The sequence below is a fragment of the Coregonus clupeaformis genome, chromosome 10 (assembly GCF_020615455.1).
Source record: "Coregonus clupeaformis isolate EN_2021a chromosome 10, ASM2061545v1, whole genome shotgun sequence".
Taxonomy (NCBI): domain Eukaryota; kingdom Metazoa; phylum Chordata; class Actinopteri; order Salmoniformes; family Salmonidae; genus Coregonus; species Coregonus clupeaformis.
The window spans coordinates 61,880,260-62,024,438 of record NC_059201.1 but is presented as its reverse complement, the minus strand read 5'-3'; the positions used below and the strand labels follow the sequence as shown (position 1 = coordinate 62,024,438).

General features: G+C 44.1%; 1 pseudogene; it reads left to right on the top strand.

The window, feature by feature from the left end:
- Window positions 1-68,672: 68,672 nt before the first annotated feature.
- LOC121532513 lies at window positions 68,673-130,666 on the top strand (annotated as a pseudogene).
- Window positions 130,667-144,179: the final 13,513 nt, after the last annotated feature.

The window sequence follows — 144,179 nt, the reverse complement described above, 5'->3', positions numbered from 1 at the left end:
TCATGATCATTGCAACTCCACGAGGTGAAATCTTGCATGGAGCCCCAGGCCGAGGGAGATTGACAGTTATTTTGTGTTTCTTCCATTTGCGAATAATCGCACCAACTGTTGTCACCTTCTCACCAAGCTGCTTGGCGATGGTCTTGTAGCCCATTCTAGCTTTGTGTAGGTCTACAATCTTGTCCCTGACATCCTTGGAGAGCTCTTTGGTCTTGGCCATGGTGGAGAATTTGGAATCTGATTGATTGATTTCTTCTGTGGACAGGTGTCTTTTATACAGGTAACAAACTGAGATTAGGAGCACTCCCTTTAAGAGTGTGCTCCTAATCTCAGCTCGTTACCTGTATAAAAGACACCTGGGAGCCAGAAATCTTTCTGATTGAGAGGGGGTCAAATACTTATTTCCCTCATTAAAATACAAATCAATTCATAACATTTTTGACATGCGTTTTTCTGGATTTTTTTGTTGTTATTCTGTCTCTCACTGTTCAAATAAACCTACCATTAAAATTATAGACTGATCATTTCTTTGTCAGTGGGCAAACGTACAAAATCAGCAGGGGATCAAATACTTTTTTCGCTCACTGTATGAATCAAGAGTTTGTTTATGGCCCCTCATTCATTATGGCATGGCAAGATTCCGTACAATCACGGAAAAGGTACAAACCATTTATTTCCCTCACTTACTCTGAGTAACTCTATTTTTTTGTGATTTCTGAAATGTTTTGAAAGAGTGGCAGTCTTTAGAGAGGCGTAGAGATACTTCAGCAGCATCCAACTAAAGGGAGGTGGATTATTGACTTACCCAAAATGCCAAGGGGCAGGTTAGAACAGATGATGTGTGAAGTCACACACCTTTTTCAAATCACCCCCCAAGGCTTATAGTGAAGAGAAATGGGGCCATGAACTCTTCCATCCACAAACGAAAAGCAGCAGGATTGGGGGCAGTAGAGATATCCTGTAAATGATCACAAAACAGTCTAAAACAGACTGATGTTTAAATAAAGCTTGATGAAAAAATGAATTTAAAGAAGAAGTACAGGTAATTGTCAAAATAAAGGAAACACTAGCATAAAGTGTCTTAGTAGGCCATTTGGACACCACAGGCCTCTAGAACATCTTCAATGCGCCTGGCATAGATTCTACAAGTGTCTGGAACTCTATTGGAGTGATGCGACACCATTGTTCCACGAGACGTTGTTGATGATGGTGGGGAACACTGTCTCAGGCGCCACTCCAGAATCTCCCATAAGTGTTCAATTGAGTTGAGATCTGGTGACTGAGACACACACGCGCATACATTTACATTTAAGTCATTTAGCATACGTTTGTTTTACTATCCTTGTGGGGACCAAACAATTGATTCCTATTCAAAATCCTATTTTCCCTAACCCCTAACCCTAACCCTAACCCTTAACCTAAAACTAACCTTAACCCTAACCCTAACCCTAACCCTAACCTTAGCCCCAAACCCCTCACCTTGAACCTAAACCTAACTCCTAAACCTAATTCTAACCCTAACCCTAATTCTAACCCTAACCTAAACCTAATCCCTAAGGCTAAAATAGCCCTTTTCCTTGTGGGGAATGGCGAAATGCCCCCATTTGTCCAAATGTTCCTTATTTTACTATCATTGTCTTCACAAGGATAGTAAAACCAAACACACACACACACACACACACACACACACACATACACTCTTTAAACCCCATATGCTCCTTTGAGACCCGTCTTTCACAGTCACTGAGATCTCTTCTTCTAGCCATGGTAGTCAAAATAATGGGAAACTGGGCATTTTTGCATGACTGTGTGGAAGCACCTGCTTTCAATAGACTTTGTATCCCTCATTTACTCAAGTGTTTCCATTATTTTGGCAGTTACCTGTACATTACATAAGAAAATGAAAAACGGAATTTAATCTACTGTATCTTCCATTGTTTTACCTCTGCAACTAATTATTCTATTGAACGCTTTAATATACTGTCTACACCCCCAGGCCCAGACACTTTATGGTCAGGATCCTTCCTCACTAGAGAGCTCACCTACCTCCTCACGTCTGCTTAAAGTCCATTCCTCTGACTCTGAGGTTTCACTTATCATCAGTAACAACACTCCTGAGCATGGCCTGTACCAGTTCACATTCATACCTTTCGTCCTGAATGCCATGCAGCCGGCAAATGCAATATCCTTAGCTACAGTATGTCATAGTCCAGCATCAGCCCCCCCAGTGCCTCGGCCTCAGCTTCCCCTAGCCTGCTGCTGTGCACTGACCCAAGCGTAACTCCACCAGTTCACACACGACAACCACGATCCATTTTGAGGAAAGGGTAGAATGAGTGTTAGGGTGTTGTCAGGTCAGAAGAGGTTCTGAGGTGACCACATGATGAGTCAACACAGTTGCATTTCAGGACAGTGCTGATGCTAGCCAATGAGCGGAAAAAAGGCAGATGTTGCTGACTCGCTAGTGGATTAGTCTCGCTGTGACCTAAAAAGCTCTCTTCGCCCTCATGCAAAAAATAATCACTCCTGGTAGGGGAAACGCCAACTTTTATATGTTTATTTAAAGATTTATTCTGGAAAAGAGCTTTCTGGAATGTAGAGAACAGGGGAGAACATGAGGTCAAACTAAGACGCTTGAAGATGCACAATCAGGAGTGAAAGAGGAGCATTGAACGTGACAGAGATATCCACGAGACAGTATGTGAGGTCACTTAAAAACATCCTCCAAATGTCAGCGTTTTTTTCCGCTATAGTTCTTCAAAGCACTTCAAGAGTGCATTTGTGAATGAAAGCAGTGCCATGCCATGCTTAAAATGCCATGAAAGAATGACTTAGGTCCATAGTGAGATTTAAACTTTCATGTCTCGTAGTTGTTTTCGCCCATGTGTTCAGTAACTTGTCACAAATACCTTTTCTGGTGTTCACTCTTGGTTGTGAATGGAAGCATGTATTGATGTCATGAAGGCCTAAAGTGCCATGGAAGTATGAGTTGTTAAATTTTAACTTTCCTGTCTCATAGTTTTTCCCTGTCCAGTAACTTGCATAAAGTGTCATAAAAGTCTGATTTGTGAAATGTAAACTTTCATGTCTCTTAGTTTTTCCCCTGCGTCCAGTAACTTATGACAAATGCTGTATCTTGGGCTCACTCTTGGTTGTTATATGCATACAGTTCCATGAAAGTTCGGGTTAGGTAAATTGGGAGATTGAAACTTTCCTGTCTCATAGGTTTTCTCCTCAACACTGTGCTCAGTAACACGTGACAAATAATAATAATACATTTAGGAGGTGCTTATATTTGTCCTGTTACAAATGTGTAATGGAAATGTGTTATTTACATATCCCAACTCCCCCTGAGACACCCGTAGGGAGTGGGGTTACAGCCAGGGTCACTATTGCCCAGCGCCCCTGGAGCAATTCGGGTTAAGTGTCTTGCTCAAGGGCACAGCGACAGATTTTTCACCTTGTCGGCTCCAGGATTCAAACCAGCGACCTTGCCCAAAGCTCTAAACCTTGAGGATACCTGCAGTAGCTATACAGGACCTACAGTGCTTACTCTTGGTTCTTATCTAATATCTTAATTTCACACAGTGGAAATACTCATTGACTTCCTAGTTTATTATCAAAAAGCCAGAGAGCCTAGGTGGTGTAGTGAATCTGTTTGTGCATCAGACACATTTCCCTGTTCCTGCTGTTGTTGTTTTGTTTCAGGCGTGGACTGTTTCCTATTTCTTCTTGCTGTCTTTGTTGCCTGTTTCTCATTTTTCAAGGTCACTCCAAGTGTCGAGATAAAGAAGAAAAAATACGTCTCCTCTCACCGATTGGACCCAGTCTGTAAATGTTAATGTTTTTCCCTCCATTATTCATTCACGCTTAAGTTTCCACCATCCTACATGTCTCTCACCAACGATCCACTGTGCTCTTCCGGCAAACACCTGCAAATATCTTTCCTTACCCTTAATGTGATATTCTCCAAAAGTCATTTTCAATAAGGCTTCAATGGATTCTGTTATTTGAGGAGAGATTCTGCTGCAGCTAATGTGCCTTAGGGGTGAGAAGTGTGTGTTTGTGTGTGTTTGTGTGTGTGTGTGTGTGTGTGTGTGTCTGAATGCCTCTGCATTGTGTATATGTTCCAACAGATAAACACTCTGACAGCTTGTCCAATGCTGGTCGCCTTCCTGAGATAAGTTATGCTGATGACAGCAGAGATTATTAAAAGCTGTATTTGCTGCCTTTTCTCTCGACACCATCCTCTACTGAAGCATTCTCTTCATTCTTTTTCCCCCTTAATTTTTTCTCCTCCCTTTCTTTCTCTCTCTCTCTCTCTCTCTCTCTCTCTCTCTCTCTCTCTCTCTCTCTCTCTCTCTCTCTCTCTCTCTCTCTCTCTCTCTCTCTCTCTCTCTCTCTCTCTCTCTCTCTCTCTCTCTCTGTTTCTCTTTGGCATGCAAGCGCTTTGCTGATGGGAGGCTCTTGTGATTTATCCCGAAGATGTGATTGTTAATGGTGTATATTAAGGGTTTAGATTAGCCTGAGACAATGTGCTATCACAGTCCCTTTTATTATGGGCCTTATTATCGGTTTACTGTTTCTTTATGGGCCCCCGACTCTGCAGAACATTTTCTACCGCATTCTCTGTGTTGACAGCACTTCTCTAAGTTGTTTTTCAAGAGGGTAGAGATGGTTTTCTTCTTGTTGAATTAAAAACAATTTTTATCCCAGCATCTAGCAATGGGATCTGCTATGAGGAAGGATAATGAAGAGTTAGAGCAGTTTTGGTTTTGAACAGTTCCAATCAGCTTTTCCCCCTCAATTATTCACTTTTTGCCCTTTTAGTGGGTTATTGCATGACCTTTTAACATTACATCTCTTCATATGTCTCTTATTAAGATCTATGGCCCCACAGTCTCTCTGCTTTCCAGCACTGTCTATCAGAGCAATGAATGGTAGGGCATTGCCCAATTCATGCCCATTGCTGCTTGCTTCTGCCAACCAAATCTCAGTCGCTAAGTTCTCATCTCTCATTTTCCTGTGTCGTTCAGAAGTCTCAGCATCCATTCAGACAGGCGATTCATCGGGTCTAGGATCTGGTGTTTGGAACCATTTTGCATCTGTCATTCCCCTGCGGTCTGGCTAGGAACAAAAATGACTAAATGTTTCACAGCGGTTTCAGACGTTGTGTTCAGACCCCTTTAAGACTGGATTCCTGGGCTTTGTCTAAGTTCAGAACAATGTTTAAGCATATCAATCAGAAGAAAGATCATTTTTAGAGCCTGAAGGCTTGATCTTGCCTCTGGGTTTTCAGCTAAGAACCTTTCTGTTTTCTCTCATCTCTCCCTCACAGTTGCAATGTCAGGTAAAGTTGTTCCTTTATGTTAATCCCACTTCTGACACCAACAACCCAACGATGTCTAATTTTTGGGCCCCGGTGGAATTCTATGAAAGGGTTTTTCCATTCTCCCTGACTAGTCTGTTTGCTGTTTTTGTTATTTAATCACGCAGTTACTATCTCTTTGGTTTGGTCAGCAGCCAGCCAAGTCAGCTGCAAGAGACCAAGAGAGACCTCAGTCTGTGAGCAAGACAGATCAACAACCTTTTGTTTCGCTGCTGGAACAATACAGGAATAGGACTTTCTTTTGTTTTGTGTGACACGACAGACTGATGTGATTTGGTTTGGGAGTTTGATCCCCCTCTCGATTTTGAAGCACTGGGCTTTTTCCTCTCTCCCCAGAGCCTCGTCTCCACACAGTGCCTCTGTACACCAACCACTTAATTGTTCTGCTTTACAAGCAGCCATCTGGCAAAGCCTCACAACAATGTGATTTCTGGTCACTGATTTTTTTTTTACTGTTCATTTGATGTTCATGGAGGAACATGCACATTGTTTCCCCCTCTCTCTCGCACCTCTCTGAAATTGATTTAGTTATGAAAAAGCTCCCCACTTTATGTCAGTGCAGATGGAACCTGGTCAAAATGCTGGGGGGTTTGAATCAGGGATTCTGTTATTTCCCAGGATTGTTACACATACATGTTACATATTCGGCAAACTGCAGTATGACGTACATGGTTTTAGTGTTGATGAAACATCTCTAGATGAATCTTGAAAGAAGATTTTGCCTCACTCTGTCTTTCCTTTTTACTGTATATTACCCCTCAGTGTATATACTATAACACAACAATATTACTTAGTACTTAGATACTTATCTCTTTCACTGTAGGTGTATTGTATTCTGTAGCAACTGCCTTGCATTGCTTGGAAAATAAAGTTCCTGGAGTGAAGCTACTAGTAAATGAGAGTTTAACTCTAGGATATTAGAGAGGTTTTCTCTCGCCTCAAACTGTGTACAATTGAAATGGTTGATTAAACCCTTTCAAGCACTCTTATTTACCTTCAAGAACTAACTTCTTTACTTTGATGAAGCGTTTCATCACTAATATCCACACTTCCTCAGGGTTTCTTCCTCAATGCAGGTAGACACAACAACAGCAGACAGTGCAACTACTGCAGTACCTAATCCCCTCTCTGATAGTCAAGTAATATTTCAGACTGCTGCTATCTTCCATCAACAAGCCAAAACCCCATTCGTTTCAGATGCCTGGGAAGCATTGTGATATTTAATAAACAGCTACTCCAACAAAAAGGTGGCGTATTACCTGTATTCTTAGCTGCTGAAGTTACTTTAGCTACGTTTTTCTCAGAATTGAAATTGTCAAGGAAAATTACATTTTTCCTTTTTTCTCAGAATCTCTATTCACTCGCAACAGTGCCTCTGGCTCTATCTGTGTCACTCTGCCTCAAAACATTTTCTCCAGACCCAGACATAAACACATAAACACATAAACACCATATAAACAACCGTCTCGTTGGACAGGGGCTTATGAGGATGAAATTACTGAATAAAAAATGAGGAAGGAAGAGAAGGCCTATTGTATGGCGGTGTAGCCAGGTTTAAACACTGCAATTGCATGCTAATTATGAGTACAGCTTCCTTCCCCACAGAGACTCATGAATATGTAGGTTTCGGAATAACAAAAAAGGTGCCTCGGAAATCAGACTGTAGGAGGCATATGTGTTATGGTTTGGAGGTTTGATTGAATGCATTGCTGTCTGATTGTACAGTTGTCTGTGACACTCTCAAACCAGAGCCTTAGTACTTGAGGATAGAACTAAGTGGTAAACAGTAAAATGGATGCATAGCCTACATACAATACCACACAGCAGCTAGCTATCGCTTTAATTTATACTTGACAAGCCACTCAGGTAGGCAGGCAGCATTCTGTGTCTGGGCTGTAATGTCCCTGCCTGCGGCAGACATGAGAAGACTCAAACAATAGAACGCTGCCCTTGGCAGCTCCTTAGTTCTCGAAGGTTCGTTCCACATAATATTTCTCTCTCCAATCAGTCATCGCCCCGTTCAATTCTCCAACTCTCTTTTAATATCCTGTAGAAGCTGTCAGCACACCCTCATGCAGTGTCTGTCTCTCTCGTTATTCTACATTGTAATCATCGTGACTGTCTCTCCCCGGCAATCAGGAATGAACTGGAATGAAAAAAGATCTTATTGTAATTTCACCGGAAACTCTATTACAGGTGGAGCTGCACTACTCTCTGCCGACTACGCCATCAGGAGAAAAAAACTGAAGAGCTATAAAATAATAATCTGTTCCCATTCTTCTTTGCTCAGTCATACTGTAAATTGCAGCGCACATCCGAAGGGGGTTTCTGCTGAGTGGGTGTGGACTTTTGTCAGTCTTCAGCCACAAATAATTAGGTAATCACGGGCACATGGTAGCTATTCTTAGGCTCACGCGAACTTGCACACACAATCGCAAATATAGCCTGTCAATAAAGCCATAAACAGTGATGCATTTTCAAAACACATGATAGGCTACAGAAATAAACTATTTTTTACACCTGTATTTTGAGCTGAAAGTCATTCATGTTAGCAGCCAATATCAACTAGGGATACAGTGGGGGAAAAAAGAATTTAGTCAGCCACCAATTGTGCAAGTTCTCCCACTTAAAAAGATGAGAGAGGCCTGTAATTTTCATCATAGGTACACGTCAACTATGACAGACAAATTGAGAAAAAAAATCCAGAAAATCACATTGTAGGATTTTTTATGAATTTATTTACAAATTATGGTGGAAAATAAGTATTTGGTCACCTACAAACAAGCAAGATTTCTGGCTCTCACAGACCTGTAACTTCGTCTTTAAGAGGCTCCTCTGTCCTCCACTCGAGTTACCTGTATTAATGGCACCTGTTTGAACTTGTTATCAGTATAAAAGACACCTGTCCACAACCTCAAACAGTCACACTCCAAACTCCACTATGGCCAAGACCAAAGAGCTGTCCAAAGGACACAGAAACAAAATTGTAGACCTGCTCCAGGCTGGGAAGACTGAATCTGCAATAGGTAAGCAGCTTGGTTTGAAGAAATCAACTGTGGGAGCAATTATTAGGAAATGGAAGACATACAAGACCACTGATAATCTCCCTCGATCTGGGGCTCCATGAAGATCTCACCCCGTGGGGTCAAAATGATCACAAGAACAGTGAGCAAAAATCCCAGAACGACACAGGGGACCTAGTGAATGACCTGCAGAGAGCTGGGACCAAAGTAACAAAGCCTACCATCAGTAACACACTACGCCACCAGGGACTCAAATCCTGCAGTGCAAGACGTGTCCCCCCTGCTTAAGCCAGTACATGTCCAGGCCCGTCTGAAGTTTGCTAGAGTGCATTTGGATGATCCAGAAGAGGATTGGGAGAATGTCATATGGTCAGATGAAACCAAATTAGAACTTTTTGGTAAAAAACTCAACTTGTCGTGTTTGGAGGACAAAGAATGCTGAGTTGCATCCAAAGAACACCATACCTACTGTGAAGCATGGGGGTGGAAACATCATGCTTTGGGGTTGTTTTTCTGCAAAGGGACAAGGACGACTGATCCGTGTAAAGGAAGAATGAATGGGGCCATGTATCGTGAGATTTTGAGTGAAAACCTCCTTCCATCAGCAAGGGCATTGAAGATGAAACGTGGCTGGGTCTTTCAGCATGACAATGATCCCAAACACACCGCCGGGCAATGAAGGAGTGGCTTCAGAAGAAGCATTTCAAAGGTCCTCGAGTGGCCTAGCCAGATCTCCAGATCTCAACCCATAGAAAATCTTTGGAGGGAGTTGAAAGTCTGTGTTGCCCAGCGACAGCCCCAAAACATCACTGCTCTAGAGAGATCTGCATGGAGGAATGGGCCAAAATACCAGCAACAGTGTGTGAAAACCTTGTGAAGACTTACAGATAACGTTTGACCTGTGTCGTTGCCAACAAAGGGTATATAACAAAGTATTGAGAAACTTTTGTTATTGACCAAATACTTATTTTCCTCCATAATTTGCAAATAAATTCATTAACAATCCTACAATGTGATTTTCTGGAATTCTTTTTCTCATTTTGTCTGTCATAGTTGACTTGTACCTATGATGAAAATTACAGGCCTCTCTCATCTTTTTAAGTGGGAGAACTTGCACAATTGGTGGCTGACTAAATACTTTTCATCATGTCACTTCTCTGGAGTCCAGATCATACGGCTTATTTTTAGCGAAGGTTGCAGGATCGGATGGAAAGCATGTTCTGTCTGCACCGTGCCATCACGTTGAAGGACAGCATGCTTGCAGAGTGCTCGTTGCCAGCCATTTAGCCCTGTTCTTCTTCACTAATATCATAATAAATTTGCCAGAATATGTTAAATCTTCATTCCATAATATTGAAAGCAGTGCGATGTTACAGCTGTTTATCTTTAGACATACACTGAGTATACAAAACATTAGGAACACAAGATTTTTCCATGATCCCTTATTGATGTCACTTGTTAAATCCACTTCAATCAGTGTACATGAAAGGGAGAGACATTTTTAAAGAAGGATTGTTAAGCCTTGATACAATTGAGACATGTGTATGTGTGTCATTCAGAGGGTGAATGGGCAAGACAAAAAAATATAAGTGCCTTTGAACAGGGTATGGTACAGTAGTAGCAGCCAGATGCACCGGTTTGTGTCAAGAACTGTGTCACGGAATCAGCCGAGGCTACGCCTCCTCCCTGCTCGGGCAGGCTTCGGCGTTCGTCGTCCCCGGAGTACTAGCTGCCACGATCTATGTTTCGGTGTTTGACTTGTTGTGTCCTGATTGTGCACCTGTTCCCCCATGATGTTGTATTGTATTCCCTACTTCAACCCTCTGTCGATTGCATTGTAGTGTTTGTGTGTTATTGTTTGGCGTCATCGGCAGTGTGCGTGGTTGTTTGTTTTTCTCCGATGTCGGAGACAGTTTCTTTTCACTGGCTACTTTCATTAAAGTATTTCGGTTTCCAGAAGCTCTGTGTCCTGCGTGTGACTTCGCCTACCGCGAGATTTCACTCGTCGCCGTTCTGACAGAATAACACACCACCTGGAGTCAGCAGGATCGGTTGTACCTAGATCACTGAGAGGGGCAGCATCCTCCAGAGACAGGATCATCACTTCCACCAGCAAGGCGATGGACACTTTGAGGCGATGGGAGAGGGGAGGTTTTCCCACACCTCCTCCTACGATGCCACCACCATCAGCCATACCCATCGATCCATCTCCGGAGTCCAGTGGGATTCGGCTCTCGCTCCCCGAGGGCTTATAATGACACCGCGGCCGGGTGTCAGGGTTTCCTACCAAGGTTGAACTCTACCTAGCACCATTCACTCGCGCCCTGGGATCACGAGCGTGTCCGCCCTCATCTCCTGTCTGTCCGGCAAGCGCTGGAGTGGGCCAACGCCCGAATGGGGGTGGGATAGGCACATTACTACGGTCAACTATGCGGAGTTCCTCCGCACTTCCTTGCAGTCTCGATCATCCTCCAGAGGGTAAAGTGGCGGGTGGCGTCTATTCCACCTTAGACAGGGAGGAGGAGCGCGCAGGAGTTCGCACCTGGACTTCCGGGCCTAGCCCCAACATGGATGGAATGAGGGCCCTCATTGACCACTACAGATGCAGCCTGAGGGAGGACGTCAGTCGGGGAATTAGCCTGCAGGGACACCAACCCCACTCAGCTTTGACCAACTGGTGGACATGTCGATTAGCCTGGATACCCTGTTGGCTACCCGAGGCGTCCAGATCGGGGCCGATCCATTCATCCCCAGCACTTCGAGCCGACCCCAATGGAGCTTCGGGGTGCTGGTGCTAGAGAGAACCAGAAGGGAGAGACCAGAGGAGGCCATCCCCCTGACCACCTGTGGCCGCAGAGGAGACACACTGCTGGTCGGTGCTGGGAGGTCTCCCTAGGAATCGAGGCAGTGGGCGACGCACTGATGAGTCATTCCCGGTGAGTGGGCACCCAACTCACCCAACTCACCCAGAGCTCTCTGCTGATCATATGTGTATTAAAGTGGTGTTTCCTGGGTTTTCTCCTCACTCCAGCATAAGCGCTAGTAGATTCAGGCGCAGCTGGGAATTTCTTTGATCGGCCAGTTCACCTTCTATAAGTTAGGGATTCCTATCGTGCCTGTTGATGTGCCCTTCCCCATGCATGCCTTGATAACGCCCGTTGGGGTCTGGGTTGATTAGGGAGGTCACGCGCCTCCGGATGAAAACACAGGAGGGTCGGGAGATAATACGGTTGTATTTGGATTGATTCTCCTCGTTTCCCGTGGTGTTGGGGCTTCCCTGGTTCAACAGCTCATGACCCCAACATTTCAGCGCAGAGAGCTCTCCAGGGATGGTCTGATCAGTGTACTGGGCGGTGTTTAGCGTTTCCGTAGGAACCGTGACGGTGGAAAGCCCAACCAAGTTCCCACCTTGCATATTCCACCTGAGTATGGCTCTCGCCTTCAGTAAGAGGGAAGGCCTCAATTTCCATCTCATCGTCGGATTGTGCGAGCAGACCTCAGGTGATGCTGCGCTTCACGTAGTCACGTGTATCCTCTATCTCAGGAGGAGCAGCCGCTATGGAACCTACGTACACCGAATCTTTTTGAGACAGGGTTACATACGCGTCTACTTCCTCCTTCCTCGGTTTCTTTTGTGAAGAAGAAGGATGGGGGTTTCACGCCTGTATTGATTACTGTGGTCTAAATCAGATCAATCAAATACAACTATCCTCTCCCTCTGATTGCTAGTATGACGGAGTCATTACAACGGGCGCGATTCTTCACAAATTTTATCTCAGGAGCGCGTACAACCTGGTGCGATTAGGGAGGGAGATGAGTGGAAGACAGCATTCAGTACCACCTGGTCACTTTGAATACCTCGTCATGCCATACTGGGTTGATGAATGCTCCTTCAGTCTTCCAATCATTTGTGGACGAGATTTTTCGGGACTTGCATGGACAGGGTGTTGTGGTATATATTGATGACATCCTAATATATTCCTGGCTACACGAGCCAAGGCATGTGTCCCTGGTGCGTCGAGTGCTTGGTAGACTGTTGGAGCATACCTGTATGCAGGCGGAGAAATGTCTGTTCTTCCAGAGTCCATCTCCTTCCTGGGATATCGGTTGTCCGCGTCAGGGTAGAGATGGAGATTGACCCGGCGTTTCTGCCGTGCGTAATGGCAGACTCCGACCACGTAAAGGAGGTGCAGCGCTTCTTGGGTTTGCCAATTACTACCGGAGAGTTTATCCCGAGGCTTTGGACAGGTAGCAGCTCCATTACCTCTCTGCTAAAGGGGGTCCGGTGCGCCTGCAGTGGTCAAGGCTGAGGCTGACATGGCATTTAAACGCTTGAAGGACCTGTTTACCTCGGCTCCGGTGCTGGGCCATCCGGATCCCTCTTTTGGCATTTCAGGTATAGGTGGACCTTCGAGGCTGGGATCGGCGCTGTGCTGTCTCAGCGCCGGGTACGCCACCTCAAACTCCGCCTCTAAGAAGCTCAGTCCGGCGGAGGCGCACCAGTGACGCGCGTGGGGATAGAGAGCTGCTGGTGGTGGTTCAAGCCCTGAAGGTGTGGAGACATTGGCTTGAGGGGGCTAAACACCCTTTTCTCATTCTGACTGACCATGGTCAACCTGGAGTAAATCTGGGCAGCGAGAGGTTGAATCCTCGCCAGGCAAGGTGGTCAATGTTTCTTTCCCCGCTTTGTTATTTAAGCTCACATATATACCAGGGTCCCAGAACGTTAAGGCCAGACGCCTGTCCCGACTATATGACACAGAGGAGAGGTCCATTGGGCCACTCCCATACTCCGGAGTCTTGTTTAGTGGCACCGGTGGTGTGGGGAGGTGGATGCGAAATCGAGGCGATGCGTTCGACCCTACTCCTCCACAGTGTCCAGAGGGTCGGAGGTACGTGCCGGCTCGAGGTTCGCGACCGGTTGATATACTGGGCTCACCGTCACCCTCCTCTGGTCATCCAGGTATTGGTCGGACATGCACTGCCTTAGTGAGAAGTACTGGTGGCCAACCTTAGCCAAGGCGTGAGTGTTTATGTTTCCTCCTGCCCGTGTGCCTAGTGCAAGGCACCTAGACACCTGCCCAGGGGAAGTTACAACCCCCTACCCGTTCACAACGGCCGTTGTTTTCACCTATCGGTGGATTTTGTTCATGGGACCTTCCCCCTCCCCAGGGAACACCACGATATTGGTCGTTGTAGATCGGTTTCTAAAGCCTGCCCGTCTCATTCCCCCTGCCAGGTCTCCCTACTGCCCTACAAACTGCTGAGGCCCCCTGTTTACACACGTCTTCCGGACACTATAGGGTTGCCTGAGGATATAGTGTCTGATCGGGTCCCCAGTTCACCTCTAGGGTCTGGAGGGCATTTATGGAACGCTCTGGGGGTCTCGATTAGCCTTACCTCAGGTTTCACCCCGAAAAGTAATGGGCGGGTGGAGAGAGTTAACCAGGATGTGGGTAGGTTTCTGAGGTCATATTTCCAGGACCAGCAGGGGGAGTGGTGGAATATATTCCTGGGCAGAGATAGCCCAAAAACTCCCTCCGCCATTCGTCTACTAACCTGACGCCTTTCCAGTGTGTGTTTAGGTTTCCAGCCGGTTCTAGACCTTGGCATCAGAGCCAAATGTCCGGAAGCACCTGCGGTCGGACGAGTGGTTTCGGCGCCTGAGAGAAACTTTGAATGCTGCGATGTCCATCTCAGCGTGCCATCAGGCGGCAAAGGTGAGCGCGATCGCCACCGCAGTGAGGCTCCGGTGTATGCACCAGGAGATCGGGTCTGGCTCTCGACCCAAAACCTGCCCCTTCGCCTGCACTGCCGGAAGCTGGGTTGGCGGTTTGTGGGGCTCTTTGAGTCCTGGAGGAGATTGACCGAGGTATGTTACAGGTTACAACTGCCCAGGTATTGTCGCATTAACCCTCGTTCCAATGTTCTCTCCTCAGGCCGGTGGTGCTGGTCCACTCCAGGAGAATGAGGTGGCAAGAGGGCTGCTCCGCCCCGTTGGACATCGAGGGGCTCGCGTACTCAGTCCGGTCCATCTTGGATTCGAGGCGTCGGACGGGGGCCTGCAGTGTCTCGGTGGAGTGGGAGGTGCGGTCCGAGGAACGGTGCTGGGTTCCCAGGAGGGAGCATTCTAGATCCCCTCCATGTTGAGGGACTTCCACCGGAGTCATCCGACTCGCCCTGTCGTCCTCCTGGGCGTCCCGCCGAGGTCGGCCGCAAGCCGCTGGAGCCGCGCGGGCCAAGGGGGTACTGTCAGGAATCAGCCGAGGCTCGCGCTCCTCCCCTGCTCGGGCAGGCTTCAGCGTTCGTCGTCCCGAGTACTAGCTGCCACCCGATCTATGTTTCGGTGTTTGACTTGTTGTGTCCTGATTGTGTAAGCACCTGTTCCCATGATGTTGTATTGTATTCCCTATTTAACCCTCTGTATATGTGCATTGTGTGTTGTGGTTATTGTTTGCGTCATCGGCAGTGTCGCGGGTTGTTTGTTTTCTCCCGATGTCAGAGACAGTTTATTTTCACTGGCTACTTTCATTGAAAGTACGGTTTCCGTAGCTCAGTGTCCTGCATGTGACTTCGCCTACCGCGATTTCACTGTTGCCGTTCTGACAAACTGCAACACTTTCCCAAGGGGTATCAAGAATGGTCAGTAGGCACCCAAAGTAGGCATATCTGAAATATATAAATGATCAAATCAAATCGCCAGGTAGCCTGTTGTGGCAAAGATTAATCAGTAGTAGATCGCTAAACTGTATTTTATATGGATGATAAACATCTACTACTATGATTAAACATGATAATCTATCTACGATGAAAGTTATTTCTGGTTACTAATCTGAATATCAAGCGCGCCCACCTTTGTGCGCCAATGCTGATGACTGGTCATTGGTCAACAATCACAACCTTTTTGGTTCTGAAGCATAGATGGGAATTTAAAGATGACTGCAGGCAGTGGGTACAGAACATCAGTAGACAAAAATGTATTTAAAAGAAACACTGGGGGGGAATTATACCACCGAAAAGGGCACTTTGAGACTGGAAGAGCAAATGGGCAGGTCTTCTGCACAGGTAGAGAGCCCTGTATTTGTGCCAATGCTGAGTTGTCTTGGCTGTGTGTTTAGGGTTTCGTTGTCCTGTTGGAAGGTGAACTCGCCCTAGTCTGAGGTTCTGAGCGCTCTGGAGCAGGTTTTTCATCAAAGGATCTCTCATTCATCTTTCCCTCATTCCTGACTAGTCTCCCAGTCCCTGCCACTGAAAAACATCCCCACAGCATGATGCTGCAACCACCAAGCTTCACTGTAGGAATGGTGCAATGTTTCCCTCCAGATGTGACGCATTGGCATTCAGGCAAAAGAGTTCCATCTTGATTCCATCAGACCAGAGAATCTTTGTTTCTCATGGTCTGAGAGTCCTTTAGGGTGCATTTTGGCAAACTCAAGCAGGCTGTCATGTGCCTTTTACTGAGGAGTGGCTTCGTCTGGCCCACTCTACCATAAAGGCCTGATTGGTGGAGTGGTGCAGAGATGGTTGTATTTCTGGAAGGTTTCATCTCCAGAGAGGAACTCTGGATTCTCTGTCAGAGTGATCCATCGGGTTCTTGGTCAATGACTCAATGGCCTTCCCTCCCCTGATTGCTCAGTTAGGCTGGGCGGTTCCAAACTTTCTTCCATTTAAGAATGATGGAGGCCACTGTGGTCTTGAGGACCTTCAATGCTGTAGAAATGTTTTGGTACCCCTTCCGCAGATATGTGCCTCGACATTCAATCCTGTCTCTGAGCTCCTACGGACAATTCCTTCGACCTCATGGCTTGGTTTTTGCTCTGACATGCACTGTCAACTTCTGTCAGACCTTATATGAACAGGTGTGTGCCTTTCCAAATCATGTCCAATCAATTACATTTACCTACAGGTGGACTCCAATCAAGTTGTAAGAAACATCTCAAGGACGATCAATTGAAACAGGATGCACCTGAGCTCAATTTCTGAGTCTCATATAGAGGGTCTGAATACTTATGTAAATAAGGGTATTTCTGTTTTATTATATTTTATAAATTTGCTAACATTTCCTAAAACCTGTTTTTGCTTTGTCATTATGGGGTATTGTGTGGGAGATTTATGAGGATATATATTTCAAATCAATTTTACAATAAGGCTGAAACATAAAGAAAATGTGGAAAAAGGGGAAGTCTGAATACTTTCTAAATGCATTGGTTATATGCCACACCCTCAAGCCTTATTGATGAATTATAACACAGGTGGCTTCTGAACTTTTTGATGGGTCGCCTTTAAGGTCCCTCACTAACAAAACCTTCCGTGATGCACTTTTCGTGTCGGTAACATTGAGGAAAAGTCCCAGCAGCCCCAGGCCTAATCCCACGAAGAAGTCAAATCAGTCTTAAATCCCTAGCGCCCCGAGCCTGAAAATCCTTCCATGGAAAGAGAGAGGTTTGTGGGATACTGAACTGACAAGTGACTTAATACCTCAGTCTGACCCTGTGACTATTTTCCCTGATTGGCTAGACTTAGCAGAAAGACCCCTATAGTCTGGTTGAAGGTGAGTATCCAGCACATTTTTCCCAGGTACAGGGATAACTAAGTCAAAGACACAGGACAGACAACAGATCTGCTGCAAGGGCTTATCGTTTCCCTATCATGGTGATAGACTGAAGAGTGATTGCAGGTTTGGTTCCACCCTGAAGTTAGGGAATTATGTTGTAGTAAAAGGGCTAGACACGAGATCCTAGGTTGTCCAGACTGCCCTCGTTAGAGTCCACGCTTGTACACAAACCGCCATTCACCCTCTGGCTTCCCCACCGACCCACAATCCTCCTAACCTTATCTCACTCATTATGGATTAGTCAACTCTCTGTGGATAAGCTGGACTTGTTTTGTCCTCAGCTGCATTCGAGTGGGCTAAGCTTAGCATCTGTGTGTCTAGCATGGGAAAAACAGGAAGACAGTTATCTCTATCTCTGTTGAGATGAGGCAGTAATGTCCTTAAATCATTGTGACAATATGTTTATGTATTTAATGCAAAAATTATGTTTTTTTCTCCTACACAAAAAATAAATAGCTAGAATGACAATCGATTGTTTTCCACACAGCAAGATTCTGTTAACATCACCGACTATATTCTCACATGTTGTCTAAAGGAAAAAAGCCAGAGGCTTGACCTTTCTAAGAGCAGATAATAGATTTGAATGAAGGTGCTGACATTTATCGTCAAGCTTTTAAAGAAGACACCATCATGAATTGCCCTTATGCATGTTCAGCCTTATTCCTAGGTCTTTGTACGGTTTGACTCACAACCACTGCTTATGATGAAGAGTCTAGCTTTCAGACATGTAAATAGAATTAAATCATAGACATAGAATGAATAGACATTCTATTTCTATGGTTGTAGCACAGATTGATATCCCAATTCACCGGAAATGAGCTTCATTTATACCTTCCCTATTGCTCACTCACAGATAGACCGCAATTGATCTGTGTTTATCATGATTACCGGTAATCTGCTCTGAGGCATCCTCTCCTCCTCTCCTCCCTTTGTTTGTGGTCATCAGATGGCTCGGAGCACCGTCCAACAGCATGCTGCAGCCCCTCAGACAATATGGCAATGACTATCGCACTCATCCTGTGATGACGAGCTCGTCGCCTGACTCCCAGCGACTAGCTGAACATCAGCAGATAACATGCAGAGGTTATCCTTCCAACCTGTATTGATATAAGCTTTGTTACCCACCTGACACTTCTTTTGGTTCTTGAGATGATTGGTGATCAATTGCCAAGTGGATGTGGAGCAAATCTTAATTACCTGGCAAATGGTATGTTTGGTGATGTGGAAAGTTATTGACAATGATGTGGGCTGTTAAGTAAGCTCCCCTCGTGGGAACTTAGTGCCTGTTAAAACTGATTCAGGAACAGATGGACAATCCCTCAGAAAGGGAAATGAATTCAATCTACTGAGGGATGGGTTATGAGAAGGCTTTTAGTCCAGTTATGCTATATTTGCCAGACATTTCCTACCATTTTGTAAGATAAATAATGTGTGAACAGGGATTATTCTTGAATATTTCACATGGCAAATAATATTTACAGTGCAAGAAATTAAATCAGGTTGGTTAAAGATGAATGATCTTTGCCAATTAATACATTTCCAGACTTCTCCATTCCTTTTATTCTCAACATATACAGTGTATATTATGCCGTCCAATAAAAGCAACGGTGATATAGTGGATATACAGAGTACAGCTATACCCACAGCTACACAACAAGCCCTCAATAGAGATATATATGTCTTAATATGAAGTGTATTAGAGTAAATATAAAGCAAGCCTGGTTGAAAAGGCATCTGCGTAATTATTATTAGAGCTGAGAAATGTGCACTGTCTCCCTGTTCAGTAGTGAAGAAACACCGATCCACCCAGACCCTTCAAGGACGTCTAGCATTTGTACTTTCCTCTCAAATGGTGAGACAGAGAGAAAGGGCCTGACAGAAGAATCAAAAATGCAAGGTGAAATGCAATTTCCACTATAATAAACGCTGTCGCTTCATACAATATTATGGAAAATGATTAGACCTGACCTTAGAAACTATAAATTACATGTGACAAGGCCCCTAAGACACTGGGAGAAATAGAGGGGGCCCTCGCTGTCCCTCATACCTCAGTGAGGGTAATGAATGGCACAATTAGAAGGTCTAGGCCAACAACAAAAAATAGAAGGAAAAATAAAAGATAGAAAAACTGGGCACAGAATCCACAGTCTGTATTGGCTCTTAATGAAAAACAATTGATCTAAATCACCACCAGGAAGATTCCTAGTTAAAGCTGGGGTAAGAGGGGTGGGGAGATTCCTAGTTAAAGCTGGGGAAAGAGGGTATTATTTTTGTCAGTGACAAATGCACTGCTGTTTTTTTCCAATTCAAATCTGTTGGGGAAAGAATTCAAGTCACGCTTTTTCTGTCTGGTTTTAGCGTTTATTATCATTAAAGCCAGGTGTCAGGTTAATGTTGTATTGCATTAAATCACAAAGAGAAAGCACATTTGAGCTAAGCATGTCTTATTAATCCAGATATATATGGATTACTTTGAGAAAAAAGGCCTGGTTCTATATAGTGGAAATGCTTTTAGGGATATGTCTGTGTTTTGAGAGTAATGAACTGTAATGAAAATGTCTGCTTTACTTCCCTCATATTGTACCAATATATAGATAGTACACCAATAAGGTCAGATTTTGTTACAATGTAGTATTTCATATTATATATTATACTTGCCTTCCAAACAAAGGGCTTTATCTTAATTAAGTTGTATCAACATTGTGTACTTTCACAGTATCTTTGGTATTATAAACTGGGTGGTTCGAGCTCTGAATGCTGATTGTGCGACATCTCCGGTGGTATACAGACCGTTTTACCACGGGTATGACAAAACATGTCTTGCTACTGCTCTAATTACGTTGGTAACCAGTTCATAATAGTAATAAGGCACCTCGGGGGTTTGTGGTATATGGGGCGTTCGTTGTGCCTAAGAACAGCCTTAGCCGTGGTAGTATTGCGCATAACCACACACCCTTGTGCCTTAATGCTTAATTATAGTATGAACATGTACTCTAATTTACATAATTGTAATAATATGTACATTACTGTTCCTATTATGATTTTAGTTTGACAGATATTGCTCTGTTATTGCTTTCTTGAGAGGCTCATTTCTAACAAATGTGCAGCAATACATTTACATTTTCATTGAATTCATGACGAAATGAAAGTAGAAACTGTTTTAGTCCTAGTATGGAATTAGGATTCCTCCCACTGTGGTATGATAGAGCATTCCACAAAGGAATGATTCTTAATTCCACAAATATTTGTTATTTCTTGTCACAGATTTAGATATAGCAACCAAAAAAAAGCATTGTCTAGACATGTAGTCACATGGTAAATGCAAAGTTATGGAGTTCCTCTTGCTCACACAGCTGTATTATAGAATACCATAGCAAGGCTATTGATCTACAGTATATTCTAAAAAATGTATTCTTTAATTATCCTATTCTTTAACATAGCAACTTTGGTTGTAGATGTGTTTGTGCCCTCACAGTTGACTTGTAGATCCACAGGGGCATTCCTGAACCACCTCTATCACATTAAAGGGGATGTATTTGGAGAGGGGTGAGTGCAGACCTGTCAGTGCACTGGAAGAGGCCAAAACCATGGCAACAGAGGCGAGAGGCACATTTGTAAAATGAAGTCTAAAACAAAGTGAAGATGTTAGCGTGAGTAGCAGCTTGATGCATGCCAAGCACTAGACCTGGGCGCTGACAATGGCTAACTTCTCTCCTCTCTCTCTCTCTCTCTCTCTCTCTCTCTCTCTCTCTCTCTCTCTCTCTCTCTCATCTCTCTCTCTCTCTCTCTCTCCTATCCCACCCTCTCCCTCTCTTCCAGATAATGGTGCTGACAGACCCTGAGTTTGAGAGTAGGTTTGATCATCAGCTCAGATGAAGGAGCGAGCTATCAGAAATATCGCCTCAGCCCACATCCCTAAGCCTCTGTTCCACGAAACAGGAGGATTAGACCCTAGCCTACAACCACGACCAGAAGGTGAGCTCCATGTCGATTTTTCACTACAGTTGGTTGTTTGATACAGTATGTTTTGGATTTCAAACTGTGATACAAAGTCAGATAAAGCTCCAAGCTGTTGATGTTTTACCTTTTTTCCATCCTGGTTTCAACGGCACCATATTGGTTTATTGAATATTCTTCTGCAGTCTTATACAGTGGGGTAAAAAAAGTATTTAGTCAGCCACTAATTGTGCAAGTTCTCCCACTTAAAAAGATGAGAGAGGCCTGTACTTTTCACCATAGGTTCACGCTCAACTACTTACAGACAAATGAGAATTCTTTTTTCCAGAAAATCACATTGTAGGATTTTTAGGAATTTATTTGCAAATTATGGTGGAAAATAAGTATTTGGTCAATAACAAAAGTTTCTCAATACTTTGTTATATATCCCTTTTGTTGGCAATGACACAAACGCTTTTCTGTAAGTCTTCACAAGGTTTTCCCACACTGTTGCTGAGTATTTTGCCCATTCCTCCATGCAGATCTCCTCTAGAGCAGTGATGTTTTGGGGCTGTCGCTGGGCAACACGGACTCAACTCCTCCAAAGATTTTCTATGGGTTGAGATCTAGAGACTGGCTACACCACTCCAGCACTTTGAAATGCTTCTTACGAAGCCACTCCTTCGTTGCCCGGGTGGTGTGTTTGGGATCATTGCTCATGCTGAAAGACCCAGCCACGTTTCATCTTCAATGCCCTTGCTGATGAAGGAGGTTTCCACCAAAATCTCACGATACATGGCCCCATTCAATCTTTCCTTTACACGGATCAGTCGTCCTGGTCCCTTTGCAGAAAAAAACAGCCCCAAAGCATGATGTTTCCACCCCCATGCTTCACAGTAGGTATGGTATTCTTTGGATGCAACTCAGCATTCTTTGTCCTCCAAACACGCATTAGTTGAGTTTTTACCAAAAAGTTCTATTTTGGTTTCATCTGACCATATGACATTCTCCCCAATCCTCTTCTGGATCATCCAAATGCACTCTAGCAAACTTCAGACAGGCCTGGACATGTACTGGCTTAAGCAGGGGGGACACGTCTGCCACTGCAGGATTTGAGTCCCTGGCGCGTAGTGTGTTACTGATGGTAGGCTTTGTTACTTTGGTCCCGGCTCTCTGCAGGTCATTCACTAGGTCACCCCGTGTGGTTCTGGGATTTTTGCTCACCGTTCTTGTGATCATTTTGACCCCACGGGGTGAGATCTTGCGTGGAGCCCCAGATCGAGGGAGATTATCAGTGGTCTTGTATGTCTTCCATTTCCTAATAATTGCTCCCACAGTTGATTTCTTCAAACCAAGCTGCTTACCTATTGCAGATTCAGTCTTCCCCAGCCTGGTGCAGGTCTACAATTTTGTTTCTGGTGTCCTTTGACAGCTCTTTGGTCTTGGCCATAGTGGAGTTTGGAGTGTGACTGTTTGAGGTTGTGGACAGGTGTCTTTTATACTGATAACAAGTTCAAACAGGTGCCATTAATACAGGTAACGAGGTGGAGGACAGAGGAGCCTCTTAAAGAAGAAGTTACAGGTCTGTGAGAGCCAGAAATCTTGCTTGTTTGTAGGTGACCAAATACTTATTTTCCACCATAATTTGCAAATAAATAAATTAAAAATCCTACAATGTGATTTTCTGGATTTTTTTTCTCAATTTGTCTGTCATAGTTGACGTGTACCTATGATGAAAATTACAGGCCTCTCTCATCTTTTTAAGTGGGAGAACTTGCACAATTGGTGGCTGACTAAATACTTTTTTTCCCCACTGTAATGATTTATTTACCTTCTTGAAGTTTTGATTAGAATTTTGATTACTGTTATCCGTTTGACGTTAGCTCATTTTAATTACCATGGCAATTAGTTAGATGCAATGAACACGTTTGTGTTATAACATGATTACAAATACACAGTAACTACTTGTAACTACTATGGAACATTCTAATATTCATTAGAAGATGTCAGCACTATAGGCCTGCAAACCACATACAGTGACTATGCACTCTTATACACCAGTGCTCTCACCTATAACCTTCACTGTACAGTAGTCTCATGCTGTGGAGAGCTCTATACCCCCCATTCACACACAGGTCACATCCCTTATAACCCCCTGTGAAGAAGACCTACCATTATGGTCAATGAGTCTTACCTGGCTACCGAGATGGCTATCACAACAGGGGAGTCTGGTTAAATTGGAGGAGGGAGAAGACTGACACCTTGGTTTGCTATCTGACCCCAATATCAGTCATAACAATGACCTGGACCGATCCAGAGATTGTAATTTGCTATGCTTTCTGTCTGTGATGGCCTTCGTTGGAGAATGCAGACTATACGAGTTTGTAACAGAAGCTTTTGGTCTGTTTAATGCACACTATAGATGTTGGTGATATTTTGTTTGCATTAAAAGGATGGGCCTTTGTGGACATGGAAGACTCTCAGAAGACATACCTTTGTGGACACGGAACACTCTCAGACTACATACTTTTGTTGACATGGAACACTCAGAAGACATACCTTTGTGGACATGGAACTCTCAGAAGACATTCCTTTGTGGACATGGAACACTCTCAGAAGACATACCTTTGTGGACATGGAACACTCTCCAGAAGACATACCTTGTGGACATGGAACACTCTCAGAAGACATACCTTTGTGGACATGGAACACTCTCAGAAGACATACCTTTGTGGACATGGAACACTCTCAGAAGACATACCTTGTGGACATGGAACACTCTCAGAAGAGATACCTTTGTGAACATGGAACACTCTCAGAAGACATACCTTTGTGGACATGGAACACTCTCAGAAGACATACTCTTTGTGAACATGGAACACTCTCAGAAGAGATACTTTTGTGAACATGGAACACTCTCAGATGAGATACGTACAGTTCTGATGGAATGATTCCTTAAGCATTGATGCAACATGGAATCTGATGGTGATTAGTAAATTAGATAATGTAGTATATTTCATTGGGAGTCCATACAAGTGCAACTTTAAAACAGTCTGTTCTGTACTGATAACATATTTGTTTTTTCTATATTCAAACAGCAGTGTCTCAAGCGTTGTCAGATCACTTTACGATTTGTCTTCAGTCTTTTTGTACTCAATGCAGGTCAATCTCTATCTCTTTACTCAATGTCTGGAGTAAACTATTATATTTCAAGTTCTAAGACTCTGGGTGACCTTTCTTGACTCTTATCGCAGAACGTGTGGGCAGAGCAAAGTCATGATTACCGTTGATGTAGCTGTTCCTCTCTTTCTGACTAAGGGCAATATAATTAGAGCGTCTGTGACACGTCTCAAAAAAGTATGAGGGTGGAAAGTATGGAAACAATGCAACATAATACTGAACTTTTTTTATTCTTGTTCTTCTGTGTTCCTCTGGGTCTTTTCAACTGTCGAAGTCTCCTAATTGACTCCAGTATTAGAGCTGCTTGTCTTATAAATATTTTGACAAGAGCTGTTATGCTAGACAACGTCAGGCCCGAGTTATTTTGTGCAGTTCAGTTATTCATGTAAGACCCTCCCTGCAGTTGCTTCAAAGCGAGCAATGTGAATGTGTTTATAGTCTGAGATGTATTGGGTTGGGGTGGGTTGGGAAGCTAGTCGTGGAAGTCTCAAGGGAGAAGTGAAGACAAACCTTTTAAAAAACACAAGTCCCCTCGACTCGAGTTGTATTCCATTCTTAACATCCTTGTTGGACCTGTGAGACAAGGCCTTGGGTCCCTAATGGATTGCGTAAAGGATATGTTCATCAAAACGTTAACTTGGTGGTACCGTTGAGTTCAAGTATTCAGTACACATTGCAGTTACTGTGGTCACTTGGAGATATGGGGTTTTGGTTTCATTACGTAGTTAGAAGTGTTTATGAGAGCAGACAATTCACCTCAGAAAAAGCTGATAGTGTAGATAAAATGACATTAGCACAGACAGACAATGAACATTGATTGAACAAAAATATCCAGTTTATATCCATGTATCTATTGCCAGTCTATCATGAAGCCTATCACTATCTAGCCTGGTTAAGTTCAACCTTCGTTCCCTTAGCACCAGTCTTTTAATAAAAGTGTTCTCTGTGTTTAATGATATCCTTATTCAGATTTCTGGTTTTCAAATTAATTTTTTTGTATGTCAAGAGGAGAACCCCAGTTGGCTGACATAACTTTGTTTTTCCCAAATAATGTTCCTGTCAGCCCCCTGTAGTCTCCCACTCAGACACACAATGTCAGATGAAGAACGTCAATTTACCACATTCCGTACATCAACCAAATCATGCTGTTCTTAGATAGTTGACATGTTGGAGATGCATTTATTCACACTTCCTTTCAACATTTGAAAAAAGTGAGCAAAAAACGTTTCACTTATAAACAGAAATAAGTCAAATTTCTTCAGACAGTCAAACAAGCTCACAGTTTCCAACATTCCAAAATAAAAAAAATTATAACTCACAACCAATGAGTTTGGAGTCAATCACCTGCATACACTATTTGCAGCCTAGTCACCCAGCACCACAATTACATAGCAGGTAACCCAACACACTGCCTATGGCCTGTTTGAAGTGAACGTTAAACAACTCATTGTTTATCAATTACCTCGACTAACCTGTGCCCCCGCACATTGACTCTGTACCGGTACCCTGTGTATATAGCCTCGCTACTGTTATTTATGTGGTTATTTGTAATTCCTACCACTGGGGGAAACAATCAGTATTGCCACAGTTCAGCGTCGCTAGAATAAAGCCTCAGTGTATCTCATGTTTATTTGTGTATCTCAGGTTTACTCAGTGTATCTCAGGTTTACTTCTCCAGTCTCTAACTCACTTGCCCTACAGTGCGTATGGGGATTTGATTGGCCCCTTGTCTGCATTAGGTTAGTTGCCTGTTACAGATAGCAGGATTAGTGTCATTAGTCAAGTGAAAGAAGGATGATAGATTAGAATACAATAGACTATAACTAAATGGTGTTGTGGAGGGGGTCTTCCTGGTGAGGATAAAGCTGGAGAAGGTGTTGTGGAGGGGGGTCTTTCTGGTGAGGATAAAGCTGGAGAAGGTGTTGTGGAGGGGGGTCTTTCTGGTGAGGATAAAGCTGGAGAAGGTGTTGTGGAGGGGGGTCTTTCTGGTGAGGATAAAGCTGGAGGAGGTGTTTTTTTTGGAGGATGTATATGTATCTTCTAGGGATGCAGACACACACCCACATGTATGCAATTGCACAAACAGACATGAACACACACACACACATACACACAAACCTTAGACAGACAAGATTAAACTAGATAGCACAGGCCTGGTGGAACTCAAACACAATAAGATGCATGGTGATGCAGTTTTGGCAGCGCTGGCACAATGAAGCAGAGAGAACAGAGAGAACAGAGAGAACCGTGGACTGAAATCAAAGGAAATTATGGATACAGCGAGATGCAAAATGTTGATTTTGTGGTCAATTAACAATTTCTTTATGGATTTTCACATGTGCTTATTGTCTTGCTGAAAGATCCACTTGCGGCCAAGTTTTAGCCTCCCAGCAGACACAGCCATGTTTTTGGCTAAAATGTCATTTTCCTGGGTAAAGTTCATGCCGTTGACCTAAACAAGTGCCCCAGGACCAGTGGAAGCAAAACATCCATAACATCAAAGATCCACCACCATATTTTAGAGTAGGTATGGGGTTCTTTTCTCCATATGCATCTTTCTTTCAACACCAAACCCACTACTGGCTCTATTTTCATGTCATCCAACAAATGTAAATGCCTAGAGATTGCTAAATGGCATTGGCACCTGAGTTGGAACCTGTGCTATGGTCAGATGACATGAAAATAGAGCTTGTTGGCCATGCACACCATATCATTTCCCTTTTCTTTTTTGCATACAATACAGCTCAGTAAAACAATTATTTTATACAGTATTTTTTGCTCATCTTTATCAAAGGTGCCAAATGTTTTGTACCTGACTGTAAGTGAGTTTGACATCCTTTTGTCTTTTTAGGATGGTCAGCTTCTTAATTGCATTCCAAGCCCCAGTTGCAAGGCTAAGGCAGGCTACCTTCATACAGGTACTGGGTTATTGGGTATTGGGTTATGTCTTATGAGTAGCCCTTCTTGCCCTTGGTGAATACCACACGTCCACAGGGTGTATTTAGAATTCCTATCCGCTCACCTGAAGGCTTTGATATTTGATATTTCAGCGGCGTCATAACCTTTATGTGGGGGGGAGGGTTACGGTGTGTGTGTAGTGGAGGTGTGTGTGTGTGTGCGTGTGTGTGACAGGGAGTGAAGGTGAATTGATGAATTAAAGACTGGGTAAAAAGGGAGATTGACGTTGATTCAAGGATGATTGAATTCGTATTAAACAAACCATTTGTTTCAGTTAGAGGTGTTATTTATTTTACTTCTGCTGTTATTTGTTGCTTGCAGTGGATGACCTGATATCATTTGATAGGTTTTGTCAGTTTGTTTATCTGTTTTGAAACAGGGCCTACAGAATATTCTCACTTTTTTCTCTCAGTTTACACTCCAAGTCCCCAACTATCTGAGATCTATTTGACACTGGGTCAAAATCACTTATTTTCAATCCAAAATGTTGGCCCATATTACAGTGACAGTTCGGGAGAAAACACACTTTTCACGGTTTGCATACGTCCCTTCTCTGAGCTTGCACTGATGGTGATCTGACACTTCTGTCCATGCCTTTCGAATACCCCTCTTCTCCTCCTTCACAGACAGAAGTCAGAGTGTGTATCTCAGTATCTCGGCCATGGACAACGCTGACATTTACCTTTGCAAATAGGATCAGCTGGGTGTCAGTGCCAAAGCCGCTATCGTTCCAGCATTTTTCTGTGGGGAAGATGAAATGGTCGACATACAGTGAGGGAAAAAAGTATTTGATCCCCTGCTGATTTTGTACGTTTTCCCACTAACAAAGAAATGATCAGTCTATAATTTTAATGGTAGGTTTATTTGAACAGTGAGAGACAGAATAACAACAAAAAAATCCAGAAAAACGCATGTCAAAAATTTTATAAATTGATTAGCATTTTAATGAGGGAAATAAGTATTTGACCCCCTCTCAATCAGAAAGATTTCTGTCTCCCCAGGTGTCTTTATACAGGAACGAGCTGAGATTAGGAGCACACTCTTAAAGGGAGTGCTCCTAATCTCAGCTTGTTACCTGTATAAAAGACACCTGTCCACAGAAGCAATCAATCAATCAGATTCCAAACTCTCCACCATGGCCAAGATCAAAGAGCTCTCCAAGGATGTCAGGGACAAGATTGTAGACCTACACAAGGCTGGAATGGGCTACAAGACCATCCCCAAGCAGCTTGGTAATAAGGTGACAACAGTTGGTGCGATTATTCGCAAATGGAAGAAACACAAAAAACTGTCAATCTCCCTCGGCCTGGGGCTCCATGCAAGATCTCACCTCGTGGAGTTGCAATGATCATGAGAACAGTGAGGAATCAGCCCAGAACTACACGGGATGATCTTGTCAATGATCTCAAGGCAACTGGGACCATAGTCACCAAGAAAACAATTAGAAACACACTACGCCATGAAGGACTGAAATTCTGCAGTGCCCGCAAGGTCCCCCTGCTCAAGAAAGCACATATACAGGGCCCTCTGAACTTTGCCAATGAACATCTGAATGATTCAGAGGAGAACTGGGTGAAAGTGTTGTGGTCAGATGAGACCAAAATCGAGCTCTTTGGGATCAACTCAACTCGCCGTGTTTGGAGGAGGAGGAATGCTGCCTATGACCCCAAGAACACCATCCCCACCGTCAAACATGGAGGTGGAAAAATTATGCTTTGGGGGTGTTTTTCTGCTAAGGGGACAGGACAACTTCACCGCATCAAAGGGATGATGGACGAGGCCATGTACCGTCAAATCTTGGGTGAGAACCTCCTTCCCTCAGCCAGCATGACAATGACCCAAAACACACGACCAAGGCAACAAAGGAGTGGCTCAAGAAGAAGCACATTAAGGTCCTGGAGTGGCCTAGCCAGTCTCCAGACCTTAATTCCATTGAAAATCTTTCGAGGGAGCTGAAGGTTTGAGTTGCCAAACCTCAGCCTCGAAACCTTAATGACTTGGAGAATATCTGCAAAGAGGAGTGGAACAAAATCCCTCCTGAGATGTGTGCAAACCTGGTGGCCAACTACAAAAAAACGTCTAACCTCTGTGACTGCCAACAAGAGTTTTGCCACCAAGTACTAAGTCATGTTTTGCAGAGGGGTCAAATACTTATTTCCCTCATTAAAATGCAAATCAATTTATAACATTCTTGACATGCGTTTTTCTGGATTTTTTTGTTGTTATTATGTCTCTCACTGTTCAAATAAACCTACCATTAAAATGATAGACTGATCATGTCTTTGTCAGTGGGCAAACGTACAAACTCATTAGGGGATCAAATACTTTTTTCGCTCACTGTAATGGATTCTGCCTCGCGCTGAACCTCGCCTCTTAACTACAGTCCTCATTCTGTGGCTGGCTCCACTTTCAAATGTCGCTAACATAACCCGCACTGCATTCTTTTCTTGTTTATTAGTTTGATAAAGTCTCCCTCTGAGGGAGAGTGATAGTGATAGGGGTGGCCATTTTGAAGCCATTAGTGTTTATGTTTGTTTGAAGCTGCCAACCAGCAGTATTGGTTTCCTCATCATTTATTTGAAATAGGGGATTATCAAAGCAGCTTCCTCTTTTAGTGGAATGTCGATCTGGACTGGAGTTGGTCTATACTGGGGTTGGACTATACTGGAGTTGGACTATACTGGGGTTGGACTATACTGGGGTTGGACTATACTGGAGTTGGACTATACTGGGGTTGGACTATACTGCAGTTGGACTATACTGGGGTTGGACTATACTGGGGTTGGACTATACTGGGGTTGGACTATACTGGGGTTGGACTATACTGGAGTTGGACTATACTGGTGTTGTTCTCTACAGGAGTTGGTCTATACTGGTGTTGGACTACACTGTAGTTGGACTATACTTTGTCGATACAGAGACTATACTTTGTCGCAGTAGTACAGGGTGGGTCTGTGCTAAAACTTCCAATCAGATACTAAACCTGGGCCATTCTGACTCATGTACTGTAGATTTGGACAGCAAGCCAAATTGCATTTGTAAAGGTGTAATCTACATTATTGATATTACTTTTCCAGAGCGTCAATTCCAGTATTTCTAACCTGTAGTGTTATGCTACACACCTGGGAGTAATTATCTACCTTGCCCACGACATTAACAACCAAACACAATCAAACACCCGGATAATATTTTTTCATTCGCATTTTCATGCGCTCTCCAATGCAATTCCTTTCCCACATATACACCACTTAGACATACATTCAGTGCCAGTTTTATTTAGACTTGGGGAACCTTCGATGCCCTTGAGGCTTAGAACCTGTTTGTTTAATGTGGCTCAGAGATTGGCTCTTTAGGACAACATTAGTAATTTGAGTGTGAAAATACCATTGCACAAATAGTTTGGAGGGAGGATCAAAGATATATAGTTAAAAAGTGCTGCATTCACCAGAAAAAATCTTGATGTAATTTCCCATCCACCTCCCCCCAGCTCTAGTTGTACCCCTGTCCACTCCCCCACAATTCCCCTAATGATCGTAACTTGCCCAGGAGACAATAAATCGGGAACAGTAGTGAAACTAAGTGTCTCATTATATGGTATATATGGTCTCCACCTATCCTCTCTCAGAGACAATCTACCATATGTCCTGAGGAGTAGTGGCACTTGTTCAAATCCAATCTCATTTCTGTAAACTCTTTATGTTTTTTTTATTTATTACTAATTATACATTTTGTTGTCTTTGGCGTAATGGGATAAGTTTAATTACTCTACCAGTTGACTAATGTTGACAGGGCCCATTTTGGGTTGTGGTATAACACTGTTGCTGTTAGTTCGTCCCCTATGTGTTAGGAAGTCCCATTGGAGTTCCATAGCAAGATGGTTGTCACTTTAACAACTGCATGTGCATTCATAACATGCATTGAGGGTTTTAATATCTTCATCGTGCCACCACTGAGACATAAACCAATATGTCTATATATACAAAGATATAGTCTCAAGCTTATTTTAAAGCTGAAATCCACATAAGGTGAAACAGTGCCACTGTTCACCCCAGCACATTTGTTATTGCTTTTGTTTTGTTGAAGAAACGGAGGAGAGGAGCATCCAGCATCACAGTAAAAATAAATCGCAGTACATACTCTGCTGTTCTAGCATGCATGCAATGATGTCAGAAAAACACAAAACAGTGTACGTTGCTTGAAGTAACTTCTTTGTTGTTGTGATATTGCAAATGGATGTGGCAGTTTCACCATTAAGGATTCCAGCTTCAAATACAAAACCTATAGTTTAGTAGTCTACCATACAACTTACTATATAGCAACATCACCCTTTCAATATGGCATCTTCCATGTACTCTTATGTTTAGTATTGTATTGAGTATGGAAACAAACATTGTAGATAATGTTGCCAATATGTCACAGTACAGCTTACTTTGTAGTATACTAGTTTGTGTGATGCAGGTCATTGTTGGAAGGAAATATCTTCTGAAACCCAGCAGAATATGACATGTTGTTCAACTGTACGGTGCACTTACTGAGAGAGCAAGGTGACCTGGAAGTATAAGAATAGTGATTTTAAGAAGCAGTAGGGTGCATTTTGGATGGGGGGCAAATTAAAGTCATGGGGGCTGAATAATGAAAGAGGGAACACCCCGAAATGTACCTTTTACGTTTGTCTCTCATCCTGAGTAGATTGATAGATGGACCCCTATCCTCCCTTTCCCCCCCTCCTCCTATCATCCTCTCTCTGTTATTCAGATAATGTCATGAACAGTATTTGAGTGCGGCCCAGAACAAACCATACACTTCAAGGGCATGTGAAAATGTCTGGAGGATAGTTTGGCTTCTCCGGGATTCAGAGGGATCATACTGAATAAGGTGCGGCCCACATCTGGATAAACCCGCCGTCAGTCTGTCAGGGTCTTAGGATGTGGAGGTATTATCAGTCTGGAGAGAGAGGCAGGCTGGGAAACGAGAAAATAGCACCCTGACTGCCAAGGAAAATGGGCACATAACTTTTGTGGCAGAACTAAGTTGTGTGAACTGAGTAGGCTCAGGGAGAGGTAAAATGTTGCTAATCACTAAGGTGTTACATCATCAAAATAACATATTTAGTCGTTCTCTTGCCACTTTCTACCTCATTAACCTTGTCGATTAGGTTTCTCCAACATTTGTCGCTTGCCATTGTTTTTGCTTTCAAAACAGACAGGCCACAAATAAATGTGACGAATGTTGGCTGTTGGAGCTTAGCTTGCCAGCTGAATGGACCGTTTTTCTCCAATCCCTTCTCCCAGGGGGGCAGCTACCAAAAAACAAATCAGGAAATGGTAGGACACAGCCTCGTTGAGCGAGCCACACGGTCCCCCCAGTCCTTCTACAGTATATGCAGACATTGCTTGACTTAATCCGCCCTAATGATGCAAATGTATGCCGTTAATTATTTTCCACACAGAATCATATCGCCGCTAAACGTTAGCACAAATGCAACGGGGGACATCCGTCTCAATAAAGTATGCAGAGCCAGAAAAGAAGTGGAAAAAAATACATTATTCAGGATTTGAGTTTTTTTGTCTTAATTTGCATTAAATTGAGTCTATAAAAAATGCATTAGCATTTCCAATTCTGTGGTAATAATAGTAATATGTGGGATATTGCCTTTTTGTGGATGTGTTTCAGCTCTTGTCATTGGAGGAGACTCCTTCAGATAAGCTGGTTTAAATCAATTCTTGTCTAATAGGAGTCAGTGAATTTATAAATCCCAGAGTGCGTTCGCTTACAGGATCATCTCTTGTCATTGTAATCCGTGGCTGACACCTTTCTGCTGCTCAATACTGATTCTTCATTCTCAAACCTCCCGTTCTGACATTGACAAGACTTAAATAGCTGTACTGCAATACAGAGAGAGAGAGAGAGCAGTAAACCATTGTGTTGTGTTAGTAGAATCAGCATCTATCTCTTATGTGCGTTTCCAGACCTGTAGCCAGGTAGTAAAAGTTTAGTATCCAACTGTGGTTGCATTATATTATGTGGTGCAGTCTCTGCAATGGACCCCATCGTATGACAAAATGGCTTCCTTACGTCAGCAGTTTCACCCCGCATAAACTGATCCTCAAAGGTGATGTTGATCTTGAGCCAAAATGACCTCCCCAGTCTCCACCACTGCAGTGCATAGACCCACTTTGTCATGACGTGACCAGCAAGCTGCTGTGGAGTCAGACCCCAAATTGGTTCCTCCACAATAAAAACACACTCCTGTCCATTAATTTACTAACAGTATTTGCTGATCTAAATCCAAAATGGCCTCCACCACCACCGCAGTGCCTCCCCTCCCCAACCTGCCTTAGATCTGGATGCGACCCTGCAAGGTGTTACTGAGCCAGAGCCAAAATGGCTTCTCCTCCTCCTGTGGTGCATTTCTCAGCTCAATGCCCCTCCAGATGGCAGGTATCTTTAGTGCTCAGCTCACATGTTAGCTGAAGCTGCAAAAGGTTGGCTCCCATTGCGGTTCACTGGACCTAGCAGGTCCTCTCAGCACACCTTTAATGGACTTTAATTTGAAACACACTGTCATGATAATATAGACCTCCATATTGGACTAATAAGTGCCCATATTGCCTTTAGCGGTGGACTAATAGTGTCATTTTCTCTGCGTTTACCTCATAGCACTTCACAGAGAAATTATGCCTAATTGGATAACAATGCAGACATACCAAGCCTAAGTACTCAGTTGGGTATTATTCATTTGCATTGTGAATCACCACGTTTTGTCACAGTCTAGACATGCAAAAGCAATATACTTACTTACACATCCACACACATTATTCCAACATAACTTTAACCTTTTAAAATCTCTTTACACACCACTAAACTACACCTATAAAACGTGGCTGGGTTTCTAGGTCGGAGGTTGTTGTTGACGAGTTTGCAAAGCGAATCCAACCGAGCGGAATAGATGACTGAGCTCAACAGCCATCATTCCTCCCCACCAGAGATTACACATTTGGTGACATTTTGAACGCAAAGCAGTTGCAGTGCCGTTTGAACGGCTGCTATCATTTGTTATTTAACTCTGGTAGTGCAGTAGTGTGCCCCATTAAGGGACGGTGTTGGGTAGTATGTCACTGCAATGCAAGAGGGAATTGGTATATAGTAAAGTATGCTCCATTAGAGTGTGAAGTTCATCTCATAAGATAATTGTTTTATTTACATTTTAGACATTTAGCAGACGCTCTTATCCAGAGCAATTAGGGTTAAGTGCCTGGCTCAAGGGCACATCAACATATTTTTCACCTAGTCAGCTCGGGATTAGAACCAGTGACCTTTCGGTTACTGGCACAACGCTCTTAACCACTAAGCTACCTGCAAGTGTATACTACTAGCAACATGAGATTTTCCACTTACATGTTTCGCAATACTGTATGCTATGAGAATACATGATGTTGCCATTGCAGCGTGTTTCATTTTTATGTGTCATCAAGATTGTCACGGATTCTGCCGAGACTGCTCCTCCTCCTGGTTCGGGCAGGCTTCGGCGTTCGCCGTCCCCGGAGTACTAGCTGCCACCGCTCTATGTTTCGTAGTGTGATTGCTTTTGTCTGTCTTTTACACCTGTGTCCATTTGTGTGTTGATTACTTGTCTTATAAGTTCCTTGTTTTGCATTAGTCTGATTGTGTGTTGTTATTTTCTGCCTGTCGTGCAGAGCTGCGTGTCTGCACTCTGTCTATGTTTGGAATTATTGTTTACGCGTGTTTGCGTAATTGCCTCGCCTCCATCTGTTTTCGAGGTCGTGTTTTGTTTGTTGCTCTTTGGACTATTAAAGTATTTTGGACGTATCCTCTGTGTCCTGCGCCTGACTCCTCCACCACATCCACATCGGAACTACTGACAAAGATTATTACCTTCTAGATTTATTAATAATGTGCTGTAATATGTATTACAGGTCTATAAGACTGGGATTTAAACATTATGCAACAGATTTTGACTCATCAGCCTACCACAATATTCTTACTGCAGTGACAGCATGGCACCTAGCAAACGTGATGGAAATCCATACAGTATCATCAGTTCTAATTCCATTTCCAGTATTTGTTCATAAATTTCAAATATAACTGTCAAATTAACTACATCAACCTCTGGAGTTCATTACAGAGTATCAGCTCTACTGTATATGGACATAGTATATATCCCAAATGGCACCCTATTCCCTATGGGGCTCTGGTCAAAAGTAGTGCACTATATAGGGAGTAGGGTGCCATTTGGGACTCAAATTGGTCTTATTTCTATAGAACATACAAGGGGTGACAAGTAATGCAGTAGATTGTGCTCCGGAGCAGAGACCTCTTATTCCCCAGCACCCAGGCAGTTCAAACAATCCAGATGGTTCATTTGCATACACTTTCACATACTCCCCTCCATAGGATTGTCTCCAGCAACGCCGCCTTGCATTCTCCTGGCTCCATAAATTCCATAAAAAATAGTCACATCGCCTCCGCTTCCGCTCTAGTCAGAGCTAAGGTACTGTCGACCGGTGACGTTTGATTTAGAGTACTGTATATAAATGCTTAAGGAATTCATAGGAGGCTTAATTAGGTGGTGTAAAAGTGACTTATAGTCATTGTTCGGGACATACTGGCTATAATACACCATTACCATTTCCATAACTCCACAAGTCCTATTTCAGTTGGTAGGAGATTCTGCCTTTATGTGTTAGGGTGCTGTTGGAGGCCCGTGATTTTCCTGTGTTTATATATACAGTATTTCCACATTATGAGGTTGGAATAATACTGTGAAATTGTGAAAATTATGATAATGCCCTTTTAATGTAAGAGCTGTTTCAATGGCAATCCTGGTTATATGTTAGAATCCTATGCGTGAACTGCCGACATTATTACGCATATTAATTGATAATGATGGAAAATAGGATATGCATAATTAAAAAAAAATAATAGTTATATAGATATATATATATATATAGAGGTGAAAGCATTGGAAATGCTTTTGGCGGTTAACCTGCTTCTGTTTTGTGGGTGGCACTGTGTGCTGTTTTCGATGGATGGGTCCTGGCCTCTCGGGGCCTTAGGGATACGGAGGGACGTGGGTGGGATGCTGATCACTGGGATGACGGCTCAACTTGGGATGGGGAGGGGCTTTAGCGGGGGAATTAGTGGAGAACAATTGAAGGGTTACTCCGTAGCAATGCAAATATCACGGTACAGCTATATGGACACTCAATCATTACGCTATTTTTTATTGGTAAATTTACAAACATATATAATGATAAATAGACTTGAAACTTGTATCTCATTATGGTGTATGGTGAAATAAGTATAGCCAGTTATAATTGTAATGGCTTAGCTGATAATAACAAAAGAATAACAATATTTACATGGCTCAAAGTGTCACAGTTCCCTCAGCCAGAACCCAGAAGCAGACCAGGACAAGGAGAGTTGAACGAAAGTGAGGGTTTATTCAGATAACAAAAAGGTGCAGAATAATCCAGGGACAGAGCGGGCAGCGTGGGTGAGTAGTTGGGGGTGCAGTACTTGGTCCAGTGATGGCTCGGCAGCCGCCGACCATCAGGCAGAGGTGGGGTGAAGGTTCCGGACGTGTGACTGCAGGTGGAACAAAAACGGAGGTAAGGACACAAAAACTCGACAAAGTACAAAACAACCAAAACTCACGCTAGCACTCAAAACTGATACGCAGATACACCTACTGTTCATGGCTAACGATCCGGCAGGAACTGGATGTTGGGCCAGAGCCTAAGAAAGGTGCTGATTAGGCCCAGGTGTGCAGATTGCTAATGGGAAGCAGGTCGCGGAAACCAGAGCGCTCCCCGGAGCGTTCCCGAACCCTCGGGGAAACTGGAGATTACGACCAGGGCCCGACTCAGACAGCCGGGATCGTTACAGTACCCCCTCCGACGAACGCCACCGGGCGGACTCCCCGAGCGCCAGGATGGAGGCGGTAAAAGTCCCTGATGAGATCCGCATCTAGGACCTGTCGCCGTGGAATCCAACTCCTCTCTTCAGGACCATACCCCTCCCAGTCCACGAGATACTGGAAACCCCGGCCCCGCCGTCTGGAATCCATAATGCGACGCACCGTGTAGGCAGGACCACCTCCGATCATCCGAGGAGGAGGAGGAGGAGGCGGAGGAGGCAACAGAGGACTGAGGAAGACAGGCTTGAGGCAGGAGACATGAAAGGTGGGATGGACTCTGAGCGTCCTCGGTAGTTTGAGTCGCACTGCCACTGGATTGATCACCTTCTCCACCACAAACGGACCAATAAACTTCGGTAACAACTTCCTAGACTCAGTCCGTAACGGAAGATCCCGTGTAGCCAACCAAACCCTATCTCCGATGGTATAGGTGGGAGCGGGGGTCCGGCGACGATTCGCCTGGAGCTGATACCGGTCCGAACCTCTAAGGAGTGCCTTTCTGGCCCGATGCCAGGTCCGGTGGCAACGACGTAATATGGGCCTGAACAGAAGGCACAGAGAGCTCCCTTCTCCTGAGAAGGGAACAGGGAGGTTGGTAGCCATACAGGCACTGGAAGGGAGACATCCCAGTGGCAGATGTAGGGGAGAGTATTGTGGGCATACTCAACCCCAAGGCAACTGAGAGGCCCAGGAGGTGGGGTTGGAAGAGACCAGACAGCGTAGCGTGGATTCCATCTTCTGGTTGGCTCTCTCCGCCTGACCATTGGATTGGGGGTGAAAACCAGATGTGAGACTGACTGTAGCTCCAATGGCCAAACAGAAGGACTTCCAGACAGCAGAGGTAAACTGAGGGCCACGGTCGGAAACGATATCACTGGGCAAACCGTGGACCCTGAAAACCTCCCTGACCAGGATCTCGGACGCCTCCGAGGCAGAGGGAAGCTTGGCAATAGGCACAAAGTGGGCGAACTTGCTGAACCTGTCCACGATAGTCAGAACGACCGTGTTCCCCTCAGAAGCGGGCAACCCCGTGACGAAAGTCCAGGGCCAGATGCGACCATGGACGCGGGGAATAGGAAGGGGGTGAAGTAGTCCAGAGCTGGGCCGATTGGTACTCTTATTCTGCGCACACACTGGACAGGCAGCCACAAAACCCCGAGTATCCTCGGCCATGGCAGGCCACCAAAAACGTCTGCGAAGAAACGCCATTGTCCGAGCCACGCCAGGGTGACAAGCCATCTTACTGGCGTGGGACCACTTGAGAACAGCAGGACGAACCGACTCAGGCACAAACAACCGACCGGGTGGACCGTTACGGGACCGGGCTGAGTCCGAAGGGCCGCCAGCACCTCCTCCTCAATCCTCCACATAACTGCTCCCACGACGCAGTTCCGGGGGAGAATTGTCTCGGTCTTGGACCCACTCTCCTCCGTCTTGGAGAACATCCGGGACAAGGCGTCCGCCTTGCCGTTCTTAGATCCAGGTCGGAACGTCAGGACAAACTTGAATCGTCCGAAAAACAACGCCCACCTGGCCTGACGGGAGTTGAGACGCTTAGCCGATTGCACGTAAGCAAGATTCTTGTGGTCAGTCCAGACCATAAACGGTTGCTCCGCCCTCCAACCAGTGGCGCCACTCCTCCAAGGCAAGTTTCACCGCGAGAAGCTCCCGGTTACCCACATCGTAATTCCTCTCCGCAGGCGAAAGGCGCGACGAGAGTAGTAGGCGCAGGGATGGAGTTTACTGTCCGTGGAGCATCGCTGCGACAGGATGGCGCCAACTCCCACATCAGACGCGTCCACTTCAACGACGAACTGACGGGCGTGTCCGGTTGAGAGAGAATCGGTGCGTTGGTGAATCGCCTCTTCAAATCCAGAAACGCTCGATCCGCCTCCGGATTCCACTTGAAGGTCCTGATGCTGGAAGTCAAGGCAGTTAATGGAGCGGCCACACGGCTGTAATCCCGGATGAACCTGCGGTAGAAATTCGCAAACCCCAAAAATCTCTGGAGTTGCAATCTCGTACGGGCTGGGCCCATTCCAGAACCGCTCTAACCTTCTCCTGATCCATCCTAATCTCACCCCCTGGAGATGATGTACCCGAGAAAGGATGTGGTGTGGGCGTGAAACTCGCACTTCTCGGCCACTTCACGAACAGGCGATTCTCCAACAATCGCTGCAGAACCTGCCGGACATGCTGGACGTGGTCGGAAGGTTCCTTCGAGAAGATCAGAATGTCATCCAGGTAAACAAACACGAAGAGACCGATCATATCTCTCAGGACGCCGTTCACCATACTCTGGAATACCGCTGGAGCATTGGTCAGTCCAAACGGCATCACCTGATACTCGAAGTGACCCATCGGTGTATTGAAACCCCGTCAACCACTCGTCCCCCTCTCTGATCCGGACCAGGTGATACGCATTGCGTAGGTCTAGCTTGGTGAACACCGTAGCACCCTGTAAGGAGTCGAAGGCAGAACTCATCAAGGGCAGGGGATACTTGTTCTTGACCGTGATGTCATTCAACCCCGATAATCAATACACGGTCGAAGAGAGCCATCCTTCTTTCCCACAAAGAAGAATCCTGCCCCCCAGGGGTGATGACGAGGGACGAACGAGACCAGCAGCTAGGGACTCCTTGATGTAGGTCTCCAACGCCTCACGTTCAGGTCGGGAGAGATACTGTATAACCTTCCCTTGGGGTAGACAGCTCCAGGAACCAGGTTGATGGCACAATCATATGGTCGGTGGGGAGGAAGTGACAGAGCCTTCTGCTTACTGAAAACCTCCCCCAAATCGTGATATGTCTCGGGAACCAGGGACAAATCTGGGGGTTTAGCCTCAATCACCTGACTGGGAACCGAATGGGGGCAGGCAGTCTTGAGACAGTTAGCATGACAATCAAGGCTCCAACTCGTTACCTTGCCCGTCACCCAATCGAACGTGGGATTGTGTTCCTTCAGCCAGGGGTATCCAAGGACCAGAGGAACATGGGAAGACGGGCAGAATGAAAAATGAAATCATCTCAGAATGATTCCCCGACAACCGCATCTTAACCGGTTCCGTCCTCATCGTGATACGTGCCAGACTACTGCCGTTCAGAGTGGTCGCCTCAATGGCTTCCGGCAATTGCTCCTTGGAAAGCCCCAGCTGTTCCACCAACTCGGCATCAAGAAAGCTTCCATCGGCACCTGAATCGATAAAAGCGTTAAGCGCTAAGCTCTGATTCCTGTTCACAAGGGTAGCCGAAGCGGGGTCTGACAGAGGTACTGAGAGAGGTTGAAACTGGCTCGCTAAAAGTCCTCCCAACTTTAGCGAGCCGGGCAGTTTGACGACCGCCTGGGAACAAGTGGAGATGTAATGTCCCGAGCGACCACAGTAGAGGCAGCAGTTGGTCTTACGTCTATGTTGACGCTCCTCCTTGGTTAACCCGTGCCGCCCCACTTGCATGGGTTCAGAATCGGGAGAGAGGTCCTCTCCACTAATCCTTAGTGGTGGAGAATGATCGACGTGTTCTGGTCCACCACCCGACCCGACTGGGAACTGAGAAGCTGATCGATTGGACGGACCCCCTGCTTCTCCCTCCTTCGCTCTCGGACTCGATTATCCACCCGAATAGACAAGGCTACCAAGCTGTCCAGGTCACTAGGCTCCGGATAGGAGATCAACTCATCCTTGAGCTGCTCCGACAGGCCCTGGTAAAAGGCCGCTTGCAAAGACTCCTCGTTCCACCCACTCTCCACAGCCAACGTCTTGAACTCGATCACGAAGTCGGCCACGCGGCGAGTTCCTTGGTGAAGAGAAAACAGACGCCTAGCTGCGTCCCTCCCTCGGACGGAATGGTCGAAGAGCTTCCTCATCTCGGCCGTGAACCCCTGGTATGAAGCCATGCAGGGATCCTGTCGTTCCCAAACGGCTGAAGCCCACTCCAGCGCTCGACCACGCAGCAACTCAATCAAAAAGGCTATCCTAGCCTTGTCAGTGGCATACGAGTAGGGCTGTAGATCGAACACTAATCCACACTGCATAAGGAAGGAACGGCATCTTCCCAGCTCCCCCTCATATTTCTCCGGCGCCGGAACCTTGGGCTCACGGAGGGACACAACTTCAGAAGCGGCAGGCGAGATGGGTGAAACCGGTAGTGGGTCCTCCACCGGACACTGGCGTTGGTTCTGGACCTCCATCAGGCCGGAGAGAGGTTCCAACTGACACCGCGATCTCCTGTAGTACCGTGCTATGATGGCCCAACATCTTCTCCTGCTGGGTAATGGCATGGCGAACGGAGTCCAGGTCCGCTGGGTTCATAATTGGCCGGATCGTTCTGTCACAGTTCCCTCAGCCAGAACCCAGAAGCAGACCAGGACAAGGAGAGTTGAACGAAAGTGAGGGTTTATTCAGATAACAAAAAGGTGCAGAATAATCCAGGGACAGAGCGGGCAGCGTGGGTGAGTAGTTGGGGGTGCAGTACTTGGTCCAGTGATGGCTCGGCAGCCGCCGACCATCAGGCAGAGGTGGGTGAAGGTTCGGACGTGTGACTGCAGGTGGAACAAAAACGGAGGTAAGGACACAAAAAACTCGACAAAGTACAAAACAACCAAAACTCACGCTAGCACTCAAAACTGATACGCAGATACACCTACTGTTCATGGCTAACGATCCGGCAGGAACTGGATGTTGGGCCAGAGCCTAAGAAAGGTGCTGATTAGGCCCAGGTGTGCAGATTGCTAATGGGAAGCAGGTGCGGAAACCAGAGCGCTCCCCGGAGCGTTCCCGAACCCTCGGGAAACTGGAGATTACGACCAGGGCCCGACTCAGACAGCCGGGATCGTTACACAAAGAGAAGGAATATAATATCTATTGTATACAGGAAACTCATTCAACAATTCGAGATGAAGTAGCGTGGAAAAAAGAATGGGGGGGGGAAATATACTTCTCCCATGGGCAAAGAAATTCAAAAGGGGTGATGATATTAATTAATAGTAATTTCGATCCGAATGTGCAAATTGTCCAAATAGATACGCAAGGTAGATGGATTATTTTAAATATGGTATTGGACCATAAACAGATATGGCTCATTAACCTTTACGGACCAAATAATGATGATCCACAATTCTTTGACAATATATATAATAAATTATCAAGCCTGCAAGCAACTCAAGACAATATTATTATGGTGGGGGATTATAATACTGTTTTAAATAGCTCAATGGACCGAAAAGGAAATCACACCACAAACAATCACCCACATGCTCTTAAGGAAATTGTGAATGTCATGGATACATTAGAACTAGTAGATATATGGAGGCTTAAATATGCTGATCTAGTGAGATATACATGGCGGAGACTGAATCAAGCTAGTCGTCTTGACTTCTTTCTTATCTCATTCTCGTTGGCACCAAAAGTAAAAAAAGTGTTGATAGGGGACAGAATGCGGTCGGACCATCATATAATAGGCATATACATTACTCTGACTGAATTTCCACGTGGGCTGAGGATATTGGAAATTTAATCAAAGCCTATTAGATGATAATTTATTTATAATTAGAACAAAGGAATTTATAACTGACTTTTTCCAACATAACATAGGTACAGCGAATCCCCTTATTGTATGGGACACCTTTAAATGTGCCTTTAGAGGCCATGCAATTCAGTACTCAACTCGAAAACAAAAGCAATTTAGGTCAAAAGAGTTTATACTAAGAAAGGAAATAGAAAGTCTAACAGAACAGATAGATGGCAATAAAAACTGTAACATAGAGGCTCAGAATAAATTAGAGGAAAAACAAAAAGAAATGGAAAAACTTATTCAAGAAAGATCAAGTGTAATATATTATAAAAATAAAGCAAACTGGATGGAATATGGGGAAAAATTCTTCAACATAGGAATGCTACCAAAAAGAACTTAATGAAACTGGTTACAATTGACGGAGTCACCCATAATTCACCTAATGATATTTTGAAGGAAGAAACAAAGTATTTTAAGCATATGTTTTCTTTTCAGTCGCCTCCATCTCCTCTAACTGAAGCTAATTGTAGAGATTTTTTTTCTATTGATAATGTCAAATTAACAGCCACACAGAAAGACTCATGTGAAGGTGAAATTACAGAGGAGGAACTTCTGGATGCAATTAAAGACTTTAAGTCCGGGAAAACTCCAGGGTTGGATGGCATACCAATCGAGGTATACCAAACCTTTTTTGATATACTAAGAGGACCGTTATTAGCATGTTTTAACCACTCCTATGTAAATGGTAGATTATCTGACACTCAAGAAGAAGGTCTGATCTCATTATTACTGAAACAGGATACAAGTGGAAAATATAAAGTTACAAAATTGGAGGCCACTTACACTTCAGTGTTGTGATGCAAAAATCCTAGCAAAATGTATAGCGCATAGAATTAAAAAGGTATTGTCGGATATTATTCATTCTAATCAGACAGGTTTTTTACATGGAAGATACATTGGAGATAATATAAGGCAAGTATTGGAAACAATAGAACACTATGGAAAATATGGGAAACCAGGCCTGCTATTCATAGCAGACTTCGAAAAGGTTCGACTGGAATTTATATATAAATGCCTGGAGCATTTCAATTTTGGAGAATCTCTTATAAAATGGGTCAAAATCATGTATAGTAACCCTAGGTGTAAAATAGTAAATAATGGCTATTTCTCAGAAAGTTTTAAACTGTCAAGAGGAGTGAAACAAGGTTGTCCACTATCGGCATATCTATTTATTGTGGCCATTGAGATGTTAGCTATTAAAATCAGATCCAATAATAATATCAGAGGATTAGAAATACAGGACTTAAAAACAAAGGTGTCATTGTACGCAGATGATTCATGTTTTCTTTTAGATCCACAACTAGAATCCCTCCACAGCCTCATAGAGGATCTAGATACATTTTCTAACCTCTCTGGATTAAAACCAAATTATGACAAATGTACTATATTACGTATTGGATCACTAAAAAATAAAAAATTTACATTACCATGTAGTTTACCAATAAAATGGTCTGATGGTGATGTAGATATACTCGGAATACATATCCCAAAGGAAATAAATGATCTAACTTCAATAAATTTTAATAGAAAGTTAGCAAAAATAGATAAGATCTTACTACCATGGAAAGGAAAATACCTGTCAATTTGTGGAAAAATCACTCTGATTAACTCTTTAGTATTATCCCAGTTTACCTATTTGCTTATGGTCTTGCCTACGCCTAGCAAACAGTTTTTTATATTATATGAGAAAAAAATATTCAATTTTATTTGGAACGGCAAGCCAGACAAAATTAAAAGAGCATATTTATATAATGAATATGAATTCGGAGGACAGAAATTATTAAATATTAAAGCATTAGACCTATCACTAAAATCTTCAGTCATCCAAAAGTTATACTTAAATCCGAACTGGTTCTCAAGCAAATTAGTAAGATTGTCTCACCCACTGTTCAAGAAAGGCCTTTTTCCCTTTATTCAGATTACAACCTCTCACTTTCAGTTATTTGAAAAGGAAATAATCCCCCAAATGTCACTATTTCTAAAACAAGCCATAGAAAGTTGGTTGCAATTTCAATTTAATCCTCCAGAAACGACAGAACAAATAATGCAACAAATATTGTGGTTAAATTCAAATATACTAATTGACAAAAAACCTTTATTTTTTGACAGAATGTTTAAAAAAGGTATAATCTTCGTAAATGATATCATCGGTAGGACTGGTGGAGTTATGTCGCACATGCAGCTAACAAAAACATATGGAAATGTCTGCTCTACCCAAAATTACAACCAAATAATTGCAGCCTTACCGCAAAAGTGGAAGAGGAAAGTTGAAGGGGGAGAAAGTAAGGAACTTGTCTGTCGGCCTTGCATTAAAGAACATAATTTGTTAAGGAAAACTGTGATAAATAAAAAGTATATCAGTTTCACTTAAGGACCAAAGGATTGACAGCCGTCCCATATAGATTGCAAAATAGTTGGGAAGAGATCTTTGACGTACCGATCCCATGGCATAGTGTTTATGAACTGACACGCAAAACGACACCGGATTCAAAAATTAGAATCTTTCAATTTAAATTATTATATAAAATTCTTGCTACCAATAGAATGTTATTTATATGGGGGATACAATCTTCCCAGCTCTGCAGATTTTGCTGTGAAGAGATAGAATCATTAGATCATTTGTTTTGGTTCTGTCCATTTGTAGCTTGTTTTTGGACACAGGTCCAGGAATGGCTAAAGGATTGCAATATTTACCTGGAACTAACCTTGCAGATAGCATTACTGGGTGATCTGAAAAGTCATAGTCAATCAATCAATAATATAATAATACTTTTAGCAAAAATGTTTATTTTTAATTCACAATCTGTAGAAGCAATGAGAATAGAAAGGTTCAGAACTTTTGTAAAACATCACAGTACGGTTGAAATATATATGGCAAATAGAAATCCTATATGGATGGTGTTAAGAGATAGATGGGAGGTATTGAATAGAGTTGAAGGATGGGACTAATAACAAATAACAACAAATAATAACAAAGATAGCTAATAATGTAAGCACACTGTGTCCATAATAAGTATATAGGTTGTATGTTGGTGTTAGGCCTACTACTGCTAGGTAGCTCTCTCCCTCCCCTCTGTCTGTCCTTGATTGCAGGAGTGAGGTCTGGTGTGCGGGAGTCAGGGTTCCAGCTGCAGCTCATTCACCATAATCACCTCAGCCTTTAAGACCCGGTCAAACTTACCACTCATCGTCAGATCATAGTCAAGACGACCATATATTTGGAACCTGACTCCTGCCTCCGCTTCACTCCTGCCACCACCATCCTGCTCTCCATTACCGGACCTCTCTTTTGGACTCACCACGGACACTAGGACATTACGGTACCACACCTGCCCTGATCTGGATCTGTTACCCTCCCTGTACCTGGACTTGCTCTTCCCCTATATTTGGAAACCTGGACGTTGAACATTGTAAATAAACCTGTTAAAACTTCTCTGGCTTGGTGTACTTGTCTGCATTTGGGTTCTATCCAGTTAAATCATAACAGTATGATCTGACCCACATGAACCCAGCAGACAGTAGCTCGGATACCACCCCAGAGTGCACTCAAATTTGGACTGCCATAGCCAATCAGGGCATTTTACTTGGCCAACATGATACCCTGTTTAAGACGATTGCTGAGGACAGTCAGGTGCTGCTTAATCAGGTTCAATTACTCTCCAATCAAGTGTCTGCCCTTACTACCCCTTCAGCCCAGATCAGAGAGCCTTTTGTTCCTGCTCCAGAGCGCTATGACGGGAACATGGGAACCTGTGGCGATTTTTTTGACTCAATGCTCGCTAGTGTTTGAACAACAGTCCTCACCTACGCCTCAGAAAGAGCCCGTATTGCCTACCTTATCAACTCTACTAGCGGTTCCGCTCGTGCCTGGGGATCCGCGGTATGGGAGAGTCAGTCGGACATTTGCAACGCTTTACGTTGCCTTCACCACGGAGATGAGGAAGGTTTTTGACCACCCAGTACGAGGCAAGGAGGCTGCGAAACGGTTGTTTTCTCTTCGGCAGGGGGCTCGCAGTGTGGCGGAGATGGCAGTGGAGTTTCGGACTTTAGCAGCAGTGAGTGGTTGGAATGACGAGGCATTACAAGGAGTGTTCATCAATGCTTTGTCTGAGACTTTAAAAGATGAATTGGTGTCATATGATGAATCGCCTACGCTGGATAATCTTATTTCACTCACTATCAGGTTGGATAATCGGATTCGGGAGCGCCGCCTGGGAGAGGAGTGTTAGTTCCAAGCAACCTGTCTGTCATCAACAAACTCCTCCCTGCATCGTCCCTACGGAGAAAGCCGTGTCTTCCCGAGTCGATACGAGGAGCACTGAACCCGAGCCATGGAGGTGGGTCGTGCACGGTTGTCCTCAGAGGAGCCGTGCACGCCGTATTCAGGCTCCGGGTCTGCCTGTATTGTGGAGAAGCTGGTCATTTCGTTCCTTCCTGCCCAGTTCGTCCGGGGAAAAGGGCCGGCTCATCATTAATGGGAGAAGTTTTGGTGAGCCGAGCAGCGGATTCTTCCTCTTCTCCCCGCATTCTGCTCCAGGCATCCCTCCAGTGGCAGTCCCAGAATTTCTCTGTTAGTGCGCTGATTGACTCTGGTGCCGCCTGAAAGCTTTATGGATAGAGAGTGGGCTCAACAAATGGATTTGGAGACTGTTCCTATGGACTGTCCGCTGCAGGCTAAGGGTCTAAATGGACAATTGTTGACCCGTATTACCCATCAGACTGTTCCTGTTTGTCTTAGAGTGTCGGGAAATCATCAGGAGAACATTCAATTCCATATTATCGACTGCCCACAGACTCCCCTGGTCCTTGGTATCCCCCTGGCTCATAAGACACAATCCACACATTGATTGGGTGACAGGTAGCATTGTTTCATGGAGCACATTTTGTCATGTGAATTGTTTGTGTTCTGCTCAGACTCCTGCCAGTACTGTGCCTCAACCTCCACTGGAGTCCATGGATCTTTCTGCTGTTCCTGACGTGTATCATGACCTGGCATCCGTTTTCTGCAAACACAGAGCTACTTCTCTTCCTCCTCACCGGCCTTACGACTGCGCCATTGACCTCCAGCCAGGAGCCCCGCTCCCCAGCAGTCGCCTGTACAATCTCTCCCGGCCGGAGACGGAGGCTATGGAGAACTACATTCGGGACTCCTTGGCGGCAGGTATTATGCGCCCTTCCTCGTCACCTGTAGGAGCGGGATTCTTTTTGTTGCTAAGAAGGATAAGACCCTCAGACCCTGTATTGATTACCGTGGACTTAACAACATCACCATTAAGAACAAGTATTCTCTGCCTTTGATTAATTCTGTTTTTCCCTCCTTCATGGTGCTACCATCTTTACGAAACTGGATCTACGAAATGCGTATCACCTGGTGCGCATTCGTAAGGATGATGAATGGAAGACTGCCTTCAACACACCCTTGGGACATTTTGAGTATCTGGTTATGCCTTTTGGGTTGTCCAATGCCCCTGCTGTTTTTCAGGCACTAGTCAATGATGTCCTTCGGGACATGTTGAATCGGTTTGTTTTTGTCTATCTGGATGATATCTTGATTTTCTCAGAGTCCTCCCAGGAACATGAACTGCATGTGCGCCAGGTGTTGCAAAGGTTGTTGGAGAACAAACTGTTTGTGAAGATGGAGAAATGTGAATTTCATGTGTCTGAGACCTCTTTTGGGTTACATCATAGCTCAGGGGAGTTGCGGATGGACCCAGCTAAGATCTCTGCTGTCACGGACTGGCCAGCTCCCTCTACCCGCAAACAACTTCAACGATTCCTGGGGTTTGCGAACTTCTATAGGAGGTTCATCAAGGACTACAGCCGCATTGCGGCGCCACTCACCGCTCTCACCTCCATCTCACGACCGTTCGCTTGGAATGAAGGGGGCGAATCAGCGTTCGAAGAACTGAAACATCGCTTCGCCTCAGCTCCCATTCTGATGCAGCCGGACCCCGACCGCCAGTTTGTCGTGGAGGTGGATGCATCCGACACTGGGGCAGGTGCAGTGTTGTCACAACGTTCTCCTGAAGATAACAAACTGCATCCCTGTGCTTTTCTCTCAAGGAAACTTTCTCAGGCAGAGAGGAATTATGATGTTGGCAATCGTGAACTGCTCGCCGTTAAGCTGGCTCTCGAGGAGTGGCGACATTGGTTGGAGGGGGCGGAACAACCCTTCATCGTTTGGACGGATCACAAGAATCTGGCTTACCTCCAGTCAGCGAAGCAGCTCAACCCCCGTCAAGCCAGGTGGGCACTATTTTTTGGGAGATTCAATTTTTCTCTGTCTTACCGTCCTGGGTCACGCAACGTCAAGCCTGACGCCCTGTCTCGTGTTCATTCGGCTGTTGATACTGGTAGTAACCCTGAACCCATTTTGCCTCCTACCTGCAGTATTGCAGTCATCACATGTGACATCGAGGGGATTGTTAGACAGGCTCAACATCATCAAGCTGACCCTGGGAGGGGTCCTCCTAACCGGATGTTTGTCCCTGAGTCTGCTCGCTCCCAGGTACTTCAGTGGGCTCACTCGTCTCCCCCTTACCTGTCACCCTGGAGTTTCGCGGACCCTTGACTTTGTGCGACGGAAGTTCTGGTGGGCCACGATGGAGGCGGACACTCGAGCCTTCATTGCTGCTTGTACGGTATGTGCACGAAGTAAAACTCCACCCAGGCCAGCGCTGGTCATCTATGACCTCTACCTATACCCAGCCGGCCCTGGTCGCATATCGCTATGGATTTTGTCACTGGACTTCCCCCTCGTCTGGTAAGACTGTCATTCTTACGGTGATTGATCGTTTTTCTAAGTTCGCTCATTTTTTGGCCCTACCTAAACTGCCCACTGCCAGAGAGACGGCTGATATTTTGGTTGAACATGTGTTCCGCTCTCATGGTCTACCCACGGATATTGTCTCTGACAGGGGTCCCCAGTTTGTCTCCCAGGTGTGGAAAGCTTTCTGTAAAGCTTTGGGCATTACATCCAGCCTGTCCTCTGGATATCACCCCCAGACCAACGGGCAAGCCGAGAGAGCGAACCAGGAGATGGAGACCGCTCTTCGCTGTGTCACTGGGTCTAACCCTGGGTCATGGAGCTCCATGCTCCCCTGGGTGGAATATGCTCATAACACCTTGACTAACGCTTCCTCTGGTTTGTCTCCTTTTCTGTGTGCTCTGGGTTATCAACCTCCCTGTTCCCTTCCCAAGAGAGGGAACTTGCGGTACCCTCGGTGCAGTCCCACATGCGCCGCTGCTTCAAGGTCTGGAGGAAGGCCAGGGTAGCTCTGTCCCGAAGCTTCGGCGTACATGCAGAGGCAAGCCAACCGTCACCGGTCCCAGGCTCCCGGTTACTCTCCTGGTCAAGAGGTATGGCTGAAGTCACGGGACCTTCCATTGAAGGTGGAGTCTAAGAAGATGGCGCCTCGTTTTATAGGACCGTTCAAGATACTGTCTATTGTTAACCCCCTGCGCGGTTAAGCTACAGCTTCCTGCCTCCCTACGGGTTCATTCCACCTTTCATGTTTCCCAGATTAAGCCTGTATCGGTTAGCCCTCTGTGCCCGCCCTCTCGTCCCCTCCTCCGCCCAGGATCGTGGGTGGGGGTCCGGTCTACACTGTCCGGCGACTTCTGGATGTTCGCCGCCGAGGTCGTGGGTTTCCAGTACCTGGTGGATTGGGAGGGTTATGGTCCCGAGGAACGTTCCTGGGTGCCCAGGAGCTTCATTGTGGATCCTGCTCTGGTCCGAGAGTTTCATGGTTACATCCCGATAAACCCCGCCGGCCGCCAGGTGGCGTCCGTAGAGGGGGGTACTGTTAGGCCTACTACTGCTAGGTAGCTCTCTCCCTCCCCTCTGTCTGTCCTTGATTGCAGGAGTGAGGTCTGGTGTGCGGGAGTCAGGGTTCCAGCTGCAGCTCATTCACCATAATCACCTCAGCCTTTAAGACCCGGTCAAACTTACCACTCATCGTCAGATCATAGTCAAGACGACCATATATTTGGAACCTGACTCCTGCCTCCGCTTCACTCCTGCCACCACCATCCTGCTCTCCATTACCGGACCTCTCTTTTGGACTCACCACGGACACTAGGACATTACGGTACCACACCTGCCCTGATCTGGATCTGTTACCCTCCCTGTACCTGGACTTGCTCTTCCCCTATATTTGGAAACCTGGACGTTGAACATTGTAAATAAACCTGTTAAAACTTCTCTGGCTTGGTGTACTTGTCTGCATTTGGGTTCTATCCAGTTAAATCATAACAGTTGGGAGCTTTTGGGAAAGAGCACAGTTAGAAAGATATGGCATTTAGAAGCAAACCGGATGGACATCATGAAAATGATCGGAGAGGTTGAGAGTAGAAGAAGTTCAGGAGCAAAAAAATAAATAAATAAATAAATATATATATATATATATATATATATATATATATATATATATATGATATAGAATTATTGTAAAATTAACTCTGTCCATAAGGTGTAGATAGTAAGTATAGACCGGAAGTAGAGGCCTGGGCGTTGTTGTTCACTAATTTACTCCAAGTAGGGAAAGGATGGTGGGGTTGAAAAGTAATAAAGGGGAATATATATATAAAAAATAAAAATAAACATGGGGGATTGGAAGTGATGCAGACAATTACATTGATAGAAGATGCAATCTATCTGCAATATTAAGCTGATCCATCCCCCCTAAAAAAAAAAGAAAAAGAAAAAAAAAAAATAGCTGTTTCAATAGACCGCCTGAAATTTCAGCCTGTTGTGGTGGGATAGAGTTTTGGCCTTCCTGGTGACATTGAGATAAAATGGCTGCATTGGACTTTTAATGAATGAGGATGTTTTGGTGGCGAAAGAGAGGTCAGTTGTGATATCTAGCTTCCAGGGTTCAGATGAAAGAAGGAAGTAGGATTATAAGAACCTCAGATAACCTTTCTGTAACTGCAGTCTTGTTTTTCCAACATATCTTTGACCACAGGGGCAAGAACATTAGCGAAAAAAAGATTAAAGTTGAGTAACTCTGAACGAAACCAGGAAACAACTCAAGTATGCAGCCTGAAGTACAGTACCAACAAACGTAATAATATCTGATACTATTAGCTTGAAATACCATTTTAGTTCATTCTATACTTGATCTGCTACTATATGAAGTTAATAAAATAAGTAGAGTTGATTGTTGCCCTGTAGCACACTGTAAATGAAGCCTCCTGTTACTAATTGGAAGCACAAATCAAACACATTCTGCCATCTGCCTTGCAAATGCCTGCCACTTTAGCCCAGGGCTCATACGGAGCTAACAGTAGGCTAAACATCCACAAGACCCAGACTGTTGTCAAATGATGCCACCCTGTTTCCTCTATGTCAATCATGATCCAGACATGATGGACAGAATGACAGTCATCTTAGTCATCACCTTATAACCACTACCATAATTAATAGGTAGTGATAGTACAGTGTCCACAAGCATGTGTTGGTGATATCATGCACTTTGGACTATGGACAGCTACTAAAAGAGACCATGTTGAAGGGATGGCTGTCTAGATTGACCACATACTGTATAGTACAGCTTCTATACAGTTTCTCTCTGGCCAATACACTGTTAGACTGGCCAAGACACTGTCATACTGGCCAAGACACTGTCAGACTGGCCAAGACACTGTCAGACTGGCCAAGACACTGTCAGACTGGCCAATACACTGTCAGACTGGCCAAGACACTGTCAGACTGGCCAAGACACTGTCAGACTGGCCAATACACTGTCAGACTGGCCAAGACACTGTCAGACTGGCCAAGACACTGTCAGACTGGCCAAGACACTGTCAGACTGTCCAAGACAATGTCAGACTGGCCAAGACACTGTCAGACTGGCCAAGACACTGTCAGACGCTGTGTGCTAAGAGGTGATGAACTTTGCCTTTTGGAGACATCACTTACAGTTTGTGATGTATCAGTCACAATAATATGCTCACATTCACTAATAAAAAAGCACCTCCAGATATGAAATCCAATATTCTCATCTAACTGATATCAGTCATATGGCCAATGTTAAAATAAAGCCAATTTATTCCCTCCCTTAAAGACCAAGGCATAGCTGTAAACGTTCTGACTGGCTGACTGCAGACAATACAAAAGCTGTTGTTGTCTGGAAAAAGAGGCCTGTGTAAGATCATGGAGCCTTGACTGTGATTCAGACTGTGGGATGCTAGCTCTTTGGGGCCGCAACACACCATATGCGTAAGCGATAATGTTTATGCTCTTATAATGTTCTGCATTTTCCCTGAATCCACATTAGAATAAATTATTATTTAGATGAAGACGCAACACATGCTGTGCGACACCCTCTGTTCCCTCATGCACTGTGATGTTTTTGTTCTTGTACATAATCAGACGTTTTCGTTAGTCCGCTTAACATGTTCTTAAATGCTTACATTGTTTACCTACCTAGCTCAGGCACAACAATTATGACTCTCTTTTTCCATCTCTCTTTCCTGGTAAACCACATGTTCTACTTTTTAAATTATATAGTTGGTGTCAGTGTTTTGCATTCCAGTACATAGCTAAACAATCCTCAAAACACAATGATGTACATACTGCCATATAGATTTATATTGAAATCCACCATCAATGTGAATAGATGAGTGGAACCAACAGCTGTTATCCTCAATCCTTCAACCACCATTTAGACAAGTTACCCTGTCAGCTCTTGCTCTTTCAGTCTCTTGGCTCTCGCCGGACAGGCCTCATCAGTGGCTCTGGATCTGGCGGGTGTTTTGATTTATCGACGCGAGTGGGAAACTATGAAGCTCACTTTGTGACAGCTCTGAGCTTTAGAATTTAAAATGTAATTGGCCTGATGAATAAGTGCAGCTTCAGCTCACCCAGTGGCATCATATGTCAGTGTCCAGAGTGATGAGAGACTAGCCCGGCCTGCTTACCTGCTGCCCGGCTCAGCCTGCCTGCCACAACAGACTGCTATTGGGAGGAACATGGCTCAGCCTGCCTGACACCACAGACTGCTATTGGGAGGAACATGGCTCAGCCTGCCTGCCACCATAGACTCCTATTGGGAGGAACATGGCTCAGCCTGGCTGCCACCATAGACTCCTATTGGGAGGAACATGGCTCAGCCTGGCTGCCACTATAGACTCCTATTGGGAGGAACATGGCTCCTCCTGCCTGCCACCACAGACTCCTATTGGGCGGAACATGGCTCAACCTGGCTGCCACCACAGACTCCTATTGGGAGGAACATGGCTCAACCTGGCTGCCACCACAGACTCCTATTGGGAGGAACATGGCTCAGCCTGCCTGACACCACAGACTGCTATTGGGAGGAACATGGCTCAGCCTGCCTGCCACCATAGACTCCTATTGGGAGGAACATGGCTCAGCCTGGCTGCCACCATAGACTCCTATTGGGAGGAACATGGCTCAGCCTGGCTGCCACTATAGACTCCTATTGGGAGGAACATGGCTCCTCCTGCCTGCCACCACAGACTCCTATTGGGCGGAACATGGCTCAACCTGGCTGCCACCACAGACTCCTATTGGGAGGAACATGGCTCAACCTGGCTGCCACCACAGACTCCTATTGGGAGGAACATGGCTCAACCTGGCTGCCACCACAGACTCCTATTGGGAGGAACATGGCTCAACCTGGCTGCCACCACAGACTGCTATTGGGAGAAACATGACTCCGCTTGCCTGCCACATGCAGGATCCTATTGGGAGGAACATGGCTTGGGACAGCTATTTATTTACTGATGGTTTAGCTATAGGATCAGATCTGGTACCACCTGGGGGCAGTTTCACCTGTTGCGCTTACCATCCACTATAGAAGATCGTACTACCAACCGTCCGTAAATGCTATAGATAATTAAATGGCAAACTATCATGATTTATTTCGTAATTCCTCAGGCTACTTACTGCACAGATGACTAGAGAGTCAGTTCTTACATGTAGTTTCCTGCCCATTTTGCCTAAGTTCACACAGAAATGAATATAGTCAGACTGCAGCCCTATGGGAGAAGATCTGACCCCACATCAATCAAATACACATATGCTATCTGAAAAGCCATGCATTTATTCAGTTGTTTATAGTATAATTTTCATTCCATTGTCAGTATAGTGTTTCATCTCTTTCCCAATTACTTATTGTGTATGTGTCCATGCCTCATGTATGCCCTGATAGTTAGCTTAATAAACAGGTATGTGTTAACTAGCCTATATCCTAGTTCAAATAAGATTCATAATTATTTTACAGTATGTAGCAGTTTAAACTTCTGAGTTCTCTTCAAGCTTCTGAGTTCTCTTCAAACATTTTTCAGTGCTTAGGCCTACACCATATTTCTTGTTTATATTAGAAATGGTTTCAGGCCATCGATCAGTGTGATTAAGTCATCGTCCTCGCAGCCAAACCAACACAGCAGTGCCTTTTGGGTTAGACACAAATCCCTAACACCATGGCAGGATCAGGGCTTTGCCTAGACTCGCTATAAAACAAAATGGTCATGTACTAAATGTTTAGTGTATATTAGTGTTGATTTGTGTAGATACTCTGTACCAGAATGAATCACTGAATAGTTGTAGTTTGGTTGAGTTAGGGCTGGGGAATTAAGAACCACCACTGTTTCCTGTACAGGAAACGTAGTCCATCTCTTCTCACAAGCCTCCAGACTCGATTGCTATGTTGCAGCTTATCACTGTTAGTGTTTCGGTGTTAGGTAGCCTTCCCGCTCATATCGCCCGTCTGAAGAGAAGTAATTTGTTATATTAACATGAAATTGTGAACAGCTTTGAACCACAAAATGAGATGCTACTAAATCAGGTCCTCTGTAGCTCAATTGGTAGAGCATGGTGCTTGTAACGCCAGGGTAGTGGGTTCGATCCCCGGGACCACCCATACGTAAAAATGTATGCACACATGACTGGAAGTCGCTTTGGATAAAAGCGTCTGCTAAATGGCATATTTATTATAAATAACAGGATGATTATGATGATGACAGTTTAGTTGTGTGTGTGCATAACAATTTGTTTGCATATAGCAAATATGGCAAGGTACATCTGGTGTTTGATGATTGTTGGCCTATGTGATAGTTAAGCCTTCTGTGTGTGCACAGTAATATGTTTGTAGCACATATGGTAAGGTGCATAAGGTATTTCATGATTGTTAGCCTATGTGCCAACACTGACAAAAGACACAGCCAACAACAAATACTATGGATCCAGTTGCGCTATACATGATAATACAGTAGCTAACTGAGTTACTATATATTGGTTTTTCATTTATCAAACAATGTAACAAATGTTGCAGCTGTTGACTCTAATTACTACTTTCTCTGTGAAGTTGCAAGATACATTTGCTTACCTCGAGAAATGCCACAGGAGGTTGGTAGCACCTTAATTAAGGAGGATGGGCTCGTGGTAATGACTGGAGCGGTATCAGTGGAATGGTATCAAACACATCAAACACATGGATTCCATGTGTTTGATGCCATTCCATTTACTCCGTTCCAGCCATTATTATGAGGCGTCCTCCCCACAGCAGCCTCTGCTGAGAATTGTGTGTCCTTTTATCAGAGTTAAATGTCAGATTTCCGCTCTGATAAAAGGTAGAACATTAGCATGGAGTTTGACTGGGGCCACCGACTGTCTGTAGGACTAAAATAACAATACAGACAGCCAGCAGGAAGCAACACCAGTAGCATCAATCAGTGTAATGGAAAAAAATGTGCCCTGTCATTATGCACCCAGGAAGTGGGAAATGTAATTAGACCAATGAAATTAGGCCATAGGCACTACTACACCTGATTGTCAACAGGGCAATATATTTCTTTTTGGACACGTATATCCATAATTTACAGTAGCGTTCTGGATTTGTATTCTTCCTCTGATATATAATGGTTGGAATAAAATGTTTTCCATTTGTTTTATGCATAATTTGACATACAAGCACTCCACTTAATTTGGTCACTGGGAATCCACCGAAGGTTTTGCTGTTCCAGGAAAAGCAAATGATAATGTTAAACCTATTTTTAACCGAACATATTGGACTTGAAGTGCTTTATCTATACCTAGTGCTAATTTACAATTGGAAAAGGAAACAGGGGAGGGCCTAAATGTAATTTGGGAGCCTATATGTTGACATGAATGGTCTGAGCTATAATGATGATGGCGGTTTAAAGCTATAGTACAGTATGTCGGCCTATCTAGAGTGTCACGCTTTATTGCCCCCGGGTACGCTCTTCCCTTGCATTATCCTGCCATGACTCAAGTCCACTGTCACTTTACTTCCTGTCTTGTGATAAGTAGACTGATATGTTCTCTATCTCTCTTTTGTTTCTCTTGTTTTATGTTCTTCTTCACAGTTGTACGCCTCCCTGGACTTTGGGCGAAAATGGCAGCTGGTTCATGAGCATGTGAACAGGTTCTACTGGTGAGTCATACGCTTGTCTTCTTTCTTTCTTCTCATCATCCTTCACTTCCTCTCGTCCTGTCTGTTGTCCTTCTCTTTTCCTTAGTTTCCTCAGACTCTCATCACAAACTGTTTTGGAGCATCACTAGCAGTGTGTGGAACGTGTTGTTTGCTTTCTGCAATGCAAGAGTCTGTGAAGGATAATGATAATACGTTTCAACAAGGTATTTGAATGACTGAAATTCTGTGTACCATTCTGCTAATTTCCACTGTTGATATGATTGGACTGAGATCTACATCCACAGTGTCACAATTTCACATTCTGCCTCTCACATGTCACATTCTGGCTCATTTCTCAGATGCAGTAAACTGATATCATGGCAATTGCACGTATCTAAACAATAATACATTTTTCATTGGGGGTTATCCAAGTGCCCTTCCTAACTCAGTTCCCAGAGAGGAAGGAATCCCCTCAGGGATTTCACCATGACGCCAAAGATGATTTAAAAATAGTTACAGTATGGAGTTTAATGGTTGTGACAGGCGATAACTGAGGATGGATCAACAACATTGTAGTTACTCCACAATACGAACATAAATGACAGAGTAATAAGAAGGAAGGATATTGTAAGGTCTACACATGCATTTCACTATAAGGTTGTATTCGGCGCATGTGACAAATACAATTTCATTTCATTTTGATTTGATTTGAAGCCTGTACAGAATAAAAATATTCCAAAACATGCATCTTGTTTGCAATAAGGCACTAACTTAATGCTGTAAAAAATGTGGCAAAGAAATGAACTTTCTGTCCTGAATGCAAAGTGTTATGTTTGGTGCAAATCCAACAGAACACATCACTGAGTACCACTCATATTTTCAAGCATTGTGGTGGCTGCATCATGTTATGGGTATGCTTGTCATCGGCAAGGAGGGGGGGGATAGAAAGAAACGGAATAGGGCTAAGAACAGGCTAAAAATCCTAGAGGAAAACGTGGTTCAGTCTGCTTTTCAACAGTCAATGGGAGACAAATTCACCTTTCAGCACAAAAATTACCTAAAATACAAGGCCAAATATACACTGGAGTTGCTTACCAAGACGACAGTGAATGTTCCTAAGTGGCCTAGTTACAGTTTTGATGGCTTGAAAGTATATGGCAAGACTTGAAAATCACTGTCTAGCAATGATCAACAACCAACTTGACAGAGCTTGAAGAATTTTTTAAAGAATAATGGGCAAATATTGTACAATCCAGGTGTGCAAATCTCTTCGAGACTTACCCAGAAAGACTCACAGCTGTAATCTCTGCCAAAGGCGATTCGAACAGGTATTGACTCAGGGGGTTGAATACTTATCTAATCAAGATATATTAGGGTTTTATTTTCCATATATATTTATATATATATATATTTTTTTGCATTTTTCTTCCACTTTGACTTTGACCTTACAGAGTATTTTTTGTATATTGTTAACTAAAAATTACAATTAAATCCATTTTAATCCCACTTTGCAACACAACAAAATGTGGAAAAAGTCCAGGGGTGTGAATACTTTCTGAAGGCACTATACATAAAATAGGAAGATACAGTATAATATGTTGTGCCCGGTGGCATGAGTAATAGAGCACCCAGGACTTGGTGGCCTCTCATCTAATCACGCCCCCCCCAACGGCCAACGGCAGTGGCCCTCCCCATTCTCAGGAAGTGCACACTCATCACAAATGTAGCTCTTTATTTATTCTGCGTCATTGCTTTCCTTCCTAGAGATGTAGGGGATGCTGTGTGTGTGTGTGTGTGTGTGTCGAGCTACCGCCAGCTATATCCACATTAACTTGCATAAATCCGGGGTCTACTTTTCATCACATATCCTAAACGATTTGCTCGATTCATCCTCGATCCAACCCCTGCAAGGACTTTAAACTCTGGCCCTCAGTATTAGTACCCCGGGCCCCTCAAGCCATGCTTACAAACAATGAGTTGATCAGTCTAACACCATCAGGAATGACATGCATCACACTATAGGAACGCCATATCTGTCCAAGGTAATCCGCTATACCCAATAAAATTATATAATACGTTGATACACAGTACAGTGACTCTAACTTGAATTATATGGCACAGCCTTGCCGGTGTACAGTGCCTGACAAAATAAATACCATATTTAGGTTGCTGCATATTTACTATTTTGTGACAGATACCACTTCTTGGTAGAATAACAAACCCACAGCGTCTGTTTGTTGCTGTGGGTGATGCTAAGGGTAATGTGAGATTTTGTGACAGATATCTGGGGAGAACTTCCTCATATGGAAAGGCGTTCCTATTTTATTGTCATCATTGTTGAGACACACACACACACACACACACACACACACACACACACACACACACACACACACCGCACGCACAGCAGAGAAAGGCCCCCACATTTGCAGTCCAATTATCAGCCCTCGAACGATAGAAGAGAGTGAGAGTCTGTCAAGGAATAAATTCCACCCTGGGTTTAGAGCATCGTGTCCCAGGGGAGTGTCATGACTGTCCACGAGAATCCAAATAGGTCAGATCAGGATTGCAATCAATAACTTCAATCAGACCTCCTCTCACCTGTAGAGGGGGGTTAACAGCTCACACACTGTTGTAAATCAACAAAGAAGGCCAGGCTCTCCCTTTCAAGATCCCCCAAAGGAATGTCTTTGTTCAACATACTTTTTTCCGCTGAAACTTTAACACGTTCAAAAGCGAATACTGGAATAATATTCTTAACGTAGAATGTGGTGAATGGTCGGAGGCGATCTATTGGACACTAACGTCATTTGGTTTGTTATTTTGGGATGTCATAGAAATGTTATAAAGGAAATACTGTAACTTGGAAAGTATACCTACTACATGTACGAAGTTTCCATCCTATACGTTGTGCATATAATATGAAAAATGATTAAAGTGTTTTTGTTAAGAGAGGGATGTGATTTGAGAACTTATATGAGATAATAGTTTTTCATAACTTGGCACAGTTAGTAGTCATTGCCCAAAGTGAGGTCAGAAAGCGTGTCAGCCTGACGGAACCGCCCCCTTTCGAGCAGAGTGTGTAAAAGACAGGTTACGAATTAACACATTAGACCAGAAAACGTGAATGCGGCAGCTACACGTTTAAAATGGTTGGAACTTTGAATCTCAACACGAGGTGGAGAGAATAAACTCCCCTCCCGAACAATTACTGGTACGGCTGATTAGCTGTCCTAAGTAAGGTATCTTCGAAAGTGAATTTAAGTAGGCCCATTCTATTACTCTGCTCAGGCCATCCTGTTTGTTATGCCCATTACCCCACTGGGAATCATCGTTACGGCTGGCTAGCCTATTTTCAAAGAAGCATCTTCAAGAGCGAATGGAAGGAAAATCAACTCTGTAGTTCTGTTCAGGACTACACGACAAGTCATCGGAGACCGGACAACTGCGAAGAAGAGAACAACAGTAGAAGACTTGTTGGAACCTGTTTGGACAATTAGAGCCTTACAAGTGTGCCGCGAGAAGGCCCAACTCCCTTTCCAGGGCGGCCCGGTTCACCGAGAGATCCCTGGCGAACTAAGACATTTCACGTAAATACATTCATGATTTCATACTCAAAGCGGGCGGCGGTTCGTATGCCAAGTATGTAATCACTGTAGGTGAGAGTAGTTTCTGAATGTATCAAGGTTAAGTGTCTCTGCTAGGGACCGGTTTTCTCCAGTCAATAACCGGTGCAGAGTGTGTATTTTTATCCTGTGTTCCCATTTAATTAGCTAGTAAATAAATAATTTAACCAATTTGTTTAGTACTGAATCATAATTAAGGCTCTGGTTTTTGCAGATGCAAGGAGGTTACGATGTTCAGAATGATGATATGATACGAGGTTATGATTAATAAGTTGATTGTTTATAGATGTGATAGGAAAATACCTTTTAGAGTTTAATTTGGGAGATGGTAACTCTTTAAAGAACTGATCTCATGGTGCCCCAATGTAGCGGGTGATGATGGACGGAGTCAGACGCAGAAGAGGAAATCACGGAATAAATGGTTTAATCAATAAACAGAGGTACGCAGCAATGCGTAATACACACCAGTGCGGACAAGCGGCACACTGGGGAAAATAAGGCACACGGGTGAATAACCCAGCGATACACAATACAAACGAGCTCCAACGAGCTATAATCTCCTCTACAATAAACAATCACACACAAAGACAAGGGGGCAGAGGGAACACTTATACAGGTACTGATGAGGGGATATGAACCAGGTGTGTGTAATAAACAAGACAAAACAAATGGAATGATGAGATGAGGAGCGGCAGTGGCTAGAAGGCCGGTGACGACGAACGCCGAAGCCTGCCCGAACAAGGAGAGGAGGCAGTTTCGGAGGAAGTCGTGACACCCAGATACTGATGAGTTAATTGTTACATGATTAATTTAGTCGGGTAAGTAGAGATAACAGTCTTCAGATTAATGTTAAAGTCACTTCAAGGCAGGAGTGACAGTGGATTACCCCACTGATAAATGTAGTGCATGATACTTCATTAATATGGCCTTTCCCTCTCATCCCTCTCACCCTGGGAGCGTCAACTCCATAACTCGCCACGGCAACGCCACCCAAGGTCCTCCATAGATGAAATTGTGAGATTGTTTATGATAGCTATCTGCTGCTGCTGTTGTTAGAGCCCCGGAATCAGAGACAGTTTAGTTTTCTGTACACAGAGAATGATCATAGTTGATCATGTTGAATAGTGACAAACCTACAACTTTACATACTATAGGTATGAAACGATCACCATTATAGAATGGAAATCACAGCATACTGGTCAAATGACAAAGTTACTGGACATATACACAGTAAGTATACTGTCACAAATTGAAGGCTATCTCCTCTATTGCATGTCTATTACAAAAGTGCCCTCAAGTTCAATTCAAACAGACATATAGCCTCGGTTTCCAGGCATCCTCACGTTCCCAGGAATAGGATGCATGATCCACAGCTGGGTGAATCCAGATATCCAGTAATCTCTATCTCCTCATCTTGCAGGTATACAGTATGTAACATGCTGGGCTCTAACGTGCTCAGAGCCCAACATAAACTACCCCTTCCCTGGATACATCGACATCAGCTCACTGGTGGTCCAAGATGACTATATGTTTATTCAGGTAAGGCTCTGTCTGAGGAGAATGTATTTACATTTACATTTACATCATTTAGCAGACGCTCTTATCCAGAGCAAATTGTACCATATTGTATGTAGACCATGATGCATTGCATAGGATGCGCATCGTTAGCCTTGAATTATATGGGCATGTGTTATGTGTTACGCGCAACTTGGTTTGACTAGGACTGGGAGGGGATTTGCATGCTTTATAGCACCACATGCAACAACTTGTTGATCCTCAGGTGTGACGAAATGGTATGATAGAGCAATTGAACTGTAGTTCATAAAAAATATAAATAATTATGATTCATTCTTGTGTTGACACATTGTATTAACGGCAGATGCCAGGTGGTTGATGACGTGGCAGGTGGCAGGATGGTAGGCACAGCTTGTCCCATGAATTAATCATAAAAATTGAGGATTAGCTGATTACTGCGAAACAAACAAAGAGAACCTTGAACTACTTATTGATCAGCTTTTTGATATCCTCATAAAATAATCAGATGCATCAAAGCGAACAAGAGAAGACCTTTCTTCGAGCTCTGCGAGCGAAACTGAAGGGAAGCCGCCGTCTAAAATTCCAAATTTAACATTGGAGGGGGACGTTTTTATAACTATGTCTCCAGAAGATAGAGCATTGCTTACAAGCATGAGCGAGCAGTTAAAAAAGCTGGATCTATTGCCTGGGCTACTGGGGGAGGTTGAGGCCTTAAAAACAGGAATGGATTACAGTAATAAAATGATGGAAGAAATACAAGAAGTGTTAGTGAAGGGTGGCAGTATTGAATTATGTTTTCATGGGACAAATATTTCCCTCTGGCCTACGCCAATTGGCCGCCAAGGGATTGCCTTAGGACGCAAAGGTACGTCATGAGTCAGGGAGATGGTCTGATTGTCTTAGTGACAACAGACCTAGATATGGGGGGAGGTTTTAGTGGGTGGAATATTAGGACAATTGGAGGTTTACAAAGTTGCAGCTACAGTATGCTTAACAGTTCAAATATTATGGTACAGCTATATGGACACTTAATCATCATGGTGCTTTTTAATGGTAAGTTTACAAACATTGGTTGTGGTAAGTATAATTCAAACGTGGGTATCATTATGGTAAGTGGGGAAATAAGTAAAGCCAGTTACAATTGTAATGGCTTAGCAGATCATTAAAAAAGAAGATCAATTTTTACCTGGCTAAAAGAGAAAGAATATAATATCTATTGTTTACAGGAAACTCACTCTACAAATACAGATGAGGTTGGGTGGAAAAAGGACTGGGATAAATATATTTTTGTCATGGGCAAAGAAACTCAAAAGGGGTGTTTATACTAATTAATAAAAATGTTGATCCGATTTTGCAAACTGTGGAAACAGATCCTCAAGGAAGATGGATTATTTAAATATGCTATTGGACCAAAAACAGATCTGGCAAATTAATCTATGTGGGCCAAATGATGATGATCCACACTTCTTCTAAAATATATATAATAATCTATTGAGCTCACAAGCAACAAATTAATCTATTATTATGGTGGGAGATTATAATACGGTTTTCCATCCAAATCTACCTCAATGGATCGAAAAAGTCTACAAACTTTTACCCTTTACCACTTAAAGAGATCACGAATATCATGGGTACATTAGAACTAGTGGATATATGGAGGCTGAAAAACCCTGACCTAGTGAGATATACATGGAGGAGGCTTAGTCAAGCTAGCCGTCTTGATTACTTCCTGGTCTCATTCTTGCTGGCATCAAAACTAAAATAATTATTAATAGGAGACCGAATGCGATCGGACCACCATCTAATTGGCCTCCATATAACTCTTACGGAATGTCCACGTGGACGGGGATATTGGACATTTAATCAAAGCCTATTTGATGACAACTTGTTCTTAACTAAGATAAAATAATTAATAATTTACTTTTTTTCTGCACAACATAGGTACAGCAGATCCCCTTATTGTATGGGACACTTTTAAATGTACTTTTAGAGGCCATTCAATACAATACTCATCATTTAAACAAAAGCAGTTTAGGTCAAAAGAGATTAGACTAATAAAGGAAATAGAGGAAATAACAGTGCAGGGAGATGGTAATGGAAACTGTACTATAGAGGCACAAAATAGGTTAGAGGAAAAACAAAAAGAATTGGAGGTACTTATACAAAAACGACCAAGTGAAATGTATTACAAAAATAAAAAGATTTGGATGGAAAATTGTGAAAAATTTACAATTTTGTTTTTGAATCTTCAACATAGAAATGCTACCAAAAAGAATTTACAGAAACTCGTTACAAATGATGGAGTCATCCATGTGTCACGATCGTTTACGGCGAGAAGGACCAAGGCGCAGCGTGATATGCATTCATATTTATTAACGACTAAACATACGACAAAACAACAAACGAAACGTGAAGTCCAAGGTAGCATACAAACAACATACCTTACACGACAGAAGATCCCACCAATCCTGGATCAAGCAGCGTGATGAGGAGAGAGGATGGACTTGGGAGGAGATGAGCGAGAGGCTGGCAAGAAGGAGGGAGGCCCTGATCACGGTGGAGAGACAATCCCCCCAAAAAAATTTTGGGGGGCACACGCCGTGGACGACGAGGCAGCAGGAGGCCGCGATAGGGCGGTTCCGCCGATTAGCAGAGGAGGCCACCAGATTAGGGGGGCCATTGGTTCAGAGGGAGCAGAAGGAAAGTGTAGAGGCACGGTGATAGGAGCTGGTTAGGCAGCAGAAGGAGCGGGGGTTAATGAAGGAACCCAGTCCCGCTCCTCGCACCAATCAAGTGGTGCGTGTCGCCAGTCCGGTCCGGCCCGTTCCTGCTTCCCGCACTAAGCCAGTGGTGTGTGTTCCCAGTACGGTTCGGCCCGTTCCTGCTCCTCGCATCAAGCCAGTGGTGCGCGTCGCCAGCCCGGTCCGTCCTGCTCCTGTCCCTCGCACCAAGTCAGTGGTGCACGTCGCCAGCCCGGCCCGGCCTGTTCCTGCCCCTCGCACCAAGCCAGTGGTGCACGTCGCCAGCCCGGTCCGACCTGTTCCTGTCCCTCGCACCAAGTCAGTGTGCGCGTCGCCAGCCCGGTCCGTCCTGTTCCTGTCCCTCGCACCAAGTCAGTGGTGCGCGTCGCCAGCCCAGCCCGGCCTGTTCCTGCCCCTCGCACCAAGCCAGTGGTGCACGTCGCCAGCCCGGTCCGACCTGTTCCTGTCCCTCGCACCAAGTCAGTGGTGCGCGTCGCCAGCCCGGCCCGGCCTGTTCCTGCCCCTCGCACCAAGCCAGTTGCTCCACTCCGGAGCCAGAGCAATCCGCTCCACCGGGGTCCAGTCCAGCTCCGGTCAGCGGCTCCACTCCGGAGCCAGAGCAGTCCGCTCCACCGGTGCCCGATCCAGCTCCGGTCAGCGGCTCCACTCTGGAGCCAGAGCAGTTCGATCCACCGTCGTCGGGTCCAGCTCCAGTCAGCGGTTCCAGACCAGACCAGGGGCGCAACAGGGAGGTGGATAATAGGTGGTGGTCACGCCCGGAGCCGGATCCGCCTCCGAGGCGGAATGCCCACCCGGCCCCTACCCTGTTATGTTTAGGTTGAGCGGTCGGAGTCCGCACATTTGGGGGGTACTGTCACGCCCTGGCTCTGGGGACTCTTAAATGTTGAGCCAGGGTGTGTAGTTTCTGTGTTGTGTTTATTTCTATGGTGAATATCTATTATGTGTAGATCTATGTTGGCCGGTTTGGTTCCCAATCAGAGGCAGCTGTAGCTCGTTGTCTCTGATTGGGGACCATACTTAGGCAGCCTTTTGGCACCAGTCAGTTGTGGGATCTTGTTCCGTATAGGTATGTTGTTTGTATGCTACCTTGGACTTCACGTTTCGTTTGTTGTTTTGTCGTGTGTTTAGTCGTTAATAAACATGAATGCATATCACGCTGCGCCTTGGTCCTTCTCGTCCGTAAACGATCGTGACACCATGATTCACCAAATCATATTTTGAAAGAGGAAGCAAAATATTTTAAGCATATGTTTTCTTTTCAGTCTCCTCCATTTTCTCTGAATGAATTTAACTGCAAGGATTTCTTTCCTAATAATAATAATAATAATAATAATAATAATAATAATAATGTAAAATTAACAAATTTACAGAAAGACCTGTGTGAAGGCCAACTTACAGAAGAGGAACTTTTTGAGGCAATTAAATATTTTCAGTCTGGAAAAAACACCAGGGCTTGATGGTATACCAGTAGGGGTATATCAGACCTTTTTTATGTACTCAAATATCAATTATTAGCATGTTTTAATTACTCCTATAAAAATTGTAGACTTTCAGGTACTCAACAAAAGGTCTGATTTCATTACTACTAAAACAGGACCCAGGTGGTAAGTATAAAGATCCAGTCCATTTAAAAAAACTGGAGGCCTCTTACACTTCAACGTTGTGATGCCAAAATCCTGGTGAAATGCATAGCACATAGAATAGAAAAGGTTTAACAAGATATTGGTCATCCTGATCAGACAGGTTTTTTTTTACATGGACGATATATTAGAGATAATATACGACAATTACTTGAAACAATTCAACATTATGAAACATCAAAGATACCAGGCCTGGTCTTCATAGCAGATTTTGAAAAGGCGTTTGATAAAGTACGACTAGAATTTATATATAAATGCCTGGATTACTTTAATTTCAGTGAATCTATTATACAATGGGTTAAAGTTATGTACAGCAACCCCAGATTTAAAATAGTAAATAATGGTTACTTCTCGGAAAGTATTGAGATTTTAAGAGGAGTAAAAACAGGCTGTCCGTTGTCTCCATATTTATTTATTATGGCCATTGAAATGCTCGCTATTAAAATTAGATCCAACAAGAACATCAATGGGTTAGACATCCAGGGGATAAAAACAAAGTGTCAATGTATGCCGATGACTCAAGTTTTTTCTTAAGTCCACAATCTGGATCCCTGCACAGTCTCATTGAAGATCTTGATCACTTTTCTAGCCTCTCTGGACTAAAACCTAATTATGACAAGTGTACCATATTACGTATGGATCGTTAAAAGACAGTGTTTACAGTACCTTATAGTTTACCAATAAAATGGGCAGATGGTGAAGTAGACATACTTGGTATTCACATCTCAAAAAATATAAATGAACTTACCACAATCAATTTCAATAGAAAGTTTGCAAAAATAGATAAGATTCTGCAACCATGGAGAGGTAAATACTTGTCTATGTATGGAAAATCACATTGATTAACTCTTTGGTCCTATCACAGTTTACTTACTTACTAATGGCGTTGCCTACTCCAGACGACTCATTTTTTAAAATCATATGAGTAAAACATATTTAATTTTCTTTGGAATGCTAAGCCAGACTAAATTAAATGTGCCTATTTATATAATGAATATGAGTTTGGGGGGTAAGAATTATGAAATATTAAAGCTTTAAACCTCTCACTAAAAGCTTCAGTCATACATAAGTTATACTTAAACCCAAAATGGTTCTTCAGTAGATTATTAAGAAAGGTTTGTTCAAAAATGGCCTTTTTGCCTTTATACAGATTACAACTTCTCATTTCTGACTAACTGAACATTAAAATTAGTTTAATATTGCCCTTTCTTAAACAAGCCATACAAAGCTGGTTACAATTTCAGTTTCAGAAAAGATAGAAAAAATATTACAACAAATGTCATGGTTAAAAAGAAAACCATTCTTTATGGAAAAAATGTTTAGAAATTGTATTATATTTATTAACGAGTTGAGTTATGTCACGCCCTGATCTAGAGAACTCTTGTTGGTTGGGTCAGGGTGTGAGTTTCTGTTGAGATCTATGTTATTGTATTTCTATGTTGTAGATCTAGTTTGCTATTTCTATGTTTGGCCGCGTGTGATTCCCAATCAGAGGCAACAGTCGCTCGTTGTCTCTGATTGGGGATCAAACTTAGGTAGCCTGGTTGCCTACCTTAGTTGTGGGATCCTGACTCGTGTTTGTGTTGCTGTTAGGCTTGTTGTGTGTATAGCCCATAGGACTTCACGTTTTCGTTGTTTTGTTATTTTGTCAAGTGTTTATTCGTCTTAATAAACATGTACACATACCACATTGCACCTTGGTCTGACCCATCTCTCAACGATCGTGACAGAAGATCCCACCAAACAAGGACCAAGCATTATGCCCAGGAGGAGCAGAAATCATGGACTTGGGAGGAGATATTAAATGGTAAGGGATCATGGACATGGAAAGAGATCCAGGCTGGGATGGATCGCCTTCCTTGGGAGCAGACAGAGGCAGCAAGGGAGGAGAAACGGCGACTTAAAAGGACTCTGTCACGAAGAAAGCCAGAGAAGCAGCCCCAAGAAAATGTTTTGTGGGGGGGCACACGGGGTGGACGACGAGGCAGCAGGAGGCCGGGAAAGGGCTGACTGTAGAGAAGGAGGCCACTATTTTAGAGGTCCTCCAAGACCTGCGGATCAGCAGTTTAAGAGAGGAGGCCACCACATTACGGGGGCTGATGGCGAGGTTAGAGCAGGAGAGCTCCCTTCAAGAGGAGGCGCTGCAGGAGGCCCGTTGGGAGAAGGATGTAGTGGAGGCTGGTCAGGCAACAAAAGGAGCGTGTGTTCATTGAGGAACCAAGATATGCGGAGATACGCACTGTGTCGCCAGTGCGCATTCACAGCCCAATGCATCCTGTGCCAGCGCCCCGCACGTGTCGTGCGAAAGTGGGCATCCAGCCAGGACGGGTTGTGCCGGCTCAACGCTCCTGGTCTCCAGTGCGCCTCCACAGCCCGGTACGGCCTGCGCCTCCACGGTCCAGTATATCCTGCGCCAGTCCTACCAGCCAGTGTGCGTTCACAGTCCAGTGCGTCCTGTGCCAGCGCCCCGCACATGTCGTGCAAAAGCGGGCATCCAGCCAGGACAGGATGTGCCAGCTCTACGCTCCAGACCTCCAGTGCGCCTCCACAGCCCGGTACAGCCTGTGCCAGCTCCTCGTACCAAACCAGTGGTGCCTGTCGCCAGCCCGGTACGCCCCGTACCTGCTCCCCGCACCAAACCAGTGGTGCGTGTATCCAGTCCAGTACAGCCCGTACATGCTCTCCGCACCAAACCAGTGGTGCGTGTCGCCAGCCAGGTACAACCCGTACCTTCTCCCCGCACCAAACCAGTGGTGCGCGTATCCAGTCCGGTACGGCCCGTACCTGCTCCCCGCACCAAACCAGTGGTGCGTGTCGCCCGCCCGGTACGCCCCGTACCTGCTCCCCGCACCAAACCAGTCGTGCGCGTATCCAGTCCAGTACGGCCCGTACCTGCTCCCCGCACCAAACCAGTGGTGCGTGTCGCCAGCTCGGTACGCCCCGTACCTGCTCCCCGCACCAAGCCAGTGGTGCGTGTTGCCAGCCCGGTACGTCCCATACCTGCTCCCCGCACCAAACCAGTCGTGCGCGTATCCAGTCCAGTACGGCCCGTACCTGCTCCCCGCACCAAACCAGTGGTGCGTGTCGCCAGCTCGGTACGCCCCGTACCTGCTCCCCGCACCAAACCAGTGGTGCGTGTTGCCAGCCCGGTACGTCCCGTACCTGCTCCCCGCACCAAACCAGTGGTGCGTGTATCCAGTCCGGCACGGCCCGTGCCTGCTCCTCGCACCAAACCAGTGGTGCGTTTCTCCAGTCCTGCACGACCTGTGCCTGCTCCTCGCACCAGACCAGTGGTGCGTGTCTCCAGTCCGGCACGACCCGTGCCTGCTCCTCGCACCAAACCAGTGGTGCGTGTCTCCAGTCCGGCACGACCCGTGCCTGCTCCTCGCACCAGACCAGTGGTGCGTGTTCCCAGTCCAGCTCCGGTCAGCGGTTCCACTCCGGAACCAGAGCAGTCCGCTCCACCGGTGCCTAGTCCAGCTCCGGTCAGTGGATCCACTCCGGAGCCAGAGTAGTCCGCTCCACCGGTGCCTAGTCCAGCTCCGGTCAGTGGATCCACTCCGGAGCCAGAGTAGTCCGCTCCACCGGTGTCCAGTCCAGCTCCGGTCAGCGGCTCCACTCCGGAGCCAGAGCAGTCGGCTCCACCGGTGCCTAGTCCAGCTCCGGTCAGTGGATCCACTCCGGAGCCAGAGTAGTCCGCTCCACCGGTGTCTAGTCCAGCTCCGGTCAGCGGCTCCACTCCAGAGCCAGAGCAGTCCACTCCACCGGTGCCCAGTCCAGCTCCGGTCAGCGGCTCCACTCCGGAGCCAGAGTAGTCCGCTCCACCGTGGTCCAGTTCAGCTCCGGTCAGCGGCTCCACTCCAGGCCCAGACGTCAGCCCCTCTCCAGGTTCGGGGCCTCCCACACCAGGGTCCAGACAGGGCTCTGTGCATCGTGGGAGGAAGGAGAGGGGAAGCATCGCGCCGTGGTCCAGACCAGACCAGGGCTGCAACGGGGAGGCAGAGAGGGAAAGGTCGTCACGCCCGGAGCCGGAGCCACCTCCGAGGCTGAATGCCCACCCAGACCCTCCCCTAATGAGTCAGGTTGGTGCGGCCGGAGTACGCACCTTTGGGGGTAGGGGGGGGGGGGGTACTGTCACGCCCTGATCTAGAGAACTCTTGTTGGTTGGGTCAGGGTGTGAGTTTCTGTTGAGATCTATGTTATTGTATTTCTATGTTGTAGATCTAGTTTGCTATTTCTATGTTTGGCCGTGTGTGATACCCAATCAGAGGCAGCTGTCGCGCGTTGTCTCTGATTGGGGATCATATGCACGGCGCTTGTAATGCCAAGGTAGTGGGTTCGATCCCCGGGACCACCCATACACCCCCAAAAAAAATATGCACGCATGACTGTAAGTCGCTTTGGATAAAAGCGTCTGCTAAATGGCATATTATTATTATTATTATACTTAGGTAGCCTGGTTGCCTACCTTAGTTGTGGGATCTTGACTCGTGTTTGTGTTCCTGTTAGGCTTGTTGTGTGTATAGCCCATAGGACTTCACATTTTCGTTGTTTTGTTATTTTGTCAAGTGTTTATTCGTCTTAATAAACATGTACGCATACCACGCTGCACCTTGGTCTGACCCGTCTCTCAACAATCGTGACAGAACCAACTGATTGCAGCATTACCACAAAAATGGAGGAGGCAAGTGGAAAAGGGAGAAGGTAGGGAACTTATTTGCTTGCTATATACTCAAGATACAAATTGGCTGAAAGGAATTGGCATAAATAGAAAATAGTTTCATTTGAGGACAAAAATGTTGACAGCTGCGCCATACAGGTTGGAAAATAAATGGAAAGAGATTTTCAGTGTACCGATTCCATGGCACATGGTTTATGAACTGGTACAAAAAACAACACTTGATTCAACACTTTGAGTTTTTCAATTTAAATTATTATACAACATTCTTGCCACCAACAGAATGCTATATATATGGGGCATACAACAATCTCAGCTCTGTAGATTTTGTTGTGAAAGAGACAGAATCACAAGATAATTTATTCTGGTATTGCCCCTATGTAGCTTGTTTCTGGTCACAGGTTCAGGAATGGTTAAAAAATCACAACATTCACTTAAAATGAACCTTACAAATAGCAGTGTTGAGCGATTTGGAAAGCCATGGTCAGTCAATAAATAATATAATACTTGTAGGAAAGGTTTTCATCTTTAGCTCACAATCTGTGGATACTATATGATTAGAAAGGTTCAACATTTATGTAAAACATCACAGCACAATTGAAAAATGTATGGCACATGGAAACCAAACGAGGGTGGTCTATGGTGATAGGTGGGATGGGCTGAAAGTGGCTGAGGGGTGGGATTAAAGAGCTTATGTTTGGTAATGTATTATTTTTATGTGATTGCTTTATTTAAAAGTACCATCTATGTAAAATGTTTATACAAAATGTGTATGTAAAATGTATATGTAGAACATATATGTAATATGTCTATGTAAAATGTATGTATATGTAGCAGAAAAGCTGTAAAAAAAAGTGTTGGAATTGTTCATTTTGCAATCTGAATATGTATATGTTATGGTATTTATGTCATAGTAATTCTCACCTCTGAACCTTGACCAGTTGCTATGCTGCATGGGTATTTTATTTCTACTATTTCCATAATTTATATTGTCAAAAAAACAATAGAGACACATGTATAAAGAAAAGGCACCTCGCATTACATATGTGAAAGATGCAAACATTTTATTTGAACCTTCATTTGAGTCTGCATTTGCACACTATTCTGGTTTAGATGTGAAACCTAAGGAGTTTTATATTTTTCCACACCAGTCCCCCAGTATGTCATATTAATCATAATTTGTGCGAGAGAGAGAAATCTGAAATGTTAATATTCTGAATTCTAAGTAATGCTGGTGCGGTTTTGGGGTTATGTTTTAATTTCCCTCCCACTGCCTGAATAGTATTTACTTTGACATTGTGCAAATGAGGATGCATGAATTTAAAAGTAAACAGGAAGATAGGAATAATTATCCCACCAATCCAGTCCAGTATAAATAACTTTTCCATCCAAATGTAACTCCAAAGTCCTACCTAGTTATTTGAAGTATTTGAAGGGGAGAGTTACCGATTTCTTTCTATTAGAACATGAATTAGGGCCAAGAGTTTTTCCAGGTCAGGTCACAAGGTCAGGTAAAATTCCTGGTCCTAACTATTTCAATTACAGCCAGAAGTTTTCCCTTGAGCAAGTGGCTTGACCTGGAAAACTCTAGCCTCTAGTACCCTATGTCAGGGGTTCGGGAAGAACTCCTAGCCCTATATATGATGCCTTGAAAAAACGTATAGCCTACGCGGGACCAAGACTTCTTCATAAGGTCACATTTTCAGGAAAACTCCAGGCCCTACACATGATTGGCTTCATTCTGCCAGAATAATGGTCTGAAAATACAGATCTGTGGTCTACCAGATCCCTCAACCATGTTTGGTCACATTCATACGTCTCCCTAACTAAACCCACAACCACTCAACCTAAACATCCAACCGCATCTTCAATTCAGGAAACCTACAATGTTTTCTCGTGTTGCGTCACAGCCGGACAGATTCTGTGAAAGGGGGTAATGAAAAATATTTCAGTTCAAAACCTTCCGTGGTTACTCTCCATCGATTTCTAGCTTCTTAACTCAGTTGCATGTGGGACTGTTTCTGGCGAGCTCTCACTGTGCCCACTGCTCTTCCCTTTATTTTTTTCTCTCTCTCTCTTTCTTCATCTCTCTCGCTCTCTCGCTCCCTCTCACCTCCCCTCTCTCCCTCCCTCTCTCCCTCCAATTGAAGTGCACTTAGTAGCACACCAAGAAGCCTAATTGGTTCTGTCATATAATAATGAGCCTATTTCGCCTCCCCGTTTTCCTACCCAGAAAGCCAGCAGCTTGTTTTGTGGATACATTCTCGATTAATGGATTTACGAAAGAGGAAGTGGATTAAATAAATTGCTCCCTAGTGCTGACGGTAGGGCAATCACACTTTTGTTTCAGAAATGTGTTTTCCTATCCTGATAGCCTCCGAAGCCTGTGCTCTAATTACAGGTTTGTAACACTTTGGACTGCAAAGGCTAACAGCTTGAGTGTTTGCTTGCCGAGGCGCTGGTATCGTATAGGATGACTTTCCTAAGACAGGCCACTGAGCATTGCTTGGGACAACCCCAACCCATGTGATCCATTATCTCTTGAAAAATCCTCTAAACTCTCCAACCCACAATCCTCAGCCACCTGAATCTCCACATCATCAGCAGAGACGAGCACCAGGTCAGTACCTCTCCGACTCCCGGGGAATCCTCTTCATCCTGGCCATAGAGAACGTCAAGACCACCTGGGGCCTGCGGGGGGCCACCAGATGCTGGACCTGTACGAGATAAGTGTTCACATTGTGTGTGTGTCTGGAGGGAGGGGATTGGTTGAAATGACGCCAATCCAGTTTTCCATTAATTTGTTGTAACTAGTTTAACCCTCTGGGTATGCATGCATGTGCTAATCACAAACTATTGTAAACTGAAGTTATGCTATATGTATCGCTTCAAAATTTCACTTTAATAATATTTTTGGGGAAGAGACAGACTATTCCTCTGAGTTCCTCTGAAAAAGACTGCAGATATAATTTTGACCAAAGTCCTTTTTTTTATTGTATTTTTAAATTTTTATAGGGGGTAGATCAGCTTTAATATTGCAGATAGATTGTAACTTCCATCAATGTAATTGTCTGCATCACTTCCAATCCCCCATATTATTTTTTTCTGGCAAATATATATATATATATATACAGTGTATATACAGTTGAAGTAGGAAGTTTACATACACTTAGGTTGGAATCATTAAAACTTGTTTTTCAACCACTCCACAAACTATCATTTTGGCAAGTCGGTTAGGACATCTACTTTGTGCATGACACAAGTAATTTTTCTGTCAATTGTTTACAGACAGATTATTTCACTTATAATTCACTGTATCACAATTCCAGTGGGTCAAAAGTTTACATACACTAAGTTGACTGTGCCTTTAAACAGCTAGGAAAATTCCAGAAAATTATGTCATGGCTTTAGAAGCTTCTGATAGGCTAATTGACATCATTTGAGTCAATTGGAGGTGTTCCTGTGGATGTATTTCAAGGCCTAGCTTCAAATTCAGTGACTCTTTGCTTGACATCATGGGAAAATCAAAAGAAATAGGCCAAGACTTCAGAAAAGGTTCATCCTTGGGAGCAATTTCCAAACGCCTGAAGGTACCACGTTAATCTGTACAAACAATAGTACGCAGGTATAAACACCATGGGACCACGCAGCCGTCATACCGCTCAGGAAGGAGACGTGTTCTGTCTCCTAGAGATTAACGTACTTTGGTGCGAAAAGTGCAACTCAATCGCAGAACAACAGCAAAGGACCTTGTGAAGATGCTGGAGGAAACAGCTACAAAAGTATCTATATCCACAGTAAAATGAGTCCTATATCGACATAACCTGAAAGGCCGCTCAGCAAGGAAGAAGCCACTGCTCCAAAACCGCCATAAAAAAGCAAGACTACAGTTTGCAACTGCACATGGGGACAAAGATTGTACTTTTTGGAGAAATGTCCTCTGGTCTGATGAAACAAAAATAGAACTGTTTGGCCATAATGACCATCGTTATGTTTGGAGGAAAAAGGGGGTCGCTTGCAAGCCGAAGAAAACCATCCCAACCGTGAAGCATGGGGGTGGCAGCATCATGCTGTGGGGGTGCTTTGCTGCAGGAGGGACTGGTACACTTCACAAAATAGATGGCATCATGAGGAAGGAAAATTATGTGGATATATTGAAGCATCATCTCAAGAGATCAGTCAGGAAGTTAAAGCTTGGTCGCAAATGGGTCTTCCAAATGGACAATGACCCCAAGCATACTTCCAAAGTTGTGCCAAAATGGCTTAAGGACAACAAAGTCAAGGTATTGGAGTGGCCATCACAAAGCCCTGACCTCAATCCTATAGAAAATTTGTGGGCAGAACTGAAAAAGCGTGTGCGAGCAAGGAGGCCTACAAACCTGACTCAGTTACACCAGCTCTGTCAAGAGGAATGGGCCAAAATTCACCCAACTTATTGTGGGAAGCTTGTGGAAGGATACCCGACACGTTTGACCCAAGTTAAACAATTTAAAGGCAATGCTACCAAATACTAATTGAGTGTATGTAAACTTCTGACCCACTGGGAATGTGATGAAAGAAATAAAAGTTAAAACAAATCATTCTCTCTACAATTATTCTGACATTTCACATTCTTAAAATAAAGTGGTGATCCTAACTGACCTAAGACAGGGAGTTTTTACTAGGATTAAATGTCAGGAATTGTGAAAAACTGAGTTTAAATGTATTTGGCTAAGGTGTATGTAAACTTCCGACTTCAACTGTATATCTTGCATTACTCATCTCATATGTATATACTGTATTCTATAATATTCTACTGTATCTTAGTCCATGCCGCTCCTTCATTGCTTGTCCATATATGTATATATTCTTAAATTCCATTCCTTACTTAGATTTGTGTGTATTGGGTATATGTTGTGAAATTGTTAGATATGACTTGTTAGATATTACTGCACTGTCGGAGCTAGAGACACAAGCATTACTTCAACTGTATATACATACATACACATACATATATACATACATACATACATATAAATACATACACACATATATATATATATATATATATATATATATATATATATATATATATATATATATATATATATATATATATATATATATATATATATATACATATCCTTTAAAAAAATATATTTCCCTTAATTACTTTCCAACCACATCACCCCTTCCATAATTGGAGTAAACTAGTCAACAACAATGCTTAGGCCTCTACTTCCAGCTTATACATACTACATACATTTTATGGACACAGTCAATTTTACTATAATTCTATTTTGTTTGTTTTTACTCCTGAACTTCCTCTACCCTCAACCTCTCCTTTGCTTCTATATGCCATATTTTTCTAACTGTGCTCTTTCACAAAAGCCTATAACCTATATACTTATTATGGACAAAGTATGCTTTACATTAGTTATATTGTTGTTATTAGTTGTTGTTAGTTGTTATTAGTCCCATCCTTCAACACCTCCCATCTATCTCTTAACACCATCCATATTGGATTTCTATTTGCCATATTTTTTTCAACTGTACTGTGATGTTTTACAAAAGTTCTGAACGCTTCTATTCTCATTGTTTCTACAGATTGTAAATTGAAAATAAACATTTTTGCTAAAAGTATTATGATATTATTGATCGATTGACTATGACTTTTCAGATCACCCAGTAGTGCTATCTGCAGGGTTAGCTCCAGGTAAATATTGCAATCCTTTAGCCATTCCTGGACCTGTGTCCAAAAACAAGCCACAAATGGACAGTACCAAAACAAATGATCTAATGATTCTGTCTTTTTGCAGCAAAATCTGCAGAGCTGGGAAGATTGTATCCCCCATATAAATATTCTATTATTAGCAAGAATTTTGTATAATAATTTAAATAGAAAAATTCGATGTTTTGAATCCAGCGTCGTTTTGCGTATCAGTTCATAAACACTATGCCATGGAATCAGTACGTCAAAAATCTCTTCCCAACTATTTTGCAATCTATATGGGATGCCTGTCAATCCTTTGGTCCTTAAATGAAACTAGTATACTTTTTTATTTATCACAATTTTATTTAACCAATTATGTTCTTTAATGCATGGCCGACAGACAAGTTCCTTACTTTTTCCCCCTTCCACTTTCCTCTTCCATTTTTGCGGTAATGCTGCAATTATTTGGTTGTAATTTTGGGTAGAGCAGACATTTCCATATGTTTTTGTTAGCTGCATGTGTGACATAACTCCACCAGTCCTACCTATGATATAATTTTCGAAGATTATACCTTTTTTTAAACTTTTTTAAAAAAATAATGTTTTTTTATCAATTAGTATATTTGAGTTTAACCACAGTATTTGTTGCATTATTTGTTCTGTTGTTTCTGGAGGATTCAATTGAAATTGCAACCAACTTTCTATGGCTTGTTTTAGAAATAGTGATATTTGGGAGATTATTTCCTTTTCAAATAACTGAAAGTGAGAGGTTGTAATCTGAATAAAGGGAAAAAGGTCATTCTTGAACATTGGGTGAGACATTCTTACTAATTTGCTAGAGAACCAGTTCGGATTTTGACCAAAGTACTTTGTAGGAGTCCCAAGTATTGTTGTCACATACCCTGGAGTGTTGGGCTTCAGAAGCCCAGTGGCCTCAAAGACTCTAAGAGAGGAATCATTCACAAAGTACTTTGAGCTCAACAGGGAACAGAGAGACTGAGTGAAAGCAACAGTATTTTACTCTTCTCCCTGGTCTCGTCAAATAATTAATTGCCCCTCATTAGTATGATCTCACTTTATCTTTCTCAGTCTTTCTCTCTCTCAAATATATTATATTCTTCACTGGAATAAAAAAATATGTTTCCCACTTTAGCCTAATGGCAGTAATTTGAGTGTCAGTTGGATTCAATCTGGAAAATCTTTCCTTCAATCAAAACGTTTTTCTTTAACTCCCAGTCAAGTTAAATTTAACCATTTAGTATTAGGTTTTTGATTCAATCCATCTCCCAGAGGTATGAACTTCAACACTGAATATTACAGAACATCCTAACTTGCCTAACATAATTAATACTCAGTGGTAGGCCTACAAATCAACGACAACCCAATGATGAACCACCTGATTCCCTACTTACTCAGAGCTATAAATAGCTTTTGGATGAGTGAGTGGTAGGAGGGAGGGAGGAAGAGATGGAGGGATGGAGGGAGGGAGTGTTAGCTAGATGATTTGGGGCCATGGGGCGGCACACAATTGGCCCAGCGTCGTCCAGGGTAGGGGAGGGAATGGCCGGCAGGGATGTAGCTCAGTTGGTAGAGCATGAACGCCAGGGTTGTGGGTTTGATTCCCACGGGGGGTCAGTATGAAAAATTAAATACAAAAATAATGTATGCACTCACTAACTGTAAGTTGCTCTGGATAAGAGCGTCTGCTAAATGACTAAAATGTAAATGTAAATGATTTAGGTAATGTAATGGTCATGATGATGCTGCTCCTTTCTGTTAGCATAGCGGTGTGTGCGTGTGTGTGCATGTGTGTGTGTATTAGCTCTCTGCCAACACCCCCCCCCATTTCCCCCCTATTCAGAGCCTCTGATTCTCTGATTCAGCAGTGGATCCATATTTCTAATATTTCTAAACTTCATTCATGCACATTGAAAGATTGTAAAAGGCTGTCTGCGGGGAGACCGAGTGGCATGTACCGAGGGAAGTCTGGTTTCTCAGTGATCGTTTATCATACTAGCGCTACTGTGCTGAAAGTTGTTGTGTTGTTTGTTTTGTCTATGTAGATGGATCCACATGCATACATCAGTCTATATTTAATATTACTAGAGTGCTGGACGTTGTTGTTTTGCCTACATAGATGTTTCCACACACACGCATACAGGTAACTGCCAAAATAAAGGAAACACCAACATAAAGCGTCTTAATAGGGCGCTGGGCCAGCACGAGCCACCAGAACAGCTTAAATGCACCTTGGCATAGATTCTACAAGTTTCTGGAACTCTATTGGAGGGATGAGACACCATTATTCCACAAGAAATTCCATAATTTTGTGTTTGAATCAGGCCAGAGACATACTATAATACTGGAAGGGCCCCTGAGGCCCCTCAGGAAGTGTGATACGACTGGAGGCCCTCAATGTCTGCTGCAGTATGGGTCTTATTTAAAGCACAGTCGTCAGGTTTACCCCCATCACACTTCCATCCTGGATGGGTTATCGTAGGTAGACAGTTTGACTAAGGAGGCAAGGAGCCATGACACCTCTCTCTCTCTATTTGTGAGTGGGTGTCACGTGGAGGTGGCAGTTTAACAGTTTTAACGGCCAGCGTTGTACTGTAGACACAACAGTGGCAGACGGTTGACAAGGACGCAATTAAAGGGAGACGATTAAAGGAAAAGGAGACTGGTTGTAACGATCCCGGCAGTCTGAGTCGGGTCCTGTCGGTGGACTAGTTTTTTTCTGCTCGTGATCTCCAGTTTCCCGAGGGTTCTGGAACGCTCCGGGGAGCTCTCTTGATTTCCGCACCTGCATCCCATCAGCAATCTGCACACCTGGTCCTGATCATCACCCTTCTTAGGCTCTGGCCTAACATCCATTCCCTGCCGGATCGTTAGCCATTAACAGTATGTTTTGTCAGCGTATCAGCCTCTTAGTACTAGCGTTAGTTTTGTTGTTTTGCACCTTGTTGACCTGCCTTGTACTCACCTCAGTTTTTTTCTGTCTACAGTCATTCTCCCGAACCTTCACCCAACCCCTGCCGTGCCATCATTTAATCTGCCACTTCACCTCCACCTACTCATCTCCGCCACCCGCTCCGTCTCCTGGATTATTCTGCACCTTTTGAATCTGTAATAAACACTCACCTTCGTTCAACTCTCCTTGTCCTGGTCTGCTTCTGGGTTCTGTCTTAGGGAACCGTGACAGAACGATCCGGCCATTAATGAACCCAGCGGACCTGGACTCTGTTCGCCATGCCATTACCCATCAGGAGAAGATGTTGGGCCATCATAGCACGGAGCTACAGGAGATCGCGTTGGCAGTTCGGAACCTTTCTACCGGTCTGACGGAGGTCCAGAACCAGCGCGAGTTGTCGGTGGAGGATCCACTGCCGGTTTCACCCATCTCGCCTGCCGCGTCTGGAGCGGTGTCCTTCCGTGAGCCCAAGGTTCCGACGCCGGATAAATATGAGGGGGAGCTGGGAAGATGCCGTTCTTTCCTCATGCAGTGTGGGTTAGTGTTCGATCTACAGCCCTACTCTTATGCCACAGACAAGGCTAGGATAGCCTTTGTGATTGAGTTGCTGCGTGGTCGAGCGCTGGAGTGGGCTTCAGCCGTTTGGGAACGACAAGACCCCTGCATGGCTTCATACCCGGGGTTCACGGCCGAGATGAGGAAGCTCTTCGACCATTCCGTCCGAGGGAGGGACGCAGCTAGGCGCCTGTTTTCGCTTCACCAAGGAACTCGCAGCGTGGCCGACTTCGTGATCGAGTTCAAGATGTTGGCTGTGGAGAGTGGGTGGAATGAGGAGTCTCTGCAAGCGGCCTTTTACCAGGGTCTGTCGGAGCAGCTCAAGGATGAGTTGATCTCCTATCCGGAGCCTAGTGACCTGGACAGCTTGGTAGCCTTGTCTATCCGGGTGGATAATCGAGTCCGAGAGCGAAGGAGGGAGAAGCAATGGGGTCCGTCCAATCGATCAGCTTCTCAGGTTCCAGTCGGGTCGGGATTGGACCAGAATACGTCGATCATCGTCCACCACACAGGATTAGTGGAGAGGTCCTGTCTCCCGATTCTGAACCAATGCAAGTAGGGCGGCACGGGTTAACCAAGGAGGAACGCCAACTCAGACGTAGGACTAACTGTTGCCTCTACTGTGGTGGTTCGGGACATTACCTCGCCACCTGTTCCCGGCGGTCGTCAAACTGCGCGGCTCGCTAAAGTTGGGAGGACTTTTAGCGAGCCAGTTTCGACCTCTCAATACCTCTGTCAGACCCCGTTTCCCGGCTACCCTTGTGAACAGGAATCAGAGCTTAGCGATTAACGCTTTTATCGATTCAGGTGCCGATGGAAGCTTTCTTGATGCCGAGTTGGTGGAACAGCTGGGGCTTTCCAAGGAGCAATTGCCGGAAGCCATTGAAGCGACCACTCTGAACGGCAGTAGTCTGGCACGTATCACGATGAGGACTGAACCGGTTAAGATGCTGTTGTCGGGGAATCATTCGGAGATGATTTCATTCTTCATTCTGCCGTCTTCCCATGTTCCTCTGGTCCTTGGATACCCCTGGCTGAAGGAACACAATCCCACGTTCGATTGGGTGACGGGCAAGGTAACGAGTTGGAGCCTTGATTGTCATGCTAACTGTCTCAAGACTGCCTGTCCCCATTCGGTTCCCAGTCAGGTGATTGAGGCTAAACCCCCAGATTTGTCCCTGGTTCCCGAGACATATCACGATTTGGGGGAAGTGTTCAGTAAGCAGAAGGCTCTGTCACTCCCTCCCCACCGACCATATGATTGTGCCATCAACCTGTTCCCTGGAGCTGTCTACCCCAAGGGAAGGTTATACAGTATCTCCCGCCCTGAACGTGAGGCTTTGGAGACCTACATCAAGGAGTCCCTAGCTGCTGGTCTCGTTCGTCCTCGTCATCACCCCTGGGGGCAGGATTCTTCTTTGTGGGTAAGAAGGATGGCTCTCTTCGACCGTGTATTGATTATCGGGGGTTGAATGACATCACGGTCAAGAACAAGTATCCCCTGCCCTTGATGAGTTCTGCCTTCGACTCCTTACAGGGTGCTACGGTGTTCACCAAGCTAGACCTACGCAATGCGTATCACATGGTCCGGATCAGAGAGGGAGACGAGTGGTTGACGGGTTTCAATACACCGATGGGTCACTCGAGTATCAGGTGATGCCGTTTGGACTGACCAATGCTCCAGCGGTATTCCAGAGTATGGTGAACGACGTCCTGAGAGATATGATCGGTCTCTTTGTGTTTGTTTACCTGGATGACATTCTGATCTTCTCGAAGGAACCTTCCGACCACGTCCAGCATGTCCGGCAGGTTCTGCAGCGATTGTTGGAGAATCGCCTGTTCGTGAAGGCCGAGAAGTGCGAAGTTTCACGCCCACACGACATCCTTTCTCGGGTACATCATCTCCAGGGGAGAGATTAGGATGGACCAGGAGAAGGTTAGAGCGGTTCTGGAATGGGCCCAGCCCGGTACGAGATTGCAGCTCCAGAGATTTTTGGGGTTTGCGAATTTCTACCGCAGGTTCATCCGGGATTACAGCCGTGTGGCCGCTCCGTTAACTGCCTTGACTTCCAGTATCAGGAGCTTCAAGTGGAATCCGGAGGCGGATCGAGCGTTTCTGGATTTGAAGAGGCGATTCACCAACGCACCGATTCTCTCTCAACCGGACACGGCCCGTCAGTTCGTCGTTGAAGTGGACGCGTCTGATGTGGGAGTTGGCGCCATCCTGTCGCAGCGATGCTCCACGGACAGTAAACTCCATCCCTGCGCCTACTACTCTCGTCGCCTTTCGCCTGCGGAGAGGAATTACGATGTGGGTAACCGGGAGCTTCTCGCGGTGAAACTTGCCTTGGAGGAGTGGCGCCACTGGTTGGAGGGGGCGGAGCAACCGTTTATTGTCTGGACTGACCACAAGAATCTTGCTTACGTGCAATCGGCTAGACGTCTCAACTCCCGTCAGGCCAGGTGGTCGTTGTTTTTCGGACGATTCAATTTTTCCCTGACGTTCCGACCTGGATCTAAGAACGGCAAGGCGGACGCCTTGTCTCGGATGTTCTCCAAGACGGAGGAGAGTGGGTCCAAGACCGAGACAATTCTCCCCCGGAACTGCGTCGTGGGAGCTGTTAGGTGGAAGATTGAGGAGGAGGTGATGGCGGCTCTTCGGACGCAGCCCGGTCCCGGTAACGGTCCACCCGGTCGGTTGTTTGTGCCTGAGTCGGTTCGTCCTGCGGTCCTCAAATGGTCCCACGCCAGCAAGATGGCTTGTCACCCTGGCGTGGCTCGGACGATGGCGTTTCTTCGCAGACGTTTTTGGTGGCCTGCCATGGCCGAGGATACTCGGGGTTATGTTGCTGCCTGTCCAGTGTGTGCGCAGAATAAGAGTACCAATCGGCCCAGCTCTGGACTACTTCACCCCCTTCCTATTCCCCGGCGACCATGGTCGCATCTAGCCCTGGACTTTGTCACTGGGTTGCCCGCTTCTGAGGGGAACACGGTCGTTCTGACTATCGTGGACAGATTCAGCAAGTTCGCCCACTTTGTGCCAATTGCCAAGCTTCCCTCTGCCCTCGGAGACGTCCGAGATCCTGGTTAGGGAGGTTTTCAGGGTCCACGGGTTGCCCAGTGATATCGTTTCCGACCGTGGCCCTCAGTTTACCTCTGCTGTCTGGAAGTCCTTCTGTTTGGCCATTGGAGCTACAGTCAGTCTCACATCTGGTTTTCACCCCCAATCCAATGGTCAGGCGGAGAGAGCCAACCAGAAGATGGAATCCACGCTACGCTGCCTGGCCTCTTCCAACCCCACCTCCTGGGTCTCTCAGTTGCCTTGGGTTGAGTATGCCCACAATACTCTCCCTACATCTGCCACTGGGATGTCTCCCTTCCAGTGCCTGTATGGCTACCAACCTCCCTTGTTCCCTTCTCAGGAGAAGGAGCTCTCAGTGCCTTCTGTTCAGGCCCATATTCGTCGTTGCCACCGGACCTGGCATCGGGCCAGAAAGGCACTCCTTAGAGTTTCGGACCGGTATCAGCTCCAGGCGAATCGTCGCCGGATCCCCGCTCCCACCTACACCATCGGAGATAGGGTCTGGTTGGCCACACGGGATCTTCCTTTACGGACTGAGTCTAGGAAGTTGTTACCGAAGTTCATTGGTCCGTTTGTGGTGGAGAAGGTGATCAATCCGGTGGCAGTTCGACTCAAACTCCCGAGGACGCTCAGAGTCCATCCCACCTTTCATGTCTCCTGCCTCAAGCCTGTTTTCCTCAGTCCTCTGTTGCCTCCTCCGCCTCCTCCTCCTCCTCCTCGGATGATCGGAGGTGGTCCTGCCTACACGGTGCGACGCATCATGGATTCCAGACGGCGGGGCCGGGGTTTCCAGTATCTCGTGGACTGGGAGGGGTATGGTCCTGAAGAGAGGAGTTGGATTCCGCGGCGACAGATCCTAGATGCTGACCTCATCCGTGACTTCTACCGCCTCCATCCTGGCGCTCCGGGAGTCCGCCCGGTGGCGTTCGTCGGAGGGGGGTACTGTAACGATCCCGGCAGTCTGAGTCGGGTCCTGTCGGTGGACTAGTTTTTTCTGCTCGTGATCTCCAGTTTCCCGAGGGTTCTGGAACGCTCCGGGAGCTCTCTTGATTTCCGCACCTGCATCCCATCAGCAATCTGCACACCTGGTCCTGATCATCACCCTTCTTAGGCTCTGGCCTAACATCCATTCCCTGCCGGATCGTTAGCCATTAACAGTATGTTTTGTCAGCGTATCAGCCTCTTAGTACTAGCGTTAGTTTTGTTGTTTTGCACCTTGTTGACCTGCCTTGTACTCACCTCAGTTTTTTTCTGTCTACAGTCATTCTCCCGGAACCTTCACCCAACCCCTGCCGTGCCATCATTTAATCTGCCACTTCACCTCCACCTACTCATCTCCGCCACCCGCTCCGTCTCCTGGATTATTCTGCACCTTTTGAATCTGTAATAAACACTCACCTTCGTTCAACTCTCCTTGTCCTGGTCTGCTTCTGGGTTCTGTCTTAGGGAACCGTGACACTGGTTTTGTGACCAGTCTGATTTCTGTCAGCATAGACGCAGGAAACAGACAGCTTGTCACGTTCGTCGTGTAAAGGATTGGACCAAGGAGCAGCGTGGTATGCGTACGTATTTATTATAGAAACACCGAACAAAACAACAAAAGCAACGTAACGTAAAGTTCTAATGGGCTACACATAAACAAGCCAAACCAGAAACAAGATCCCACAACTAAAGGTAGGCAAAATGGCTGCCTAAGTATGATCCCCAATCAGAGACAACGATCGACAGCTGCCTCTTATTGGGAACCACACCCGGCCAACATAGATATACAAAACATAGAATGTACACCCTGACCAAACCAACAAGAAACAACAGGCATTAAAGGTCAGGGCGTGACAGTACCCCCCCCAAAGGTGCGGACTCCGGCCGCAAAACCTCGGGTGGGCATCTAGCCTCGGCGGCGGCTCCGGCTCCGGGCGTGACGTCCTCTCCCTTTCTTCCTCCCCGTTGCACCCCTGGTCCGGTCTGGATCTTGGCGTGATGCTTCCCCTCTCAGTCCTCCCACGATGCACCAAGCCCTGTCTGGACCCTCAGAGCTCTGGCTCTGGACTGGAGCAGCTGACCGGGGCTGGACTAGGCACCGGTAGAGCAGACTGCTCTGGCACTGGAGTGGAGCCGCTGACCGGAGCTGAACTGGACCCCGGTGGAGCGGACTGCTCTGGCTCTGGACTGGAGCAGCTGACCGGAGCTGGACTAACACCGGTGGAGCGGACTGCTCTGGCACAGGAGTGGAGCAGTTGACCGGAACTGGACTTGGCACCGGTGGAGCGGACTACTCTGGCACCAGCCATACCGGGCTGGGGACACGCACCACTGGTCTGGTGCGGGGAGCAGGCACGGGCTTTACCGGTCTGTGAAGGTGCACTGGCGGCACAGTGCGTAAAGCCGGCTCATAGCCTGGTGCCTGCACGGTCACACGCTCCTCAAAGCGAGTGCGGGAAGTTGGCTCTGCTAACCTCTGCTCTAAAGACTGAGCTCTCTGCTGCTGGGGGGTTAATTCCTCTCTCTGCTTCTCTTGTTGCCTGGCCAGCTCCTCTCTCTGTGCAACCATTGACTCCTTCTCCCTAAGGGAGCTCTCCTGCTCTATCTTCGTGATCAGCCCCCGTAAGGTGGTTGTCTCTTCTGTCAGAGTGCTAATCTGCAGGTCTCTCCGAGCCTCCTGCTGCTTAGCGAACCACCCCGTGTGCCCCCCCAAATATTTTTATTGGGGTTGCCTCTCAGGCTTCCTTAGCGGTCGGCACCGTTGGCGTCGCCGTTGATCCTCTCCTACCTGGGCTTCTACCTTCGCCCAGGGTCCTTTACCAGCAAATATATCCTCCCAAGACCACAATGTCTTCCACACCTGTGTCCAGGGTGTTTGCTCCTCCTGGGCACGCTGCTTGGTCCGTTGGTGGTGGGATCTTCTGTCACGTTTGTCGTGTAAAGGATTGGACCAAGGTGCAGCGTGGTATGCGTACATAGTCGTTTATTATAGAAACACCAACAAAACAACAAAAGCAACGTAACGTGACGTGATGTGACGTTCTAATGGGCTACACATAAACAAGCCAAACCAGAAACAAGATCCCACAACTAAAGGTAGGCAAAATGGCTGCCTAAGTATGATCCCCAATCAGAGACAACGATCGACAGCTGCCTCTGATTGGGAACCACACCCAGCCAACATAGATATACAAAACATAGAATGAACACCCTGACCAAACAAACAAGAAACAACAGGCATTAAAGGTCAGGGCGTGACACAGCTACAATGGGGGAAAAAAGTATTTAGTCAGCCACCAATTGTGCAAGTTCTCCCACTTAAAAAGATGAGAGAGGCCTGTAATTTTCATCATAGGTACACGTCAACTATGACAGACAAATTGAGAAAAACAATTCCAGAAAATCACATTGTAGGATTTTTAATGAATTTATTTGCAAATTATGGTGGAAAATAAGTATTTGGTCACCTACAAACAAGCAAGATTTCTGGCTCACACAGACCTGTAACTTCTTCTTTAAGAGGCTCCTCTGTCCTCCACTCGTTACCTGTATTAATGGCACCTGTTTGAACTTGTTATCAGTATAAAAGACACCTGTCCACAACCTCAAACAGTCACACTCCAAACTCCACTATGGCCAACACCAAAGAGCTGTCAAAGGACACCAGAAACAAAATTGTAGACCTGCACCAGGCTGGGAAGACTGAATCTGCAATAGGTAAGCAGCTTGGTTTGAAGAAATCAACTGTGGGAGCAATTATTAGGAAATGGAAGACATACAAGACCACTGATAATCTCCCTCGATCTGGGGCTCCACGCAAGATCTCACCCCGTGGGGTCAAATGATCACAAGAACGGTGAGCAAAAATCCCAGAACCACACAGGGGGACCTAGTGAATGACCTGCAGAGAGCTGGGACCAAAGTAACAAAGCCTACCATCAGTAACACACTACGCCGCCAGGGACTCATATCCTGCAGTGCCAGACGTGTCCCCCTGCTTAAGCCAGTACATGTCCAGGCCTGTCTGAAGTTTGCTAGAGTGCATTTGGATGATCCAGAAGAGGATTGGGAGAATGTCATATGGTCAGATGAAACCAAAATAGAACTTTTTGGTAAAAACTCAACTCACCGTGTTTGGAGGACAAAGAATGCTGAGTTGCATCCAAAGAACACCATACCAACTGTGAAGCATGGGGGTGGAAACATCATGCTTTGGGGCTTTTTATCTGCAAAGGGACCAGGACGACTGATCCGTGTAAAGGAAAGAATGAATGGGGCCATGTATCGTGAGATTTTGAGTGAAAACCTCCTTCCATCAGCAAGGGCATTGAAGATGAAACGTGGCTGGGTCTTTCAGCATGACAATGATCCCAAACACACCGCCCGGGCAACGAAGGAGTGGCTTCGTAAGAAGCATTTCAAGGTCCTGGAGTGGCCTAGCCAGTCTCCAGATCTCAACCCCCATAGAAAATCTTTGGAGGGAGTTGAAAGTCCGTGTTGCCCAGCGACAGCCCCCAAAACATCACTGCTCTAGAGGAGATCTGCATGGAGGAATGGGTCAAAATACCAGCAACAGTGTGTGAAAACCTTGTGAAGACTTACAGAAAACGTTTGACCTGTGTCATTGCCAACAAAGGGTATATAACAAAGTATTGAGAAACTTTTGTTATTGACCAAATACTTATTTTCCACCATCATTTGCAAATAAATTCATTAAAAATCCTACAATGTGATTTTCTGGAAAAAAAATTCTCATTTTGTCTGTCATAGTTGACGTGTACCTATGATGAAAATTGCAGGCCTCTCTCATCTTTTTAAGTGGGAGAACTTGCACAATTGGTGGCTGACACATATTTTTTTTCCCCCCCACAGTATATTGTTCCGCTAGTACAGGACTAGTAAAGGACCAGTGCACTACTTTTGTGAATTGTGTTTAAAAATATATATATACAGTACCAGTCAAAAGTTTGGAAACACCTACTCATTCAAGGGTTTTTCTTTATTTTTACTATTTTTTACATTGTAGAATAATAGTGAAGACATCAAAACTATGAAATAACACATATGGAATCATGTAGTAACAAAAAAAGTGTTAAACAAATCAAAATATATTTTATATTTGAGATTCTTCAAATAGCCACCCTTTGCCTTGAAGACAGCTTTGCACACTCTTGGCATTCTCTCAAACAGCTTCATGAGGTAGTCACCTGGAATGCATTTCAATTAACAGGTGTGCCTTCTTAAAAGTTAATTTGTGGAATTTCTTTCCTTCTTAATGCGTTTGAACCAATCAGTTGTGTTGTGACAAGGTAGGGTGGGTATACAGAAGATGGCCCTATTTCGTAAAAGACCAAGTCCATATTATGGCAAGAACAGCTGAAATAAGCAAAGAGAAAAGACAGTCAATCAATACTTTAAGACATGAAGGTCAGTCAATACGGAACATTTCAAGAACTTTGAAAGTTTCTTCAAGTGCTGTCGCAAAAACCATCAATCGCTATGATGAAACTGGCTCTCATGAGGACCTCCACAGGAATGGAAGACCCAGAGTTACCTCTGCTGCAGAGGATAAGTTCATTAGAGTTACCAGCCTCAGAAATTGCAGCCCAAATAAATGCTTCACAGAGTTCAAGTCACAGACACATCTTAACATCAACTGTTCTGAGGGGACTGTGTGAATCAGGCCTTCATGGTCAAATTGCTGCAAAGAAACCACTACTAAAGGACACCAATAAGAAGAAGAGACTTGCTTGGGCCAAGAAACACGAACAATGGACATTAGCCCGGTGGAAATGTGTCCTTTGGTCTGGAATACAAATTGGAAATGTTTGGTTGCAACAGCCATGTCTTTGTGAGACGTGGTGTGGGTGAACGGATGATTTTCACATGTGTATTTCATGGAGGAGGAGGTGTTATGGTGTGGGGGTGCTTTGCTGGTCTGTGATTTATTTAGAATTCAAGGCACACTTAACCAGCATGGCACCACAGCATTCTGCAGCGATACGCCATCCCATCTGGCTTGGGCTTAGTGGGACTATAATTTGTTTTTCAACAGGACAATGACCCAACACACCTACAAGCTGTGTAAGGGCTATTTTACAAAGAAGGAGAGTGATGGAGTGCTGCATCAGATGACCTGGCCTCCACAATCCCCCGACCTCAACCCAATTGAGATGGTTTGGGATGAGTCGGACCGCAGATTGAAGGAAAAGCAGCCAACAAGTGCTCAGCACTAGACTGTTGGAAAAGCATTCCAGGTGAAGCTGGTTGAGAGAATGCCAAGAGTGTGCAAAGCTGTCATCAAGGCAAGGGGTGGCTATTTGAAGAATCTCAAATATAAAATATATTTTGATTTGTTCAACACTTTTTTGGTTTCAAAAAAATGTCATAGTTTTGATGTCTTCACCATTATTCTGCAATGTAGAAATTAGTAAAAATAAAGAAAAACCCTTGAATGAGTAGGTGTGTCCAAACTTAACTGATTGCTAACAGGAGGCTGGACAACCAGATGAAGACCTACATCACCTACAACAAGGGCCGTGATTGGAGGTTACTGCAGGCCCCTGCGACAGACTTGGCTGGCAACGACATCCACTGTGTACTGGTGAGTTATACTGACGTTAACAGGGAAGGCTCATTGCTGTGGTAATCATACATGATCTAAGACTGCCTGAACTCTTTGAGGTGCTTTCCTAGACCCAGATTAAGCCTACTCCAGGACTAAAAAGGCATACTCAAAAAAGAATCTCCATTGGAAGTTCATTTTAATAAAGGAATATGTGTTCAGTTCCCTTCAAGTTATGTACATCAATGATAACTGTGTGTTACATCACACACTCAAGGGAGTTTGCTTACTCATCTTAATGGAAGGGAAATTACTTTACATAATCACATTTAAGCTATGACATGAAGACGAATTGTGTACACACTCTTTATTATTTAAAGTTATTATTAATTTATGTGCCCTATCTTACCTTTTATCCCACGTGAGGTGACTGTAAAGGATGACTATGTAGAGAAATAACTGAGACATTAGCAGTAAGAGTTCATACTGCTTAAAAGCCTAGGGAGGCAATTGTGGAGTCTGCACACTGTGCGCTGAGTGGGTTATAGGTTTAATACGATTGTGCATTCATGTGACATTCTAATTAAGATTCCTTTTGATTACCCTGTTTAATCCCTTTGCCCTTGGTGTCCTTACAGCAGTGTCACGCTATCAATAGGCAAAGATGAAAGTGGAAATGTTTTGGGGGGGCTCTGTGAACAGATAATATTGTATTTTGTTGTCGGCTCGACCCCTCTGTATTAATGACTGATAACGACAATTAAGACAAACTATGGAGGCGCAGCATGGTTTTTTCAGAGGGAGGCTGCGGGAATTGGCTTACTTGTGTTTTGTTTTGTTAACCAAATATAGTTTGTTGTATAGTTAACTGCCTATGTTAGCATTGTTGTTAGCATTTGGTGTAAATGTAACTCACTGGAAGACTTCAGAATCAAAAGGATTCTATTAGGCAATATCTTCAGGGTTTCTGAGATGAAAGCCTGATAAAGACAGCATAGTAGCTTTTCTTTTCCTTATCTAAAAGGACCTTCTCTTCAAATAAAAAGCATATTCTTTGTGCACCTTTAAAGATCAACCCTATAGTGTTCTGTGTAACATTGGGGATTTGATTGACCAGTGTATAATGGCTTTGTCAAATATAATGGACTGTCTGTCATTTCTCACCCCTCAGCCCTTCTGTTCACTCCATCTCCAACTGCAGACGTCTGAAAACCCCTACCTGTCAGGCAGCATATCAACCAAGGCCTCAGCACCGGGAATCATAGTGGCCACAGGTGAGAGAATACAGAATTACCATTTGATAGATAAGATTAGATTAGATTACCTTATTGTCCACTTATGTGGAATTCATTTGGCTGAATAGAAAGACATCAATTCAATTTAGGTAATGGTACAAAAGGAGAATAGCTGTCTTTCATTTCCAGTTAGTGCTGAATTTCCATTTGATTGTGAATATTATGATGATTATGCAATCCCTAACATTACTGATGGGGATTTGCAAGTCCTGCTATAAACAACTAATCTTCAATTGTCTAGGAAAATATTGTATCTCAGCAACAACAACAAAAATGGTCTACATCAATGAATCTGCTTTCTTGATCTCTGTCCTCAAACAATATTTGCTCTGTCACCAAAACAATAGTTTGTTCTCTCCTCCTATCCTCTAATCTCTTACTGGGTCTGTGAGATCCCTAAACCACTGTCAGCCTGTATAACTGTACTGTATAACTGTACTCTGGCCAGAGACACACTATCACACTTCTGATGTTGTCCTTACTCATAGATGTTAGTTTTTGGATGACGCAAAGTCCCCGGTTTATTTAAGTGGGAAAAAGCAGACTGAGGACACATGACACAACAGATTGTTTGTTTGTAAGTGTGTGTTCGGGTATTTCTACACAAACCTTTGTGTTGGCCCAGTGAATCACTCACCCCTGCGCCCTCACACACGCACACATGCACACACACATCAGCTGGTGCAGAGATCAGTTCGTGAACCTGACAAACACGATGCTGCTCAAAACTCACGCCTGACACAGAACAGTGGTTGGGAGATATCACCTCAAATCAACAAAGTGGAGAGATATCCTCAGAGAGGAAAATGTTACATAATTTCTTAAGAAAAACTGAGAAATATCCATCCACATTAAACATGAATGGTTGTTCTTCTCTTCTCTACATCTATTATCTCATTGTAATTCATAGCATCTTCATATTTTCAGCATCGTTTGAATATTTAACTAATGCTTTGTTGTATTTTTACCACAGGGAATATTGGGTCTTAGCTGTCGTATAATAACGTTGGAATGTTCATCTCATCTGATGCTGGTAACAACTGGAGACAGGTGAGTTTAGACTGAATTTGCAGGTTAAATCTAAGGCATTCTAATCAAGGAAAACACTGATTATTGTAGTCTGGAGAATACGTATTTTGGACATGTACTGCTGTCTCTGCCTTTTGATCATGAGCTGTTTTGAAACTCTCAGTATTCAGCTGTAAACTGCTGTAGTTTCTTACATATATTGTAGGTATATAGTAAAAACTGTATGTAAATCATATTTTCAATTGAATTGTCTGTGTGTTCTCTTTCAGATATTTGAGGAGGAGCACAACGTCTGGTTTCTGGATAAAGGAGGGGCCTTAGTCGCTGTGAAACAACCAACCGTCCCCACCAGACATTTACAGTAGGTTTAAATCTAATTCAATGTTTGTATCTCTGTAAACTGGTTTCTGTAACATGTTAGTACCTCTATTGATGTAAAAAAAATGTATGTAACTTTATCTGTTGATTAAAGGCAGTTTTCAAAGTTGGAACAACTTGCAAAGCACATACATATGCTATAAAGATACAAAATTGCTTCAAAAATGGAATTGGGGGAAAGTGTTTTTCCCAATTTGCCAATGTTTCTTCACCAGGTCCCCCTTTTAGTACTTTAACACTTTGCCCATTCTCTTCTAAATTGGAGCGCCCACATTTTTCCTCAGTGATGACCAACTCAACTGAAATCACATCTCTCTTCTTCTTATATCACTTTAGAAACAATTTTTGAAATTACTTTTAGCACCAGTCAAGTGTCGAGGACGACCTTCCTTCCTGTTTGTGTCTCCTAGACGATTTAAGTGCATTAGTGGAGGAAAGGAACACAGTAGAAGCCTTCGTAGCAGACCAGGGTTCAAATTGTTTTTGTTTTCATTCATAATTTAATTGAGCCTTTTAATTGTCAGGAGTGCCAGAATTTTCACTTTTGGGCCAATTCCATTGGATCCATTAGGCCAGGCAAGCTCAATAACGGGCAGCTAAAGTATTTGAAAGATAACAAATATTATTTGAATCCAGGCAAGTGCTGTAGGAACCAATCCTCTCTCTCTCTCTTTCTCTCTCTCGCCCTCCTTCCCTCCCTCCCCCCCAGCTAGTGTAAAAGTAAAAATGTCCTGCCCCTGGTATCCTCCTAAAACCTGAGAACAGCGCCGGAGAAGATGGCTGCCGTTTTACAGCCCTCTAACCAATTGTACTATTATGTGTGTTTTTCCGCGTTATTTGTAATTTATTTTGTACATAATGTTTCTGCCATCGTCTCTTATAACCAAAAAGAGCTTCTGGATATCAGGACAGCGATTACTCACCTCGCATTGGACGAAGATTTTTTCTTCAACGAGGCGGCCGCGAAGGATATCCTACAGACACCCGACAAGGCCCAAATCCCCGTCATTCGCGTGAGGAAGAGACGGAGATATCGCGGACGCAGATCCGGGTGCCTTGTAAGGATCCGACGGCGAGCGAGTAAACTGCCTCTTCCATCAATCCTATTAGCCAACGTTCAAGCTTTTGAGAATAAAATGGACGATTTAAGATTACGGTTATCCTACCAACGGGACATTAAAAATTGTAATATCTTATGTTTCACGGAGTCGTGGCTGAACGACAACAATGATAACATTCAGCTAGCAGGCTATACGCAACATCGGCAGGACAGAACGGCTGACTCGGGTAAGACAAGGGGTGGCGGTCTGTGTATATTTGTAAACAACAGCTGGTGCACAAAATCAAATACTAAAGAAGTCTCGAGGTTTTGCTCGCCTGAGGTAGAGTATCTTATGATAAGCTGTAGACCACACTATTTACCAAGAGAGTTTTCATCTATATTTTTCATAGCTGTCTATTTACCACCACAAACCAATGCTGGCATTAAGATTGCACTGAATGAGTTGTACAAGGCCATTAATCAACAGGAAAACGCTCATCCAGATGCAGCGCTCCTAGTGGCCGGGGACTTTAATGCAGGGAAACTTAAATCCGTTCTACCTAATTTCTACCAGCATGTTAAATGTGCAACCAGAGGGAAAAAAACTCTAGACCACCTTTACTCCACACACAGAGACGCATACAAAGCTCTCCCTCGCCCTCCATTTGGCAAATCTGACCATAACTCTATCCTCCTGATTCCTGCTTATAAGCAAAAACTGAAGCAGGAAGCACCAGTGATTCGGTTAATAAAAAAGTGGTCAGATGACGCAGATGCTAAGCTACAGGACTGTTTCGCTAGCACAGACTGGAACATGTTCCGGGATTCTTCAGACAGCATTGAGGAGTACACCACATCAGTCACTGGCTTCATCAATAAGTGCATCGATGATGTCGTCCCCCACAGTGACCGTACGTACATACCCCCAACCAGAAGCCATGGATTACAGGAAACATCCGCACTGAGCTAAAGGGTAGAGCTGCCGCTTTCAAGGAACGGGACTCTAACCCGACGCTTATAAGAAATCCCGCTATGACCTCCGACGAACCATCAAACAGGCAAAGAGTCAATACAGGTCTAAGATTGAATCATACTACACTGGCTCTGACGCTCGTCGGATGTGGCAGGGCTTGAAAACTATTACAGACTACAAAGGGAAGCACAGCCGCGAGCTGCCCAGTGACACAAGCCTACCAGACGAGGCTAAACCACTTCTATGCTCGCTCGAGGCAAGCAACACTGAAGCATGCATGAGAGCACCAGCTGTTCCGGATGACTATGTGATCACGCTCTCCGTAGCCGATGTGAGTAAGACTTTTAAGCAGGTCAACATTCACAAGGCCGCAGGGCCAGACGGATTACCAGGACGTGTACTCCGAGCATGTGCTGACCAACTGGCAAGTGTCTTCACTGACATTTTCAACATGTCCCTGACTGAGTCTGTAATACCAACATGTTTCAAGCAGACCACCATAGTCCCCGTGCCCAAGAACTCTAAGATAACCTGCCTAAATGACTACCCGACCCGTAGCACTGACGTCTGTAGCCATGAAGTGCTTTGAAAGACTGGTCATGGCTCACATCAACAGCATAATCCCAGAAACCCTAGACCCACTCCAATTTGCATACCGCCCCAACAGATCCACAGATTATGCAATCTCTATCGCACTCCACACTGCCCTTTCCCACCTGGACAAGAGGAACACCTACGTGAGAATGCTATTCATTGACTACAGCTCAGCATTCAACACCATAGTGCCCTCTAAGCTCATCACTAAGCTAAGGATCCTGGGACTAAACACCTCCCTCTGCAACTGGATCCTGGACTTCCTGACGGGCCGCCCCCAGGTGGTAAGGGTAGGTAACAACACATCTGCCACACTGATCCTCAACACGGGGGCCCCTCAGGGGTGCGTGCTCAGTCCCCTCCTGTACTCTCTGTTCACCCATGACTGCATGGCCAGGCACGACTCCAACACCATCATTAAGTTTGCCGACGACACAACAGTGGTAGGCCTGATCACCGACAACGATGAGACAGCCTAGGGAGGAGGTCAGAGATCTGGCCGTGTGGTGCCAGGACAACAACCTCTCCCTCAACGTGACCAAGACAAAGGAGATGATTATGGACTACAGGAAAAAAAAGAGGACTGAGCATGCCCCCATTCTCATCGACGGGGCTGTAGTGGAACAGGTTGAGAGCTTCAAGTTCCTTGGTGTCCACATCACCAACGAACTATCATGGTCCAAACACACCAAGACAGTCGTGAAAAGGGCACGACAAAGCCTATTCCCCCTGAGGAGACTAAAAAGATTTGGCATGGGTCCTCAGATCCTCAAAAAATTCTACAGCTGCACCATCGAGAGCATCCTGACTGGTTGCATCACCGCCTGGTATGGCAACTGCTTGGCCTCTGACCGCAAGGCACTACAGAGGGTAGTGCGTACGGCCCAGTACATCACTGGGGCAAAGATTCCTGCCATCCAGGACCTCTATACCAGGCGGTGTCAGAGGAAGGCCCTCAAAATTGTCAAAGACTCCAGCCACCCTAGTCATAGACTGTTCTCTCTGCTACCGCACGGCACGCGTACCGGAGTGCCAAGTCTAGGTCCAAAAGACTTCTCAACAGCTTCTACCCCCAAGCCATAAGACTCCTGAACAGCTAATCATGGCTACCCGGACTATTTGCACTGCCCCCACCCCCCATCCTTTTTACGCTGCTGCTACTCTGTTAGTATTTATGCATAGTCACTTTAACTCTACCCACATGTACATATTACCTCAACTACCTCAACTAGCCGGTGCCCCCGCAGACATTGACTCTGCAACGGTACCCCCCTGTATATATAGCCTCCCTACTGTCACTTTATTTTACTTCTGCTCTTTTTTTCTCAACACTTTTTTTGTTGTTGTTTTATTCTTACTTTTTTTGTTTAAAATAAATGCACTGTTGGTTAAGGGCTGTAAGTAAGCATTTCACTGTAATGTCTGCACCTGTTGTATTCGGCGCATGTGACCAATACAATTTGATTTGATTTGATTTTGATTTAATAGATGTGTATCAACACTTTGTCTGTTGTCTGAACTTATAGCCAGATGAAGGCATGCTGTCTGAGGGAGGTTTGGATGGAAGCTGCAACAAGGGGGATGCTTCTTGTATCCTAGTGCAAGACACTGCATTGTTGAGTGTTGTTCCCAACCTTGTCACACACAGTACTCCAGTGTTCTAACATCTGAAGTGATGTTGATGAGCTGTCAGAATCAATAGAGAACAGGCCCGGAGAATGAATGTTGCCCAATCTCTTTTTTTTCTTGTCTCCCCCCACCTCTCCTCCCCTGTTTTGTAGTCGTTAGAACATGAAACAGATCTATTCTGGTTTGTTTTCTGTATGTTGTGTTTTTTCATGTTCACCACCTCGTTGTAGACTGTAAGTAAACCTAAGACCTATGACGTTGTTGTTTTCCCTTCAAGTTGTTATGCCTCCACGCTTTGATAGTCAGAGTTCTGTTTTTTTCTTCTATTCAGCAGAACGTGTGTTAACTGTAGTCAATTAGATGCAACCTGAGATTCATTGGCTGACTGTCTATTGAGACTATTTACTCTGCTGATCTTCCATGAACCCAGTTGACTCACTGTAATTGAGAGCATCAGGGTTGGGATTCAGAGTAGGAATGCTGATCTAGGATCAGATCTTCCCGGTCTGTATAATCTCATTCATTATGATCTAAAAGACAAAACTGATCCTAGATCAGCACTCCTACTCAGAGTTACACTATATATACAAAAGTATGTAGACACCCCTTCAAATTAGTGGATTCTGATATTTCAGCCACACCTGTTGCTGACAGGTGTAAAAAATTTAGCATACAGCCATCCAATCTCCATAGGAAAAACACTGGCAGTAGAATGGCCTTACTGAAGAGCTCAGTGACTTTCAACGTGGCACCATCATAGGATGCCACCTTTCCAACAAGTCAGTTCGTCAAATTTCTGCACTGCTAGAGTCAACTGGGGCCTCCTGTAGCTCAATTGGTAGAGCAGGGCGCTTGCAACGCCAGGGTCGTGGGTTCGATTCCCACGGGGGGCCAGTATGAAAAATGTATGCACTCACTAAGAGCTTCTGCTAAAATGGCTAAAATGGCTCAAATGTAACTGTAAGTGATGTTATTGTGAAGTGGAAACTTCTAGGAGCAGCAACGGCCATTAAGTGTAGGCCACACAAGCTCACAGAACGGGATCGCTGAATCGCGTAAAAATCGTCTGTCCTTGCAACACTCACAACTGAGTTCCAAACTACCTCTGGAAGCAACGTCAGCACAAGAACTGTTCGTCGGGAGCTTCATGAAATGAGTTTCCATGGCCAAGCAGCCATACACAAGCCTAAGATCACCATGCGCAATGCCAAACGTCGGCTGGAGTGGTGTAAAGCTCACCGCTATTGGACTCAGGAGCAGTGGAAACGCATTCTCTGGAGTGATGAATAATGCTTCACCATCTGGCAGTCCGACGGACAAATCTGTGTTTGGCGGATGCCAGGAGAATGCTACCTTCCCCATTGCATAGTGCCAACTGTAAAGTTGGGTGCAGGAGGAATAATGGTCTAGGGCTGTTTTCATGGTTCGGGATAGGTCCCTTAGTTCCAGTGAAGGGAAATCTTAACGTTACAGCATACAATGACATTCTAGACGATTCTGTGCTTCCAACTTTGTGACAACAGTTTGTGGAAGGCCTTTTCCTGTTTCAGCATGAAAATGCCCCCGTGCACAAAGCGAGGTCCATACAGAAATGGTTTGTTGAGATCGGTGTGGAAGAACTTGACTGACCTGCACAGAGCCCTGACCTCAACCCCATCGAACACCTTTGGGATGAATTGGAATGCAGACTGCGAGCCAGGCCTAATCGCCCAACATCAATGCCCGACCTCACTAATGCTCTTGCAGCTGAATGGAAGCAAGTCCCCGCAGCAATGTTCCAACATCTAGTGGAAAGCCTTCCCAGAAGAGTGAGCCTGTTACAGCAGCAAAGGGGGGACCAACTCCATATTAATGCCCATGATTTTGGAATGAGATGTTCGACGAGCAGGTGTCCACATACTTTTGGTCATGTACTGTATGAGATGGGATTTGTTTAATCCCAAATGGCACCCTATTTACTAGCAGTCTACACTACTTTAGAACAGAGCCCTATAGGACCTGGGTGCCATTTGGGATTCATTTTATGTATTTTTGTGTTGTCACTCTGTTCCAGGATCAGTTTTGATGAGGGGCGCAGTGGACCAGACATAGCTTCTCCTTAGTGCCTCTGTTTGTGGACGGGATGCTGGTGGAGGCCGGGACAGAGAACCAGATCATGACGTGAGTAGGGACGATGGAGGAATGGAGGGATGACATGAGTAGTGATAAATGATCTAGAGATGGGGGGATGATGTTCTTTTGTCCTCCGTTCTTTTGGGACTTATTTTGGGATATAAGGGGATGGGGAGGAAAGAATATATGGGGTGAGAAGGAGGAATTTCAATTCAATGAATGCTGATGTCTCGTCTTTATTAACAGACGTCTAAATAGGAGATTCATAAGGGTTGTCAGTCTGTTAGCTTAGGACTGAATGCCCCATTACATGACAAAGTAGCCAGAAGGTAGTGGATTCACAGACTATCGTCCACAAGGGTAGGGGTGAAATGATATCCATTATAATAAAAGCACTGCATGAATCTATACAGGCTATTGTTGAAAAAGAGAAGAGTCTAAGTTTTGAACAGTGCTTAAGTTGTCTATCAACTGTAAAAATTGAGCGCAACAGAACCAGTTACAACTGAGATATCTGATCATCAATTAATGTGCCATTTGTTGATTAACACAGCAGTCCCATATCATCACGTAGGCCTATATGCACTTGTAACTTGTTTTCATTTGTGAAACTCTAATTTTCAATATTATTCCATGATATTGTTGTTACAAAATAGATTTGTGTTGACTGTGATTGGGCATGGGAATATAAGAGCATCTGCTAGGCTAAATTAACAAACTAGGCATGCATAGCTGATCCTCAAACCAAAGACTGGCCAAACTCGTGTTTCTATTTAATGCTAAGTAAAAAAAAAAAAAAAAAGATTACACAGCCTAAATGCAACATTTATAAGCGCGTTGTTGAAGTGCTGTTGTTGATGACTTGTTGAAATGCTGAGCGCTCCTGCCAGCCTGTAGCGTGTCACAAATGTTTCACAATTGATTTCTTAAATTGCGGGCTATAGCTTGGAAAAAATAATAATATAATAATACATTTCTGTTCCTTCTTAGGCTAACTGGCTTGCTCCTGACTGATGTTAGAGTTAGTATGTTGTTTAACAGCCTGTTGAAAGGTTGAACGTCATTTGATAGTGACAGAATCACACATTACTTCCCAAGTACATTTTTTGTCTCCTCGGCTATAGAAGGTTTTAGCACAGCCTCTGAATGTCATAGAGACGAACCAAAGATATCTCACATGCATCATGTCACGTCTTTACCCGGAATTTTACAGCTTGTTTCTAGCATAAAGCATTGCGGACTAACACGTCGTTATAGATTACTTTATATAATCATGTCCATAACTGTTTTCCCAAAAACAACAAGATAACAAGGGGGTAGGCCTATGCTTTCAGCCATTTTCTTTAACAAAAGCCATAATACCCTCACATACCCCCTCAATTCGAGCCCTGGGTTTTAACTTAATACACCAAGCTCTTCACTGACACTGAGATATTTAAGGAGTGTATGGTGACAGAAGGAATTGGCTGACAAAGTATATGGATAGTTGACTATAATTTAATCTGTCAAACAGGTAGGCCTACCTCTTATTTCTTGAATAGGAAGAAATAGGCTCCAACACAAAGCCCTATTGTTGTTAGTAGCCTAAAGCCAAATTAAACTGCTGCTGCTTCATGGTAATGTAAGTTATGTAAATTACTCGAATATGGCTTCTTGTGAGGTCAATAACTCTGATAAATAGCTTCAATTATATCAGTAGCAAGCTCACCTCCAGTCCTCCTTTTCATCTTTGCTCTCTCCTTCTCAAACAGTAGGCCTAGTTTTCGATTTCAAAACTGAGGAAGGAAGTACATTTTCTTAGAAATATTACTTTGCCCTGTGCTTCTCCTTGCATGCTCTTTATGTAGCCTAGTCCCAGAGCATATAGTTTAGGCTATGGATAATTTTATTGAGACCACACTAGGCACACTTGATATTGTGCACCCAGCAGAGAATCAGGGATGAGGGGCATCATCGTGCACACATCGAGATACTATAATAAGCAACTAATTCTCAAACCCTGAGAAATGTGGCATTTAATCGATTACAAATTACATGACCCTCCCCTGGACTAAATAAAACAATACTAATCCCTCCCCCACACTGAAATTGAAAAAGCATGACCCTCCCCATTTTGCTCCGGGTAACAATGATTTAACATGGTAGATGCAGTGTACTTACAGTGTTTGTGTAGTTACAATAAGCTCAATAGGTTAACATAAGAGTGGTTGACCTTGCTGTTCTATGTTAAATTTGACATTTGAAAATGACATACTGTAATCCCATGTGTGTGTACTGTATGGATGAATATCCTGTATGTGTTTCACAGGGCGAGCCGTGTGTGATGGACCAGAAACAGAACTATATGAAACGCAGACCAGGAAACTATTGCATGCTGGGAAAAGACTACGCCAAAGTCCACTCTGATGAGTCGTGTATCTGTCGGGCCTACGACTTTGAATGGTAATTATAGTAAACTAGTATAATAACTCACAATTGCAGTAAAATAGAACACATGAAAACATGTCTTAGCATATCTTTTTATCACAAATCTAAATGAGTACAATGAGGGGAAAAAAGTATTTGATCCCCTGCTGATTTTGTACGTTTGCCCACTGACAAAGAAATGATCAGTCTATAATTTTAATGGTAGGTTTATTTGAACAGTGAGAGACAGAAGAAGAACAAAAAAATCCAGAAAAACGCATGTCAAAAATGTTCTAAATTGATTTGCATTTTAATGAGGGAAATATGTATTTGACCCCTCTGTAAAACATGACTTAGTACTTGGTGGCAAAACCCTTGTTGGCAATCACAGAGGTTTCTTGTAGTTGGCCACCAGGTTTGCAAACATCTCAGGAGGGATTTTGTCCCACTCCTCTTTGCAGATCTTCTCCAAGTCATTAAGGTTTCGAGGCTGATGTTTGGCAACTCGAACCTTCAGCTCCCTCCACAGATTTTCTATGGGATTAAGGTCTGGAGACTGGCTAGGCCACTCCAGGACCTTAATGTGCTTCTTCTTGAGCCACTCCTTTGTTACCTTGGCCGTGTGTTTTGGGTCATTGTCATGCTGGAATACCCATCCACAACCCATTTTCAATGCCCTGGCTGAGGGAAGGAGGTTCTCACCCAAGATTTGACGGTACATGGCCCCGTCCATCGTCTCTTTGATGCGGTGAAGTTGTCCTGTCCCCTTAGCAGAAAAAACACCCCCAAAGCATAATGTTTCCACCTCCATTTTCGACGGTGGGGATGGTGTTCTTGGGGTCATAGGCAGCATTCCTCCTCCTCCAAACACGGCGAGTTTAGTTGATGCCAAAGAGCTCCATTTTGATGTTCATTGCCAGATGTTCAATGGCAAACTTCAGACGGGACTGTATATGTGCTTTCTTGAGCAGGGGGACCTTGCAGGCGCTGCAGGATTTCAGTCCTTCACGGCGTAGTGTGTTACCAATTGTTTTCTTGGTGACTATGGTCCCAGCTGCCTTGAGATCATTGACAAGATCCTCCCGTGTAGTTCTGGGCTGATTCCTCACCGTTCTCATGACCATTGCAACTCCACAAGATGAGATCTTGCATGGAGCCCCAGGCCGAGGGAGATTGACAGTTTTTTGTGTTTCTTCCATTTGCAAATAATCGCACCAACTGTTGTCACCTTCTCACCAAGCTGCTTGGCGATAGTCTTGTAGCCCATTCCAGCCTTGTGTAGGTCTACAATCCTGTCCCTGACATCCTTTGAGAGCTCTTTGGTCTTGGCCATAGTGGAGAGTTTGGAATCTGATTGATTGATTGCTTCTGTGGACAGGTGTCTTTTATACAGGTAACAAACTGAGATTAGGAGCAGTCCCTTTAAGAGTGTGCTCCTAATCTCAGCTCGTTACCTGTATAAAAGACACCTGGGAGCCAGAAATCTTTCTGATTGAGAGGGGGTCACATACTTATTTCCCTCATTAAAATGCAAATCAATTTATAACATTATTGACATTCGTTTTTCTGGATTTTTTTGTTGTTATTCTCTCTCTCACTGTTCAAATAAACCTACCATTAAAATTATAGACTGATTATTTCTTTGTCAGTGGGAAAACGTACAAAATCAGCAGGGGATCAAATACTTTTTCATTGTTTCATTGTCCATAAAGTTTCATTGTCCATAAAAGAGAGAGTCATTGTGTATGATGTTTTGTGTATGTTGTCCCATTTTAGCCCATTTTGGATTCAATACACTATTTTAGCATCCCATTCATTTGGTTCATTTTCGGTGTCAGTGCTCCAATTATCAGATATGTTTGGGGATCATTTTACGCAATTATCTCCTAACGTCTGTCTCTCTGCTTAGCTCATTTTGCTATGTTTATAATAACGTAGAGAAGATGAGGGGTGTTGATAGGACTGCTAGGTTGTTGTTGTTTTTTATCTTATAAAGGCAGGGAAGAGAAAAGCAATGATACATTTTTATATAAATGCCAGCGGTGTCAGGTCAGACTGTATGAGTTTTAATTAGAATCCATTAGTCTCCTGTGATAGTTGTTTTTAATTATTTTGGGACTGAAATTATTATATGGTACATTTCACAAACTTCCTGACCACATGGCATGTCTCTCTCTCTCTCTCTCTCTCTCTCTCTCTCTCTCTCTCTCCTCGCTCTCTCTCTCTCTCCTCTCTCTCTCTCTCTCTCTCTCTCTCTCTCTCTCTCTCTCTCTCTCTCTCTCTCTCTCTCTCTCTCTCTCTCTCTCTCTCTCTCTCTCTCTCTCGCTCTCTCTCTCTCACTCTAGCTGGTGATAGAGATAGTGAAGTGCAAAAATGTAAAAAACAATATTTTTGAGAAACTTCAACGTTCGGCGTGAATAACAATCAAACATTTAATTGACGTTGAAGTGTACACAAAAATCAAGGGCTGAAATGTTTCCTGATTGTGTAAGAGGTTAACAATGCACCGCCCTGTTGTTATGTTGTGCTGTGAACAAAAGGTCCAGGGGTTGATTCTAAAGTGGGACAGTGACTATTCTGAAATCAGAGCTTATATATACATAGATATAACACTTGATACATTATATTAATAATAAGTGAGGAGAGATTGGTATTAATATGTAACCAAAACACCATGGGAGTCTGCATGACTATAATGTACTAAACTGGACACCACATCTTTTTTGCCTTACTTGAAAGAAATGGAATCAATGCATTACCAAAGCTATGATTCAGTGGTGCTGTAATGTCCTTAACTGGACACTGTACCCTCATTGGACTCACTTGGTCCCTTAGAACTATTATCACCACCAACCACTTGCCTAACCTGCTTTGCCCGATGTAAATCACTTTGTAATTGGGAGGTAGCTAACGTCAACCTGTGTTGCCTGTGTTGACATGGAGTCCCCCAGGGCTCAGTCTTCCTAGCTCTGCTGATCTGGAGCATTTGTCAACTGCAGCCCAGTCAATATATAATAATGATGCGTTGCAATGCAAAACAATAGCTATTATATGTATTGTGCTGAGGGGATAGGAGAGAGAAGCTGTAACATATAACACAGTACTACTGTATGTCCTTTGGATCAAAATCAAATCAAATTGTATGTATCACATGCTTCGTAAACAGCAGGAGTAGACTAACAGTGAAATGCTTACTTACGGGCCCTTTCCAACAATGCAGAGAGAAAAATCTAGAAAAATAATAATAAATACACAATGAGTAACGATAACTTGTCTATATACGCGGGGTACCAGTACCGAGTTGACGGGCAGGTGTAGGAGATAATTGAGGTAGATATGTACTGTGATGTCACGAGAGGCTGTGTCCTGGAGGGACGTTACATCCCCCTGAGGTGGCTGCAAACCCAGACAGCTATGGCTCCATCTGCTGGTATGGTCGGGAACTCCACCCCTCTATGGCCAATCTTCCCACGCAGCTGAAACAAATGAGGAGCTGATGAGCTGAAGGTTTGGGAAGGGAAGAGACACAGTCTCCAACCTGGGCTCTCTGGAGGACAAGAGTGCTGCACGTCCACTTCCATGAGGAATATAAGGATTTGGAGATACTTACCTTTGGGAAATACTCACCTTTGGATATATGCACCTGTGGAAATACGTGAGAGACATTTGGAAGGACTTTTTGCTGGGTTGGCCACTAGCTGCAACGTGGACTACAGTAAGGCTGGGGAAAAGTTATCTGAGCGAGTGAGAATTATGATTTTGGATGTGGAAGAGACATCCCTGAACTGTTAACCCTTAAAGAGCCACAAGAGAACAGAATTTTGTTATATTTTCGTTAATTTCCCAAGACCTATAATAAAATCCTTGTTTTGTTTGAACCTTGTCTCCTTGCACTACTTGAGCAATCCCGCTGAAAGCTGTGTAGCCTCTCGTGACGTCACAGATGGTGGAGAATACGGGCACGCTCAAGCGTTAATAGTGCATGTCAGAGGAGGATACCGAAGGTTTGATCACCCAGTTTTCCAAGTTGGCCGTAGGGCTCCCCGCCGACTGAAATGGAGGACATATTGAAAGCCCTTGTTGCTGGCCAGCAAGCCCAGATGCAAGCAAACGTGGCTCTCTTGGAGGAGCAAAAGAAAGCCAACCTTCTGAAGGCAGAGGAATTGCAGTTGCAGAGACAGAGGGTGGTCCAAAATACCCGCCCAATAAAGGCAAGTGACTTTATATCTAAGATGGGAGCTACCGATGACATTGAGGCATACCTGCATGCATTTGAGGCCACGGCCACTAGGGAAGCCTGGCCCAAGCAACAGTGGGTTGGTCTGTTAGCCCCTTTTCTAACCGGGGAATCGCTGAATGCTGTCCGGGACCTGGGCCCTGACCAGGTTACTGACTATGATGCCCTGAAGTCTGAGATCCTCAGCAGATATGGACGCACAAAGTTTGGTATGGCCCAGCGCTTTCACAGCTGGACCTTCCAACCAGACCAACCTCCTCGGGCGCAGATGCATGAACTTGTCCGAATCGCAAGGAAATGGCTGGATCCGCAGAGGAATACAGCAGCGGCGGTGGTGGAGGCCGTTGTGGTGGATCGTTACCTACGCGCCCTGCCTTATGAGGCAAAACGGTTCATCAGTCAACAGGCCTTGACCACGGCTGATCTGACCGTGGAAGCTGTGGAAAGGTACCAGGCCACAGCGGAGATGCTGAATGCTTCCCGAAAAGACCCCAGGAGGGCGGCCCCACCACAAATGGGAAGAACCCGTCCAAAGGACCCCAAGTTCTCGAACCCAGCCACGTCAGGACTTATCCCGGCTCCAGGGGGAGCCAGAAACCAGGCGGGTCCAAGAAGAGTACACCAGGAGGGGGAAACTCGACAGTGTTACCGGTGTGGTGAGATGGGACATATCTCCTGGCAGTGTGGGAAACCAGCCGATGAACCTATGCCCACTGCGGAGTCCTCCAGCTCAGCACCCACACACCGTTTTGCCTCGCTCTTGGGAGTCGTAGATGGCGGCCCAGATCGACCCCCCACCTGCCCGGTAACTGTGAATCACCATGATGTGGAGGCCTTACTGGATTCTGGTAGCCGGGCCACCCTGGTGCGTAAGGATTTGGTGGGTCCAACGTGTCTGACCCCGGGGAAAGTCCTCCCAGTTTCCTGTGTCCATGGGGACACCAGAGAATACCCCATTACTGAACTTACAATGACCAGCACACGGGGAACCATACACACGACGGCGGGGGTGGTTGATTCCCTCCCCGTCCCTGTCCTAATTGGACGAGACTGCCCAGCCTTTTACCCACTCTGGAGAGAGTCTCAGGAGAGGATAACCCGAGTACCTCGGAAACGGAGAGGCAAGACTCATCCTGGGAAGGCTCCGGTGCAATCCTCCGAGTTACTCACTCCCGCCCGGGCTCGGATAGGGATGGCAGGTGCCCAGACCGACACAGAGACGGAGCTACAGAATCTGGACAAAGAACTGTCTGGTCTGAAGGGGACCGCTGAGAGGTATCGTTTGTTAAAGCAACAGTTAGACATGAAGACAGAAGAGTTAGATATCCTCCAGGCTAAACTCCAACAGAGCTCCTTCCCTAAGCAACAGGAGGAGCTGGAGAGGCTGCGCAGGACCATCGAGGAGTGTGAGGAGACCCTGCGCAGTAGTAAGGAGGTCCAGAAGAAGGCAGAGGAGAAGTACAAGGTGTTGGAGAACAAGATGAAGAATGCGGAGGCAGAGAGAGAGAAGGAACTGAAAGCTGCTCAACAGAAGCTAAACTCTGCTAAAACCAAGGCTGATGCGTTCAGTAAGAAACTCAAGGAGAGACAACAGGAGGCTGAGTCCCTGGTCCTAGAGTTGGAGGAGTTGAAGAGAGAGCAGTCTGGCAAGCACCACGGCAATGCGGACGCCCTCTCCCGGCGTGATGCCTTCTTCGCTGCCTTTACCCCGACGAGGACGTCGGTCCCGAGGAGGGGGATGTGTGATGTCACGAGAGGCTGTGTCCTGGAGGGACGTTACATCCCCCTGAGATGGCTGCAAACCCAGACAGCTATGGCTCCATCTGCTGGTATGGTCGGGAACTCCACCCCTCTATGGCCAATCTTCCCACGCAGCTGAAACAAATGAGGAGCTGATGAGCTGAAGGTTTGGGAAGGGAAGAGACACAGTCTCCAACCTGGGCTCTCTGGAGGACAAGAGTGCTGCACGTCCACTTCCATGAGGAATATAAGGATTTGGAGATACTTACCTTTGGGAAATACTCACCTTTGGATATATGCACCTGTGGAAATACGTGAGAGACATTTGGAAGGACTTTTTGCTGGGTTGGCCACTAGCTGCAACGTGGACTACAGTAAGGCTGAGGAAAAGTTATCTGAGCGAGTGAGAATTATGATTTTGGATGTGGAAGAGACATCCCTGAACTGTTAACCCTTAAAGAGCCACAAGAGAACAGAATTTTGTTATATTTTCGTTAATTTCCCAAGACCTATAATAAAATCCTTGTTTTGTTTGAACCTTGTCTCCTTGCACTACTTGAGCAATCCCGCTGAAAGCTGTGTAGCCTCTCGTGACGTCACAGTACCTATACAGTGGGTAGAGGTAAAGTGTTGATAGTGATCACATTCTGTATGTGATTTGTTATAGTGATTATGGCTTTGAACGGCGTAGAGAAGAGAACTGTCTACCAGCATTCTGGTTCAACCCAGCTGTTGTATCAAGGAGCTGCAGCCAAGGACATAGCTACCTCAAAAGCACAGGGTGAGTTGCACATAGGGGCACTATTTTGTAGAGTTTCTATGTTGTCTATTCTAAGTGAAGGCAACCCTTCTGTATATTTCTGCTGAATGAAAAAACATATTTTTTCTGTGTTTTAAGAATGTTTTCCATTTCATTTTGTAAAGCATTATGTTGGTCATAATATGATATAAAGCCTGAATAGGTATAACACATTTCATACCTACAGTGGGGAGAACAAGTATTTGATACACTGCCGATTTTGCAGGTTTTCCTACTTACAAAGCATGTAGAGGTCTGTAATTTATATCATAGGTACACTTCAACTGTGAGAGACGGAATCTAAAACAAAAATCCAGAAAATCACATTGTATGATTTTTAAGTAATTAATTTGCATTTTATTGCATGACATAAGTATTTGATACATCAGAAAAGCAGAACTTAATATTTGGTACAGAAACCTTTGTTTGCAATTACAGAGATCATATGTTTCCTGTAGGTCTTGACCAGGTTTGCACACACTGCAGCAGGGATTTTGGCTTATTCCTCCATACAGACCTTCTCCAGATCCTTCAGGTTTTGGGGCTGTCGCTGGGCAATACAGACTTTCAGCTCCCTCCACAGATTTTCTATGGGATTAAGGTCTGGAGACTGGCTAGGCCACTCCAGGACCTTAATGTGCTTCTTCTTGAGCCACTCCTTTGTTACCTTGGCCGTGTGTTTTGGGTCATTGTCATGCTGGAATACCCATCCACAACCCATTTTCAATGCCCTGGCTGAGGGAAGGAGGTTCTCACCCAAGATTTGACGGTACATGGCCCCGTCCATCGTCTCTTTGATGCGGTGAAGTTGTCCTGTCCCCTTAGCAGAAAAACACCCCCAAAGCATAATGTTTCCACCTCCATTTTCGACGGTGGGGATGGTGTTCTTGGGGTCATAGGCAGCATTCCTCCTCCTCCAAACACGGCGAGTTTAGTTGATGCCAAAGAGCTCCATTTTGATGTTCATTGCCAGATGTTCAATGGCAAACTTCAGACGGGACTGTATATGTGCTTTCTTGAGCAGGGGGACCTTGCAGGCGCTGCAGGATTTCAGTCCTTCACGGCGTAGTGTGTTACCAATTGTTTTCTTGGTGACTATGGTCCCAGCTGCCTTGAGATCATTGACAAGATCCTCCCGTGTAGTTCTGGGCTGATTCCTCACGGTTCTCATGACCATTGCAACTCCACAAGATGAGATCTTGCATGGAGCCCCAGGCCGAGGAGATTGACAGTTTTGTGTTTCTTCCATTTGCAAATAATCGCACCAACTGTTGTCACCTTCTCACCAAGCTGCTTGGCGATAGTCTTGTAGCCCATTCCAGCCTTGTGTAGGGTCTACAATCCTGTCCCTGACATCCTTTGAGAGCTCTTTGGTCTTGGCCATGGTGGAGAGTTTGGAATCTGATTGATTGATTGCTTCTGTGGACAGGTGTCTTTTATACAGGTAACAAACTGAGATTAGGAGCAGTCCCTTTAAGAGTGTGCTCCTAATCTCAGCTCGTTACCTGTATAAAAGACACCTGGGAGCCAGAAATCTTTCTGATTGAGAGGGGGTCACATACTTATTTCCCTCATTAAAATGCAAATCAATTTATAACATTATTGACATTCGTTTTTCTGGATTTTTTTGTTGTTATTCTGTCTCTCACTGTTCAAATAAACCTACCATTAAAATTATAGACTGATTATTTCTTTGTCAGTGGGAAAACGTACAAAATCAGCAGGGGATCAAATACTTTTTCATTGTTTCATTGTCCATAAAGTTTCATTGTCCATAAAAGAGAGAGTCATTGTGTATGATGTTTTGTGTATGTTGTCCCATTTTAGCCCATTTTGGATTCAATACACTATTTTAGCATCCCATTCATTTGGTTCATTTTCGGTGTCAGTGCTCCAATTATCAGATATGTTTGGGGATCATTTTACGCAATTTGCTCCTAACGTCTGTCTCTCTGCTTAGCTCATTTTGCTATGTTTATAATAACGTAGAGAAGATGAGGGGTGTTGATAGGACTGCTAGGTTGTTGTTGTTTTTTATCTTATAAAGGCAGGGAAGAGAAAAGCAATGATACATTTTTATATAAATGCCAGCGGTGTCAGGTCAGACTGTATGAGTTTTAATTAGAATCCATTAGTCTCCTGTGATAGTTGTTTTTAATTATTTTGGGACTGAAATTATTATATGGTACATTTCACAAACTTCCTGACCACATGGCATGTCTCTCTCTCTCTCTCTCTCGCTCTCGCTCTCGCTCTCGCTCTCGCTCTCGCTCTCGCTCTCGCTCTCGCTCTCGCTCTCGCTCTCGCTGGTGATAGAGATAGTGAAGTGCAAAAATGTAAAAAACAATATTTTTGAGAAACTTCAACGTTCGGCGTGAATAACAATCAAACATTTAATTGACGTTGAAGTGTACACAAAAATCAAGGGCTGAAATGTTTCCTGATTGTGTAAGAGGTTAACAATGCACCGCCCTGTTGTTATGTTGTGCTGTGAACAAAAGGTCCAGGGGTTGATTCTAAAGTGGGACAGTGACTATTCTGAAATCAGAGCTTATATATACATAGATATAACACTTGATACATTATATTAATAATAAGTGAGGAGAGATTGGTATTAATATGTAACCAAAACACCATGGGAGTCTGCATGACTATAATGTACTAAACTGGACACCACATCTTTTTTGCCTTACTTGAAAGAAATGGAATCAATGCATTACCAAAGCTATGATTCAGTGGTGCTGTAATGTCCTTAACTGGACACTGTACCCTCATTGGACTCACTTGGTCCCTTAGAACTATTATCACCACCAACCACTTGCCTAACCTGCTTTGCCCGATGTAAATCACTTTGTGATTGGGAGGTAGCTAACGTCAACCTGTGTTGCCTGTGTTGACATGGAGTCCCCCAGGGCTCAGTCTTCCTAGCTCTGCTGATCTGGAGCATTTGTCAACTGCAGCCCAGTCAATATATAATAATGATGCGTTGCAATGCAAAACAATAGCTATTATATGTATTGTGCTGAGGGGATAGGAGAGAGAAGCTGTAACATATAACACAGTACTACTGTATGTCCTTTGGATCAAAATCAAATCAAATTGTATGTATCACATGCTTCGTAAACAGCAGGAGTAGACTAACAGTGAAATGCTTACTTACGGGCCCTTTCCAACAATGCAGAGAGAAAAATCTAGAAAAATAATAATAAATACACAATGAGTAACGATAACTTGTCTATATACGCGGGGTACCAGTACCGAGTTGACGGGCAGGTGTAGGAGATAATTGAGGTAGATATGTACCTATACAGTGGGTAGAGGTAAAGTGTTGATAGTGATCACATTCTGTATGTGATTTGTTATAGTGATTATGGCTTTGAACGGCGTAGAGAAGAGAACTGTCTACCAGCATTCTGGTTCAACCCAGCTGTTGTATCAAGGAGCTGCAGCCAAGGACATAGCTACCTCAAAAGCACAGGGTGAGTTGCACATAGGGGCACTATTTTGTAGAGTTTCTATGTTGTCTATTCTAAGTGAAGGCAACCCTTCTGTATATTTCTGCTGAATGAAAAAACATATTTTTTCTGTGTTTTAAGAATGTTTTCCATTTCATTTTGTAAAGCATTATGTTGGTCATAATATGATATAAAGCCTGAATAGGTATAACACATTTCATACCTACAGTGGGGAGAACAAGTATTTGATACACTGCCGATTTTGCAGGTTTTCCTACTTACAAAGCATGTAGAGGTCTGTAATTTATATCATAGGTACACTTCAACTGTGAGAGACGGAATCTAAAACAAAAATCCAGAAAATCACATTGTATGATTAAGTAATTAATTTGCATTTTATTGCATGACATAAGTATTTGATACATCAGAAAAGCAGAACTTAATATTTGGTACAGAAACCTTTGTTTGCAATTACAGAGATCATATGTTTCCTGTAGGTCTTGACCAGGTTTGCACACACTGCAGCAGGGATTTTGGCTTATTCCTCCATACAGACCTTCTCCAGATCCTTCAGGTTTTGGGGCTGTCGCTGGGCAATACAGACTTTCAGCTCCCTCCAAAGATTTTCTATTGGGTTCAGGTCTGGAGACTGGCTAGGCCACTCCAGGACCTTGAGATGCTTCTTACGGAGCCACTCCTTAGTTGCCCTGGCTGTGTGTTTCGGGTCGTTGTCATGCTGGAAGACCCAGCCACGACCCATCTTCAATGCTCTTACTGAGGGAAGGAGGTTGATGGCCAAGATCTCGTGATACATGGCCCCATCCATCCTCCCCTCAATACGGTGCAGTCGTCCTGTCCCCTTTGCAGAAAAGCATCCCCAAAGAATGATGTTTCCACCTTCATGCTTCACGGTTGGGAAGGTGTTCTTGGGGTTGTACTCATCCTTCTTCTTCCTCCAAACACGGCGAGTGGAGTTTAGACCAAAAAGCTCTATTTTTGTCTCATCAGACCACATGACCTTCTCCCATTCTTCCTCTGGATCATCCAGATGGTCATTGGCAAACTTCAGACGGGCCTGGACATGCGCTGGCTTGAGCAGGGGGACCTTGCGTGCGCTGCAGGATTTTAATCCATGACGGCGTTGTGTGTTACTAATGGTTTTCTTTGAGACTGTGGTCCCAGCTCTCTTCAGGTCATTGACCAGGTCCTGCCGTGTAGTTCTGGGCTGATCCCTCACCTTCCTCATGATCATTGATGCCCCACGAGGTGAAATCTTGCATGGAGCCCCAGACCGAGGGTGATTGACCGTCATCTTGAACTTCTTCCATTTTCTAATAATTGCGCCAACAGTTGTTGCATTCTCACCAAGCTGCTTGCCTATTGTCCTGTAGCCCATCCCAGCCTTGTGCAGGTCTACAATTTTATCCCTGATGTCCTTACACAGCTCTCTGGTCTTGGCCATTGTGGAGAGGTTGGAGTCTGTTTGATTGAGTGTGTGGACAGGTGTCTTTTATACAGGTAACGAGTTCAAACAGGTGCAGTTAATACAGGTAATGAGTGGAGAACAGGAGGGCTTCTTAAAGAAAAACTAACAGGTCTGTGAGACCTGGAATTCTTACTGGTTGGTAGGTGATCAAATACTTATGTCATGCAATAAAATGCAAATTAATTACTTAAAAATCATACAATGTGATTTTCTGGATTTTTGTTTTAGATTCCGTCTCTCACAGTTGAAGTGTACCTTTCTTTCTTTCTTTCTTTCTTTCTTTCTTTCTTTCTTTCTTTCTTTCTTTCTTTCTTTCTTTCTTTCTTTCTTTCTTTCTTTCTTTCTTTCTTTCTTTCTTTCTTTCTTTCTTTCTTTCTTTCTTTCTTTCTTTCTTTCTTTCTTTCTTTCTTTCTTTCTTTCTTTCTTTCTTTCTTTCTTTCTTTCTTTCTTTCCAGGGTGACTCAATGAGAACCAAGCTCCATGTTACATGTACTGTACGTCACCTCTATACATTCATCTATTGTCTCAGGGCTATTCAATTCCCGCCATCGAGGACTGAAGTACTTCTGGTTTTAGTTTGTGCTGTACCTGGTAGATAATTGGTCAGTTACTGTTATGTCTGCCATTGGTTGGCCGGAGTGGTCGCTCACCTGGTGAACCAGGTCTGAATCAGTCCCTGATTGGAGGGAAATTATGTAAAACAACATTGCTGTTGTTCTCAAGGATCATAACTGAATATCTCCGCCTCATATTTCTCTGTAAATATCCACCTTACTAAGTATACAGCAGTGTACAATGGAGCCAGTTATAGGCAAAGTACCCGAATGCTTTGCACATAGCACAGCACTTTGATGTTCTCTAGCTCTTCTCATCTTGTAAAGCCAGCCAAATGTAAAGTAAATAATAGCGACAAATATAACATGCTTGTGTCTAAAAGGCATCAAGAATTATCCAGCTCTTTGCTGTGCAGTGTTTGAATTGCCCCCTCGTCTCTTGATTTGAACATAGAGGCTTTTGTCAATATGTGAAGGTGCCATTTAAATGTTGTCTCTAGTCGCCACGACACTTTCAATCAGTGTACTTTCATTTTTCTGATGGCATTGATTCTGCTGGTGTTTTTTTCTCCATGGTTAGGTACATTTTGAGGTCATTTACAGGGGAGAGAGAGTGCAGGTGATGCTTTTAGCGATGTGCCAAGCACGATGCCGCCACAGATTTCCAATTGGAATATTTTTAACACCAAACACAGTTTATGGAGCCTGTCTAAATGACTCACACACAAACACATACACACACACACACACACAAACACACACACATACACTGCATGCATTTGAAAGCTAGGATAAGGATAAAGATTAGTCTCAGTTAAAGAGGATAAGAGTTAACAGAAGCCTATACGGAAATGTACACGCCAGAGTGCCGAGTCACACCACTGTCAGCCAGAGTTTTACCATGAAAATACGGTGTTATATTTAGTCATTTTAGCAGACACTCTTATCCAGAGCGACTTACAGTTAGTGAGTGCATACATTTTTCATACTATACTATTTTTCATACTTCCGTTATTGGAAACTTCACCGCTTAGATGACGGTAATGCCACGTTACCCACGTCAGCTTCCATTACGGTCTCAGCATGGGAGACCACAGTATTACTCACAAGGTATCACGACAAAAACATGATAACGCCAACGTGTTTTAAGTCTGGAATGAATCTTGTTCAAACGTAAATTCCATCAAAACCCACGCCCCTGTAAAACTAATATTTGGACATGCCAGTGCTTTTCATTTTTAAACTAAAAATAATCTAAAAATAGTATTTCGATGTGCGAGTGCTTTTCATATTGTAAAGTAGGTAGTCTGAAACAATATCCATGTAATTACAATCATATACTGAGTCTGAATCATTCAATACTGAGTCTGAATCATCCAGTACTGGGTCTGAATCATCCAATACGGAGTCTGAATCATCCAATACGGAGTCTGAATCATCCAATACGGAGTCTGAATCATCCAATACGGAGTGTGAATCATCCAATACGGAGTGTGAATCATCCAATAAAGAGTCTGAATCATCCAATACTGAGTCTGATTGATCCAATATTGAGTCTGAATCATCCAATACTGAGTCTGAGACATCCAACACTGAGTCTGAATCATCCAATACTGTGTCTAAATCATCCAAAACTGAGTCTGAATCATCCTCTGTGTTTGTATCAGGTCCTGTGGAACATGTCCAGCTGCTGGCTGCATTTGTGGCCATCAAGAACAAGGAAGTAAGCCTAACAGCAGTGGTCTGGCCAATCCACTCCAGGACCCTCAGCTACTTCTGGTGGCTTGGGAACAGCACTGAGGTAAACTGGACTTAAAACACTTGGTGTACAGAGAAGAGGGCCTAGAACCGAGCCCTGTGGGACTCCAGTAGTGATACCACATTGTGCAGACACAGATCCTCTTCTGATGTTGTGTATAGTATACAGTATACTGTACAACATTAGTAGAGGTAAACTGACACTATTCAAAAGGGGTCTTACCCTATAATGCCATATACTGTACATGTACTGCAGTGGTGGCCAGGGACGGCTTGTTCAATAGGGCGATATGGGCGACGCACTGCCAAACGGGAAAAGGAAGGGATTTTTTTTCTAATCAATTATATCACGGCAACAGCAGTTATCAGTGTTCACGTCTGATCTGCCAGCCACTAAATGTCAAATCAGGCTGAAGTCGTGCTTCAAATGGCCCCGCCCGTTTTTGGGGCGATTTCAGTCAAGTTGAAAATCGCCCAGAAGTCTCTCATAGCCTGTCATGTAAAATCTATTTTTTTCACATTTCAAAGCTTTCAATACATTCTCTATGGGTGTCTGTGGGCTTGCACTTACGCGCTTTCGTCATACGTGACGTAACGTTGAACGTAACTAAGACAATGGCGGCTGGCAGCGTCTCTGTTGCGACCTGCAGTGCGGCGTTATTTTATGTTTTTAATTTGTAGACTTAGTTTACAAACATTCTGCCAACCATGGATTTCCAGTGGTTGGTTTTGGACTGATCTTGTTGATCGTGTACATACCCGCTACGAACGGACTAAATAATGAAAACGCTGCTGGCAGCTGAATCCCAATACAGCTGGGAGACTTGGCTGGATGACAGAGTCCCGGACAGAGAAGTGGAGCCGGCCACCTTCACCCTGGTCAGAGCGGACCGCGATCCTGGTAAGAGAGCGACTCTGTACCCCGACATTGAACTGCTTTCTGTGTCATTGCGACCTTACTATCAATTCAATTCAATTTAAGGGCTTTATTGGCATGGGAAACGTGTGTTAACATTGCCAAAGCAAGGGAAGTAGATAGTAAACAAAAGTGAAATAAACAATAAATATTAACAGTAAACATTACACTCAGAAGTTTCAAAAGAATAAAGACATTTCAAATGTCATATTATGTATATATACAGTGTTGTTACAATGTGCAAATAGTTAAAGTACAAATGGGAAAATAAATAAACATAAATATGGGTTGTATTTACAATGGTGTTTGTTCTTCACTGGTTGCCCTTTTCTTGTGGCAACAGGTCACAAATCTTGCAGCTGTGATGGCACACTGGTTTTTCACCCAGTAGATAAGGGAGTTTATCAAAATTGGGTTTGTTTTCGAATTCTTTGTGGATCGCTGTAATCTGAAGGAAATATGTGTCTCTAATATGGTCATACATTTGGCAGGAGGTTAGGAAGTGCAGCTCAGTTTCCACCTCATTTTGTGGGCAGTGTGCACATAGCCTGTCTTCTCTTGAGAGCCAGGTCTGCCTACGGCGGCCTTTCTCAATAGCAAGGCTATGGTCACTGAGTCTGTACATAGTCAAAGCTTTCCTTAAGTTTGGGTCAGTCACAGTGGTCAGGTATTCTGCCACTGTGTACTCTCTGTTTAGGGCCAAATAGCATTCTAGTTTGCTCTGTTTTTTTGTTTGTTCTTTCCAATGTGTCAAGTAATTCTCTTTTTGTTTTCTCATGATTTGGTTGGGTCTAATTGTGTTGTTGTTGTTGTTGTTGTTGTCCTGGGGCTGTGTGGGGTCTGTTTGTGTTTGTGAACAGAGGCCCAGGACAAGCTTACTTAGGGGACTCTTCTCCAAGTTCATCTCTCTGTAGGTGATGGCTTTGTTATGGAAGGTTTGGGAATCGCTTCCTTTTAAGTGGTTACTATCTGCCCCGTGAGTTCCCCCAATTGTTTGTTACCGTTGTGTACTGTTGATAATCACAAGTTTACTGGAGAACTGAGACCAAGTAGAGACTTTGGACAGGGTGGATATGGTATAATAAAGGCAGTTTATTCAGAGGTAAAGATATCTGGAATCGCGTGCACGGACTCGTGCACGTGTGTAGGTCACCTAAATCATCAGAAAAATTGCCTTTCCTGAGAATTTTTTCAGGAGCCGCCACTGGTGGTGGCTGGTGTCATTTTAATTAAATCAGAGGACGGGCATATTGTAATGCCTTGAATGGAATAAATGGAACCGCATTGAACACATCAAAGACATCGTTTCCATTCCAATTCCATTCCACTTCAGCCATTACTGTGAGCTGTCCTCCCTTCAGTAGACTCCACTGATGCATATGGTCCTCTGTAGCTCAGCTGGTAGAGCACGGCGCTTGTAACGCCAAGGTAGTGGGTTCGATCCCCGGGACCACCCATACACAAAAAAAAAAAAATTATGCACGCATGACTGTAAGTCGCTTTGGATAAAAGCGTCTGCTAAATGGCATATTTTATTTTATATATGGGGTATACATGATGTCTATGGTATTAGGTACATTGACCTCTTCTATGATGGAAGGTGGCTGTGATAGAGGCGGAGCAGTCTCTGATCTTGTATTTTGTTCAGACGTCTTGTTAGTATGTCATAAGTTATTACCTTAGGTGCATTGTTTCTAGGTCTTATGGGGAGGATGTTTTTTGTAGGGTTTTACTCAAGTCAGAATTTCGACTACTCTAACTACGCAAGTCAGAAGTTCCGACTACTCTAAGTGAGAAGTTCAAGGAGAAGTTGTTCTCATCTGAAATGGGTTTCTTTCATGTTCCGGGGTTTTAGGTGAAGGGATTATGACCGGATCAAAGTGTGATTGTTCATTTTGTCCATGTTCCCTCTTCCTCCAGCCGGTGATCAGCTTAGACAGGAGCATTTCGTACACCTTCACCAGCGAGGGAATGAACACTGTTACGGTCCAAGTGTCTTGAGCCAATGCCATACTGCAAGACAGCAAGACGATAGCAGTCCAAGGTAAGGTTAAGTACTATCTCTCTCTCTCTCTCTCTCTCTCTCTCTCTCTCTCTCTCTCTCTCTCTCTCTCTCTCTCTCTCTCTCTCTCTGTCTCTGTCTCTGTCTCTGTCTCTGTCTCTGTCTCTGTCTCTGTCTCTGTCTCTGTCTCTCTCTCTCTCTGTCTCTCTTGGATCTCCCTAATCAAATTATTGTACTTGATGTAATGCTAATTAGCACATCTAGCAGCCATCTCACTTGGTATGCAACATTTAAGGGTACTTTACATTTGAATATGTTAGGATATTGTCGAAGAGGACATTTCCCCAATTATCTAAGAAAGCACTTATACGAGCAATCATCTCCCCTTGTCAAACCATGAAGACACACTCACACACACCAACATCTCTGTCATCTTTCCCACCCATCAGAAGACAGTTAGAGGAGGGACACAACCATAACATTTTACATTACATTTACATTTTAGTCATTTAGCAGACGCTCTTATCCAGAGCGACTTACAGTTAGTGCATACATTATTAAAAAAAAAAAATCATACCCCCCGTGGGAATCGAACCCACAACCCTGGCGTTGCAAACGCCATGCTCTACCAACTGAGCTACATCCCTGCCGGCCATTCCCTCCCCTACCCTGGACAACGCTGGGCCAATTGTGCGCCGCCCCATGGGTCTCCCGGTCGCGGCCGGCTACGACAGAGCCTGGATGCGAACCAGGATCTCTAGTGGCACAGCTATCACTGCGATGCAGTGCCTTAGACCACTGCGCTACTCGCTACAGTGGGGAATGAAGAGGATACCTTGAGAATAATGCACCTAGATCAGGAGCTGAATTAACGGTCTGTTTCTGTTTCTCCCCTGGGTCTCTCTCTCTCTCTCTCTGACAGAGTTCTTCAAATCTCTGCTTTTATCTTTCTCCCCTAATCTAGGCGAGTTCAACCCTGACGTCCCCGAGTGGAGACAGGATGTGGGGAGAGTCATTAAGAAGGCTCTGATCTTTTTCTCCCTCTCTCTTGTATCTTTCTATCCACTCAGGCGCTTCGACGTTCGCCCTCGGGCTGTCCTGTGATTCGTTATCACACAGGTGTGAGAGGCTCGGCTTCTTCTTCCCCCCTTGAGGTAGCTTGATGAGCACTAATAATTTATTTTCAGAAATCGGAGCGATGAAATGCGTTCTTCAGAATTAGCCTGGAATGAAGGAGATCTTAGCCATTACCTGGGCACTGGATGTGCGTAGTATCTGTGGAGGAGAGCTAGCGCTGATATGTCATAGTTAAGTGTGTTATTCTTCCACTTCGAGTGGAGGTTAAGGCCTATAGCATGCGACTTGTGGTCTTTCTGTGTCTTCATCAACTCCACAGTGGATTTGACATGAGAGGCGACTTATGCGAGCTAGGCTGAGAGCCAGTGGAGGGAGCTACTGTGATAGAGGTCAGGGTGAGGCTTTGTGAGGGATAAAGTGTACTATGTCACCTGGAGCCAGGGAGCCTCATACTATGTTCATGGCAGTATAGTATAGCACCAGCCAATTGAATTGTGTTGAACTGAGGGGCACACTCAGTTACAGAAAGCTATAGCTCTAGTTGAGCTATTAATTGCTAGCCTCAATAGACTGTTACAGCACCTCTTTTCATACAGGAAGTTTTATTATACAACCTTTTCATAGTTCATAGTTACGGTCAAGTTCACGATAAAAGAAAAACAGAATCCACGTCATGGTGTGTTTACAACAGTAATTAGTAATTGACCACTGTTTCATCTTTTTTTATTTAGCTTTGCGTACAGTAAGATTGTGAGGAAGCCGCACCAAAATCCTTTGCTGTTCAAATATTAAAGCAACAAGATACAGCGCTGCAGAGGTCTTTTCTCAGCCAAATTTGGGCTTGGACAAAATTCCCTCCAAAACGCTCACTCATCTGACTCAGTCTGACTCACCTTCTCCCCTCCCTTAATCCAGATCAGATTTTTCACTCCAGCCAATGAGTTTGGGGGACATAAAATGCCAGTGCTACCCAAGCACACAGAGCCAGAAGGCTTTTTAGACTAATGAGTGATCGCAAAGAGAACAAACCGGCCTGAGTGTATTGATTTATACAGGGGCTATTGCATCCCATCCCCTTCCCTATCCCTCTCCTTTCCTTCTATGCCTCTTTACTCTCATTGTGAGTCATTCCTTTGCTCTCTATTTGTCCACTATTTTGCTACTCAAATAGTGATTTTTATGTTTGATAATGAATGTGCTTCAAGTGTATGTACTATCTCTCTCTCTCTCTCTCTCTCTCTCTCTCTCTCTCTCCCGAGTGGCGCAGTGGTCTAAGGCACTGCATCGCAGTGCTAGCTGTGCCACTAGAGATCCTGGTTCGAATCCAGGCTCTGTCGTAGCCGGCCGCGAACGGGAGACTCATGGGGCGGCGCACAATTGGTCCAGGGTAGGGGAGGGAATGGCCGGCAGGGATGTAGCTCAATTGGTAGAGCATGGCGTTTGCAACGCCAGGGTTGTGGGTTCGATTCCCACGGGGGGCCAGTATGAAAAAATTATAATGTATGCACTCACTAACTGTAAGTCGCTCTGGATAAGAGCGTCTGCTAAATGACTAAAATGTAAATGTAAATGTATGTGACTCGCCGACTACGCCACTCCATTGTCTGCCGATAGCCCCATAGAGAACCCATAGAAACATTAGTGGCTTTTAAAATGGGCACTGATTGCCGGTTGGAACCCCCTGCCTCATAGGTGGTCTGAAGTGGAAAAAGGCCATTATAAAGAAAAAACATTTAATAGTAGCTATTTTGAAGGCATGGAAAAACAGTTGGTTGGCAAGACCTACTTTTCCCATCAAGAAATAAATACACTTTCGTGAAAAACATGGCGGTTGAGATAAGAAAGTCCTATTAATTGTCATCTATTGGTTTGGTGACATATTGTTGCTTGTTTACCTCTAGGTTGTACTTGGTTATTACCACATGTTGTCACCTCCCTCTCCTTTGATTTCAAACATGTTAAATATGTATATAATCTAAGGGCAGTGTTTTTGACTGTAGACTAAGAATGCCATACAGGTATGAACATATTGTAACAGTACTGTCCATTGTCAACAGGTGTCAGACTTTCCAGAGGATCAGCTATTGGTTGCAGTGTTTCCAGGTGTGCCAACGTCCACTGAGCTCTTCATGTTACCACACAATAACCAATCAGAGGGCAGGAAAAAGAGCGAGGAGGAGCTAAAGTAGGTATGGGACAGTTAGATTGGACGCTGACATTTTGAGTGTCATTGTAATTCTGTCATGGCATATATGACAAAGTGTTTCCAATCCTTCACGTAAATTCACCCAATAGGATAATTACATTGTCATGGCTGAAATGACAAACATCCACAATAATTCTACGCGCCCGAGTCTGACAATTGAGACAATTGAACCAATGTGGTGGGTGTCATGACAAGATGGCAAATATTATTTAATTATACTGTGTGAGTGAATTGAAAGAGCTGTAAAGGGTGACAATTGTTTGACAAAATGATGCTTCTTTCATCTCCTTCAACAGATCTCTGAGATACTTGCCTCTGGACCAGAATCTGGTGGAGTTTGAGCTAAAGCCAGGAGCAAAAGTAATCGTTTACATCACACAGCTAACTTTGGATAAGGAAAGAAGTTACTATCAAGATAATTACATAAATTAACTGTATGTACTTGCATGAGAAATCATTATTTTCTCTACATATTCTCCTGTTTTTTAGCTGTATTTGTTTATTTTTGTGATGTCATAAATGCAATGTAATCTACTTGAGATAATCTCTTCATAAGCCATATTTGGATAGCATAAACCAAACACTTTTTTTGTTCTGTATTTATGTATGACGATTGGAGGAGGACATGGGAGGAAAGGGAGGATTGATTTTATTTTAAGTGGAACTCCTTGAGACAAGGGAACTTTTATATCAGCCATCAAGATGCCCAACATCTGTTCACTTTCTTTTACAGCCATCCAACCACAAAATGAGTGTTACACTGAGTATAATTATGTTGATTTTTTAGTCCTTGAGAAAAGGACAAAAAAAGAGAAGTTTGGTTATAAATGCATGCAGAATTCAGAATCGCCTCAAAATAATCAACATTACACAAGTTTGAGTGTTGGCTTGAAATGAGACAAATAAATAACTACTCTTGGCTGCAATTAAAATGATTGGCCAGTGTCCACCCAGAAACAACCCAAAACCTGCTTCACAATGGAAAATATTCTCAGTTGAGAGTATTGAATGGATACAGAGCAGTAGTCCAGCCTCCTTCTATATACTTCTACAACACCACACTTACTACAGCAGCTGGGTCCACATGGAAGAGTAGAGGGTTAAAGTTGGAAGTGCCCTTACAGAAAAGCCACATGATTTCACGTGGAAAATGCATAAAACATGACATTTCACATGTGAAATCATATGAAAACGTGTTTTTGGAACACTTCACATGTGAAGTTAATGTGGGTGTTGGGTGGAGGTGGGAGTTGGAGAGAGGATTGCTCAAAGCTCTCTGGTCATAGATGGTGGTGGTTGAAGACTTCACAGGTCTAAGAGTACATATTTGGAAGGTTCTATTAGCCACATAATCCCAGTGAGAACATATAGTCTTGAGCTGGCTGTCTGTGGCTTAAAGGGCTAGGTATACACAACGCAAGACGGCGGGTGCTGAATCTTAAAGTGTGTGTGTGTGTGTGTGTGTGTGTGTGTGTGTGTGTGTGTGTGTGTGTGTGTGTCTGTGTGTCAAGGGTGGGGTGTGTGTGTGTCTCACCTTAGAAAAGCTGGGAAGAGCCTTCAAGCTGCTTCAGAAAAGTCATCAACATCACAGGCCGCCTCTCAGAGCTGGGGCTGGATAAAAATACAAAGTAGAAAATATACTGTGCTCTACCTTCAAATCAAATCAAATTGTATTTGCCACATGCGCCGGATACAACAGGTGTAGACTTTACAGTGAAATGCTTACTTTACAAGCCCTTAACCAACACTGCAGTTCTAAGAAAAATAAGTGTCAAGTAAAGAAATAGATAGGTAAAAAATAAATAATGAAAGAGCAGCAGTAAAATAAAATAACAGTAGGGAGGCTATAAACAGGGGGTACCGGTACAGAGTCAATGTGCAGGGGCACAGGTTAGTCGAGGTAATATAGGTAATATGTACATGTGGGTAGAGTTAAAGTGACTATGCATTGATAATAAACAGAGAGTAGCAGCAGCGTAAAAGAGGGGGTGGGGTGGGGGGACAATGCAGATAGTCCGGGTAGCCATGATTAGCTGTTCAGGAGTCTTATGGCTTGGGGGTAGAAGCTGTTAAGAAGCCTTTTGGTCCTAGACTTGGCTCTCCGGTACTGCCTGCCGTGCGGTAGCAGAGAGAACAGTCCATGACTGTCACACCCTGGCTCTGGGGACTCTAATATGTTGAGCCAGGGTGTGTAAAGTCTATGTGTTTTGTTCTATGTTCACAGTCTAGTATTGTATTTCTATGTTGGCCAGAGTGGTTCCCAATCAGAGGCAACGAGTGTCAGCTGTTGCTGGTTGTCTCTGATTGGGAGCCATATTTAGACAGGCTGTTTTCCCACAGGTGTTGTGGGATCTTGTTCCGTGTTGGTTGTGTTAGACCTAGGATGTCACGTTATCATTTGTTGTTTTGTTTATTGTGTGCACTTAATAAAATAAGTATGTACGAATATCACGCTGCGCCTTGGTCCTCCTCCTTCGACGATCGTGACAGAAGATCCCACCATACCAGGACCAAGCAGTGTGTCCAGGAGCAGGCAGCCTGGACATGGGAGGAGATATTGGACGGGAAAGGGTCCTGGACTTGGAAGGAGATACAGGCTGGGATGGATCGGCGTCCGTGGGAAGAGACGGTGGAGGCGCGCCGGAGAGAGGAGCAACGGTGTCAACAGTGTCATCGTCGGAAGGACGAGAGGCAACCCCAAAAAAAATTTAGGGGGGGGGCACACGGCATGGGCGACGGGACAGCAGGAGGCAGCTACAGGGCGTATTGGGAGAATAGGAGAGGAGGCCACCAGGTTAAGGGGGCTATTGGTCCAGAGGGAGCAGGAGTTAGTGGTTCAGAGGGAGGAGCTTCTGGAGGCGATAAGGGAGAAGGAGAGAGTAGAGGCACGGCGAGAGGAACTGTGTAGGCAGCTGAGGGAGCGGAGGGTTATGAAGAAACCCAGTCCCGCTCCTCACACCAAGCAAGTGGTGTGTGTCACCAGTCCGGTCCGGCCCGTTCCTGCTCCCCGCACTATGTTAATAGTGCGTGTTCCCAGTCCGGCCCGACCCGTTCCTGCTCCCCGCACTAAGTTAGTAGTGCGTGTTCCCAGTCCGGCCCGACCCGTTCCTGCTCCCCGCACTAAGTTAGTAGCGCGTGTTCCCAGTCCGGTCCGACCCGTTCCTGCTCCCCGCACTAAGTTAGTAGTGCGTGTTCCCAGTCCGGCCCGACCCGTTCCTGCTCCCCGCACTAAGTTAGTAGTGCGTGTTCCCAGCCCGGCCCGACCTGTTCCTGCTCCCCGCACCAAGCCTATGGTGCGCGTCGCCAGCCCGGCCCGGCCTGTTCCTGCTCCCCGCACCAAGCCAATGGTGCGCGTCGCCAGCCCGGCCCGGCCTGTTCCTGCTCCCCGCACCAAGCCAATGGTGCGCGTCGCCAGCCCGGCCCGGCCTGTTCCTGCTCCCCGCAACAAGCCAATGGTGCGTGTCACCAGCCCGGCCCGGCCTGTTCCTGCTCCCCGCAACAAGCCAATGGTGCGCGTCGCCAGCCCGGCCCGGCCTGTTCCTGCTCCCCGCACCAAGCCAGGGGTGCGCATAGTCAGCCCGGCCCGGCCTGTTCCTGCCCCTCGCACCAAGCCTACGGTGCGCGTCGCCAGCCCGGCCCGGCCTGTTCCTGCCACTCGCACCAAGCCTACGGTGCGCGTCGCCAGCCCGGCCCGGCCTGTTCCTGCCACTCGCACCAAGCCTACGGTGCGCGTCGCCAGCCCGGCCCGGCCTGTCCCTGCAACTCGCACCAAGCCTACGGTGCGCGTCGCCAGCCCGTCCCGGCCTGTTCCTGCCACTCGCACCAAGCCTACGGTGCGCATCGCCAGCCCGGTCCGGCCTGTTCCTGCTCCACGCACCAAACCAGGGGTGCGCGTTGTCAGCCCGGTCCGGCCCGTTCCTGCTCCACGCACCAAGCCTGTGGTGTGCGTCGTCAGTCCGGCACAACCCGTGCCTGGGTCACCGGTACCTGGTCAGGTACCGGTCAGCAGCTCCACATCGGAGCCCAAGCAATCCGCTCCACCGATGTCCAGTCCAACTCCAGCCAGCGGGGCTAGACCGGACCAGGGGCGCTACGGGGGGATTGTTGAGGGGTGGTGGTCAAGCCCGGAGCCGGAACCGCCTCTGAGGAGGAATGCCCACCCAGCCCTTCCCTGTTCGGTTATGTTTAGGCGCGGTCGCATCCGCGCCTTTGGAGGGGGGTACTGTCACACCCTGGCTCTGGGGACTCTAATATGTTGAGCCAGGGTGTGTAAAGTCTATGTGTTTTGTGTTCTATGTTCACAGTCTAGTATTGTATTTCTATGTTGGCCAGAGTGGTTCCCAATCAGAGGCAATGAGTGTCAGCTGTTGCTGGTTGTCTCTGATTGGGAGCCATATTTAGACAGGCTGTTTTCCCACAGGTGTTGTGGGATCTTGTTCCGTGTTGGTTGTGTTAGACCTAGGACGTCACGTTATCGTTTGTTGTTTTGTTTATTGTGTGCACTTAATAAAATAAGTATGTACGAATATCACGCTGCGCCTTGGTCCTCCTCCTTCGACGATCGTGACAATGACTAGGGTGGCTGGAGTTTTTGACAATTTTTAGGGCCTTCCTCTGACACCGCCTGGTATAGAGGTCCTGGATGGCAGGAAGCTTGGCCCCAGAGATGTACTGGGCCATACGCACTACCCTCTGTAGTGCCTTGCGGTCGGAGGCCGAGCAGTTGCCGTACCAGGCAGTGATGCAACCAGTCAGGATGATCTCGATGGTGCAGCTGTATAACTTTTTGAGGATCTGAGGACCCATGCCATGTCTCCTGAGAATAGGCTTTGTCATGCCCTCTTCACAACTGTCTTAGTATGTTTGGACCACGATAGTTTGTTGGTGATGTGGACACCAAGGAACTTGAAGCTCTCAACCTGTTCCACTACAGCCCCGTCGATGAGAATGGGGGCATGCTCTATCCTCTTTTTTTTCCTGTAGTCCACAATCATCTCCTTTGTCTCATCGTTGTCGGTGATCAGGCCTACCACTGTTGTGTCGGCGGCAAACTTAATGATGGTGTTGGAGTCGTGCCTGGCCATGTGGTCATGGGTGAACAGGGAGTACAGGAGGCGACTGAGCACGCACCCCTGAGGGGCCGACGTGTTGAGGATCAGCATGGCAGATGTGTTGTTACCTACCCTTACCACCTGGGGTTAGCCCGTCAGAAAGTCCAGGATCCAGTTGCAGAGGGAGGTGTTTAGTCCCAGGGTCCTTAGCTTAGTGATGGGCTTTGAGGTAACTATGGTCTTGAACGCTGCGCTGTAGTCAATGAATAACATTTTCATGTAGGTGTTCCTCTTGTCCTGGTGGGAAAGGCCAGTGTGGAGTGCAATAGAGATTGCATCATCTGTTGATCTGTTGGGGCAGTATGCAAATTGGAGTTGGTCTAGGGTTTCTGGAATAATGGTGTTGATGTGAGCCATGACCAGCTTTTCAAAGCACTTGATGACTACAGACATGAGTGCTATGTGTCAGTAGTCATTAAGGCAGGTTATCTTAGTGTTCTTAGGCACAGGGACTATGGTGGTCTGTTTGAAACATGTTGGTATTACAGACTCAGTCAGGGACATGTTGAAAATGTCAGTGAAGACACTTGCCAGTTGGTCAGCGCATGCTCGGAGTACGCGTACTGGTAATCCGTCTGGCCCTGCAGCCTTGTGAATGTTGACCTACTTAAAAGTATTACTCATATCGGCTACGGAGAGCGTGATCACATAGTCATCCGGAACAGCTGATGCTCTCAAGCATGCTTCAGTGTTGCTTGCCTCGACGCGAGCATAGAAGTGATTTAGCTCGTCTGGTAGGCTCGTGTCACTGGGCAGCTCGCGGCAGTGATTCCCTTTGTAGTCTGTAATAGTTTGCAAGCCCTGCCACATCCGACGAGCGTCGGAGCCGGTGTAGTATGATTCAATCTTAGTCCTGTATTGACTCTTTGCCTGTTTGATAGTTAGTCGGTGGGTATAGCGGGATTTCTTATAAGCGTCCGGGTTAGAGTCCCGCTCCTTGAAAGCGGCAGCTCTATGTGGTGTAGTCCTCAATGCCATCGGAAGAATCCCGGAACATGTTCCAGTCTGTGCTAGCAAAACAGTCCTGTAGCTTAGCATCTGTGTCATCTGACCACTTCCTTATTAACCGAGTCACTGGTGCTTCCTGCTTTAGTTTTTGCTTATAAGCAGGTATCAGGAGGATGGAATTATGGTCAGACTTACCAAATGGAGGGCGAGGGAGAGTTTTGTATGCGTCTCTGTGTGTGGAGTAAAGGTGGTCTAGAGTTTTTTTTTCCTATGATTGCACATTTAACATGCTGGTAGAAATGAGGTGGAACGGATTTAAGTTTCCCTACATTAAAGTCCCCAGCCACTAGGAGTGCTGCCTCTGGATGATCGTTTTCCTGTTTGCTTATGGCCTTATACAGCTCATTGAGTGAAATCTTAGTGCCAGCATAGGTTTGTGGTGGTAAATAGACAACTACGAAAAATATAGATGAAAACTCTCTGAGTAAATAGTGTGATCTACAGCTTATCATGAGATACTCTACCTCAGGCGAGCAAAACCTCGAGACTTCCTTAGTATTGGATTTCGTGCACCAGCTGTTGTTTACAAATATACACAGACCGCCACCCCTTGTTTTACCGGAGTCAGACGTTCTATCCTGCCGATGTAGCGTATATCCCGCCAGCTGTATGTTAGTCATGTCGTCGTTCAGCCACAACTGTGAAAATTAAGATATTAACCATTTTTATGTCCCGTTGGTAGGATATCCGTGATCGTAAGTCGTCTATTTTGTTTTCAAATTATTGTAGGTTGGCTAATAGGACTGATGGTAGAGGCAGAGTACTCGCTCGCATTCGGATCCTTACAAGGCACCCCGACCTACGATATCTCTGTCACTTTCTCATGCGAATGACGGGGATTTGGGCCTTGTCGGGTGTCTGTAGAATATCCTTTGTGTCCGACTCGTTGAAGAAAAAATCTTTGTCCAATACGAGGTGAGTAATCGCTGTCATTGATATTCAGAAACTCTTATTGGTCATAAGAGACGGTGGCAGAAACATTATACAAAATAAATCACAAATAACAATAATATACAGTATAGGATCAATATTGGCAATGAAGCAAGAACATCTCCAAGGCAATCCCAGATTAGCCTTTATTGTGTTGCTATGTTCTTGTTATGTTTAACGTTGGTCTTCCTCTACCCTCTGTTATAGCACCCTTGGTGGATTCCAGCCCGAGACACAGCAGTTCAGTCATGCTGATGCTCCTATCAGTAGTATTCCTGGGTTTAGCAGTGTTTCTCATCTACAAATTCAAGAGGTATGTACAGTACTGTATGATTATATCTTTGTACAATGTATCGCAGCACTGCTGTAATCACCTGACATCATCATTAATAATGCATATTATAATAATATGCTAGATTGATAGGGCCTGCATAAATGAACGATGAACTAATGGTGTTCCTTTGAAATAACTTTTCAAATTATTCTGTAGATGTAGTAAACAGATTTAGAGTGATTTGGATGCATGAGGCACATGTGTGAATCAGTGATGTTATGTTAAGAAAACTATCATTAAATTGCTTAATATGCTGTTGCCGTACTTCGGCTGTTAGTAGCTGAATTATTTAAATGATGGAAAAGTCTGCGGAAACCGCATAAATTATGGATATGGATTTCCCACATTAATCTAAAGAGGAAACAGATTAATTGAAATGTCACACATGACAAAGCAAAACAATTAAATAACAAAATGACTTGTAATTTGAAATAAATTGAAGTACAAGTGGATGAAACATTTTCTGATCATAAATATGAATGATAAAATATTTTTTGGAGATTATGCAAAATGTATATGTATGAGGATTACAGTCTTATATCAGTACTAGACATTGATGTCATATGGGGATTTATTTATGGATAGATTAAGATTTTCTTAGTTAGATATCTAGTGGCTTCATGATAATAACACGTCCAGGGGTTAGTTTAGTCTTGTCATCATACCAACTCTGAACAAAATGTGTAGCTTTGAGAAATGCTGCCAATGGGACAATTATTGACTAGTCATTGCTTATTGTAACATGGCTGTTGTCTATCTACATTTACCAATCTGCAGAAAAATCCCCTGGATTAACATATACGCAGAGGTGAACCAGCAGAAAGAGCAGGAGATGATCGGTTCGGTCAGCCAGAGTGACAGCACGCCTAAAATCACCCTCAGTGAGTTCTCTATGCCCACAGAAGTCATGGAGAAAGAGATGGACGCCAGGGTTAAATGTAAGATACATAGTCTGATAAATCATTGTTTATTGTGTTATTAGCAAGTTACTGATTTGGTGACTTTGAACTTCCTTGTTGAGAAAGATCCATCAATATTACATATACATTGTCCAAACTAATTGCATTGGACTAGAAAACATATGGGTCATATCTCCGTGTATAACAATGTTGACTTTTGACCTGCAGTGTATACACTACATAGTGTTTAGAAAGTCTACATTGTTTCTATACATGGAATTAACTGGTAGGAAAAAGGAGGGGTACTGTATCTTCAGAAGAAAACAAGGAAACAAACTAACGAATGGGTCAGCCACTAATGTCCCACACATGAAACAACAGCTTAAGAGCTTTTGATAAGACAATGTAATCAAACCCCAGTAATTAACAGGCCGTATCAATGTCCAAGTAGTTATTTGTTTCACAGGCATCAAAGCCTCTACTAACAGTGGACTAACCCACATTGTTCTTATGTTGTGTTTTTTTTCTCTGTACCCCAGGGAGAATTGGAAACGCCTGCGAGAGCACAAGGGAGATTCCTAACTGTACTAGCGTGTAAAGCCAAGGAAGGAATGCAACAAATGTGTACAGACTTAAAGTATTGCCATTTTGAGGATTTTCTATTTTTTGGTTTATTTTGTAATTTCTCAAACACAACCCCAATGTTAATAGTTTTCTAAGGACCTCATTTATTCTGATGTGCATGGGTGTCTTGTTTGATAGCATCTATGCGGCAAATTTGAAATCCACTCAATGAGACAAGTTTTAATTACCAGTATGAGCTACTTAGGCCTACTGTTACACAATTTGGATTACAAAGAAACGTTAAATTTTCAGTCCGTAATTGTCTCATTTCATGGACATTTATCAAAGCCTTTATCAAAACCTACGAAGAGAGGTATGTACATTTCTTAAAGTTTTACTTTTCATGAGGTATAAGAGTTTTTGTCTGTATGGGCCAACATGTCTAGGTCTCCGATCTAACAGGGAATATTATTGAAAATGTACCAAATTATCTTTAGATATCTGTTAAAGCTCTGTATAAACTATATGTATATTTACTTTCCACATGCTTGTAGTAAAAGTACAATGCCGAATACAGGAGATCTAGTCATGACCTGTTATCAGTTCTTAAAAGCGTGTTAAAAAGCAACATGTTACTTATAGAAAGAGTCTAACTTTATTTGTTTTTAATGAGGTCCTTGACTTGTGCATGTTATTATTAAGGACACGATGTATGTGTTGTAGATAAGCAAGTGTTGTAAATAGTTATTTTCTATTCATCAAAAGAGCTCAGTAATTTTTACATACAGTGTATATATACAGACTCGCATATCCATCATTTTGTTAATTTATGGCTATACAATGTATCTGTCTCATACAAAGGGTTTAACTGTTAAGATGGGAATCATTTTCTAAATATCAAACCAGGTTTACACAACGCCACCCCTGCTTGAAATTTTTACATGCATCTCAATGGTTAAACTCTTTGTAACAGACGACACTTTCCATAAGCATCATGGGATTATTTATATTGTTTGCCCTTTGAATGTAACGAGAAAAGTGGAATCAACCATTTATGATCCGTGGATATCATTTGTGTCTGATTCATCAAGATGATCACATATTGTTGTACATATCAATTGTTATTATTGATGAGTATATTGTACAAGGCCCTTCAACGTGACAAGGACAAGTAACTTGGGGGTATTTTGCAGTGCTATAGTTTATCATGTCCTTTGCTGGCATCTATTCATAGTGTTCTATCTCTGTAAAGCACATTAACTCTCATAGATTTTCATGGTAATCTCCTCAAACATTATCTCTCAAATTATTTCCATACAAGAAGGGAACAAAACAACTTTGTGTTGACTTTCCACTCATCTGATAAGGTGTCTAGAGTAAAAACCTCACAACACACTGATTTCTAACCAACATCCCATCCATATGTGTCTCATCAAATTATCCCACTATCAACACATTTCATCAGCTTCATTTAGAAGTTAGAAACCAACTGTTGAGTCAAGTTCCACCACTTGAATTCCCTAACATAGTGAAATACTGTACACACAACAGTGTGCATGCTAGCTAGTAGCTAGTTTCCTCCACTACACTGCTGTGCAATGCAGTCCTCCGAAAGCTGTCAGCAGGAGTAGAAGCAGGAGCACCAGTCAGCCAGTCAGCAGCTTGAAGGCACGGACAGGTCCCCTGGCAGCAGGTGTAGCCAGTCTGGCTGTAAACAGAGATGGGTGGATGGTTAAGCACCGAATTCACCATGCCGAGCTATCCCAGAATGCCGTTCCTGGAGTCGGCACGTAATGACACAAAGGAGAGTGAGAGGAGAGAAGGACGGGGCTGTTTAGAGAAAGTTGCACAAGTGTTTTTTTCAGTCATAGGAAAGTGTTTCCCATGATAGTGTACATAAGTGTGTGTTCAGTAGTAAAGGAAAGAGGTGGAGCTTCTGCATCTGTAGTCCCTTGTTACATTGTAACAAGAGTGGTGTTACATTCTAATAAGAGTGTTATAGCAGTTGTCATAGCAAGCCGTTGCTGTAGCGACAACTAACATTGTTATGATGCATGAAACTCAATCCACAGAGGAATTTTTTTCCGCTCCGGTTCCATTCTCCCTGACACGACCTAGCAAAGCAACGCTTTGTTTTGTTGAATGATAATTGTATCATCCTCACTCATCTCACTGTCCCTATTTGGTTTGTTGTTGACAACTCATTTTGATGTTCTCAATGTCATGCCGGCTTTGTTCAAATACTTATTAAAAAGAAAAATTAACAGAGTTACAGATAACGGGAACATGGAAGTGTTTCTTCTTTGTGTCATCTCTGCCACCACCAGTTTCTAAGGCAACTCCTCCACTGCCTCCACTGGTAGACAAAGCTGAACTAGCTGACCTAGGTCACTGAGAGTTCATCCACATGTATAATTCATTTTATTTCTCCTGAATTTCTTCGGAAAGACATTCCTTCGGCATGTAATGACATTTTAACAGTGGAGTACAACCATTCATCCCATGAGCCTCGAAGCTCCTTTCGCCCTATGAGTGGGAAACATGCGTTGGCATTTTAGCATTGGTCGTCGGTCATTCAACAGTGCTAAGTTCTTCAGACATCTTTCACAGGGAAGACCTATTTAGAAAATATATTATCTGTACTGCTGCAGGTTTGTAGGGAAAGTAATTGGGTTTTGTTACATTTGTTACATTTTGTGTGCTTATTTATTAGTGTGGATATTTTGTTCTGCAATGCTAATTTGATTAGTTTTCTCTTGTGTTCATTGCTTTACATCAGATTCGATTGAGCTATTGAACAAATGTTAAACACCTATTATAAGATTATCTATGAAATCTGAAAAGGAACCAAGATTGTAAAAAGGGAAATTAAGAAATCTTAGCTTACATAGATGCGGTAAAGAGGTAAATGGAACTCGACCAAAACAATGGAAATGCCTTGGAAACGCGTGGGAGAAAGATGCCATGGGGGAAACTTCTGAATCTCCTCATTGCCCCCCAGCAAAATGTGCCTATATGTATGCAATTGTTTTCATGTTTATTTCACACTATGTTGAGGAAAAAATCGGAGTATAATGCTTGTATGGATGTCATCATCACCAATCAACAGCATTACAGTTAAAAATGACTTTGACTACCACCACCGATTTCTGTATGCTAGCTATGCTACCAGCTTATTCGAATGGGAGTTAGCCTTTAGCAGTCACCTCTTAAAACCTGAAAAGGGACAACTTCTAAATGTTATGCAACGAAAACAGTAAAATATATGCAAATCACACTTTAGTAACCACTTTGTGGGCCTGTTACAATACATCAATCATGATGGATTTGACAACTATCCACTGTTAGATCAGATTTGCTGAATGTGCGCCAATCCCCACGGTCTGCGTTCCATTGACTTCTTTACAGCATTTATTATTATTCTAAAGGCAGACCATTGTAATAATCTTCATTGCACAATCCTACGGTTCTGTTTAATCTTTATTTCAATATTTCTACTGTAAAGAAGCGGTCATTTTGAAATTGTTTCAAATAAATGTATTTTTCTACATTAAAGCATTTCTCTCTGTGTAATGGAATTATTCAAACTCTGAGAAGGGTAATAGGAGGTGATCTTCACTGCATATTAAACTGACATTCTTATTGCTATATCCTACACGTTACTGTGTGTGTTAGTGTGTGTGCATGTGTGTTTCGATCCTCTCTCTCGCTCTCTCTCTCTCTCTCTCTCACGCACTTGCTGTCTCGACCTCTGAATGCTCGGCTATGAAAAGCCAACTAACATTCACTCCTAAGGTGCTGACAGGTTGCACCCTCTATAACCACTGTGAATATTATTTGACCCTGCTGGTCATCTATGAATGTTTGAACATCTTGAAGAACAATCTATCCTTTATGTCCATTTACTCTTATGATCTCCAACTGGCACAGCGAGAAGAGGAGCCACCCCTAAGAGCCTGGTTGCTCTCTAGGTTCCTTCCTAGGTTCCTGCCTTTCTAGGACGTTTTTCCTAGCCACTGTGCTTCCACATCTGCATTGTTTGCTCTTTGGGGTTTTAGGCTGGCTATCTGTATAAGCACATTGTGACAACTGCTGATGTAAAAAGGGCTTCATAAAATACATGTTATTGATTGATTGATGCATGTTTACCTGATGGTTAACACTTTACCTTAAGTGTACATTAATTAATATGTAACTAATAGTAATAAATGCATTTATAACATAGTAGTTACATGTAATTACTATGTAAAAACTATGTAATTACACTGTAATAAGGGTTTAGCGATATAGCTAATTACACAAGTGGAGCAAGGACATGTCATTACAAATCAGCTTGTCAGAGCTTATTCCACATGTTTAATTACTCATGATTTATGTATATGTAACAATGCACACCCTATCATTAACTACAGCTTCAGTTATCTTATTTCCATATCATTTGGCTGAAAGGATGTACTGAATTAAATGTAAGAGCAATGTATTTACAACGGATATGCATGTAACTATAATGTACCTCCCCAGTAAAGTGAAACACATAATGGTACAACCTTTGTAAATACCATGTACCTGCCTTTAAAAAGGGATTTAATGGCTTCAAAGGTGTAATGTAAGTGAAATGTTGTTCAAAATAATATGATGTATAATGTTAATGTAGGTACTCATGAGCAAGCAGCTTCAAGTAAAGTGAAACACAGTAGAGTAAACCTTTTTATTACAATCATTGGGAAAATACACTTCAATGTAGAATAACTGTGTAATTACAATGTACTTTCAATATTATTTTAGTTATTACAATGTCGTTATAAAGAAAAGTATTATAAATACAATGTTTCTACGCAGGAACAAGCAACTTAATGTAAAGTGAAATGCATTTTATTTACTAATGTAATTAATATGTAGTTGCTATGTCACGTGTTTTTGATTGTAGTAAGTGAAGTTTGGTAGTATATTTTCTTCAGGGTTGGTGCATAGCCTGTTGATCGGTGTTGATGTTTGGAAGCAATGGAATCCAGAGTTTCCTGTTTCATGTGATAAACATTTTTACGTGGAGTGACCCAAAAGACACTGATAGCAACAAAACATGCTTATAACCCTGTAAAAGAATGAAACACATTCATTTGCTGTAGAATTGTAGTTCCAAAGACATCGTACTGGTTGATATAAATTAAAAGTAGAGATTCTGTTGTTTTCAGCAAAATAAAGCTTGCAGGGGTTGCGTGCATTTAAAGGGCCGGTATTGACCGCTATTTAAATTGACGTGGCAAAGTACCCGGCACCGGGTACTCCCGGCTCCATTTCCTTTAGAGGGTGCATGCTAAGAGTGAAAATCTTACAGCTGATATACTAATCGGATGTCTTTGAAGTTGAGAGAGTACTCCTTTCTTATTTTCTTTACCCAACCAGTACATCCACTCAATAAAATGGAGATGCTCCTTTAAACTTGTTTTGGTCCGATTGCCCCTTAGCCTCCAGACCTGCCCCTTTATTGTCAGCCACACTCTTTCAATGTGTTGTGTGTGACATCCTGTGTGAGGATCCACAAAGTTGTTTGTGTGGTTGACTGTCTGGTGATTGTAACCCAGCCTATTCAGAGACCTGACATACGCTCTTCAGCAGTCACTCAGAATGGTGCTTCGGACATGTCGTCTGATGATAGGGATTAAGGTTTCCTGTGAACAGTTTTCCACAATTTTAAGAACTGGGCGCAGTCTGTTGTGTTTGACCTCCATCATCCCAAACACCCAACTCTGTCTTCGCCACGTTGACCCCATCCTTCCACAATTGTACTGAAAGATAGGAACAAGTGTATATCGTTATTTTGTGACAGGGAGTTGGCCTGTGGTTAGTCACGCCTTGGAATGGCGGGGATCAGTAAATCCATGGGAACTAGCATAATGTCACTTATGACACAAGCTAAGGTCTGATGGGTGAATTTGTATAATGTTAAAATACATGATCCTAGGAAACATCACTGATGATGTGTCCAAGAGCACAGAGATGCATTTATCAAATAATTCAGTATATGAAATGGGCAAGCCCTCAATTTCTTATCCATATCAGTATATCTACTGAGGAGTACATTAAAAAGGCAACTGATTACCATAAGTGAAATATATCAACAAATTATCTCTCAGTTCCCAAGCCCAGATAATGAATGTTACTACATCAAAATGGATAATGCTATACCTTTCTCTTGTGCAAGAACTTGGATTCATCTATCAGCACCAATCTCTGTAGCGAACTTGACCCAAATTGGAAACACTTCCTCCTCTTGAACCTCCTCAGGGCTTTGTTGCAGACTTTCAATAATGAGAGGTAAGACACATTTTTGTGATATGAGAAGACTTGAGTGTCCCAGGGAAGCATGACCATCAACTTCTATAGGAGGGGCACCGAAATCAAATCTCACTTAGGGTCCCAAATCGTCTTAAGCTGACACTGCTTCTGTATCATGGAAGTTGTCACAAAATAACTCAGTTTGAGTTTGTCTGTTGTTGCTGTTTGCATTGTAATGCACTGTAAACATTTTTATATTCGATAAAACATTCAGCCTATATTCACGCAGCAAAACAGGCTTTTAAAAATTCAAACAAATTGAGTAATCAAAGTAATAACTGACAGATTGATTATCAAAATAGTTGTTAGTTGCAGCTCTAACAACAGTACTCAAAACACATTTGTAACAGCTTTTACTTCATTTGCCTGAATAGTGTAGGCTCACAAGAATAATAAATTAGGGCAGCAGCAGTGGTGCATTCCTCCCCAGTCTCGCCATACGGTCCTTGAGCTCCGTGCAATGCCATCCTCTATAATATCAACAAATCAGATCAATAGTATATGAGAATAGAAACCCAAATCTTTTTTTCATAAATTAAACCCCACGATAGGCCCCAGACTCAACCCATTGAGACCCAGCTTTTGGTAACATAACCTTAACTTTACCTTCAACCACATTCTCTTCAGCCTGGAGAGACGTGCTCGCCATACCTTGCTCCACTTCTGTACTAACCTATGCCACGGAACACTAACTAACATGTAATTACTTAGCAGAGAGCCCCACACTCACCAGTACCTTGTGTATGGTTGTTACGCTTAATTTTATTGGGGGCTGAAAGAGCATGGACTTTCCGTGGGTGACAGCTATTAACAAACAAAGCAGTCAAAATGATACATTTTCTAACCTTGGCAGGTTTACCACTAGACCAACTATTTAATCATCAATGAAGCATGCCATCCCAATGTAAAAACAAAATAAAAAATGTGTTAGGGATTTTTGGAAGCCCTTTTGGGCAATGCAGCCCCTGATTGTAAAACACTTTCTAAAAATGTCATTATCCAAAACTTTCTTAGTGTGTCAAATTCATTGACCTACCCTTCTGGTCTACAGTGCCTTGCAAAAGTATTCATCCCCCTTGGACTTTTTCCTATTTTGTTGCATTACAACCTGTAATTTAAATGGATTTTTATTTGGATTTCATGTAATGGACATACACAAAATAGTCCAAATTGGTGAAGTGAAATGAAAAAAATAACTTGTTTCAAAAAATTATTTAAAATACATAACGGAAAAGTGGTGCATGCATATGTATTCACCCCCTTTGCTATGAAGCCCCTAAATAAGATATGGTGCAACCAATTACCTTCAGAAGTCACATAAGTAGTTAAATAAAGTCCACCTGTGTGCAATCTAAGTGTCATATGATCTCAGTATATATACACCTGTTCAGAAAGACCCCAGTCTGCAACACCACTAAGCAAGAGGCACCACCAAGCAAGCGGCAACATGAAGACCAAGGAGCTCTCCAAACAGGTCAAGGACAAAGTTTTGAGAAGTACAGATCAGGGTTGGGTGATAAAAAAAGATCTGAAACTTTGAACATCCCACGGAGCACCATTAAATCCATTATTAAACAATGGAAAGAATATGGCACCACAACAAACCTGCCAAGAGAGGGCCGCCCACCAAAACTCACGGACCAGGCAAGGAGGGCATTAATCAGAGAGGCAACAAAGAGACCAAAGTTAACCCTGAAGGAGCTGCAAAGCTTCACAACGGAGATTGGAGTATCTGTCCATAGCACCACTTTAAGCCGTACACTCCACAGAGCTGGGCTTTACGGAAGAGTGGCCAGAAAAAAGCCATTGCTTAAAGAAAAAAACCAGCAAACATGTTTGGTGTTCGCCAAAAGTAATGTGGGAGACTCCCCAAACAAATGGAAGAAGGTACTCTGGTCAGAGACTAAAATTGAGCTTTTTGGCCATCAAGGAAAACGCTATGTCTGGCGCAAACCCAACACCTCTCATCACCCCGAGAACACCATCCCCACAGGGAAGCATAATGGTGGCAGCATCATGCTGTGGGGATGTTTTTCATCGGCAGGGACTGGGAAACTGGTCAGAATTGAAGGAATGATGGATGGCGCTAAATACAGGGAAATTCTTGAGGGAAACCTGTTTCAGTCTTCCAGAGATTTGAGACTGGGATGGAGGGTCACCTTCCGGCAGGACAATGACCCTAAGCATACTGCTAAAGCAACACTTAAGTGTTTTAAGGGGAAACATTTAAATGTCTTGGAATGGCCTAGTCAAAGCCCAGATCTCAATCCAATTGAGAATCTGTGGTATGACTTAAAGATTGCTGTGCACCAGCGGAACCCATCCAACTTGAAGAAACTGGAGCAGTTTTGCCTTGAAGAATGGGAAAAAATCCCAGTGGCTAAATGTGCCAAGCTTATAGAGACATACCCTAAGAGACTTGCAGCTTTAAATGCTGCAAAAGGTGGCTTTTCAAAGTATTGACTTTAGGGGGTTGAATAGTTATGCACGCTCAAGTTTTCATTGTTTTTTTGTCTTATTTCTTGTTTGTTTCACAAGAAAAAAGATTTTGCATCTTCAAAGTGGTAGGCATGTTGTGTAAATCAAATGAAACAAACCCCCCAACAATCCATTTTAATTCCAGGTTGTAAAATAAAATAGGAAAAATGCAAAGTGGGGTGAATACTTTCTCAAGCCACTGTACCAGCTTAAGATGAAAGTTGGATTCACTCTGCATTTACATATTCAAATATTTCTTACAGTACAGTACTCCTCATTTCAAACCTTCCCAGAGTTCTCTAGGCCAATCAATACCATTTGTAACATTAACTTACCCTATGTATCCATCTTTGCACGCATGCCAGATCATTTTCTGCTTGTGGCCACAGACAGGACACCTCACAGATATCTTGAACAGGTCTTCCTTCTGGAGGTATTTGATAAGCTTTTTTTTAGTTTTTTCAGCTGTTTTTTTGCCGACAATATATCAGTTAGCACACGAGCCATGTTCAATTCAAAATCCTTGGGTTTGGTACAAACAGTACTGGATTTGGCGCGCACTTTAAGTGTTTAAATTTGTATCCAGCTACAAATTTTTGCAATTGTCATAAATTACCCATGTGCTGGAAATTGTAGTAACGTTACTCAGCAAAAAAAATGACATTCACTTGTTCTCATGTTGTTGAATGACATCGAGGACAAAAGCGCAGTGACAGTCAAGGTTGACCAAGGACAACGAAGGTAAATGAATAGTAAGATATTAAAGTAGTTAAAATGCAGAATTGAATTTGTCTTGATAATCGGTTGATTTCATGTGACATCTCAGTGCAAATGAGGCACCTTTTGTGGGACCATGTCATTCTCGGTCCCAGCCTGTAGTTAGCAACATAGCTAGCTAGCTAACGTTAGTTAAGGTCTAAGTGACACAACTGGAATTTAGCTAGTTTACACAAGGAGTAGCTAGCTAGTTGAATTTTGCTAATTATCTTAACTTGGTTTATTATCTAGCTAACAATGTAACAGACGCAAAACGCATGTTAATCGTTGCCATGGCAGGATAAGCCAGTTTGCTGACAGCTAACTTTTTGATGGTTAGATAACTACAGTAGGTAGCGAGCTAATTACATTATAATAGCATTAGCTAGGAGCCTGGCTATAGCTTGACCATGTTAGCCATTTGCCATGTTTAGCCTGGCAATAGCTTAGTCATGTGTAGCTGAATAGAAGCCCACTCAAATAGTCCAGATTTTATTTTATCATGTCCTTCATAAGCAAATGTAAAGTCACTAGCCTGTACAGTAGCCTAATTAGCTAGCTAGCTAGCAACCTCAGTTAATAAGCTAATTAAGGTTAATGTTACTAGCTCGGCTAGTCTACTGTCAGTTTGGTGCTAGCTAAGGTAAGCTTAGCTAAACCATTTGCTGGTAGTTACTGTTAGCTAGACAAGCTGGCTGCTTTAGCTTGCTAGCTAGTTGTATGACATAACTATAGCCAGCTCATTTGTTACCAACATTGTAGTTACTTAAGAAGTGATATACCAATTTCCACATAAGTAATACCCTAATACTACAAAAATGATATACAATGTAGACGTACAGTAATAGCTCCTATGTGATAATATATATTTAATTACGTATCCATTCCTACAGTAGTACCTGATGTATTAATATAATTGGCCGTAGAAGTATTATGCAGTGTTGCACTTGTAATAACCATAGCTAGAATGAATACCTGCAATTACATAAAAGTACATTTTAGTACTCGCTGGACCCTTAGTGATTCTGAAAACCATGTTTGTATGTCCCACACATTTTATAATGGATTCCTTTTTGGAGTGCATGACACATTTTTCAACAGCACTTTGGTTTACACTGAAAATTTGTTATTTGTTCATCCATAAAATGTCACATAAAATACTTACAAACAATGCAAGAGGATGGCTTCATCAGCAGAGGATGATGCCATAACCGAAGTGGTAGACGTTGAGATCCCTAAGCAAGAGGTACAGGAACCAACTGTGGTTGCTGTAAATGATATTATAAACTGGGTGGTTCGAGCCCTGAATGCTGACTGGCTGACAACCATGGTATATCAGACCGTATACCACGGGTATGACAAAACATTTATTTTTACTGTTCTAATTACATTGGTAACCAGTATATAATAGCAATAAGGCACCTCGGGCTTTGTGGTATATTGCCAATATACCATGGCTAAGGGCTGTGTCGTAGGCACTCCGTATTGCGTCGAGCATAAGAACAGCCCTTAGCCGTTGTATATTGGCCATATACCACACCCCCTCGGGCCTTATTGCTGAAATATACCTCCCATAGATGGTAAGTATTGCTTGATTCATCATTTTTGGGAGAAAGTTAAATATCTGACCCAACCAAAGCACCAAACTCTGTTGACTCTTTGATATTGTTTATGTGACAAGTAATATTGACACTGCAAAGTGATAGCTAGTAGGTAGAACCTTTGCAAGTAAGCTTCAGTTCATATTTCAGTTCAAAAGTACGGCAACAATGAATTGATCAGAGAGGGTTTAGCAGATGTTATTACAGTTGTAGCGAAATGCTTGTGCTTCTAGCTCCGACAGTGCAGTAATATCTAACAAGTAATATTTAGCAATTTCACAACATAAGGAATGGAAGTTAAGAATATATACATATATAGACTAGCAATGACAGAGCGGCATGGACTAAGATACAGTAGAATATTATAGAATACAGTATATACATATGAGATGAGTAATGCAAGATATGTAAACATTATTAAAGTGACTAGTGTTCCATTTCTTAAAGTGGCCAGTGATTTCAATAGGCAGCAGCAGCCTCTAATGTGCAAGTGATGGCTATTTAACAGTCTGATGGCCTTGAGATAGAAGCTGTTTTTCATTCTCTCTGTCCCAGCTTTGATGCACCTGTACTGACCTCGCCTTCTGGATGATAGTGGGGTGAACAGGCAGTGGCTCGGGTGGTTGATGTCCTTGATGATCTTTTTGGCCTTCCTGTGACATTGGGTGCTGTAGGTGTCTTGATACAGGCCGACAGGATGCTCTCAATTGTGCATCTGTAAAAGTTTGTGAGGGTTTTAGTTGCCAAGCCAAATTTCTTCAGCCTCCTGAGGTTGAAGAGGCTCTTTTGCGCCTTCTTCACCACACTGTCTGCGTGGGTGGACCATTTCAGTTTGTCAGTAATGTGTACGCCAAGGAACATGAAGCTTTCCACCTTCTCCACTGCAGTCCCGTCGATGTGAATAGGGGGGTGCACCCTCTGCTGTTTCCTGAAGTCCATGATCATCTCCTTTGTTTTGTTGACGTTGAGTGAGAGGTTATTTTCCTGGCACCACACTCCCAGACCTCCCTCACCTCCCTGTAGGCTGTCTCGTCACTGTTGGTAATCAAGCCTACTACTGTTGTGTCGTCTGCAAACTTGATGATTGAGTTGGCGGCGTGATTGGCCACGCAGTCATGGGTGAACAGGGAGTACAGGAGGGGGCTGAGCACGCACACTTGTGGTGCACCAGTGTTGAGGATCAGCGAAGTGGAGATGTTGTTTCCTACCTTCACCACCTGGGGGCGGCCTCTCAGGAAGTCCAGGACCCAGTTGCACAAGGCGGGGTTCAGACCCAGGGCCTCGAGCTTAATGATGAGCTTGGAGGGTACTATGGTGTTGAATGCTGAGCTATAGTCAATGAACAGCATTTGTACATAGGTATTCCTCTTGTCCAGATGGGATAGGGCAGTGTGCAGTGTGATGGTGATTGCATTGTCTGTGGATCTATTGGGTCGGTAAGCAAATTGAAGTGGGTCTAGGGTGACAGGTAAGGTAGAGGTGATATAATCCTTGACTAGTCTCTCAAAGCACTTCATGATGACAGAGGTGAGTGCTACGGGACGATAGTCATTTAGTTCAGTTACCTTTGCTTTCTTGGGTACAGGAACATCTGTTGGTCAGTGTGTTTGCATTGTTTAATGACATCTTTAAACAATTGTTCTGTAGAATATCTTATGACGTTGTCACGAATGCCCTTTGTTTGAATTTTATTGTCTGTATCAAGTCCCTTTGACCATACAACTGAAAAGATGAACATTTTGATGCTGAAGATGAAGATCAAGATGGAGGCTTTGGAAGAAGAGTGGGACTTCCACCGCAAAACTGTTAACCAGTTGTATGGTAAGATATCTGTCTTGGTTTTTGCCAACATAATTGCTGTCACGCCAACCCAATTTGTCATTAAAGAAGAGAAGGTGGCTTATATCACAGACAGTCACTGATAATGACTTTACTGTAGGACAAGGGGGTCAGACTCTCTCCCTAGGACCAAGTCCTGCCTCTTCTGTCGGTAAGTTTATTTGCATTATTTAATGGCATCTTTAAAGTTTTGTTAAGGGACAGAGAACTTTCACATACAATAAGAGTGATAGTAATTAAGATGATGATAATGATGATATCTACAAGTTCGATTCGAGGGGTTTGTCTCTAAACCTTACTAGCTATTAAATCATTCCTCTGACCTTGTTTCCTCAGACAGGGTTTAAGAAGTCTTCTTAAGTGTCTTGGTTTTGTTCATGCCAAATTAGGCAAATATGACTCTGTGTATGAGACATGAACACAGCTAGTCATGAATGTGTCATTTCACATCACAAAAGAGGCAGGTACGCAAACGCATTCATTCATGATCCAATTTTGGCAGAAATGTGCTGCCTGTGTAGACTACTGCCTGATTGG